General features: G+C 40.9%; 1 protein-coding gene across 8 annotated transcripts; it reads left to right on the top strand.

The window, feature by feature from the left end:
* Positions 1-31,316: 31,316 nt before the first annotated feature.
* POT1 (protection of telomeres 1) lies at positions 31,317-133,975 on the top strand. Of its 8 annotated transcripts, none has more exons than XM_064142368.1 (20): positions 31,317-31,497; positions 36,409-36,542; positions 39,948-40,020; positions 43,791-43,882; positions 49,058-49,168; positions 51,508-51,555; positions 52,630-52,744; positions 69,648-69,778; positions 87,216-87,506; positions 108,422-108,577; positions 113,164-113,324; positions 114,941-115,029; positions 115,864-115,908; positions 116,642-116,798; positions 125,601-125,806; positions 126,673-126,808; positions 127,722-127,816; positions 129,279-129,370; positions 131,158-131,263; positions 132,253-133,975. In XM_064142368.1, the coding sequence occupies exons 1-20, from the start codon at positions 31,341-31,343 to the stop codon at positions 132,363-132,365; spliced, it is 2,508 nt and encodes an 835-aa protein (XP_063998438.1). In that variant the 5' UTR covers positions 31,317-31,340; the 3' UTR covers positions 132,366-133,975. The 8 variants fall into 8 exon arrangements, with proteins under 8 accessions (XP_063998438.1, XP_063998440.1, XP_063998444.1 ...); XM_064142372.1 differs by lacking the exon at positions 31,317-31,497 and adding an exon at positions 31,513-31,627; XM_064142369.1 differs by lacking the exon at positions 31,317-31,497 and adding an exon at positions 33,613-33,805.
* Positions 133,976-144,179: the final 10,204 nt, after the last annotated feature.

The raw sequence follows: 144,179 nt of genomic DNA, 5'->3' as shown, positions 1-144,179 counted from the left end.
TCCATTATCACCCCTTGATAGAAACTTGCTGGCCAAGATGTTAGCATAGGATGAAGGAGCAAGCTTAATAAGCTTCTTCATGAGACCTGTTCCAAGAGGAGTATCATCAGGCTCATGTGTGCCATGATCTCCATAGAGCACTTCCTTCACAGCAAACTCCTTCAGAAGCTGAATTCCCTGCTCAATGGTGTTCCACTTCTTGGCAGCCCATGGCAAATCATCTCAGGAAGGATATCTCATAGCCACAGCCAATAGCAGGCGTGTCCACAAGCTAACCTTACCAAGAGGACTTGCTAGGTATTTGTCCACTCCGCTCTCCTCGGTGAGTGGCCCTAGCTGCTTGGCAGACTTGTCTCCTACCTGCAGGGCATTAGCACCAATGCCACGGCATCTCACTAGCCAGCTTAGGATTGGTTCTCCTGTTTCCCTTGAGTATTCCTTTCTAACTTCCCTGACCTCTCTGAGAGAATCGCTGCATTCCTGGATGTCATCGTCCTCCTCTTCCTCTTTTTGATCTGGTTGTCCCTGGCCTTGAAACAGAACCTTCCTCATAGCACTCTTAAACCTATTGGAACCATCTTCTTTATCGGCAGCCAACCTCACAGCGCTCTTCTCATTTGAGTAATGGGATCTCATCATGTTCGCTAGGTCTCGCAGAATAAATGCGTCCTCTTCCTGCTCTTGCTCACCAGATGTCCCCTCTCTTACATCCTCCTTTAAGTCACACTTTGTCAAAAGCTGTGTCTTGGCTTTTGCCTTAGCAGGTGCCAAAACAGCCTGCACATCAACAGACTTTGACGTATCTACTGGAGGGTTTGAATTATTGGGGTCCTGGCCTGCCTTTGAATTAACAGGGTTTTGGTCTGCTGGCTGGGGATTTGAACTGGCTGAGCTGGTGTTATCAGTGTTGTTAGGAACATTCTGATTTTGCGCCTGTTTTCCTGGCATGCCTGCCAAACCTGACGTGTTATTATTGTTATTATCTTTGTTGTCATTCCTGCCAGGAACATTGGCAGTTTTCCCAGAATCTGAAGAGGGAGGTGCAGAGACTGGCTGGGGAGAAGGTGGTGTTCCCAAATTATTCTGATTTCCACTAGTATTTTGTTGATATGAGACTGTCCCTGCATTTGGCTGGGAAAGAGGTTGTATTTGAGACACTTTCCCGTTTGCTTTCGAAACAGAAATTTTCCTACTTCCTACAGGCATTCGAATTTTTCACACAGAATATTAAAAACATTATGAAACCAAAAATTATATGAGCCAGGATAACACACACCAGACATGCCACAATTTGCTTTAAGTCATTACAAGGGTCTAGCATCTCAATTCTGGGGTGAATTATTCTCATGAGGGCTGTAGATAAAGCAGTATTTTGATTACTTGTAATATTATTGGCAAATACCCCTGTAATGTTACTGGTAAGATTTTCAGTGACATTAAAACCAGCATACCCAAGAATGAAATCACCTCAGGACCAGAAAATGTTTGTAACTTTAGCTTTAGCCGTCATATAAGCTAAATTAAGAAAGTAAGCAACAATTTGGGCTTTTATCCAATTAAATGCCAAAAAACAGAAGCTGGACCAGATCAGAGCTCCAACCAAGTACAATATCTGCTTTATTCGCTTCATTCTGATTCCCAGAGCTAATTAACAATCACTCAAATTAATTTGCCCCACATTGGGGAAGCCAAATTAAAAATATGTGGTAGTTTGGGTGTTATCCGCCCCCCCCCCCCCCACTTTAGAAGGTACCCCAGCTAACTCAGCCAGACTCTGGGAATATAAATGAAGCTATTTATTTACAGCTAGCACAATATACAAGCAGTTATTTACAGTATATACAGAAATATACAAAAATATACAAAGTAAAAGTAATACAGAAGCACAACTCACCTCCCAGAAACCTGAGTCTCCAGGAGGGGCTCTCAACCACCCCTGCACCTTCCCCCTGCCCCTCTCAACCTTACCACAATCCTAAGAACGAATAGAGGTTCAGCCAAGAGGTTAAGAAGCAAGGTTAGTGGCAGTGAGGTTAAGGAGATGTAGCTCACTCAAAGTCCAGCCCGAAAGTGAAGCCAAAAATGGCAAAAGTGTTATCTAATGTTTACTTTCTTGTTCCCATACACCTCAGCTAGACTGTGAGGGAATTTGACATCACAACTGTTTTCCTTTTCACAGCTGAATTATCTACTTTTTCTCACCAAAACATTCTAGCCTGCTTCAAACTAGCACATGAGGTCAGTGGGATGATGTGGGAAGCTTTCTCCTGCAACGAGGTATGGAATGTAAACATCAGGCCCTGTGATGGGAAGTGTCCTTGGAGTCTTACTGATTCCCAGGGGCCTAAGCTGAGAACCATGAGCAACCCACGCACAGCTGTCAGGGGGTGGAATCTGCCGGCCCCCGGGGCGGACACAGCCCCAAGGGGGCTGACCCTGGCCAGCCCCCCTGGGTGGTACTCACAGGTTGTTTACCACAGGTAACCTATCTCTGCCTTACACATAACTTGGGGCCAATCTGTACTGTCCACTTGTGCCAGCCCCAGGCTGGCTGGAAACACCTCCTCTGAGCACTATATAAGACGCTGCACTACCCTAATAAAATTGTACTGATGCACAGATGCCTAGAAGCTGCTGTCTCGAGTCATCAGTACCCCAATCTCGCCTCTCGCCAGCCTCCGTACCCCAACAGGATGAGGCTTAACAAGATCAAGTGCCAGGTCCTGCACTTTGGTCACAACAACCATATGCAGTATTACAGGCTTGGGGAAGAGTGGCTGGAAAGCAGCTTGGTAGAAAAGTCTCTAGGGGAGCTGCCTAAACATGAACCAGCAGTGTGCTTAGGTGACCGAGAAGGCCAATGGCATACCGGTATGTCCAGCAGGAGTAGGGAAGTGATAATGCCCCTGTACTCAGCACCAGTGAGATCACAGATTCCAACAATCACTGAATTGACAAAGATCCCCAAGACTAAGCCATATTCTTTTGCTGAGGAGCAGCAATAGGCAGGCTGACAAACCACAGCAGTGGTTATGTACAGTGCAAGCATCACAAAACCTTCTTCATCAGGGTAGAGATCCACCCACAGTATCTGAGCAGGGTGAGCACAGTAGAGATGCCATCACAGTGGCTCCCACCCATAGCTGAGGCAAACCTGAGGTAAACAGTCACATCTAATAGCAGTCCAAGAAATCTAATGAACAGCTCAGGAAGTAGACAGGGCTGGAAAGAGGCAGATGAGGTGAAGACTCGGCTTTGATGAGACCACACCTTGACTATTGTGTTCAGTTTTGGGCACTGCAATACAAAAGAGATGTGGAGGTGTTGGAATGGGTCCAGAGAAGGGCAATAAAGCTGCTGAAGAGCCTAGAGAATAAATCTTACAAGGAGTGACTGAGGGAGCAGGGGCTATTTACTATGAAAAAAAGGAGGCTGAGTGGTTTTAAGGTGAATCTTGTAGAGTAGGGTTATAGGTTTGACTTGGTGATCCTGGGGGTCTTTTCCAATCTGGATGTTTCTGTGTGAAGACTAGGGATGCAGGCTCTAGTTGAAATGTGGCTTGGTGTCATGAACATTAGGTGAGTAGGGGTACCAGAGGAGTTTTGTTACTATTTCAGAAAAGACACTGAGGAATCTCGCACAAGAGGATTTTGCTGTTAGCAAGAGGAAAATGCTCTCAGCAGGGTCTCCAAGCTGCTCTCCTACTTCTGTAGCAAAACATCCCAGTCTCATTAGAGTTAGAATTACCTTGGGTAACCAACTGTGAAGGAAAAGTAAATGACTGTAGATAGACCCATAAAACAAACAAACAAACAAACAAAAAAAGGTTCTTGTGGATAAGTAGCTGAACCTATTTGTTATTTGGTAGATGGTGTTCTGACTTTATGGGAAGAGTTAAAGCTGCTTAACACTTCTCCCATTTTCAGCACTGATGTTGATATCATAAGATACCTAGTGCTTGGATCATGATGCCAGCTGGCTCCTGGGAAGGTACAAAGTACTCAAATGATATATTTCACATTGTCCATCCTGCCTGTTTCACCCATGATTAGCATCAGTCAACTTTACAATTAATACAATCCTAGAACTACAGACTAAAAGATACCTTCTTAGTCTCTGATTGAGGCCTTCTTAGTCTCTGATTCTAACCCTTCACTTTCTTTTTGTCAAAAACAAAAAAGAGTAGAAGTGCAAAATAATATGCAGGCACATGGGCTGAGTGAAGATCATGCGGTCTGTGCTGCCATGTCACCAGAAAAGAATGTAGAACCAGCACAGGCCTGCTCTTCCACAGTATTAGCCTGGAGGCTCATTCATCTACTGATCACCTACAAAACCAACTTACCTGCTTGTGTAACTGGTAACAGCCACAGTCCCATGCTCTGCACTCTGCATAACAGTATATACAAGATATCAATATGACTCTTGATTTCTTACATAACAGAGGGATGAAAATTTGATGCCAAACATCAGGGTTGTCATAAATAACAGGCATAAACTGGCATTCATGCAAGTCAAGGCTTTAATAGAGTTGCAGGAATCAAGCAATCTACAGGCCTGGGTGCGAGGGGAGGCTCTGCTCTACCCTAACGCACACCCTTTGCCTTCGGTTTTCTCTTTTTATACCCTATTCTATTACATATTCATTACCAATTCTAAGAAAAGATTGGGTTTTCCTTACCAGTTTTTTTAGGAATGTGAGATGTCTCTTCCACCCATATCTCCTTTTATCCAGTGGTCCCTCTGATAGTCTTTGATGAAGTAAGGGGTCTCCCACAAGTGTTGTCCCCATGAACTTCAAATTCCTTTTTGTTCTGTTTGCTCATGCAGAAAGGTGTTTGAAGCAACTGGTGTATTTGTTGCCACTTTTTTCTCAGAGGTTACTCAATGCTAATCCTTTGCATACCCTATTGTCAGGTTGTGCAAAGGTCTTGAAATCAAGTGTTCTCAACAGATTTTAAAAAATAAATGGCTAATTTTATAACTAGCAGTATCAAGTTACTTATATCACCAAAAATTAACCAGTTCTTAAGTCTTACTGAATCTGTGAGAGGAAAAGGAAAGATTATAACACAACTGATAAACAAGGTCCCATCCTATAGGGCAAGGACAAAAGATCAGATCATCAGTTTTCTCAGAAATATCACTGAGACTCTCTCAAAGGTGATTATCAAAAAATCATAATGAATAAATGATCTGATCAGAATTAACAGCTTCATTAGACAACCATACAGCACTAAAGTGTGGTAAAGGGAATCTCAACAAGCCAGTTGAAGTTATATAATGAGATTATTCTTGTTTTCAGTTTTGCTTCATTTACTCTTCCTTCGTCCAACTTCTCCCCAGTCTGTAAAAGAAACATGCTAATACTTATCCAATAATGGCATTAACATTTAAAAGGCTCCTCTTTCCTCCAGTTCTGACAGTTTTTTTCAATTGACTATTGCCACTCTCTGTTTATATTTCATTTACCCTATATATCACTTATCCTTATGTTACCGTAGCTACAACAGTGCTACAAACAGTGAAAGAAGGTCACTAGAGCAGCCCTAGTATAGGTAAAAAAAAAAGTATGTCTTTGAGCATAGTTCATCAAAAAGTTACTCACTGGTCTTTGCTTAGTGTCTGAGTATTATTTAATGTAGCTATAGAGACTTTTTAAAAAGTAAACATCCCACAAAGATAAATTATTTTATATTAAAATCCCTGACTTCTTTATCGAGTAATTTACCTTTGTAATTTTTTAAAGGTTTTATTCTACTTACATGTGATGTTCTTGCAGTTACCAATGTTTGCCCTTAATACCAGTCACAGTGAGGTGCCCAACTGATTTCACAGTTAGTGATGTTAGTAATATTAAATGCATGTGCCTATGACAACAGAAGGTTTAAAATAATGTAGTACATTAATTACTGTATGACTTTAGGCATTTTTGCAGTTGATTGTAAGTGCTTCTTGCATTTTACAATGTTTTGTTGCCTATTGCATTTACAGGAAAGTTTATTGACAGTTTTTCCCCAAAAGCTTCAATGTATGGTTTCTGGTGATTCGTGAGCAACACAAGAATTTTAAAGACCTAGGCAGCTGTAGAGAAAAGTTTGGACATGTTACACTTAGGGCAACTTGAAGCAATACAAGAAACCCTGGGTTAGTTTCTTCACTGATATTTCTGCCACCTTCCTAAGTATGAAAGACTCAACTTATTTTTTTCTGAATGCAGGTTTCAGTAACTCAGTAACTTTTGAGAGGCCAGAGGGAATTTTATGGAGATAAGTGAAAATGAGGGAAAAAGATCAGACACCTGAGAATCATGTAGTAAATTAAATTTACTGAGAGTATTCCTAGATCTTGAAACCAGCTGGCACAGAAAGGCCTGTTTCTATGCTAGCAATCATTATTATCCTGGGAAATAGGGTGGTTGCATGCAAACTATCTATTGGCATAGAAAGTTTCTAACTGGAACTTTCCAACTCCAACAGCATGCCCAAGAATTCTTTGGGTAAGTTGTGGTACATGAAAAATCATTCCAAAAACACTAGGTAAAAAGCGAAAAGCTTACTATCCTAGGCAACCATGTTCCGACACTCAGAAACAGCATTAGGCATTACATAAAGGGATAGCAGTTTGTGCTCAGTATGAGGATTGCATGAAGTATACATATATATGTGTGTGTGTGATTTTAGATATACATAAACAAAAAAAAAAAAAAAGCTGTAACAGCCATATGATGTGAAAACAGCTGTTACAGTCTCAAACACTGTCTACTCAGTGATTCAATTTTACATCATGTCTTTACAGTCTTTAATTTAATGCTTAAGTTTATTTATTCACTATTGATCTCACACACTGCTCTTCTACCCCAAGTTACTGCTAATGGTTCCCTAGCAAAGGAATCTGCTTCATTTTCACTGAAACAACCCACAGAGTATAGCACAATGTTGAAACACAAGATATTTGAAGTGCATGTGTTCCTATTGTCATACATTTTCTGACACTGTTTAGAGCTATTCCATTCTTCAAGAACTCTCAAGCACTCTCAGGCTGGTTCATCTAACCCTTCCACAGCATGGACAAGGCTGGAGTATACGGAGCTGATTACTAGTAGCTATTAATAGGCTCCACATTAAAAGTAATCTATGATAACATATAGCAACAAGGAATATCTCCTGGGATAAACTCTGTTGGTGTAAAGTTAGCCAAAAAATGAATACAAGGAGCACAGCTGAATTAAACAAAACTCTTCGCATGCAGCTCCAACCAAATCCAAACTGCCTTGCACTATGCAGTTGCACCAGCCACTTGCAGCTGGCCTGTTCTATTATGCCCAATCTCTGTAAGATATTTTGAGTGCACAGATGATGACTTCTTGTAGAAGACTACTGAAAACTCCTCCTTGGAAACAGAAAAAAAAACAACCCCCCCCCCAAAAATGGTCTTGTTTGCCATACCCAGCTACGACCATCTCCTGTAGCTTTTCCCAGACGTTTAACAGAATGGCTGCTGTTTTAAGGCACAAGAATTTGTTGAAGACTTTGTGAACTAACTGCCTCACAAATTGTGGGCTGGAACAAATGTTGTGGACCCAGAGAAAGTCAAAAAACATCACCCTAGCTCAAAGCATTTTTCATCTCAAGGACAGAACACCAAGTTTGGGGAATTTACAAACCTGTCAGGTGAAACAGTCAAATTGATTTCCAGAAAAGTGTTTTCAGCAAGAGCAGTTTGATTTGTCAGATCTGGTAGTTCTCTCAGCTGACAGAGAAAATGTCAGGTGTGGTAGCACAAATCAAACTACCTCAAGTAATGCTACCATGCATGTAGCAAGAACAAAAGGATTTTGTTATTACCCTGAGCTCTCTGACATGTAACTGCCTGTGGTGGAGGGGCTGCAGACCGAAATAGAGGTCTCCCTATGTCTCTACATGCCTGGACATGGTTTTCTGCCAGGACCCATAGTAGCAAACAGGTTGTGTAACACACACACACCCAGTCCATGTAGCCCTGGGGTCTGCCCATGTGATCCCCATATTTGGGAGGGTCCAGGCAAACAGCTCCTGCCTATTAAGGTAAAGTCTGGCTTACTGCCAACCTGATTGGTCACTTTAGATGGCCAAAAGGTCCACAAATCTCGTCCCACAGTCTATAAAGAGGGGTGCAAAGGTGCACCATGTGTTCAGCGTGTTCAGACTCAGCTGTTCAGAGTATCCAGACTCAGCTGCTCAGGCTCAACTCTCATCAGATCTGTTCAGACTCAGGTCTGTGACCCTGCCTGCAGCACAGCTCAGCTGTCTGATCCACATAGCAGCATCCTGCTGCTCTGACCTGCTTGCAAAGGCCCAGACATGGAGTCTGGCCCTCACGTGCATTTTCACTGAGGCTCAGACTTCTTACTTTGATCTCAAGGTGCAGTTAACCTGTCTGCGTACCTGTAGAAGCAGAGCACATTCACGCCTGCACCTGATACATATGGGGAGCTGATAGCCCCCTAAGCCGAGAGCCAATCGTGCATACCGGCCATCTATCTTGATTTGTCTACGGAGCTCAGACTCCCAGCTTTGTCCTGGTAAGAAGGACCAGGACAGCAGACCTTCCAGATTGTCTGCAAACCCACAAACACAGCCTGCTAGCTGTGAAAGGACCATGCTAGAAGCTGCACGGACATTCTTCTCCTGTTCCTGGAATCCTGCCAGCTGATCATCCCTGGACACGCAGCATCCAGAAAATCAGCAGCATCGAGGCAGAGACCACCTCACACCAGGAGAAAAGGTTAGAGAAAACCTGTTTACGCCAGAGACTGGGAACACTTATCATTTCCCCTTGCGAGCTGGGAAGATTCCAGCCTCACAGAGACCTGGACACAGGGCACAGGCTGTGATACAACCCCAGGAGGGTGATTAATAATTAAGGGCAGCACATCTAAGTAAACTTTGATTCCTCTGTAATATAAGTTATCACTGCCTTAGAGCAGACAGCTTTCAGCCCCTGCTGGGCAAACAGCATAGTTGTTAAGAGGCATTAAGCCTGAGGGAAATTTCTCTCTGTCTGTAGTTGATAATTTGATAGCTAATAATCAAATCCCTGTACATATATCATATATCATATCCTAATTGTTTTCATAACCTTGCACAAAAGAACTATTCAGTGGTTGGGGGTGGCAATAGTTTGTAAATATTAATTTTAATAAATATATTTTATAAAAACTTAATACCTTTATAAAAAATCAAGTCCTTCTGCTTTGCCCAGCACTGAAAGACCACTTATTGTCCTCTGAAGTAACACCATACATGTTGGTCCGCTAAGCACCAAATCTGCTTTATCTTTATTCAGAGCCTCCTCCTGTTATTTAGAAAAAGCCAATGCAGTTTTCAAAAAAATGAGCTAATCTCTCCACTTCGTGCAAGAGATTAAATCAGTACAGAAAATAGTAAAAAACTTCTACATCAAATCACGCAATGCTACTCTGAATAGGCTGTATCATTTGATAAAGTGCAATGATGTGCATGAAGCCTAATTCCAGCTTAGAACTCACACAATCACATTTATTTTATATGTTTACCATTTTACTTTTCCTCTTCACTTTCTTTCCACCTAGTAATTTTAATTGCTATGCTTCTTTTAACTTGTAGCATCTGTTACAATATGGCAAAATTCAACAGAGAACTACCAAGATCTACCTTTTCTTGTTTCACTGTCATATGTATTGCAACAGCTTAATGCCCTGCTCTTCTTTGCAATAGGGAAATAAAAACAGCAAAAGCTATTTAGTAGAAAACTTTGCAAACACAGCTTCTAAAGGATGACAATATTTGACGGTTGCAAAACTCAAGTTGTTTATCCAGCCAGCAAAATAAGTGGGTTTTTTGCTCATCCCAGAGCTCACAATTTTTGTAACACACAGCAAGAACTTACAAATGTAAACAAAATACTTCCTGAATGGAAGAACTGAGTTTTCCTAGACTGGTGACTGGTGAGAACTTTTTGAAATAAATCTTTGCTGCATGGCAAATTCTCACATGTTGTTAGATAATTTTCAATGAAGCCCTCCTGCTACCTTTTGAGCTCCTTTCTCTTGCTTAGATTTAAAAATGTCTTATAGTAGTGCTAAATCAGCCACACTTCCAGCAATCATCAGGGGTTTCCTTGCAGGTCTCTCAGAATTGGTTGCTTCACCGAAATGTTGACTTAATGAACTGTGAAAAGATTGGAGAAACTGACAAAATTGTCAAGCCTGAACTGGAATGTAAAGACAGCTTTTTTGATGCAGTAATTCGTGTGGAAGCTTTTTCCAAGGAGCCTTTTGACAAGCTGTCAGGACATTGGTTGGACAAGCATTGGGTAGCATTACATAGGAGTGAAACAGTGACAATGGTGAGGGAACTCACGTCATTCCAACTCTGTATTCCACTTCTTGAGAACCTGTTGTCACATGATGGAAAATATCCTTCCTGTCAGATTGTGCTAGTGCACAATTTTAAAAGGTGCATTCACAAAGTGCAACTTCTGGCACAAGAGCCTAAGTTAGGCAAGTTCCTCCTTTTCAGCCAGTGGTAAGAGATAGGCTCTTCCAGAGACTACTTCAGAGATCACAGGTGAGGTTACTTTCATGAATTTCCTCTAAAATGGCATGTCTCCTGGACTTTTGTTAGTCTACTTCTCTCCGTCCCATGACAGGCTGGAGAAGTGGCCTGAGGAGAATATCATGAGGTTCAACCCACCTGGATGTGTTCCTGTGAGGCCTGCCCTAGGTGATTTTGCTTTGGCAGAGGGGTTGGACTGGGTGATCTCTGGAAGCCCCTTCCAAGCCCTAAGATTCCGTGATTGTTTAATAAGGTAAAGTGCAAGGTCCTGTATCTAGGTCAGGGCAATCCCTAATACAGGCTGGGGAATGATGACATTGAGAGCAATCCTGTAGAAAAAGACTTTCAGGGTACTTTTGGATGAGAAGCCGGACATGAACCAACAATGCACGATTGCAGCCCAGAAGGCAAATCCCATCTTGGGCTGCATCAAAAAAACCGTGACCAGCAGATTGAAAAGTGATTCTGCCATTCTACTCTGCTTTAATGAGACTTCACCTGGAGTAGTGTCCAGCTCTGGGACCCCCAGTGCAAGAAGGACATGGATCTACTGTAGCTGGTCCACAGGAGGGCCAGAGGGCTGGACACACTTCCTGCAGGGACAGGCTTAGAGAGTTGAAGCTGTTCAGCCTGGAGAAAAGAAGATTCTGGAGAGACCTCATAGCTGCATTTCAGTATATCAAGGGGGCCTATGGGAAGGCTGGGGAAGGATAGTTTAGAAGCGCTTGGAGCGATAGGAGAGGCATGGTTTTAAACTAGAACAAGGCAGATTTAAGAGAAAGATCTTTACTATGAAAATGGTGAAATACTTGAGCTGATTGCCCAGAGATGTGGTTGAGGCCCCCTCCATAGAGACATTTAAGGTCAAACCTGATGGGCCCCTGAGCAACCTGATGTAGTTGGAGATGTCCCTGCTCACTGGACAAGATGACTTTTGATAGTGCATTTCAGCCCAACGCATTTTGTGATTCTAATTCTGTGAGATCTCACTGAAGGGTAGAATAGCACAACCATCATGCACTCCTTCCACTTCTACATCATATTGAAACTTATGGAAAGTGCACTCTGTTCTGTTGTTCAGGCCATTAACAAAGATAATGACATCACTAAAAACTATCCCCCAGCACAGCTTTGACCTTATGATTGCATCTCTTTAAGTACAATTCTTCAGCTAGTCTTTAGTGTATTTCACTGTCCACTTATCTAGCCTGTACTTAATCAGTTCATCCTTGGAGGCAAGCTATTATAAGAAATAGAATTGATAGCATCACTGAAATTGAGATAAACTGCTCTCTCCTCATCCTCCAAGCCTTGCATCTGTCACAACCTAAATGGTGACTCAGTCTGTAGCTGTGTAGAGATCATGATCCTGTGTTCTTAGGATTCACTAACAGATGACATGGAGGTTTTGTCCTCTAAATTCTCTACTTTATTAGAGATTACCACAAGTACCACAAAAGCCATCACAAGCTAGCATACCTATGATTAATAAAGGATAACAAAACCAACATATATCAACCTATTACAAATTATCATCAGCAATCAGTAATACAGTACCAGTCAATGCAATGGCACCATTCATAGAATCATAGAATCAACCAGGTTGGAAGAGACCTCCAAGATCATCCAGTACAACCTGGCACCCAGACCTATCCAGTCAACTAGACCATGGCACTAAGTGACTTATCCAGTCTTTTCTTGAAGACCTCCAGGGACGGTGCCTCCACCACCTCCCTGGGCAGCCCATTCCAATGGGAAATCACTCTCTCTGTGAAGAACTTCCTCCTAACATCCAGCCTATACCTACCACGGCACAACTTGAGACTGTTTTAGTCATTGTCAGAAATAGCAGTAATGAATAGTACAGTAACAATAAATATAGTAACAACCATTAATAGCAAGAACTAAGTATGAGTATACTACTACAGATTCCCAGAAGCACAATTAGTGAAGTAAACACATCACCAATACGCCTTTTGTGTTCATAGGTTCATACTGTATAGATTTTCATTATGTTACTGGATGTACTGGACAGACAGTAAGATGTTAAATGAATGGGTTTTTTTTCTTTTTATAGCCTTCTTTTTTCTTGTCCTGTCCCTTTTCTAATATATTTTCTATTTCAGCTCTTCATATTACCTTTTTCTGGTTTATGCTATCTAAATATGCCTGTGATAGCTAAATAATTCATATGAAAGTTGTTCATGACTTTCCATAAATATCCATTGATTTCTGGAATGTCACTCTACATTAAGAGTCCACATCAATTCTCAGATGGCAATATGCAACACTACCTGACAAACCTTTTCAGAACAACTGGATTCCTGGCAACAGTGTAATAAAGGAAGATTTTTACTATTCTGAGCAGTGTGTGTTGCAAGCACATCATGTGGGAAATGTCTATTTCAATGATTATTAAATTTAGAATGAGATTATTCTCGTAAACATGCTACCAATTAATCAAGGTCTTGCTAATATCTTGCCTATGAACTTCATGACTATAATTTCTTCACCTTCCCACTTGTGAGATGTGCCAAACTACAGTACCACTGCCCTAAGAATACTGTAGAAAGCTGCCTCCATAGTGGCCAGAGGTGCTGATCCATACAATACAGAAACCTTCACCTTCTTACTTTTCTTTTTCTGATCTGTAGAGTTTCGCAAGACTACTATGAAGAAGTGTAAAAGGGGAAATGGCAGAGTTAATAGGTAGTAATGACATTTTGAGAGTTTAAGAGAAGTAATTATCTTTAATCACTACTGCAGTTCTTTTTTGCCTTTATTAAAAAAAAAAATCTGTGTCTGTGTTTTCTACTACTACCATTTAGCCACAGGGTATTTGAATCCTTTGGAATTGTTATTGGGTATTTTCCCAATGAAGGTAGTGACCTACCCTGTTCATTATGACCCTCCTTTTAAAATCTCATCCACCAGTTTGCATTTTGTGGCTTTTTTCTCCTCTTGACTTTTTCTCACATGTGGAGACTGGCCTCTCTCAGACTAACAGGAAAATGGATAGATGACCCGTTAAGAAATTGGACTGCTGACCCTGGCAATACTTAATTTGCTGCTGCACTATATCTACTTCTCATCAGGTTGACTTTCTTGAGAACAAAGGGGTCCAGGATGGTTGGACTTACTTTAAACAGGAGCTCTTGAAGGCACAGGAACTGGCAGTTCCCACATGCCGAAAGATGAGCCGCAGGGGGAGGTGACCAGCCTGGATGAGCAAAGAGCTCCTGAAGGAAGTGGGGGAGAAAAAGAGGGTGTATCGCCTCTGGAAGGAGGGGAAGGCTTCTCCTGATGTGTTTAAGGAGGTAGCCAGACTATGTAGGAGAAAAATTAGAGAGGCTAAGGCTCAGCTAGAACTTAGGCTGGCCACTTCCGTGAAAGTTAACAAAAAACACTTTTATAAATTTATCAATGCTAAAAGGAAGGGCAAGAAGACCCTCCACTCCTTACTGGACCAGGAGGGGAACACTATAACTGATGATGAAGCAAAGGCAGAGGTCCTGAATGCCTTCTTCGCCTCAGTTTTCAACAGTAAGGAGAGAGGAGGAGGAGGCAAATGGCCTCTTAAACTGGGGGATGGGGTCGGGGAGCAGTGTGTTCCCCTGGAAATTCATGAGGAATTAGTTCAGGACCTGCTGAGCCATCTGGACACCCACAAGTCCATGGGACCAGATGGGATCCATCCCAGGGTGCTGAGAGAGCTGGCAGCTGAGCTGGCCAAGCCACTCTCCATCATTTTCCAGCAGTCCTGGCTCACCGGAGAGGTCCCAGGAGACTGGAAAATGGCCAACGTGGTCCCCATCCACAAAAAGGGTCGGATGGAGGAACCTGGGAACTACAGACCTGTCAGCCTGACCTCAGTGCCAGGGAAACTGATGGAGCAGGTTCTCTTGGGGCCAATAACTGCGCACCTGAGGGATGGCAAAGATCTCAGGTCCAGCCAGCATGGGTTTAGGAAGGGCAGATCCTGCCTTTCTAACCTGATCTCCTTCTATGATCAGGTGACCCGCTTGGTGGATGTGGGGAGGCCTGTGGATGTGGTCTATCTGGACTTCAGCAAGGCCTTTGACACTGTCCCCCACAGCAAACTGCTGGCTAAGCTGTCAGCCCGCGGCTTGGATGGTAACACTCTGTGCTGGGTTAGGAACTGGCTGGAGGGCCAGACCCAGAGAGTGGTGGTGAATGGTGCCACATCCAGCTGGCGGCCAGTCACTAGTGGTGTCCCTCAGGGATCAGTGCTGGGCCCCATCCTCTTTAACATCTTCATAGATGATCTGGATGAGGGCATGGAGTCAGTCATCAGCAAGTTTGCAGATGACACTAAGCTGGGGGCAGATGTGACTGAGCTGGAGGGCAGAAGGGCTCTGCAGCGGGACCTTGACCGCCTGGACAGATGGGCAGAGGCCAATGGGATGGGGTTCAATAGCTCAAAGTGCAGGGTGCTGCACTTTGGCCACAACAACCCCATGCAGAGATACAGGCTGGGGTTGGAGTGGCTGGAGAGCAGCCAGACAGAGAGGGATCTGGGGGTACTGATTGATACCCGCCTGAACATGAGCCAGCAGTGTGCCCAGGTGGCCAAGAGAGCCAGTGGCATCCTGGCCTGCATCAGGAATGGTGTGGTCAGCAGGAGCAGGGAGGTCATTCTGCCCCTGTACTCTGCACTGGTCAGACCACACCTCGAGTACTGCGTTCAGTTCTGGGCCTCCCAGTTTAGGAAGGACACTGAGATGCTTGAGCGTGTCCAGAGAAGGGCGACGAGGCTGGTGAGAGGCCTCGAGCACAAGCCCTACGAGGAGAGGCTTAGGGAGCTGGGGTTGTTTAGCCTGGGGAAGAGGAGGCTCAGGGGTGACCTTATTGCTGTCTACAACTACCTGAAGGGTGGTTGTGGCCAGGAGGAGGTTGCTCTCTTCTCTCAGGTGGCCAGCTCCAGAACAAGAGGACACAGCCTCAGGCTGCGCCAGGGGAAATTTCGGCTCGAGGTGAGGAGAAAGTTCTTCACTGAGAGAGTCATTGGGCTGCCTGGGGAGGTGGTGGAGTCGTCGTCCCTGGGGCAGTTCAAGGCAAGGTTGGATGTGGCACTTGGTGCCATGGTCTAGCCTTGGGCACTGTGGTAAAGGGTTGGACTTGATGATCTGTGAGGTCTCTTCCAACCTTGGTGATACTGTGTGATACTGTGATACTGTGACTTTACCTCACTGACCTTCCCTTTCTTCCAATGGTTAAAAGCATTTGCTGTCAGTGACTGTGGTTCTCTTCAGGACAATGAGGTGTTAGTTTCTGATAAAGCTTCTCCTTGCTACAGCAATAAAACTAATATATAAGAATAAAATTTGCCCACTCTGAGAGAAATTTAGAGATGGATGTCAATAGAAACGATAAATTATCTTTGTCAATGCATAGCAGTATCTGTTTAATATCACATCAGACTAATCACTATAAAATACACACTTTCTATATTACTTGCTTAAAGTAAAGCCACAAGGCAGGTTGAGAAGAAAGGACGTACTCTCTACAGTTACAAGCTACATGAACATTAATAACTACCTGCAAATAAACTGACCTTCTCCTCTAAGAAGAGATCATTTGTACAAGCAAGAATTGCAGGCTATAAATATGGTGTGCTATTATGCGCCTTTATGCTTGATTGCTTTCTTAAAGAAATCAGGAACCCTTGTCTATATCCCGTGCAAATGCAGCATCCAATGGCAATTTATCAAAATAATTATATGCTTGGTTGAGCACCTAGTTTTAGTCAATTCAGTGGCACACACTTGTAATTATGATGTATCAGAAAACACTCTTTGCAATGCACATTCCTTAGCAGTTCTTGGACTTTTATGAGTTATCTAAAAGACAAATATTAGACCAATAGCATTAAAACACACAAATCACAAAACCGAATGACACTGTTGATTTACAAAAAAATAGCAAAGGACTAATGTGACACCATTCAGGTTGCAATGCTGGCTGCCCAGGGAGGTGTTTGAGTCACCCACCCTGGATATGTTTAAGGGTTGTTTGGACGTGGTGCTTAGGGCTATGGTTTAAGATAAATCTTGTAGTAGAGTAGGGTTATCCGTTGGACTTGGTGATTCTGAGAGTCTTTCCTAACCCAGATGTTTCTGTGATTATTTGGAAATATCCTTGGGATCACCAAGTCCAATTGATAACCCTACTCTACAAGGTTCACCCCTAAACCACCTGCCCAGGCATCACATCCAAATGACCTTTCAACATATCCAGGGTTGGTGACTCAACCACCTCTCTGGGCAGCTCATTCCAGTGCTTGACCACTCTTTTCATGATAAAATTTTTCCTAATGTCCAGTCTAAACCTACCCCATTGCACCTTGATGGCATTCCCTCTTGATCTATCACTAATTACCTGTCAGAAGAGACCAGTACCAACCTCTCCAAAATGTCCTTTCAGGTAGCTGTAGACAGCAATGAGGTATCCTCTCAGCCTCTTCTTTTCAAACTAAACAGCCCCAGCTCTTTCAGTCACTCTTCATAAGATTTATTCTCTAGGCCCTTCACCAGCTTCATTGCCCTCCTCTGCACTTGCTCCAGCACCTCCACATCTTTCTTGTATTGAGGTGCCCAAAACTGAACACAGTACTCGAGGTGTGTTCACCTCAGTTCACACCAGTGCCAAGTACAAGGGGGCAGTCACCTCCCTACTCCCGCTGGACACAGTATTTCTAATACAAGCCAGTATGCCTTTGGCTTTCTTTGCTATCTGGGCATACTGCTTGCTCATATTCATCTGCTTGTCAATTAGAATCTCCAGGGTCCTTTCACCTAGAGAGCTTTCCACCCACACTTTCCCAAGCCTGTAGCACTGCTTTGGGTTGTTGTGACCCAAGTGCAGGACCTGCCATTTGGCCTTGCTAAAGTTCATGCCATTAATGTTAGCCCACCAATCAAATCTATCCAAGTCCCTGTGTAGAGCCTCCCTACCCTCATGATGATCAACACTGACACCTAACTTGGTATCATCTGCAAACTTATTGATGACACACTATGTCTTCATCAAGGTCATCAATAAAGATGTTAAACAGAAGTGGTCCCAAAACTGATCCCTCAGTGTGCATTTGTGACCAGCTATATTTAACTCCACTGACTACCACTCTTTGGGCCTGTTCGTCCAGTCAGTGCTTTATCCAGCAGAACATGTGCCCCTCCTAGCCATAAGCAGACTGTTTGTCCATGAGAATTCGGTGGGGAACAGTGTCAAAGCCGTTTTTAGAGTCTAGGTAGACAATATCCACAGCCTTTTCCTCATCCAATAGTCAGGTCATTTTGTCATAGAAGGAGATCAGGTTTGTCTGGCAGGTCCAGCTCTTCAGAAACCCATGCTGACAGAGCCAGATTCCCTGGTTGTTCCTTATATGGTGTGTAATAATGCTTGAGATGACCTGCTCCATGGCCTTCCCTGGTACCAAGGTCAGACTGTCACGTCTACAGTTTCCTGGATCCTCTTTTCTTCATTTCTTGTGGACAGGTGTCACATTTGCAGCTCTCCAGTCTATTGGGACCTCCCCGGTTAGCCACCACTTCAGGTGGAAAGTGGCTTGGCAAGCACATCTGCCAACTCCTTCAGCACCCTTGGGTGTAGCCCATCCAGCTCCATGGGCTTGTGTGCATCTAAGTGGCATAGCAGATCACTGACCACTTCCTCATTCATTGTTATGACCTCATTCTGATTCCCCTCTCTGAATCCTAGTCCATAAGATTGAGTGTTCAGAGAACTGCTGCTTCCAGTGCTAAAGACCGAGGTAAAATATGCACTAAGCAAGTCAGCCTTCTCCTCATCCTTAGTCACTACGTTTCTCTCTGCATCCAATAAAGAATGGAGATTTCCCCTAGTTCTCCTTTTATTGTTAATGAATTTATAGAAACAGTTTTTATTATCCTTAATGGCTGTAGCTAGGTTGAGCTCTGGCTGTGCTTTGGCTCTCCTAATTTTCTCCCTGCATAGCTTCACTAAACCTTTATAGTCCTCATAAGAGATGTGTCCCCTTTTTTAAAGGCCACAGACTCTCCTATTGTTCTTGAGGTCCAGCCAAAGGTCTGGATTCAGCCAGGCTGGATGTCTTCACCAACAACTCATTTTTAAGCACACAAGGACAGCTTTTAAGACTTCCCTTTTAAAGTATGTCCAGCATTCCTGGACTCCTAAATCCTTTAGAGCACTCCCCACAAAGGACTTTGTCAGTTAGTCTCCTGAACAGGCCAAAGTTTGGCCTCCAGAAGTTCAAGGTGGCAGTTTTACTAACCCTTCTCATTATTTCCCCAAGGATAGAGAATCATCTAAGATTGTGTAAAACAAAACTGTTGGAGAGATTCTTGCTAGCAGAGGACACAAAATGAAAAACATGAGCAACCCGTGCTAGGAGCGTCCTTGAGTCCATCTTGGGAGTTAAGATACCAGGCGCTGGGTAGCGCCCCCCACATGCAGCTGCAGAGGGTGGAGTGCCAGCTGCATGTGGGCAGAGTTAGCCAGCCACAGAGGCTGATTGTTATGGTATATTACCCTATCTATGCTTCACATGTAACCCTGTACCTTCTATATGTAACCAATCTTGGTGGAGCATGTCTCTTGCAAGAATGCATATAAGTCTGCATCACGGAAATAAAACGAACTATGACCATCTAACCATATTGGTGAACAAAGAGTCATTTTACCCAGGTGCTCCACTGGCACAAAACCAAATGACAACTTTTAAGCACATGCTAACCATTTCCAATAACATACAATGAACATATACACAGCTACAAAAATGCAACAAATCATAACTATTTCACAGCCTGCACATGAATGGTCTTCTATCACTGGCTAGTGATTACTTTGGGTTAATTTAAACAGCTTACAATAATGCCATCTAACTGAGACTAATGCAGCATTAAGAAGTGAATAAATTTAAACTAAGTACTAGTTTCATACCAAATCTTATAGATACATAGAAAAACAGAGTTGAAATGACCTTCAGAAGGTATGTTGTTTAGCCATGTGCTCTGAGACAGATCAGTTAAACAAAATATTAGCCTAATTAAAAAAAAGATCCATTCAGGCCACACAAATTTCAGAAAAAATATTCAGTGGTTCAACTTTTTGTTGCTGTTGTTGTTGTTCTGTTGTTCTAATAAGAATAATTCATTGCAGAACTTAATCTTACTACTTCTCCTGTGTGCCATGGACACACAGAAACTATTATTAGTTTCTATTTTTTATACACTACATGGCTTCACATAAGAAAAGCATGTTCTTGACTTTAGACAAAATAACCTAGGTCTTTCTATCCATCTTTGAAGGTTAAGTTTCCTAAGCCTTTCATCATTCTTGCTGGTGTCCTTCAGAACCTCTCCAACCAACCTATGTTTTTCTTGAAGTTTTATGACAGAAATTGGACACATGACTTCAGCTTATCAGAGCACCTGAACAGAAAGGATATTTTATGTATCTTACAGGTTATTGATGTAATTTGTTCTTGTTCCAAACAGAATGACAGGCCTACTCAAAATCAGCCTGTGATTAGTTCCATTTTTCTCTTAAAAAATAGCACTTAGCCCATTGCTTACCCTCATGTATTTATGATGTTGAATATTTTTGCTTAAGTGCAGTATCTTTTGCTTGTCTCCGTTGACTGCATCTTATTTTAAAAACCAATTTGTTTCAATTTGACAAAATACTTTTGTAGAACAACAAAGAACCAACACTGTCAGTATCCTATATAATTTAAGTCTTTCTTCAGATTATCATACTTCCCAGGTGTGCTATATTTTAGACATCTCAACAAACTCTGTTGCCAAGGCTGTAAGAACCTATCAGAATATTCTCATAATTCTGGAGGACCTGAATATCTCTTCTGACACTTTTATGGAAACTGAGCTAATGCAGCATCTCTCAAGATCTCAGCAGTCTGTGAAATAAGGTCTTAACACAGCTTAAGAATCTCTATTCTGTGTGGATTTAAATCTCATTGAAGTCCACAAGAATCTACTCCATCAAATACCACATGGGTGCACTCAAAAAAATGTGGCCAGTAATAGATGAAATCACAAGCACTCAGGTTAACAAACTGTAGAAGTAAAGATGAGTGCAAAATAATCACTAAACTTCCACCAGACTCCGCCAGAGAGGTCAGAAGTTTTTAATGTGCTTTCCTTGTACTCATTTGATGACTATAATTTTTCTTTTCAGTCATGGTCAAAAAAACAAAGAGCATATCACAGTATCACCAAGGTTGGAAGAGACCTCATAGATCATTGAGTCCACCCTTTACCACAGAGCTCAAGGCTAGACCATGGCACCAAGTGCCACGTCCAATCCTGCCTTGAACAGCTCCAGGGACGGCGACTCCACCACCTCCCCGGGCAGCCCATTCCAGTATCCAATGACTCTCTCAGTGAAGAACTTTCTCCTCACCTCAAGCCTAAATTTCCCCTGGCGTAGCTTAAGGCTGTGTCCTCTCGTTCTGGTGCTGGCCACCTGAGAGAAGAGAGCAACCTCCTCCTGGCTAACAACCTCCCCTCAGGTAGTTGTAGACAGCAATAAGGTCTCCCCTGAGCCTCCTCTTCTCCAGGCTAAACAATCCCAGCTCCCTCAGCCTCTCCTTGTAGGGCTTGTGCTCAAGGCCTCTCACCAGCGTCATCGCCCTTCTCTGGACACGCTCAAGCATCTCAATGTCCCTCCTAAACTGCCTCAGTTTGAATATTTTGTCTGTTTATAAATGTAAAAAAAAAAAAAAGTTTATGTTTACTATGTTTTGGAAAATGCTGTTTCTGTTTTACTGCAATATAGCTTTTAAAAGAATAGTAATCTAGCCCAAGAAAATAAACAGATGAAAATGTTTAGAAGATTAAAGACAAACATATTCAAAATTACAAAAGTTTTAAAATAAAGCAGTCTGTCATTCACAGTAGAACTTCTGTTCAGTCTTTCACAGAACACTAACACTCAAGAGTTATAGAGCACTGGATTCCCAATCCTTATCTTCAGGGTACTGAAAAGCCCCTGAAGCCCTCTGAGTTAAGACCTAAATTAATGATCTCTTAGAAAACATTCACTATACTTCAGGACAGGGAGCAAATAGAACTCATGATAAAGTCATTCTGTTTAAGGCACATGTATTTCTCCTCCTTTATTTACTTAGTTTTGATTTTCAATTATTTTTCTATTACTGAAAGATAAAAGAAATACATACTTTTTAAAAAATGCAGTAAAGCAAAGTCAAAGTGCTAAACAAATGTAAAAAAACAGGAAAAAATATAAATATGGTCTGGATAATCCCACTAGAGTCCACAAAGTCAGAATGATCAGAACTGAGTCCGAAGAGGTAAACAAGTTTCAAGAAAAAGAACAAATACTTTTTGTGCTTTGGGGGCATTTGATATATACCAGAAAGTCTGGGGCTTACTAAACTGCCATTCATTATATGTACTAAGGTTTTCTCCCAGCTGGAGAATGTAATGACATCTTAGAAACTGGCATTAGTAAAAGCTAAGTAACTAAATAAGTTACCAAGTCTCCTCTTGCTTCCTGACATAGATTTTTCATTTCAAAGCAACTATCTCATTATATTAACTCCAGTTCTAATTGTCTCAGTGGTTTTAGGCTGTAAATTTTGAAGCACAGAGACTGAGTTTTGTATTTCTTATCACAGTGTTAAACACACAAGGATTCCAGCTCATGATGGCACCTATAGATTTCCACAGGGAGAACAATGATGCCTGTGATAATAACCATGCAGGACTTCATTCTTGAATTGCACAAATAAACTGGTTTGAAAGAATTATATTTAAAAAGCCATGAAAATAATTCTCAGATTTTCATATATATCATAGAAAAGCAATAGTTTCATTTAATGAAAGTAACAGGGCAAGAAACAATTTAATATATTACAAGTAATACTTAAATAGCTCTTACAGAAATTGTTCTATTTATCTGTACTCACACAACTGGACATTTTAATAATAAGTTCTTTTAATTACTTCCTTGAAAATATATCCCAAGGCTTCTGCACACCATTATCTACAACCTAAGCACACTTAATAAAATTCACATGCAATGATTAGACATATAAACAAAGGCTCTGACATCAAGTGCAAGCACTTAAGAGGTTGAACATTTCCATTATGTAATTTTGGTTTTAACTACCTTGTATATACGAAGGTTGTACTTTTCTTGCAAAAGTATCTTAAGATATTCCTGGTTTTATTCTGGTGTTTGCAACAGAAGAAAAGATCTAGTTGGGGTTTCTTTTCATTATTGTACTTTTAGGATACGTCACATACATCAGTGCCTTGAGAAATTATATAAATTAGATTTATTTTTGCAGTAGCCTTCTTAGCCAGCATAAGCTTACAAGCATCAGTGGTGGAAGCACAGACACTTATAGCTAGTCAGACAGCTAACATCTTAGAATACGTATTTCAACATTCTTAAAGCTAGAGACTATTTAATTTAAAATATATTTTAAAAACTACTATGCAAAGGTAACAAATCCATTACTGTTCATTTACTACAGAAGGCTTTTCTGCAGCTACCTCATCAGAAAATAAAATCCTATTGTTAAGCAAATTAGCAAAGAACACAACCACAGACCAACATACTGAATGAGTGTAATAGATTTAGATTTTCTTTAAGAAAAAACTTCATACTAGTAAATAAAAAAAACCCAAACAATCTAGTCTACTGTCTCTGTCATGATTTGATGAATAGGACACCCCTGAAATCAATGGGAAGACTAACTTTAAGCATTGAACTTTGTGGCAGATTCCAAAATTTGCACTGAATCTGTCTTACTAATGCTCAAAACCCCAGTAAGTCTTGAAGTAGCCAGAAGACTAAATAAGTACTCCTTTCTGAGTCATCCCATACATTATATATAATTCTTTTTACAGGAAAATCTGGAGAATTTTAGACATATTTTTATGCTGCTGAGCCAAAGAATTGCCACAAGCATAGTTCTCTACATAATCAGAATAGTAGAAATCTTCTTTACTCTCATTTTTTTTCCTTATCCCCTAAATATAGAAAATTGTCATGAGCACAGAACAAATCTTTCTTCACCTGCTCCTCCATTAGTGAGTTATTAAAAGCTGTCTTCTTCTAGTCAGGGAGTCAGTCATTCATCTGCTCTGTGAGTGAAATACTTGAAATACCAGCAACTGTCTGTGAAAGTTTTCCAATGCTGTCAAGTACCTTATACAATCTACAACCTACTCGAATTGGTCTAGTAAAACCTTTGTCCTTCTCTGTAAATATTGCTTCCTAAATTACCATAATGTACTCATTAAATACTTCTAGAATGTATATTCTATTTATTTTTACATCCATGTAAGTGAGCTTCAATTACATACAACATTATTATAATATGAATTCTGAAGATTTATTTATTTTAGTACTTCATAACATAAATACTTCAAAACACTCCAATTTTGGTCTCTGTATCTCAGGTTTGCTAGCAGTGATAACAAAACTTCATGGACCTGACTGTCCTTCACAGAAGAAAAATCATTTAATGACAGCATTTTGTGGTGAGAAGCATGCTATATTCATATTTCTTACTGATTCATTGTACATGAGCTATGCTTATAAAGATGCAGTTAGTAAAAATGCATTATTGGAAATAATCTAGAAATCATTAAATATTTATACTGTAATATTTTTAGTAATTTTAATAATTTTCAATTTTAAACTTCTATTAGCTTATCAACTCTAACAAGCAACACACCATTTTAGATGTACTGCAAAGGATCTCTTCCCCCTAACTGACTGAATTTGGCCTCTGTTCATAAAAGTCTACTGAAAAATCAAGTGCTGTTATCAAAGTAGTTAGAGTAGAATAGCTGCCTTTAGTTATGGAGGTACTTGGAAACAGTTTTATAATAGCTCTCAAATGAAATGAAAGTTGATCCTTTTTGAGAAGATGCATTATTTAAAACCTGAGTATATACTTAACTTTCAATATTGCATCAGCAGCCTATGAAATGTGTGATGCTGAACTTGGAAAATACTACCCCAAGAAAGATCCTAATGGAGATAGTCTGCATTCCTGTATGACAATTCTCTTGCTATTAGTTACTAAGATAGAGAAGGGAAATCAGGTTGAACAGATAGAATTTTCAATATCGCTATGGACTTGACTGTTATGGAAGCATATGTTTTTGAAAACACATTTGAAAATTTTACCCAGTAAAATTAGAAAGAATCATGAGCTTAAAGCTAGTTTTCCAAACCTCTATTTAGTTTCCTGCCTCATTAAGAGAACAGTCTTCAGGAGCACCAGTGATTAGATATTGATTTAATGTATAAGGCTTCTGAGAAGTCTGATTCAATGTCTTACGTTACATAGATTTTTGATTCACAGGAGGAAGCTCTGGCATTGCTGAAGTGAATGGAAAATTTTCATTGTTTTCAGTATGACCACAACTTTAGTAGCATTTGGAGCTTTCAGTAATTTCTAACCAGGAGTATGGGCAACTGTCAAAAAAAAACCAACAAAAAAACCCAACCAATACACAAAAAAACCCCACCAAACCAAAATAACACCAAACCACAAAATAACCATACAAACACCAAGTCAAGCCGTGGTTACAACTCAGCCAAAGGCGGTCAAAAAACTTTGGGTACCCAAACAAAAGTCACATGCAAACAGGTGGGTACCTAAACAGAGGCCACACATAGAATCATAGAATCAACCAGGTTGGAAGAGACCTCTGAGATCATCCAGTCCAACTTATCCCCCAGCCCTAGCCGGTCAACTAGACCATGGCACCAAGTCTCTTTTTGAAGACCTCCAGGGACGGTGCCTCCACCACCTCCCTGGGCAGCCCATTCCAGTGGGAAATTACTCTCTCTGTGAAGAACTTCCTCCTAACATCCAGCCTATACTTCCCCTGGCACAACTTGAGACTGTGTCCCCTTGTTCTATTGCTGGTTGCCTGGGAGAAGAGACCACCCCCAACTTGGCTACAATGTCCCTTCAGGTAGTTGTAGACAGCAATGAGGTCACCCCTGAGCCTCCTCTTCTCTAGGTTAAACAACCCCAGCTTCCTCAGCCTCTCCTCATAGGGTTTGTGTTCCAGGCCTTTCACCAGCTTTGTCGCCCTTCTCTGGACACGTTCCAGCACCTCAACATCTCTCTTGAATTGAGGGGCCCAGCACTGGACACAGCACTCAAGGTGTGGCCTGACATGTGGCACCAGGCTCTGTAGACCCCCCTAGCAGAAGGAAGTGACCCAAGAAACAGCGTGGAAGAGATTCAGGTGCCTGTTATAAGAGATGGTGTTGCAGAGGGGGATTCCTCAATACTTACGCCTATTTGGCAGAGGAGAGGAATTAATTGGAGCAATATAATTTTATATAAAAATATAGATTTATTAAATTCAATATTCTGAACTCCGGCCACCCCCAACCACTGTATATTAGTATTAAAGTTCGGTACACAGTTATGAAAACAATTTAGGATAAAATATGTACAGGGATTTTGTTAATTAACTAACACACATTCAAACTATAAACAGAGAGAGTTTTCCCTGTGGCTTATTGCCACTTGAGGTCATATGCTATTTGTGCAGCAGAGCAGGCTGAAACTCTTTCTGCTCTATGGCAGAGACAACAGATATTTACAGAGGTATTAAAGCTTTTACTCACAATTCTTATTAATTATTAATCACCCTCCGGGGCTGTGTCATAGCCTATGTCTAATGTCCAATTCTCCAAGATCTCTGCCTGTGGACTCTGAGACTGGAATCTTCCCGGCTTGAGGGGAAAGGATAAATCTTCCCAACTTGTGGGGAAATAGGTTTTCTCTAACCTTTTCTCCTGGCAAAGAGGTGATCTCTGCCTGCGGTGCTGCTGGCTTCTTCTGGATGCTGTGTCCAGGGCTTCTCACCTGGCAGGATTTCAGGAGCAGGAGAATATCATGCTGTCTCTGGCATGGTTGTTCATGGCTAGCAGGCTGTGTGTGTGCGTGTCATGGAGGGTAGCAAAGCTCCCTAGCAGGTCCCCATGTTGTGCATGTTAGTGCCTCACATTAAAGGCCAAAGCATTGTAAAACCCAAAACAATCTTCAGTACCCATGAGAAGTTTCCTCCCTAGTGAAGACAAAAGGTAAACATCGGCCAATGTTTTCCAGCTAGCGGCCTTGGTTCTCATGCATGCTGACCACCTGCTGATGGGACAAACTTTGGGTGGTCTTACAGGTTGTTTTGGTAAGAATTGTCCAATTGTGCAGGTTGACTATAACTTTGTACCAATCTGTAAAAATAACGTAAAAATCGCCTGAACTGGTGAGCACAACTCTTTTGAACATTATAAAAATGGTGTGTCTGCCTTGATCGGGACGCTTGCTCGCCTGCTTCAGAACGCCTGCCTTAGCCTGCCTGCCTGCTTTAGCTTGCTCCAGCCACGCTCCAGCCCGCTCTCGTTCCTGCTCCTGGTCGGCCTGCTCGGCACCAGACTGGCAATGCCCGATCCTCAGAGATCGAGCGCCCGCTCAGGCCCGATCCTGACCAGGGGAAGGGACCACGCCTGAACTCAATAATATTTCGAAACTCTGCTGAACTGCTTAACAGTGAGTAACCAACGAACTCTTTACTGAAAGACTGAGCAACTTCTGAAGACTTAAAGAACTCTTAAATCACAGACTCTCTCTTATTTGCCATTTTCTGAAATGTTACTCTGCAACCTCATCAAAGAATTTTCGTGGGTGATTCAGTTTCGGGAAGGGGACCTCCGTATTTTATCAATAAATTACTTGATCTTTACAAGTCAGCCTCGTGTGTTTTCCCCATAAATTTTCCCGTGAAACTGCGTTCCACGACATTGCGCAGACAATCCAGGGTCTGCTCCCTGGCTATCTCAGCGGCAGTGGCCTTTACCAGGCAATGATAGGCAGCGGGCATGCAAAACGTGAACAGCTGCTGGGAATCTGAGGTCCGTAGGCAAAGGCAATACAGGATCTGGTCTTGGTAACGTGATAGCGTGCAGATGTGCACAGCTGGCCCAGGAGGCTATAGGCTCCCTATATATACATACAGGCAGGCTTAAATGAGCTCTGCATCCAAGGTACGCAGGCAGGTAAGCTGTGAATGAGTCAAAGCACGAGGGTCTGAGCCTCTGAGCATCAGAGCTATGCAATGGCATCCAAGCGTGGGGGTCTGAGCGGCTGCGTGCTGCAAGTGAGGGTCAGAGCACATGCCTGAGCCGTGCAGGTGAGTCAGAGCTGAGCTGAGCAGGGGTCTGAGCTGCAGGTGAGTCGGAGCATGTTGGGCTATTTTTTTCATGTCTATGGAATAAAGTAATAATATTTTTGCTTATAACCAAGTATACTACATTAATTAGTTAATACCCAATGGAAGGTTGTGGTGGAGGGCCTGTAGGCCCAAAAAGAGGCTTGTTTATGCCTTGCCTTGACTGGACATGTTTTTCTGCCAAGACCCCTGCTTGTAAACAGGTTGTGTAAGCCCACACACACCCAGCTTGTGTCTTCCTGGGGTAAGCCCATGTGATCCCCATATTTGGAAAAGTCCAGGCAAGAGCCATTTGCCTGTTATGGTAAGGTTTGTCTGCCAACCTGATTGGTCATTCTAGTGACCAAAGGAGCCATTAATCTCAGCCCACATTCAATAAATAGGGGTGCACAGGTAAACAAAGTGCTGACGCTCAGATGCTACCTTGATCGCTCAGCCACTCAGACCCACATGCTCTGACCCTCACTTGCAGCTCACCTGCCTGCGTACCTTTCTTGCAGAGCTCATTTAAGCCTGCACATATATATATGTGGAGCCTATCGTTTCCAGCCAGCTGTGCACATCTGCATGCCACTGTGTTACCAGAACCAGATCCTGTATTGCATTTACTTACGGAGCACAGTCTCCTAGCAGCCGCGCACACTTTGCATGTCCGCTGCCTATCACTGCCTGGAAAGTGTGCCACTGCCGCTGAGATAACCAAGAAAGCAGACTCTGGATTGTCTGCACACACACGGCCTGCTAGCCACATGAGAACCATGCTGGAGACAACATGACATTCTCCTCCTGCACCTGAGATCCTGCCTACATATCCCTGGACAAAGCCTCCAGAAGAAGACAGGAGCACCAAGGCAGAGAGTGCATCCCTCGCCAGGAGAAAATGTCAGAGACCACTATTTCCCTAGAAGCTGGGAAGATTCATCCTTTCCCCTCAAGCCAGGAGGATTCCAGCCTCAAAGTCCATGGGCAAAGATGCCCTGAAGTTTGGACACTAGGCATAGGCTGTGACATAGCCTGGAGGGTGATTAATAAGAGTTGTGAGTAAATGCTTTAATACCTCTGCAATATAAGTTGCCTCTGCCATAGAGCAGACTCAGTTTTCAGCCCACTGCTGGGCAGATAGCATATAGACCCCAAATGGCATTTGTCATGAGGGAAAACTCCTTTCCCTGTTTATAGTTTGAACTGTTTGCTAGTTAATTAATAAGTTCCTGTACATAATTTATCCTAGAATGTTTTCATAACCGTATAAGGACATTTTAATATTAATATACAGTTGTTGGGGGTGGCAAAAGTCCAAAATACTGAGTTTAATAAATCTGTATTTGTATATAAAATTATCTCACCCCAATTAATTTCTCCCCTCCGCCCAAACCGGCGTAGGTGCTGAGAATACCCCTCTGTGACAAAGGTATACAATTAAAGTTTATTGAGAACAGTGGTGATCAAAGAAACCAGTTCCAAGAAACGTTGTCAGGAACAGTGTGGCGAGTAGGTCAAGGGAGGTTATTCTTCCCCTGTACTCAGCACTGGTCAGGCCACACCTTGAGTACTGTGTTGTGGGAAGCTTTCTCCTGCAGCGGAGCATGAAATGTAAACATCAGGCCCTGTGATGGGAAGTGTCCTTGGGTCTTACTGACTCCCAGGGGCCTAAGCTGGCAACCATGAGCAACCCACGCACAGCTGTCAGGGGGTGGAATCTGCCGGCCCCTTGGGGCGGACGCAGCCCCAAGGGGGGCTGACCCTGGCCAGCCCCCCTGGGTGGTACTCACAGGTTGTTTACCACAGGTAACCTATCTCTGCCTTACACATAACTTGGGGCCAATCTGTACTGTCCACTTCTGCCAGCCCCAGACTGGCTGGAAACACCTCCTCTGGAGCACTATATAAGACGCTGCACTACCCTAATAAAGTTGTACTGATGTACTGATGCACAGATGCCTAGAAGCTGCTGTCTCGAGTCGTCAGTACCCCGATCTCGCCTCTCGCCAGCCTCCGTACCCCGACACTGTGTCCAGTTCTGGGCCCCTCAATTCAAGAAGGATGTTGAGGTGCTGGAACATGTCCAGAGAAGGGCAACAAAGCTGGTGAGGAGCCTGGAGCACAAATCCTATGAGGAGAGGTTGAGAGAGCTGGGCCTGTTTAGCCTGGAGGAGGCTCAGGGGTGATCTTATTACTGTCTACAACTACCTGAAGGGGCATTGTAGCCAGGTGAGGGGTGCCCTCTTCTCCCAGGTAACCAGCAATAGAACAAGGGGACACAGTCTCAAGTTGTGCCAGGGTAGGTATAGGCTGGATATTAGGAAGAAGTTCTTCACAGAGAGAGTGATTTCCCATTGGAATGGGCTGCCCAGGGAGGTGGTGGAGGCACCATCCCTGGGGGTCTTCAAGAAAAGACTGGATGAGGCACTTAGTGCCATGGTCTAGTTGACTGGCTAGGGCTGGGTGCTAGGTTGTACTGGATGATCTTGGAGGTCTCTTCCAACCTGGTTGATTCTATGATTGGAGTATAATATATGTCAAGTGAATGTCTCTCCAGGTTTTCTGAACATGAATTAATTGAAGTGCAGCTACACTTCAGAGAGTTAACCAAACAGCTCTAACATAGGGAGCAGGTTTTGAAGGAAGAGATTTAAAGGCAGAGAAAGGAGAACTTTGTAACTCAGTAGTGATGGAAGACAAGAACAGGAAAGCTGTCCCAGATATCCAGGACTGCAGACGAGAAAAAATGAAAGATAAAAGAGAACAGGCTGGCAGAAGACGTATCTCTGAGGTACTGAAAACAGAAAAGATTAATTCTTTAAAGGAATAAACCTTGTTGTTGAGATGTTGAGCCCTCCGCGCTGTAAGAAATGGCAAGTACTGCTAATGGGATCTGACAGTTTTCAACCTCCAAACATCAGCAAGCCTGACAGGGACCCTGTATCTTAAGCGACGATGTTTTCAAAGCCTGGCCTGATGCTTCCTGCCATTTAACGACAAACGCCAGCATGCAGCAGTATTTTTCGCCTTCATAGTTTTTAACTTTTTGCAAGTGGCAGCTTACAAAAGCCCCTGAACAAGGTTACGACATCCACTTTTCACCGAGCACCCAACACCGGCCCAGCCCCTGCCAGCAGTGGCAATCCCCGCCTGCCATGACGGCTGGAAGTCGTCGCTGCCTCGGATGTTCACGTCGCCGGCAGCCCAAGCTGAGATAGGGGAAGGCCGAAAGAAGGCTGGGAGAAGTCCGTCCTTGGGGCCGATGGGGCAGATAGTGGGCCTCGCCGACCCATTATGGTGCGATGGGCCGGGCCAGGCCAGAGGTTCCTGACCGAGGGAACACTGTACCCCCAGTCGCGCGACCACTGTCTCCTCCACCAGCACCGCCCGCTTCCGTTTCTCCCCAGCCTTTGCACAGCCGGCCGGTGCGGAAGCTTTTATCCGTGGCCGCAGTGCGCACGCTCCCTCAGCCGGGCGGGAGAAGTAGCCGGCACTGCTGGTGCGCATGTGCGGGCCCCGCGGGCATGCTGGGAGGGCGGCCAGAGCCCCGTGCGAGCGGAAGTGGTTTTGTCGGCGGATGGTGTTTGTCGCGCCCTCGGAGGCTGGTACCGGGAGGCCTACGGTCGCGTTCTGCAGCCCCGGTGGCGCAGTGCAGGAGCAAGGTGTGGCGGAACTCTCTGTGCCTTCCATAGGGTTGAGGGGAACGGGCGGGCTGGTCGTCCGTGTCCAGCGGTCCGGAGACCCCGCTGTCTATACGTGGCCTCTGAGCTGCCGCCGCCCCGGGAAGGCAGGGTGCGTGCCGTTTCTTTGCGCCTCTCTGGCTCTTTACTAGGCTTTGCTTTCACCGTGAGACCTGTAGTTGGCTGCACCATCCTTCCTTTCTGAGGTACCCTGCACACGGCCTGTTTTGAGTTTTTTGTTTGACAAACACCGCTGAACGGATTATAAGGCCTTCTTTTTTCTCCGTTTCTATGTTGGCACTGAGTATACTGGCAAAAAGGTTTGCTGTAATTACGCCTGTGCTAATATATCCAAGCTCTTAATTTTAAAGATCAGAGCTTCTTGTGGTTGCTGAATCGACTCTGAAGTAATTACAGTTCACAGCCTGGAAGCATCTATTCTCTAGCCATATTTTCCCGAGATCTTTTTCCGTATGTGTCGGTTCAGTAAAACTTAAGTATTGCTGAGCTAAACGGCAGTGTGGGAATCCCTTTTTCTCTGCTACGATTTCATTATGGCCTCCTTTTCACAATATCATTCTTCTTACCACCCTATTTTTCAGTGCAAAGCTTTAAAATAACAACCTTTAAAACTCTCATAGAGCCACTGTTTGATTCTATAAGTGCATAAACTTTTAGGTGTGTATATTCTCTTGAGCACTAAGTTATCAGGCTTTTAAAGCTTGTATCTGGGGTGTGCTGCAGCTAAAAAAGGAAATGCTCATTATTTTGCTTTCTGTATCAACTGAATTGTTTTCTGGTGTACTGTGGTTTACGATGGTTTTTATGATCTTGGAAGACATGTTCTTTAGACGTCTCAGAAGTAGCGGGCTACAGTATGTTGTTCCACTGTCACAAATTTAAGGTCTAGAAAATTAGGTAGAAAATCAAGGATAGAGCAGAGCAGCGCATAAAAGTTCATAGAATCAATCAGGGTGGAAGAGACCTCTAAGATCATCCAGCCCAAAGCCATTCTTTGGTGTCCATGTTTCAGTTGTTTAAGCAGTTAATTCATACCACATTTGCTTCAAAGGTGTTAATTCTGAGTTCTCATACAATGCGTGTGCTTTCATGTAATTGTTTGCTTGCTTGCATGTTTGTGTTCACTTTCTGCCTGTTTTTTTCACTTTCTGCTACTGGAAGATTAAAGAGGTTTCTATTCGCTGCTATTTTTCTACTCTGTGTGTATGTTGTGTGTCAGTCCTGTTCCCAGGGAATGTCTCATGCTTACCTTTCTTGCAGCCTCTTTTTTTTTTTTAACCACCCACTGTTGTGAATAGCTGTATTTAGCCACTTAAAGACTTCCTGAGCATCAGACTTAGTAGAAATGATCCTTGTTAGCGTTAGAAAGTCAACATTTTGCAAGTAGCGATACCTACCAAACTTATTTTCACTTATCTGCTGCCATTCAGGAGAGCTATACACACTGAGGAGGGCACTAAAATTATATTCATGTTGATTTGGGGAGCCAGTGCTATATCACTCGGTATTTGAAATTTGTAGCTCTTAGAGCTGGACACTCACATTTTTTGTTTATTTAATTGCAAAGAATGAGAACCTGGGAGTTTCAGAGTTTAGAATTTAAAATACATGACTGTAGCTTATTTATTACAGAAGTTAAGATCTGAGAAAAGGTAAATATTGTTTTCTAATTAAATATTATTTATATAAACATCCTCAATTGTCAGAGTGTACAGTAAGTAAATAATATGGGCAGATTCCACTGCCTCAGCTAAAATATGGCTGCATTTTGGAAAATTTCCTGTGTAAATTTGAAGGCATATGTAGAATTTTTGTCCCATTTAACTAAATGGCAAAAGCTCTTTTAAAGCATGGGAAATGCAGCATTTGAAGGTAGTCATCAGAGTTTGTGAATCTGGGTTCCTGTCTTTGACAATGATGTTTGAATTGTAACAAAAATGCATTTTGTTGTTACACATCTTTGCAGGAAAGAAATACCCACAAAAAGTCTATTCAGTCACTCTAGTCCTGTAACAGGAAAAAAAAATGTTAATCCATTATGTTGTACATCTCCCTAGCTCATTATAGTGCTGCTGGATGAAGATCGATATTGCTGATTAACTTTGAAGTTGACTGTAGGTGGATAGATCAAATTCTCAGTCTGCTAGAATGAACTGAAAATCTTTGTAAGACTTCTAATTGCTCTTTGAAGTACTCTAGTGAGGACAGCCAACCACAATGGCACAGACAGAAGATAAAATTCTCATCCAACAGTTTCCAGAGCTCCCAGGTGAGGTTATGGCAGCACAGAAAACTGTCTGATGTTGTCACTTCACCTTTGATTAATGTGTTGTAGCTCTTCCCTCTTTCCATCTCTCCCGCAGTCTCCCCCCTCACCCCACCCCCTTCCAAAAAAAAAAAAGGTACCAGCATTGGCACCTAAACTGGTCAAGAACAATATTATTTTTGAGTTTTGCGCATGCTGTTATGTCTTTATAACATCTTGGGTGTTATGAAGGAGAAAGATATTGAGACTTGAATTAGAATTTTTGGACCCTTGTAAGAATTCAGAATCTGCTGTTTCATATAAAGTCACTGACATTTGATGATACATCAGTTTTGCCCCAGGAAAAAAAGATTTTGTTTCTGTTTTGTGATGTGTCAAAGCTCTCCACCCTGCTGTCCATTCCAGGTAGTTGTTGATCTTCTTTATGTCTTCTGGGTTTCTTTCAGAGGAGAAATTCTCTATGAGAATCTAACTAATAAAGCTTACATTTGACGTTTGATTGAGGTGTAAGCTAATGTTCTGCTTTGCAACAGAGATGAAGTTTGTTAGTTTGTAACTAGTTAATTCTTTGCCAGTTACTTGTTTTTATATAAATTCTTTCTGCACATGTCCCAGGTAATAAACTATTGAGTCATCTCTTCTTGGTAGTTGTGATGGTTTGGGGGTTACCCCGCCCCCCCACACTTTGTATTTGCCCCAGCTAACTCAGACGGACCCTGGGAATATAGATGAAGCAATTTATTTACAGCTAGCAGAATTTACAAGCAGCTATTTACAATATATACAGTTATATACAATTATATACAGAAATATACAAAAGGATAAACAATATAAAAGCACAACTCCCCTCCCAGAAACCTGAGTCCCCAGGAGGGGCTCTCAAACCACCCCAACACCTCCCCTGGCCCTCTCAACCTTACCCCAGTTCTCAGGAAGAATAGAGGTGCAGCCAAGAGGTTAGGGAGCAGGGTTAGTAGGAGCAGGGTTAATGAGATGTGACCAGGTCTAAGGCAAAAGCAAGAGTGAGAGACAAAATGGAGAATGTTTTCTTCTTCTTCCCAGAGTTCTCAGCGAGACTGTGAGAGAAGTTGACATCAATTGTTTTCATTTCACTGCCTGTTATCTAGTTCTTCTACCAAAACATTCCAGCTTGCTTCAAACTAGCACAGTAGTCAAGCTCTTAGTTATCAGTATTTGGTAAGCTGTGTCCATTTCACAAAATATATTGTGTTTTGAGTAACTGCCTCCCAGAGCCTCTGTGTCTTCTGAATGTTCTAACGCCGCCTTATTTCATGCACCCTAGGGAGGAAGTTACAGAGAAACAAGTTGCTTGCTGACTTAAGTTATAAAGTATGGAAATATATATGGTAAGCAGGGAAGATTCATGGCAGTGTGGCCTTGTTATCCTCCTACTCCTGAGTCTCTTGAGTTCTTGGGGCTGCTTAGTATTTTGGAGTAGATGAGGACTAGTTTTCAAAGTGTGTTTCCCTTTTAAATGAATAATTTAAAAACATTGTATCCAGGCAGTAAGGCATATCTGTAATACTGCTGAGTCTCTGCACTTGTATGCTTTAACTTAAGTTTATAACTTTTGATCAAGTGATCTTTCCATTTCGCAAAGGTTTTCTATTTCCATTTAATTGTAAGTGAAATTTTGTAATAATTCAGTTTGTCCTTCCCTGAAAAAGCATTTCCAAACTGAAATGAAAATGTAATTTAAACTTTTATTTAGTAAAATACCAAAGTTTTGTGTCCATTTGAAAGTAGAGGAAGTATTGTTGTTCACTATCATATAAAAATCGATAAAACTTTGAAATTAGGACTGTGGCTGTAATAATGCAAGCTGGGTTTTTAGAAAATAAATCCTATTTTTTGCTTAGGTGATTAAGAGATAAAATTGATAATGCTGTGACTTTCCTGTAGACAACCACAATAAAAATTGTACATCAGTAAGAAAATACTACTTTTGCTAGATCATTTTCTAATAGTTCTCATGTCTGTAACTTTACTATAATAGACTAACCTTCCTCTTCCCCATTCTCAATATTATTAGTGATGTCACCAAGAATTTTTCATTGACATTTAGCACAGTGAGAACAAATAAAATACAGGTCAAACATTTCTTAGCTTTTTTTCCAGTGCATTCAATATTTAGCATTTGTAGATATCTGTCTTTATTTTTTTCTTCACTTGATACTTTGATCCATGTTTTTTAATTTGTACTTAAGATTTTTCTTGTAGTTGTAAATTAAGTGACAGACATTTTACTCTGATGCGGTCAAATTGTCTTATAGGGAAACAGCTAAATATGGAGACCCGTTCTGGAGAAGGAGTCATTCAAAGTCTCTTGCGTTTCTGTACATAAAATACTCACATAGTTTACATTATGGTTTGCATTAATATATGAAGTAATACACTGTTGACAAGTAAATGTTTGTCTCTTCATGCCATTCATGGTACTAAGACATGAAGCCACTTAGCCTTGCATAATTAAAGTTTCTTCTTATGAACTAGATAAATACTCTATTTCTGAGTAAATGGAAATTTCTTATAACTCTTGATTTGAACCAGATGACTATTTTCAAAAGCCTATAATTTTTATTTAGAGACAGCGGCTATGCCTGTTCTATTACTGAAGATCATTAATGGATTATCTGATATGCCACTACCAAGCTATGTTGAGAAGGAGGAGTTGAATAATTTGCGAGAAGGTGTTGATTATACCAACAGATACTTTCAGGTAACTTATCAATAAAAGAATGTTGGCTTACTTTGACACAGCTCCTGATGTGAGAGACCTCCATGTTCCAGCTCTGTTGTTTAGTTGCTGTAGCTATCTGTCTTTGTGTGCATCTGTTGCGTATCTTAAAACAAGGAAAAATTATGTCCCCATTCTACTTTATTACACTTTAGCGTTGACTTTATTGGTTCACAGTTCTGGACTTCCTTTTACCTTGTTAGATTTAATTCTTATAAGAGATTTTCGTACTCAAAAAAGCATGGACTCGTTTAAAAATGCATTAATATGCAGAAGGCTATGCTAAAAATTGATAGATTTGGGAAAGTTCAGTGGTTATTTTGCTTTTGAAAAAATAGTAGTATGCACTATGATCCTGTTAAAAGGTCATATTTCAGACTAATGACTTCTAAAGCAGTTTTCCTTTCTTATATGAAGCAATGCAATATCCAGTTTTATGAAAACAGCTCTGTAACAACTGCCTGCATCAAGCTGCAATTCATTTTTTTATCATTACCAAGTATGCATTTGTGTTTTACAGTAGTCCCACATATATTTCAGATTGGAAGTACAGTCCTAGTATACTGGCAAAATAGAGATTTTTTTTCTTTATATTACTAGCACAAGTATAGTCTGTAAAATGCAGTGTTAGTTCTTAAGAGTTTTCTAACCTGTTTATTTTTTGTGACTTGTTCTGAAAATCCTTTTAATAATCTCTGATGCTTAAGTGGCAGGAAGTCAACGTCATGCCATACTTACCCATAGTCTGATGCAAAAAAAAAAAAAGATGGGGAGGAGGGAAAAAATACCCAAACCTCAGAAGAAAAAATAAGCTAATTCTGTACAAAATCTTAGCTGGTTTGAGTTCTTAAAAATTGTAAGCTGAACTGGCCTAATGGTTTTCTGTTTACAAAAAATATTTTTCTTCCCCACGTGTATTCTCTAGCAGGAGACTATCCATATTGCTGCTGCTGTCACTCTGGCCTGGTTCATTATGGTGTCGGAGGTGCCAGCAGTGCAGTTAAAGTGAAGGAACAAAACTAGCCTTTTTGGAAGCAGGGAGCAGAATGTGATAGAAGGTAATTTGATTAGAGTGATCCAGCTTCCCTTAGGTCTCATAAAAGGACAAATGGAAACATCAATAACCAGTGCTGCTAGTAAACAGGGCTTTTATTCCATAGGGTGTAGTTTTCTGTCCTATTCACCTGCAAGGCATATAGGCTTTCCTGCTTTTAAGAGCTATGTCTGTAAGCATCCCTCACACAAATTTTACTTTGTTCACAAAGGAAATGTTGAAGCAGACAAGAATGGATTATAAATTAGCAAATGTTTCTGCCAAAATAAATGTTTTCATTAGGAAACCAGAATAATTATCACCAGACTGATTTAAAACATACATGCAGTGTTATTGCTGATTGCTGAAACAGAAAGCATGTATAATCTTTTTCTCAAACTTCTGCTTTATGCTAAGAGAACTTCATGCTGTGGCTGACATGGATTAGTAGGTGACTAAAACAGCTTGGCATAAAAACAGTGCAAGTGGAGAGCAGATAAGACTGGTGCTAATGCGCCATTACATATGTAGCAAAATCCCGTTCTGCAGGCTGAGTTTGAAGCAAACCTTAGAATGGGCTGATGTTAGGTTATCTTAGTGGTGGCAAGGCACACTGTCACTCCAGACCTGCCAAAATGGGAATCAGGTCCTGCTTTACAGAGTGCAGAAGAGAAGAGAAAGATTTTTCTGAAATGTGTTCTGGAAAACAGCAGTACCATCCAGAATGCTTCTGCTTGGCTTGTGTGCTTCAGTCCTTTCATTCTGAAACTTTTTTTGTTTTCTGCTGTTCCTCTGAATTATGCAAACTTTAACTTTTATTTGTAGGAACACAGTGCAAGCAATGTTCATACATCCTCAGTTGTGACATCTGTTAACTGAAATTAATGCCATCTCCCATTAATTCATCGTGTTCTGAATTGCACTGTAGCAAGGATGTAGCAAATCTGTACATCAGCTGCCAAATTAGCTTTTGGGCCGGATGGAAGAATGAAGCTGCAGCATGAAGGAGATAGATTCACTAGAGGAATTGCACATAGTTTTAGGGTGAGTCTAGTGGTATATAGAATAGGGTTTGGGAGAAGTTTGTCTATGAGTTCAATAAGCAATGCAGGATTTGTGGAGGAAGAGTGAATTTGAACAGGTCTTGCTCAGGTTCGTGTTGTTGAAGTTTGGAGCTGTTGTGGTTAGAGTCATGCACCTCAACTTGTAAGAGAGAAGCAACAATATACTCTATTGATATGAAATGGTGAGTTAACATTGGTTTAATAAAATTTGATGGTATGATACGCTTGATTATTTACTACATAGAGGGCAGGGTCAGGCACATCTGTCAGGGAGACCTTCCCATTGAGTGATGAGTTTCAGAAAGGTTTAGTAAGTGTTTACTAACTTTTAAGTCAAGCTTTGCACTGAATACATGTGCTATAAAATTGTTATGATTTACCTGACTATCATCTTAATGTTGCTTTTGTGCATTTATTTGCCTCTGCTGCCTCTTTAGAAGAAACCTTTCATTTTTTGTGCTGTTTGTGTAGCTCTCTTAAACTAGAGTCTGCTCTCAAATTTTTGTATTTTCCATTATTAAACCAATTTCTGTGTTTTTATCCTTGAGAAGGATACAGTGCTTTGTCTGTCATACTGTGGAAGAATGCATTTGATTGACTTTTTACTACTGTTGAAGGAGAACCTTTTTTGATGAGTTATCATGTTTTTAACAAAATGCATTTGTTTCAAAGAGAAATTAACATCATGGAAGTTGTTGGCCTGTGATTTTTGCTTATTTGTAATTCAAACTTTAGTATAGAGTACTTTTACGTAAGTAATAGAATCTTTTAATCTTTTAGATTGTTTATATCACTGACAAATAAATAGATCGCTATATACTCAGAACCTTGTAGTATTGTCCTACCAGATGTACAGATTTTTTTTTTCCTTTACAAATACTATATCTTCATATGTCTTTTATCTCTTAACTGTGATTTTGTTTTGATATTTACGTTTGCCTTTGGAGAAATTACCGTGTCTTTTACAATTCTGATCACTCTGGTTTTTGTATTGCTTTTCTGATTTTGTGCTATAACTGCAATGGTAACTAATAAGAGGTCCTTTCATAGCTACTTTTTCATTATTGAGTCTAACCTTATGATCTAGTCAGTATCTTCTGAGTAGTATTGACTGGTAATATTTACTTAATTGTATCCCAAGAATATTATTTTTCAATAACGTCTTTAGCAGGTGTTATTTTTTAAAGAATTCAATTCTACCTTTTTTAATCTTACAAATGTTTCAGTAGCTTTGAGGCATGTAGTCTTAGTTCACAGTGTCTTCTTTCTTTTTTTTTTTTAACTTTCTAGGGAATAGTTATTCTTTCCTACCCATTAACGAAACTTGCAGATGGGACAAACCTTTTCAAGGTTGTTCTTCAAGGTACTACATTTAAATATGCATTTAAAATTTAGTTTGTTAAACATCTTTACACTTTTTAAAATGTGCTATTGCATCACTGTTACTTGCCTCTCTAGGGTACAGTAAAATATTATTTAAAATTCTCTTTAAAAGTGTACTTTCTCTACAAAAATTGTTTTATAAGTTTATGCCTGGAGAGTTAGTGGACCCATTACAATTTTTATATTTCAGTAGACTTCTAGTTGCTGAATCCTTCAAAATACTGTCCTGGAAATGCATTAGCTATGTGTACAGATTTGGCAGTGTATCTTTAAACTGCTTATCATAAAGAGGGACTAAGAAAAATGCACATTTGATAGCTACCAAATAATATGCCTGGTATATACTATGTAAGTACTCACTTACTATAGGTCAGTATGTTGATTAGTAGCAAAATATTTGTATTTAACTCTAATTTTAAAATGAGATTTCAGTGTATTAATCAGATATTTCAATATCAGTAGACATATCAACACGGCAAAAGATTTAAGTTGTACATCATGAAATAAATGATACTCAAAAATAATATGTCCCCTCCAGCCAGGAAGGAGAAGGATGTCATTAGTCAGGAGCCAGTTGGATTCAAGGAATTTTCCATTTCTTTCTCTTTTCTTCTCAGCTACTTCCTTGCACTGGTTAGAAAATCATCATTTGTTCACTTTGCGCCTTCCTAATTCTATGGCTCAGCAGTCGGCTGGGGGATGCAGCCAGCGACTGGTATTAGCAGAGGTGAACAAAGTTGATGGGACCTGAGTCAGTTTCTCTGTTGGCTTCACAATTTCCAAAGAGAGATAAAACACTACCTTGAGCCTTGCTGATTTCACATGGCTATTCAGAGGGGCACAGAGTTTCTGGCCTTTCTTCACAGCCTCAAAAAAATGTTTGTGCACAAGAACATAATTGCTTTGGTCCTCCTAGAAAGCTGTTCATTGATACCTGTATGTCTTGGGATGGCTACAATTTATGTAGTTCTACAATATAGTCTGTGTTTAAACATCAGGTGTGACTGCATAATATATCCCCTCTACTACTCTATGGTTAATTATCCAATTGGAAAATTTTGTTATTTCTGTTTAATGTACACTGATGTAAAATGTATGCACATTTTAAATGTACCTCTTAAGATTAATATTCTGCTTGTTATAGTTAGCATGTAAAAGCAGTTGTATAAATATTTGAAAGGATTTTCTGTTTGTAGATAAATTAGAATGAAAAGTGTTAAACTTTGTAGATCAACTTATTTTGGAAAACTTCCATTACAAAGGGAACCGTAGACTCATAAAAATTGTTTTTTGTTGGAAAAGACCTTTGAGGTCATTGACTCACACCATTATCCAACTTTTCCAAGTCTGGTATTAAGCCATGTCCCTTAGCACCATATATATACATGTTTTACACACCTCCAGAGATGGTGATTGAAATACCTAACTGAAGAGCCTGTTCCAGTGTTTGATAACCCTTTCAATGAGTAAGTTTCTTCTGACATCCAATCTAAACCTCCCCTGGTGCATTTCCTGTTGTCTTCTCACTTGGTACTAAAGAAAAGAAACACACATCTTACTACAGCCTTATTTCAGAACAGATAAGGTTGCCCTTCAGCCTCATTTTCTTCAGACTAAACAACCCTAGTTCATTAATAATAAGAGTTGTTCTCCAGACCCTTTACCATCTTTGCTGCCTTTCTTTAAACATACACCAAGTGCTCAATATCTTTCTTGTAATGGTGGGCTTAAAAGTGAACACAGTGTTGAAGGTGTAACCTCACCAGTGCTGGGCATGATCGCTTCCCTGGTCCTGCTGGCTACATGATTCCCGATACAGGATGCTGTTGGCTGCCTTGGCCACCTGGGCACACTACTGCCCCATATTCATCTGGCTGTTGATCAATGGTCCCAGGTCGTTTTCTACCAGGCAGCTTTCCAGCCACTCAGCACCAAGCGTGTAGCATTGCATGAGATTGTTGTGAGCCACATGCAGGACCTGGGACTCAGCCTTATTGAGTCTCATATAGTTGACCTCAGCCCATCAGTTCAGCCTGTCCATAACCCCTCTGAAAAGCCTTCTTACCCTCAAGCTGATGAATGCTTCCTCCCAAGTTTGTGTCACCTGTAAACTTAACTGTGGGTGCACTTGATTCTCTCAGGTCATTGATAAAGTTATTCAACCACATTGGCCCCAAAACTGAGCCTTTGGGAAATGCCACTTGTGACCAGCTGCAAATGGGATTTATCTCTATTCAACACCACTCTGAGCCTGGCCATTCAAGACATGTGTTTTGGTGGTTTTTTTCACTCAGCAAAGCATCCATGCAAGCTGTAAGCTGTCAGTTTCTCCAGATGCATGCTGTGGGAGACAGTGTCAAGGCTTTACTAAAGTCCATGTGAGCAATATCCACAGCATATCCCTCATCCACTAAGCAGACCACCTGGTTATAGAAGGAGGTCAGGTTTGTCAAGCAGGATCTGCCCATCACGAACTTGTGCTAACTGGTGGTCCAGTTGCCCTGCATACGCTGCAGAATGGCATACATAATGGTCTGCTCCATGACTTTCCCTAGAAATTAAATCAGATTGACAGGTCTGTACTTCCCTGGTTCTTTGTTCTGTCCCTTCTTTTAGATGGGCATCACATTTGCCAATCTTCAGTCAGCTAGGACCTCTCCACTTCACTAGGACTGCTGGTAAATAATGGAAAGTGGCTTGGTGAGCACTTCATCCAATTTGCTCAGTACTCTGGTGTATGCCATCCAGCCTTATAGATTTGTGTGTGCCTAAGTGATGCAGCAGGTCTATTGCATTATGAGGGCTTCATTCTGCTCCTCATCCCTATCTTCTAGCTCAGGGGACTGGGTACCCATCAAACAGTTCAACTGGTCTTACTACTAAAGACTGAGGTAAGGAAGGTATTGAGTACCTCAGCCTTTTCCTCATCCTTAACCACCGTTTTTCCTTCTGCATCCAGGAAAGAACAGAAATGCTCCTGAATACTCCTTTTACTGCTAATATATTTGTAGAAGCATTTATTGTTGCTCTTCTGATTTTCTCTCTGTGTAGCACTGTGACAACTTTGTAAACCTGAGTGACCTGCCCCATCTAAGACCCCAGACTCCTTTTTTACCCCAAGTTTGAACTAAATGTCTCATGTAGCTAGGCCAGCCTTCTTCCCTACCAACTCATCTTTCAGCACATAGGGGCAGCCTTTTCCTGAAGTTTTTAGAGTTCTCTCCTGAACAGTGTCCAGCCTTGATGGACTTCTTTGCTCCTCAGGACTGCTTCCCAAGGGACTCTCAACCAATCTCCAAAATAGACCAAAGCCTACCTGCTGAAAGTCCAGGGTGGCAGTTCTGCTGACCCTCCTCCAACAACTGAGAGCTCTGTGTGCATTGTGTACAAGACAGTCCCCAGTCATATCACCCACAAGTCCTTCTCTGTTCAAAAACAGTAGGTCCAGTAGGGTGCCTTCCCTGTTTGGCTCCCACACCATCTGTATCAGGCAGTTATTCTCCACACACTCTAGGAACCTCTAAACCAGAAATCATGAGTCTTTTCCCAGATGCCTGTCTCTCCATCTTGGTTGAGTGGCCTATAATAGACTTCCACCAGGCTATCTACCTTGCTGGCCTTCCCCCTGATTCTTACCTGTAAACACTCCCTACTGTCACCGTCATTAAGCTCAAGACAATGAACATACTGTTTTGTTCTGGAGAATTTATGGTAACTGGAATCATTTCTTTGTTGTTTTATTCTCTCTAGATACAGGTAACTTGTATTCACAGATCAACAGCATCAATGTTTTAATATATGGAAAAATGGCAGAGGATTGTTCAAAAATTCTACACCATGGGGTAAAATACTTTTTCTTTTTTCCTTCCTATTTTAGATACTGTTTTCCACAAATGTGTGTTTAATTCTTACCATGTCTTTGTATAACTATCACAAAAACTAGAAATATTCCACTTGGTGAGTTCAGATCTATCAATGGGAACTTAGAAAGTGTTTATTTATGTAAATCCTTTCTAACAACAATCTGGAAATAAAACAATTTGCTTTGCCAGTGCTATTTACCTAGCAATTAAAGATCATTAATATGGATGATATTCATCCATTTTTGTTTGTAATTTCAGTGTGTATTGCTACTTAATAAGATAGATTTTACAATTGATTTAAAAGACATTTATACTGTTTTAAAAGAATTCTTTCAAAACTGCATGTATGGTTTTCTTTATTGGCTTTATTTTCATTATTCTTCAGAGATTAGCTCCAGGCTAAAGGACATAGAAAAGTCAGCCTATGAATTGTGTTGTAGCTAAAGAAGGAAAACAGACAGAAAAAATCCTACATCATATTAGTATTTTTTATTAGATTCCCTGTCACCTTGCTGACATTTCACTATTAGTCATATATTGTGCTAGTGTGAGGATAGCTGGGATATTTTAGTGAGAGAAATTAGATTATAGGCTGTGAAAAGGAAACAGTGGTGTCTACTTCACTCATAGGCTTGCTGAGATGTATAAAAACAAGAACACAAAACGTAGATAAGACAGTTGCTCTCTGAGTGCCGCTGGTGCCTGTACTTTTCTTCCTAGCCTGCTGTCTGTGTAACTAATCCTTCTACTTTGTAACCCCCCCCAGGCAATCCTCCAAACTCACCTTGCATGTAAGGCAAACCCTGGGATAAGATAGAGGGGTGGAAAGGAGGTGGAAGGGTGGTTGGGAGCCCCTCCTGAAGACTCTGGTTTCTGGGGTGTAGTATTTCTGAATTACCTTTACCTTGTCTATTTCTGTATGTAACTATATATTTGTGTATATAGGCTTGTATATTGTGCTAAGCTGTAAGTATATAGCTTCATTTCTTAATTTCCAGCTGGCTGAGTCTAGTCTGGGTGATGTCGTAAGAGTGGGAGAGGCGGGTAACACCCAAACTGTCACATATATAAAATTAATAATAGTGTACAATACCTTATGAGCTCATCATAGGGCTTTTTCATTTGTAATATAAAGTCTCACTATATCACAGAATGATTCCGAATGGAAAAGACCTTTAAAGATCTTCCAGTTCTAACCTCTTGCCATAGACAGGGCCATCAGCTTGCTCCAAAATACCATCCAGCCTAACTTTGAACACTTCCAATTGTGGGGCATCCACAGCTTCTTTGGACAGCATGTACCAGTGTCTCATTAGCATTCATATAGAGAATTTCTTCCTTGTGTCCGTTTTATACTTGCCCACTGTCAATTAAAACCATTGCCCGTTGTTCTCTTGCTACAGGCCTTGGTAAAATGTCTTTCTCGTTAAAAAAATGGAAATATTAGTGTTGAAATATGTCTCTGTTCTTAGTTTTTAGAAATATTTGTTAAGCACAAAAGTTAAAAGACTTTCTCAAATGTGGAGAACTTAATGCTACACCTGAACACTGATGGTCTGTATATGTTGAAAACAGGTAAAAATTACAGCAGACCATAGGGCATGCCATTAAAATAGCACTTGAAGTCCAAGTTGCTTTATGATTTTTTAATTTCAATTCAGAGACATGCATATTCTTTTTATGCAATTCTGCCTCAGATGAAATCACAACTTCTGCTTGGCTCCTGTATTTATTTATTTATAAGTTAAAAATATTTTATTTTTATTTAATTTATTAATATTTCTTGATAGTCATCTTTCTGTTTCTGTTTCATCTTGCTCTACATTGAATCAGCTTCAAAGATGCAGCAATTCTTGAGATATATGGGACCAGAACTGCTCATTTCAAGAATTACACATATAATTACAGCTGAGGCATTTTGATAATGTATAGTAAACTGTGTTATGATGTTTTACAGTTACGTGCTCATAAATATTCAGATGCCGAAAACCTTTGAATCTCTGTTTTCAGCATTGTTAGTCTGACTAAATTAATAGGAATTTGATGAATATGTATGGATAAGAGAAGGAAATGAATGTTTAATTATGGCCTTTATCATGTAGACAGTCCTCGAACATCAGGTGACATATGCTGAGTGCCTTTTCAAATGAGTATAAAAATGTATTTTGTTGAAGAAAGAAATTAGTGTTTCTCTTTTATTTTTCAACAGAGATACTTTCCAGATTTTTGGTTGAAGGTCAGTAGAGGTTTAGAAGTTACAAAGGACAGACTGACAGTTCGTAAAAAAGCTTTGTCAGTTGTTGAAGAAAGTTATAAAGTTATAGTTGTGTCCTAGTGTAGCATTTAAAGAAAAATTTAAAATTGCAGGATCATGTATAGATGTAAACTTTCTTTGGAAATGGAAGATGTTAGCATAAATCTTTGCAGACTGTTCTTACTCTTGTCACACTTAACTTGCTTTAGTTACATTCACATAAATCATTTTATTAATTAATACATTATGAATGATAAATAATATTTAAAATGCTTACTGTATTTTTAATCCATCTGTAAAATACTTCTGAAGCATTTCAGAATACAATTCTTTGTACCTTGTCCCTTCAGTTAAGTGTGAAATCAAGGTAATTGTTATACCTGCAATGTGTGGGCAAGGCTGTGGTCAAGTCATTGTTCTGTTACTAGTTGCATAAGCACTTCTTAGTCTTGATGCCTTGTCAGCAGTCTTGTGGGTGAAATGGGACTACATGACCTCCACCTTCATGCCTGTTTATCCTGGGAACACAGACTGACTGGATCTTCAAAGGTGATCCAAGGTCTGGAACACCTCTGCTGTAGAGAAGATTCTGAGCATAGAGAAGATTCCGAGAGGCCCTTATAGCTGCCTTCCAATACCTGAAGGGATTCTACATGAAGGCTGGACAGGGACTTTTCATAATGGTGTCTAGCAACAGGACAAGAGGGAATGGTTTTAAGCTGAGGGAGACTACTTTTAAATTGGATCTTAGGAACAAGTTCTTCAGCACAAATATGGTGGGACTCTGAAATAGGCTGCCCAGGGTGGTTATGGATGCCAAGCTGGGTGAGGCCTTAAGCAGCTGAGTCTAGTTGCCAGGCATCCCTGCCCATGGTGGGGAGGTTGAAGTAGATGATCTCTAAGGTCCCCTCCAACCTAAACCGTTCTGTGGTTCACCTAGCCTCAGTGTTTGCATTGATCACTGTGTGTTTATCAGTGTGTTTGTGCTTTCTCACAGATTCATGATTTTCCACAGTTTGTGCTTCCAACAGAACTTCCAATTACTCTTAGTTAAAGGTGAAATGGAAACTAATGTTTTGAAATCTAATAGAGGATGATATCTCAAAGCGCTGTGCCAGCCTCTTGTAAATTTTTTCATGTTTAGAAACTGCAACTCACAACCTATCAAAGCTGACCATGAATTTGTAACAGATCTGAGCATATATCTGTTCTTTCTACGTATGAAAGTAGATTTTAAGTTTACTGTTTTGGTTTTTAACTTAATGAATTTGTGAAGTCCTTTCATGAGTGTTTTCTGAATGCTGTGTTATGCATTGCATATTACATGAGAATAATCATCAGTAGTTTAATACCATTCACAAAAAAAACATTTCTTTTTACTATGAGCCTGTGTGAATTTAAACTTCCTTCTGACACAGGAGAATGAGACAAGTCAAGTCAGCTATACAGAGCTCCAATTCTGACTCGGCAACCAAGTCCCAGAGTCTTCTGCAGACTGCAATATAATAAAATGCTGAAATGGGAATAATATATAGCAAGGCAAAGATTTTTAGATTAAGGTTGATTCCACTGTTGGAGGAACACCATGTTTAGCATCAGCAGCAGTGAAGGGAAAGCCACATGCTTACACCTGGTTTCTGCAAAATAGCAGAGTTTCCTGAAGGTTGTGTTTGTATCTGGAGAGATTAAACAATTTTAATGTGTGGTAGCAGGATGGTGTGTGCCAGATGCAGGGAATACTGGGCTGTTTAATTATGGCTTATATTTAGCTGACTTAAATATTAGCTTTTAGTTAGAGTATACATTGTACTCCTATTTACAACAATACTGAAAATTACCATACTCAAAGTAGTTTTGTTGTATATTAAATTGTCAGATCAAATTTATGTTTTCTGCAGGTTTTTGTTTGTTTGTCATTTGTTTTGTTTGTTGGGGTTTTTTTTGTTTCTATTTTTTTTTCAAATTCTGTAATAACTAAATATATCACTGTCACTTAAACTAGCAGCCTTTCTTTTTCTTGCACAAAGCATCTAAGTTTTGATCTAAACCATTTGGAGTAAAGTTGCCAGGTTTCTGAATGGGCAAAAAAGAGCCATCATAGTCCAATATTTGGCTAAATCTGTCAACTTTAATCAGAAAATACTTGTATTTGTTGTAATCAAATAAACACATGAACAGAAGTAATTTGGCAAAAGCTTATGAAAGTGCTTTTGGTAGAAGGTCAAATAGAAATAGCTGCTGCAGAGACTTACATCATTTACCCCTTACATCATTCACTTCTTATTCACTTTGTGGTCTCTGAGAAACTTCATACCAAACTGATAATGCAGTTGCAAATGCTTCCTGTGCCAGAATCTCAGGAGTGATGCCAAGAGAAGTTTATAATGTCTTTTGTGCTACCAGAATCATACCTATTGAGCAAACCTACCTATTTGGCCCATAAGGAAGAAACGGAAAGATATCTATCAAACCAAACCACAAAATACATACAAGGAGAGTGTCTTCAAAGTGCAGCTGTAACTCAATAACAAATAACCTCTCAGAAAGAGTGTTTTGTCACTGCTGCTCTGATATGTGCTTCCCTTTCTAGCTTAGTTAAGCTTACGTGAAAAGGAGTCAATCTTCAGTATAGTCAAAGGGAATTGATTCTTTTGCTTTATTCAGCACTTGATAGTGTCAAGTGTGTGACATTTTTTAGTGGAATTGCTAGCATTGGTTGAAAGTATTCATTCCATGGGTAGAAGAACTAAATACAGAAAATTAAAGGTAGCATTGAGAATTCATTCTGAACTTTTGTTTCTTGAATGCCTTGACAGTTTAGGGTGGAATTTCACATCACACACAAAATAGAGTATGCAATACAGCTGTGTAGTTATCTGTTTATCACCCTGTCCCCACAGGACACCTTTGTAGTTGCAGGATTTAAGTTGGCAAAATCACCGACAGCAGTGGAGCATGGTAGACACGATTGCCAACTGGAGGTGTCTGAAGAAGCTGGATCAGCTGTTTATGTACGTGGGTACTCAGCTATTTCTTACCCTTTTTTTTTATTTCAAATGCCAACATAGAAATTTTGATTTATGGTAAGAAAAGATAAGTAAAATCTATTATAACATGAAATGCTACAGGTTATTTTTAACAGGTTCATCAGGAAGCAGTCAGGACATAATTGTGTGTGTGTATACAATTATATAATAACCCAAAGACCCAAATTATTTCAGAACTCCCATGTATATTTCTACTTGTTGAGTATAGGAATATGTCCGTAGTTAGCTTTTAGATGATTCCTATGATTCCTAGATCAGTTAAAATCATTGTCGAGCATAACATATGCTACTGTCAAGGTAGAGGGTGCAAGAGTGATCCTAGGTCTGTCATTTTTAGTGTTCTTCTGTCTGAGTTTGCACATTGTTACACTTTGCCTTTGTAATACATGGATTCCTAGATGCTGAATTTATAAAAGATAATTACTTTTTTTTTTTTTTTTTTTTTTGAGGTAAGTGCTTATTCTTTTGTACTGTTCTCATGTCAATGCTATTCATCTTAAATACTTCATCTCTTGGGATAATGAGTGGAGATAGTCTGTTCCCTGACGTTTCTGTTTATCTGTGGTAGTACATCTGCAATGCATGTTTGTTGTTGCCATTGTGTCTTTGCTTCAAGAAACATTTGGTAATCTTTTTTAAACTTAAGGATTAGTATTTTTAAAGTTGGACTTGAGAAAAAATTAAAATTATTAAAATACTAAAGGATTTAGGATATTATTCTGCATTTGGAAACCTGTAGTTGGGGGAAAGATGGTTTAAGTGTGGAATGAAACTAAGGTTTCAAAATCTTTATTGAAAGCTTCAGTGGGATATTTCTGGTTATTTCTTGTGGAAGTTATCCCGATAGTTATGGGCATCTGGTGAGAAAGTCTTGCATGCCTTTTATCACTGTAACTGTCTACTTCTGTTAAAGGGAAGGATGTAATATTGAACTGCACTCTAACTGACAATGCTACCACCTTGTCAGTGAAAAGGAAAAGGTATATTCACATGAGAACAATATAGCATTAGACTATGTGGTGATTCCTTTGATCATGTCCATCAGATTTTGAAGCATTTAGAAATAGTTATGAAAAACACAAAATCACATATAGAAGGGACTTGCCAAAATAAATGTGTGCCAGTGTTAAGATTTGAACTTTTGTCTGTGTAATTGTTGTCTGATAATAATTCTAAATTTAAAAAAACCTTTTTTTTTTCAGAAAGCCACCTTTTTTGACAGAATTGACCTCTACAAATAATTAATACTTGGCATGCAGGTTAATGAGAAACAAAATTAATTACACTTATAGTGCAGACTGTTTCATGACACTATATAGATAGGTAGAAAAAGTCTATTTCATGGAAGATAGTAGACAGCAAAACTGTGCCCTGAGTATGAGCAAATGTGTCTAAATTAAACATACTTAAATTGTAGGCATACAGTTGAGTTATGGCAGGACCTCATAACACAACGAAATCCCAAGGAAGATGTGCAGCTCAGAGTTGTGCTGAGAAGGTGTCTGTCTTACTGACCACAGAATGGAGCTTATGGCGCTTAATTTACTGACATGCTCACTGAAAGTTTAAAATTAATAGATATGATGCAATTTTTTTATGCTTCACTTTCTCAATTATTCCTGTTCACTTAACTATTTAAAATAAACAATGGAAGTAAAGCTAGCTTCAGGAATGCAGTTGAGTGGGGAGAGCTAAACCAGATCCCTAGCAGAGGCAATGCACAGCTGTGACTCTGTGTATGGTGGACAAGCTATGATGTTGTATTGGTATGGCAGGTGACCCCTGCATTTGTCACTTGTTAGCATTATCTCAAATCACCACATTTAGTTTTTCAAAAGACCTTAAACTGAAGATGTCTGACTTATAAATATGTCTCTAATACCTTAGGAGCTGTCTTTAAATGGAATGTATTCCATTCTGGTGAATTTGCCTTGACAAATTTTTTTTGTTTTCCCCGAAGGAGAGTAAGAAGTCACTGAAAGTAGATCTGCTCTATGCCTAAACCCATTTAAGTTTTTTCTTAAAGAAGCAAAGTTCTCAGTTTGTGACATCCAGCTTTTAAATGCTGCTCTGCTTTAGAACACGTATGTGTTATTTATAGTAGTTTTCATCTGCGTGTAATTGAGTAAGTTTTTTTTTTCTGAAGGGTAAATTTTTGCTAGTTTTGGAGCTGATTCACGTAGCAAAAATGTCTGTTGTGTTCTTTTGTACTCGCTTACAGCATTTTATTTGCTTTAGAGTTATGAAATATTGGCAATGCTTTCAATTTTGTAATTGGAGGGTTTGGTTTTTATTCTCCTCAGATTTATGCAAATCAAAAAAGAATGGTTGCTTCAGAAACCTTATCTATGGTGAGTTTATCTGGGATGTCTTTAAACCACGTGAAACTAACTGCATATAAATAAGGATGTGTGAAATTCTTTCTCTTTCCTGTTTATTCTACTTCCATACAGAAACAGAACAAAATATGAAGTAGTACTTTTTCTCTGCTTGCAGTGCAGTTCCCATTTTGATCTCAAAATAGGCTGCGTGTTGGCTTAGGAGATGTGAACATAAAATCTTTGAAGAAGATTGTATGCTTGTGCTTAAAAAAAGTAGAAATGTGAATCTTCCTTTGTTTTAAAATCTGACTTCATGTACTGGTTGTAAATTTTCTTCTGATTGCCATTTCAATGAAGCCTTTATATGTCTACAGGAGATAGTATAATAAAGGCATAGAAATTTTACTGTTCTTTATCCTAAGGTTAAAGATTGATTACTGAAGGTGATAGAACTTGGCTTCATGTTAATTTTATGAAGTTTCACCTTTTATTCCCCTAATATAGTAATTGAAAATTACATGCTTCAGTCATTTTGGCAGAACTTGTGTTCTTTAAAAGAGACTAATTAGTGTCTATTGTAGCCTTAAAACGCAAGGAGAGCAGTCCTTAAACACTAGAAGGAAGTCTGTAATTTCTTTAGTCATCCAACAAGTGTGCTGTTTTAATAGAAACACCTACTCAGTAGCTGTGAGAGGTAAAACACACTCCCTCCCAAAACAGTGATTCTGTACAGTGACACTGCCAGTAAGAACTGCGAAGTTACTTATATTTTTAAAAGCCCATTGGATCTGTATCAATGAGTAAAAAAATATTTTTAAAACTTTTTTTTTATTATAATGACTTTTTCTCACCTATTCCATGTATTGAAACTTACTTAAACTCACTGGTTAGTTTATTGCAAGGAAAATGCAATCACAGAAAGTTTTGTGTGCCATATTCAGTAGCTTGTGAACATATGTATCGGTGTATTTTTAGAAAATCTAAGGTGAGTAACTCTTTTTCTTAACATTAAATAAAAGATATGAGGGTGAATAGTGTTAAAAGACAGTGTTCTGGGTGAATATTTTTTCTTCTCCTCTAATTTATCTTCTGCTCCTTTTCCAGCCTGTTGCACCAAAATATGTGTATACTTCTCTAAATCAGCTTAAAGATGGAACTATAGTGAATTTGTATGGTGTCGTGAAATTCTTCAAGCCTCCATATGTAAGCAAAGGAACTGGTATGTACTATATTCAAGGAATTAAAATTTCCCCCACCAAATAGAACTGTTCTTACTATGTTTGTTAAAAATCAATCAGAACGACAAATTCAGGTGATTCTTTGACCATGATTGTCAATTAGCATCAAGTAAACAAGACAACAAATAGGCAAGAGATATCAGAGTTAGTTTAGACAGACTGATAGCAATACCAAATGAAGAAAGTATTTATCAAGCTAATGCTAGCAGTACAAAACAGGGTAAAGAATCTATTAAAAAGGAAAAGAAAAACAGTACAAAAGCCCTGCACCTGTTCATGTGGGAAAGAATTTTTGTGTAACTGTGCAATTCATTATTGAGATTTTGGCGATAAGTGTTATGATAAATGGTATAAATGCAGTGCTGGCGTATTTGTTACCTGTAAAAGCTATGTGACCTTTGTTTCTCTGTCATTTGAGCATTTATTTTCCAAGAAGATGGTACTTGTTTTGCTGGGTGGTTGTACTATTTCACTAGGTGCTCATTAAGTACACAGCTAGGTGATATCCCTGCTCAGTTCAGTTACACAATAGAATTTGACTCAGAATTAATAAAATTATTTTCTACTTATTACAAATTTAGCATGCATTTTAAGGTGATGGTTGTTGTTTTTTTCCATTCTAAATCTGTTTCTAATTGAACAAACAAAACCAATTGTGATGGTGACTGTTGATTTTTATGGTCTCACTTGCGCCTGCAAGTTTCTTGAAAAATGTCAATAGCCATGGATTTGGCCTCTAAATGCACAGTTTGAGAAGTGAACATTAAATCCTAACCAAAGAGTTAATGTCTTGTCTGCAGAATCTTTTGTGATTTTACTTACTCAAAAACTGTCACTAGCGGCCTGAAGGTGATACACTCAGGGCAGTAAATGCCTTTGTGAGAGCACAGTGCTATACTTGCAGTACCATGGCTTCCACAGTGAGGTTTGGCTACAGTTAGGTAGCTTTAAATGCAAGTGAAACCTGTACGAACACAGTGACATGCTCAATAAAAGTTCTAGGTCCCACTAAGGTTCAGCTAAATTTCACTGATCAAAGACTAAACAAACTTCAGTGTATGTATCTTCAGATCTGCTGCTCACTGGGCTGCTGTATGCTGCCAGCTGCACTAGAGGCGTCCGGTCTCCTTCACTGATCTTGGTGTCTGCAGTTTTCTTTTGTGGCCCACACCTCATCACAAAAGCTGCCCAGCAGTATTTTTTCCTCTCGTAAATATGTTTATTACATAAGTGCAGACTGAAGCAGACTTGGCAAGTGCTGATCCAACTTCTAGCCAGAGGAGCCACTCTGTAGCCCTTTCCTTGCTACCAAAACTCCACCAGGCACAAACCAAACACATTGTAGCCCAGTACAAATGGTGAATTACCAATTCCAATTGTTTTATGTTATGAATAGTGCAACACAATAGATGTTCTTAGATGTAAATGATAAAAAATGGTTAAGTGAAAATACCTGCAGAAACACAGTACAATTAAACTGGAAACAGAAAAATATTCTGCTATCTAGTAAGACATCCAAAAGTAAATATGTGTGTGCTTGCTGTGTGTTTAGCAAATGAAGCCATACGGCTAGCTTAGAAATAATAATAATACTAAAAGTTATTCTGGCCCTAAAGCTGAATACTTACAGAGCTGTCATGTGATTTAGCTACAGGTAATATTTAAATAGTACTTAGTATTTTTTTAAAAAATTAGTTCAAAGAAAGACTCCAGAAAGACCTCTTCAGTGATCAGAGGTGGATTCTTGGAGAGTAATGAATGGGTGGTGTTTGGTCACTGGGAACTTAAGAAGAAGGATTTTGGAGCTGGCAAGCATGAGAATAGATCAAAAAATTGGAAAGCAAACTGTCAGGTGCAGGTACTCAAGAATTGGTAGCAGAGGGGCTGGTGGGCTGTCCTGTGCTGGACATGAATGATTCCAGCTGATGCACTGCACGGCGGAGCTTGGCCCGTTAGCAAAGATGGCACTTCTGGGAAAACAAATGTAAGAAAGGGCAGAACACTGCATGGTGGTGAGGAGTAAAAAAAAAAAAATGTGTGAGAAACAGCCCTGTGACACGATGGTCAGAGAGTCCACAGGGAGGAGATGCAACATGTGCCAGAGTATAGATTCCCCTGCAGCCTGGGGAGGAGACCTCCGATGAGCAGAGTCATCTACACTGCAACCTGTAGTGGACTCACACTTGAGCAGAGAAACATTATTTTGGTTTTAGTGTAAAAGCTTTATTAATTCAATATTGATTTAATCTATCTGATATGCTCAGACAGCCTACAACATCTATCACTATAGTGAGCTCAAAATCTTTTTGTGGAAGTGTCTGGTCATTGCTTGCTTATGCTACACTTGTTCAAATTTTATCAGTCTTGTGCTATTTATAATAGTTTTTGGATAACAGAATACATACCTTTTTATTTTAAAGGTTTGGCTCACTGATTTTTCAGCCTGCAATTGCAATAGATTACCAAGTTGTGTTTATATGCAACTGAAAGATTAGTTTTATCTGTACTAATTCAGGATATTGACAGTGGTGAATGGAGGTACTTTGCTCTTGAAAGGTGTAGTAGGTTTAAATCTCAGGCTTAAAAGCAAAGAAACAAAACAAACCTCACAAATCTTTTAAACATTTTACTTCCTTTGTTCACATTGTTGACAACAAAAAGGGTAAGGAGGAAATGAATCAAATACAGAAAGTACTACTTTTATTCTTGAGAAAAACGTGCAAGGACAGTTCTTAAAGGATTATATGGTCTAGATTTGTTGTTTACTCAGGTGCTTTAACAAGACTCTGGGGACCTGAGGTCTTTAAACATCTTATTTAGACAAGCACTGATTGATAGAAATTAGTTAGAAAAGAATGTTCTTTTCAGGTATGTAAAAAAACATAAAATTATGCACACTGACTTTCAAGGTAATATGTCACTCAAAGATCTAGGCTAGATTTTTGTAACTTATTTGACAATCACTTCAGTTTTGTAAGTAGTAGAAATTTAATAGGGAAAAGCATTATTTACTTATCCATTAGTCTTTGCATTTGGTATGAAGCCATTCAATATGTAGTTAACTACTTCAGTACTGGGTTTGGGGCTTTTTACACAATCCAGAGTCAAAATACTCAGGGATTTCTCTGAATTGCCAGGGTTTGAAATGACTCTTGCCAGAAAATCCTGCGGTCATATTACATCTGTCACAGTCCTAAATTAAAACATTCCCTTTCTGACACTGTGTTAATAGAATCATATAGCTTTAAACTGGCACATGTTGAAAGCATGAGAAGTGGAGACTCTGTACTTAATACAGATGGGTCTTTATTCACTGTATAGATACTGCCCTAGAGAGGAGATATTCCTCCTTCTTACATACATGAAAGCTTAAGGCTGAAGCTTTACAGTGTGGTATCACTGAAAGTATTACCTCATTTAACCCTCTCATTTTATACAATCTGTAATTAAAAGTTCGTTGGTTTGATTACCATTATTACAGTAGATAAATAGAATCAAATTTCATTATTATCATAAATTACTATTTATTCAAGAGAAGGCTGCTTTATCTGAGCATGCTACAGTTCAGGGCATGTAGTTTGGAATGCCTATAAATGAGAATTTTATATGTTATGAAGGCCATCGAAAGAAGTACTTCAGATCCTGCTTGGTACAACAGTCAGATTTGGTTTTGTCTGCTGGAAGGTCTGTTGAAGTTGTACAACATTATGTTCTGGCTTTCATTCCAAAATAATTTAAGAGTCTTAGACATTGTAAATTTTTTAACAAGGTGATACTGTCCTCTCTTCTCTCCCTTAAGATCAAGGACATCACAAATATTAAGCCTGAATAAAATCAGTAAATATGAAAGGGACTCTGTCGTCATAGTGTCCAATGACAGAGATGATGTGCTTAACCATGAAACTTTTGGGATATTACACTGTGATGCTACTGCTTCTTCAGCTCTCTTTCCTACAGATATTACTCATTGTTTCCATAATGCAGTGAAGAGTTATGGCAAGAAGGATCCTTGTCACTGTATTTTGGAGGGGGTATTCTGCTACCTATGCCTGTTTGGCGGAGGGGAGAAATTAAATGGGGCGATATAATTTTATATAAAAATAAAGATTTATTAAATTCAATATTCTGAACTCTCACCACCCCCAACCACTGTATATTAATATTAAAGTTCGGTACACAGTTATGAAAACAATTTAGGATTAAATATGTACAGGAATTTGTTAACTAACTAGCAAACATTCAAACCATAAACAAAGAGAGTTTTCCCCGCGGTTTAATGCCGTTTGGAGTCTCTATGCTATCTGCCCAGCAGAGTGGGCTGAAACTCTTTCTGCTTTACGGCAGAGGTAACTTATATTACAGAGGTATTAAAGCTTTTACTCACAACTCTTATTAATTACTGATCACCCTCCGGGGCTGCGTCACAGCCTATGTCTAATGTCCAGACTTCTGGGGATCTCTGCCTATGGACTCTGAGGCTGTAATCATCCCGGCTTGAGGGGAAAGGATAAATCTTTCCAGGTTCTGGGGAAATGTTGGTTTCTGACCTTTGTTCTCCTGGTGAGGATGTAATCTCTGCCTTGGTGCTCCTGTCTTCTTCTGGAGGCTTTGTCCCGGGATTCTGAGTTGGCAGGATCTCAGGTGCAGGAGAAGAATATCATGCTGTCTCTGGCACGGTTCTTCACGGCTAGCAGGCCGTGTCTGTATGCAGACAATTTGGCATCTGCTTCCTGGTTATCTCAGTGGCAACGGTGCTTACCAGGCAATGATAGGCAGCAGGCATGCAAAGAGTGCGCGGCTGCTGGGAGTCTGAGCTCCGTAGGTAAATGCAATGTAGGATCTGGTCCTGATAACGCAGTAACGTGCAGATGTGCACAGCTGGCTTAGGAGACTATAGGCTCCTTACATATTTAAGCCAGCATATACATATATATATATATGAGCTCTGCAAGAAAGGTATGCAGGCAGGTGAGTTGCGAATAAGTCAGAGCATGAGGATCTGAGCATCTGAGTGGCTGAGCTATGCAGGGTCTATGCCTGAGGGTCTGAGCTGAGTAAGCGAGCTGAGCTATGCAAGTGAGGGTCAGAGCTGAGCACGTTGTTTACCTGTGCACCCCTATTTATTGAATATGGGCCAAGATTAATGACCTCTTTGGCCACTAGAATGACCAATCAGGTTGGCAGTTAGCCATACCTTAACATAATAGGCAGAAGGCTCTTGCCTGGACTTTCCCAGATATGGGGATCACATGGGTTTACCCCAGGGAGACATGAGCTGGGTGCGTGTGGGCTTACACAACCTGTTTAGAAGCAGGGGTCCTGGCAGAAAAACATGTTCAGGCAAGCATAGGCATAAATAAGCCTACACAACACACTGGTTAACAATAACTCATACAAATAATGGCCTCTTTTCCTGTGGAAAATTCCACCTCACTTGTTCTCTTAGGTATATGCAGTATATTCATATGCCACATGCTGAATTATAATCTCATTTTATCTTGCATAGACGTGCATTTGAATGTTAACTCTTATTTTTAAAATAATATTTTTTAAGAGTCAAAATTAATAAAGGACAGCATTTTCAAATGTACACTTCTAAAACCTTCAAACAGTTCTATTTTTATTTTGTTTTTCTATGACCATGAGTGAGTTCATCAGTATTCCAGCTGTGCTAGTTTGAAGCAAGCTGGAATGTTTTGGTAAAAGAACTAGATAACGGGCAGTGAAAGGAAAACAATTGATGTCAACTTCTCTCACAGTCACGCTGAGAACTCTGGGAAGAAGAAGTAAACTTTCTCCATTTTGTCTTTTACTCTTGCTTTTGCCTTAGACCGAGACACATCTTTCTAACATCACTGCTTTCTAACCCTGCTCCCTAACCTCTTGGCTGCACCTCTCTTCTTCCTGAGAACTGGGGTAAGGTTGAGAGGGCCGGGGGAGGTTGTTGGGGTAGTTTGAGAGCCCCTCCTGGGGACTCAGGTTTCTGGGAGGGGAGTTGTGCTTTTGTATTGTTTATCCTTTTGTATATTTCTGTATATAATTGTATATAACTGTATATATTGTAAATAGCTGCTTGTAAATTCTGCTAGCTGTAAATAAATTGCTTCATCTATATTTCCAGAGGACGTCTGAGTTAGCTGGGGCAAAGATAAAGTGTGGGGGGGCGGGTAAGAGCCCAAACCACCACATTTTTAATTGGCTTTCCCAAAGTGGGGCTAGATATATTTCAGTGATTGGAAATTAGCTCTGGGAATTAAGATGAAGCTAATCAAGCAGCTATTGTACTTGGTGGGGATTTTTGTGTGGCCTGTTTTCTGGTTTTTTGTGTACAATTGGATCAAAGATCAAATTGGTTATTTCTTGCTTCATGTAGTTTTTAAGAAGGCTAAAGTTAAGCTTTCAAACATGTTCTGGAGCTGCGGTGATTTTATTCTTGGTTATGCTGGTTTTAATATCTCTGAGAATATTACCAAGGATATTACAGGAGCTCTGGTCAATAATATGACAATCAATGGAAATTCTGCTTTAAATACGGCTCTAATGAGAGTTATTCAGCCTAAGACAGGAATTCCAACTGTTTGTTTAGGCACATGCTTGTGTAAAACTGTTTTGCTACTCACAGTTTTTAATATTTGCCTCATGATTTTAATATTCATATTAATTTTGGCATTATTGGTGAAAAATTCAAAACCAGCTTCTGTAAGAACTAGGAAAAATTCTGTGTCTCAGAAGCAGTCTCTTTCACAGCAAAACAAGGGAACACAGTTATCAGCTTCCCCCTTGCCAGCCTCTGCCCCTCCTTCTCCAAGTGCTGGGAACACGGCCAATGTTCCCGCCACTAACATAAACAATGATAAGGATAACAAAAACAACGGGCAGAGTTTGACAGGAGCCCCAGGAGCACAGGCAGGTACCCAAAATCAGAATGTTCCTAGCAACAATCAAAACACGACAGGATTGGCAGGAACCCCAGGAGGACAGGCAAACAATCCCACTAATGCTGGTAACGCTAGCACAGTCAGTCCAAATCCTGATGACACCAGCTCAGCCAATTCAAACCCCCAGCCAGCAGACCAGAACCAAAATCCTCCTGTTAAAAGCAAGGCAGATTTGAACTCACAAGCTCCAGGTCAGACCCCTAATGATTCAAATGCTCCAGGTAATACCCCTAATGATTCAAATCCTCCAGCAGGCACATCCCAAGTCTGTTGCTGTTCAGGCCTTTCTGGCACCTGCTAAGGCAAAAGCCAAGACAAAGAGTGGTTCGCAGGAGGATGTAAGAGAGGGGACCTCTGGTGATCAGCAGCAAGGAGAAGAGGAGGAGGAGATAGTTAGCCTGCGAGACCTTGTAGATGTGCTGAGACATCAATACTCAAGTGAGAGGAGCGCTGTGAGGTGAGCTGCAAAGAGAGAGGATGGTTCCAATGAGTTTAAGAGTGCTATGAGGAAGGTTCTGTTAGGCCCGGTACCACCAGATCAACAGGTGGAAGAGGAGGTGGAAGATGACATCCAGGGTTCCAAGGATCCACTCAGAGAGGTCAGGGAAGTTAGGAAGGAACACTCAAGGGAATCAGGTGAGCTGGCTAGTGAGATGACCAGGACCTTCAGCAGAAACCACCCCTCAGACAGGTTTCCCTTCACCCGAAGCAGAAAATACCCAAACAGTTTTCCCTAACGGATTCTTCTCACGTACAACAGGAACTTTATCACCGTCTACTGTTTGGACCAAATCTGATTGTGCAGGTCATGCTCTGTTTACTGAACCTCTACTATTTACCAACCAGGTGGCTTCTGCTAAATGTTTGTCCCAGTTTTTTAGAGTTCCACCCCCCATGGCTTTGAGGGTGGTTTTCAGCAAACCGTTGTAGCGCTCAATCTTCCCTGAAGCTGGTGCATAGTAGGGTATGTGGTAGATCCATTCAATACCATGCTCTTTGGCCCAGTTTTTCACAAGATTGTTCTTGAATTGAGTACCGTTGTCTGACTCAATTCTTTCTGGAGTTCCATGTCTCCACAAGATCTGTCTCTCCAAACCAAGAATGGTGTTAGGTGCAGTAGCATGTGGAACTGGATAGGTTTCCAACCATCCGGTGCTGGCCTCTACCATCGTCAGCACATACTGCTTGCCAGAATGAGATCGAGGTAAAGTGATGTAGTCAATCTGCCAGGCTTCACCATACTTGTACTTTGACCATCTCTCACCATACCATAAGGGCTTGATTCGCTTAGCCTGCTTAATAGCATCACAGATGTCACAGTCATGGATGACTTGGGTGATAGCGTCCATGGACAAGTCAATTCACCTGTTGCATGCCTATCGGTATGTTGCATCTCTGCCTTGATGTCCAGATGAGTCATGGGCCCACCAAGCTAAGAACAGTTCACCTCGGTGTTTCCTATCAAGGTCGATGTCAAGGTTAGAGTTGGTATCAACTTGAGCAATCTTAGCAGCTTGGTCTGCCTGGTGATTGTTTATGTGTTCCTCAGTAGCTCTGTTCTTAGGCATGTGTGCTTCTACGTGCCGCACCTTCACTGGAATTCTCTCCTGCCATAGGTCAGCACACCAAATAGGCTTTCCTTTCCTCTGCCAACCATGCTTCTTCCAGTCCTTTAGCCAACCCCATAGAGCATTGGCTACCATCCATGAGTTGGTGTAGAGGGAAAGGATAGGCCAATTCTCACATTCAGCCACATAAAGAGCAAGTTTGACAGCTTTTACCTCAGCGAACTGACGGATTCTCCTTCTCCATCTCTCGCTTTGGTAACTCTCCTGGTCGGACTCCAAACTGATGACTTCCATTTTCGCTTATTCCCAGCAAGACGACAGGAACCATCTGTGAACAAAGCATAGTTCTTTTCCTTGTTCTTTTCCTGATCAGAGAGATCACCATAGGGAGGAGCTTCCTCAGCACGAGTTATTTTCTCCTCTGGAGGTTTGGAACAGTCTGTGCCTTCTGGTCGGTGATCACCTCCACCAGACCAGTTCGGTCAAGATTACCCATTCGTGCTCGTTGGGTTGTCAAAGCCATCCATTTAGACCAGGTTGCATCTGTGGCATGATGTTGTGATGAACCTTTGGCTTTGAACATCCAGTTTAGAACTGGCAGTCTAGGAGCTAGAAGCAATTGTGACTCAGTTCCAGTCACTTCAGAAGCTGCTTTCGCTCCTTCATAGGCTGCTAGTATCTCTTTCTCTGTTGAGGTGTAATTTGCCTCTGAACCTCTGTAACTATGTCCCCAGAAACCGAGTGGCCGACCGCATGTCTCATTTGGAGCTCTTTGCCAAAGGCTCCAAGTTGGACCATTGTCACTGGCAGCTGTGTACAGAATGTTCTTAATGCCCGGAACAGGTCGCAAAGGTCCCAAGCCCACTGCATGGACTATTTCTCGCTTGATCTGATCAAAGGCTGCTTGTTATTCAAGTCTCTGTTCAAAATTGTTTCTCTTACAAGTCACATCATGCAGAAGTTTGACAATCTGACTGTAACCAGGAATGTGTAGTCTCCAAAATCCCACCACACCTAAGAAATAGAGTGTATCCTTCTTATGGGTGGGAACTGCCATGGTGGAGACTTTGTTGATCACATCCTATGGAATGTGACGGTGACCATCCTGCCACCGCACTCCCAGAAACTGAATTTCCTTGGCAGGTCCTTTGACCTTGTCTCTCTTAATGGCAAAACCTGCTTGCAACAGAATGTCAATGATTTTGTTGCCTTTCTCGAAGACTTCCTCAGCAGTTTGGCCCCTCACATGATGTCATCAATGAATTGGATGTGCTCTGGAGCTTTACCTTTCTCCAGTGCATTGTGGATGACAGAGTGACAGATTGTTGAGCTGTGTTTCCAGCCCTGAGGCAAACAGTTGAACTGGTACTGGATTCTTCTCCAGGTAAATGCAAACTGAGGCCTGCACTCCTTTGCTATGGGAATAGAGAAGAAAGCATTAGCAATGTCTATGGTTGCATACCATTTAGCCTCCTTTGATTCCAGCTCGTACTGGAGTTCCAGCATGTCCGGCACAGCTGCGCTCATGGGTGGAGTCACCTTGTTGAGGGCACAAAAATCAACTGTGAGCCTCCAATCGCCATTCAGTTTATGCACAGGCCAGATGGGACTGTTGAAAGGTGAATGAGCTTTCTCGATGACAGCCTGACTCTCCAGTTGACGAGAGTTGACCTGTTCCAAGAGGAATGTCATCAGGCTCATGTGTGCCATGATCTCCATAAAGCACTTCCTTCACAGCAAACTCCTTCAGAAGCTTAATTCCCTGCTCAATGGTGTTCCACTTCTTGGCAGCCCATGGCAGGTCGTCTCGGGAGGGATATCTCATAGCCACAGCCAATAGCAGGCGTGTCCACAAGCTAACCTTACCAAGAGGACTTGCTAGGTATTTGTCCACTCCACTCTCCTTGGTGAGTGGCCCTAGCTGCTTGGCAGACTTGTCTCCTACCTGCAGGGCATTAGCACCAATGCTACGGCATCTCACTAGTCAGCTTAGGACTGGTTCACCTGATTCCCTTGAATATTCCTTTCTAACTTCCCTGACCTCTCTGAGAGGATTGTTGGGAGTCCTGGATGTCATCGTCTTCCTCTTCCTCTTTTTGATCTGGTTGTCCCTGGCCTAGAAACAGAACCTTCCTCATAGCACTCTTAAACTCATTGGAACCATCCTCTTTCTTGGCAGCCAACCTCACAGCACTCTTCTCATTTATGAGTACTGGGATCTCAGCATGTTCGCTAGGTCTCGCAGACTAAATGCCTCCTCTTCCTCTTGCTGATCACCATAGGTCCCCTCTCTTACATCCTCATTTGAATCACACTTTGTCAAAAGCTGTGTCTTGGCTTTCGCCTTAGCAGGTTCCAAAAAGGCCTGCACAGCAACAGACTTTGACGTGTCTACCGGAGGGTTTGAATCATTGGGGGTCTGGCCTGAGGTCTGTGAATTCAGATCTTCCTTAGAGGTAACAGGATTCTGGTCTGCTGGTGGCTGGGGCTGTGGAGAATTCGAACTGGCTGGGTTGGTGTTACTAGGAACATTCTGACTTTGAGACGTACTCCTGGGATGCCTGCCAAACCTGACGCGTTATTATCTTAGCACATGAGGATATGTTTAAATTTTGCAAAACAGGAAAAAAAAAACCCCTTGTTGTAGAGGTAAATATAATGATTTCAGTTCTCAAGCTGATGGTGAGAAATAATGTTATGTTCCCATCTGTTCATGGTGGTTTGTGTTTCTTTTAAAGATAATTGCTGTTTTGTATAATCTAATATTGAAGATAAAGAAACATTTAAAAAACTTATAAAAGGAAATAAAAAACAATAAACAGCTTACTAAATAGTTAATACAAAGAAATCTCAAGACAGTTACTTCGATCTACAATTTACAAATGATGGCATAAAAGCTTCTGTTTAGCAAGATGATTCTGGTAGTTAGTGAAAGTATGTCTCTTGACATACATGTTAGATAGAAATAACAAGCTGGAATTAGGAAAACATCTTTGCTGATTCTTCACAGGTTTTCTGGAGACTTCTGCAGTTTCTGTGTACACATATATATGTACATACAAATAAGATAATTTGTGTATTTATATTATTTTTGTTGCTGTGTTTTGTTGAACAGCTAGTTGGTTCAACTGCTTGCTTTTAGTATAAAGACACTTAGGTATTGAATGGCCTCAGTAATTCTTGAACGCAGTATTAATGTTTGGGAGAATAATTTGCTATAATAATATTTCTTTGTGTGTATGAATTACAAGAAACAGAAGGCAGCCTCTAATTAGAGTCCCTGATAGTCAACAAAATTGTTGGAAAACTTTTTATCTATTTTCTGTGGGAAGTTACTGATTCTGGGAAACCCACTTAAATGTCAGTCAGGAATACCTACGGGATTGTCTAAAGGAGGATTCATAATCAGATCCATGCTTTGTACCTTGGAAATGTATACAAATGCAGTTGTTAGGAGCTGCTAATGTCATAACTGAAATATATGTTTAATTACCAAGTGCTAAATGCCTTTTGATAATATCAGTAACTAAAAATCTGGAAAACTTTTGTAACATTTCTGACTTTCTTATGATGACTGAAATATTCATAAGTGAAGCTGTGGGTTTTAGGGGTTTTGTTGTATTTATTTAAAATATATTTTTACACTCTGGAGAGATGCTGACTTTCTGAGCATGCTAACCACTGACTTAACAGTCTGTAAAAGAGTGAAAAAACTGGGGGGAAAAGAAAGCTATAACCTGAAGAAAGGTTAAATTGTCATTTCTAGGGAGGGGGAACTTTAGGTTTGCAAAGACTGTTGCAAGGCTACAAAAGATTCATATTTCAACCTATTCAAAGTCAGGACCTTGAAGCTTGTACATCACTGCTCTTCCTGTAGTTAATGTAAACTTCTGCTGATCTTGACTTGGGGTTTTATTGCTTTTAAAATAGTCCTTGCAGTAACAATTAATTCATTTTTGTTGCATAAATTTCTTCTCTAAAAAACTCCTTCACTAAATGTTTGTCTGTTTTGTTTTATGGGATGGAATAAACTAAGTAACAAGTTAAAGTAATTGTATTTTTAAAGAACTATCCTGAAAGGATAAAAGAAGCATGTAGACATGCCTCACTGTGTGCTTCCATTTAAACCAAACATCATTTCTCTCTCCTTGTTGTTTTCATAAACAAATATTCTTAGGTGTAACAAGTATCCTTACAGATTGCTGTCCATTGCTTCCTCACATGGTTCCAAATTGCTGTCAATGGTTCCTCACATACTGTTAAACCTGAGTGGAAATATCTCTTCAAAATAATTAAGGGTAGTTTGGATTTCTGTATAATATTAGTCAGAAAAAAATGCTTTTACAGAGTCAATGAAAGTAAAAAATGCTCTACTATAATGTGCAGTTATGTGGAGATACTTAGATGTCATCTAAATTCACAATTCTGTTTAGAGTCTGACATATTATTTGTGCAGAAAAGTGAATTCAGTCACTTAACTGTAATGCGGATATGAAAAGCAGAAATCAACTTTCACATTCCAGCTGGAGAAGCAAAGACAGGTGGCTTTTTACTTTGAGCCTTTATATAGATGACAATTTGTCTCTTTTAGAAGTCTATGCTTGAAGAGCTCTAATTAGATTTATTGTAGAAGTGATGTTTTGAGGTGATAGTTAAGAATGGATATCCAAAATCTCAGAGACATATAAAACAGATATAATATTTTATGCTGATTTGAGTAGAACAACTATTAGTCTTTTGAGTATGCTAATTGCCCAGAAAATGGAGGGATGTTGACTTCCCTCCCACCCTCTAAATAAGCAGCTACACATATATGAAGCTGACTAGGTCATATAATCACAAGGTCAAAGAATGACCATGATTTTAATGTGAAAAGTTTTTGTTACTTCACTCTTAATTCTCATATTGGATTAAATCAACACACTTTAACATGTTATCCTGTGTCCTCAGAGGATTGCAAATCTGTGCACCATATGGTTATTTCTTCTTAATTACTCATTTTTGCTCTTAACACTTTGCAGCTGACCTGTTGAGTAAACCTCTAGAATTCATACCCAAATAAATATAACAATCTCTCTTTGGATTCTGTTATTTATGTGTTTGTCATAAAATGCACAATGCAGATCTTACTGACTTTGATTTTAGCACTATGACACCTTTGTTCAGTTCCCAGACATGTAAACACTGCTTTAGCGTCATTATCACTAACTGCTCTGTAGAGTTACAACTAAGAGAAGTTGAATTTTTTTTTATTTGTTTGGAATTTTTGCTTTTTTTTGTTTGGGGGTTTATTTTTGAGAGTTGAAATTTCACATTTAAAACTACAGTTGCTTGAACTTCATTTAGAGCCTTCCAGTGTTTAATTTTACCATTACAGAAATTAAGAAAACTCACACTGTCAAACAAGAAACTTCTGGTCAGTTGTTTCAGAACTTAGTTTTATATGGCCAGATTCTTTAGTTTGTTTGAATATGAGCAATAGAATTCATAAATGAATTTTTTCATAGTGAATTTGTAAATTTTGCTTCTTTACTGCTGAATTATGATGGTGTCTTTGCATGTCACATTCTTCATGATGCAGAATTCTTTAAACAGTGTTCTCATACTTAGTACCTCAAGAGACTCTTCATGCAAGTGTGTTTCTAAGAGTTGCAATTACTTTCTTTTCCAAGTGTTGAGATTCTGTTGTTGGCTATTATCAAAATGCTGCATAAAAACTGGCAAAGCACTTTCAATCGGAACAAGAGTCCACTACCGTAAGATTACAGCAGAGGTAAATGGATTTTTGTATATAGAGGAACTATGCCTTTTTTCTGGACAGTATGTCTGCATTTCATATGTAGACCAGAATTACAATTAAGACTTATCTTCTTAAAATATGATTGGGAAAGCAAAAAACATGAGTTAAAGTAGACAGCATTACAAAACTGGAGAGTTGCCAAGCATTTTGGGTAGTTGAGATCTAGTGGTTTATAGTGTTTTAGTCAGTATGGGTAATAGCAGAATAATTTTCATTCATGATTTCAGTCTGAAAGCACTGTGAACACTGCAAACTGTTTGGATGTATTCAGTCTTTTCAGAGTACATAAAAATGCTAAGAAAAATAGTGAACCAGTGTAATACCAAGGCGGAAAATTGCCAATTAATTTTATTTTAAAAATTTCACCACTCTTATACTGGTATTTGTGCTACTTTGAAGCTAGCTAGAATGTTTTGGTGAGAAGGACTAGATTACAGGCTGTGAAAGGAAAACAATAGTGGTGTCTACTTCCCTCATAGGCTTGCTGAGGTGTATAAAAACAAGAATCAAAACATAGATAAGGCACTACTCCTGCTGGGGAGCTCCGAGCTGCATCTCTCTCTAACCTCGCCCTCCGTTTCTCTGACTAATCCACTTTCCTTCCTAACCCCCTGGCCGAACCTCCATTCTTCCTTGGGACTAGGGTAAGGTTGAGAGGGATAGGGGGAAGGTGAAGGGGCGGTTGGGAGCCCCTCCTGGGGACTCAGGTTTCTGGGAGGGCTGTTGTGTTTCTGTATTACCTTTTACCTTGTCTATTTCTGTATATAGCTATATACACTGTAAATATCTGCTTGTATATTGAGCTAAGCTGTAAATAATAAGCTGCATTCAATTTCCAGATCTGTCTGAGTCTAGTGTGGGTGATTTCCAAAGTGTGGGGGGGGCAGGGAACACCCAAACCATCACAGTAGTAATAGGAGTGGTATGTTCAAATGGAAAACCGAAGGAGAGATCATCATTGCAAGAGTCAGACTTCAGAAATTTTAAATTTTAAATCATGGAATACTGTTAATGCCTAACAGTTATGTTTGTTGTTGAGGATCTTGCTATATCTCTTTATAAAAGCTAAAATCTTTTGTATGTAAATCTATGAGGGTTTCATCAAGGTAAAGATACCAGGTTATGTCATTGCATTTAATCATCTGGAAGTTGTAACTTTTGTTGTAACTTATTGTGTGTTTTAATAAATTCTGGTGTAATAAGCACTCTGCCTTCTGGATTAAAAGCAACAAGGACAACATATGTGGATGTTTGAGGTTCTAAACGTGTAGACAGATTGATAGTAGTGTGCTAGTTTGAAGCAGGCTAGAATGTTTTGGTGAAAAGAACTAGATAATTGGCTGCAAAAGGAAAACATGGTTGTGTCTCCTTCTCTCACAGTCACACTGAGAACTGTGGGAACAAGAAGTAAACATTAGATAACATTCTCCATTTTGTTCTCACTCTGCTTTTGTCTTCACACTGAGCAACATCTCATTAACCTCGCTGCCAGTAACCTTCCTTCTTAACCTCTTGGCTGCACCTCTATTCTTTCTCAGGATTTGGGGTAAGGTTGAGAGGGGCAGGGGGAGGTGTTGGGGAGGTTGAGAACCCCTCCTGGGGACTCAGGTTTCTGGGAGGGAAGTTGTGCTTCTGTATTACTTTTCCTTTGTATATTTCTGTATATAACTGTATATATTGTAAATAACTGCTTGTATATTGTGCTGCTGTAAATAAATAGCTTCATTTATATTCCCGGAGCCCATCTGAGTTAGCTGGGGCAAATTCAAAAGTGTGTGGGGGGGGGGGGCGGGTAACAGCCTAAACCATCACAACTAGGTATCTAAAAAGTTCTGAGGCTGGTTAGCCACATAACATGCTGTGAAAGAGCGAGTGTACACTATTTCATGTTTGTAAGATATCTGAGCACACATGCTTCTGTAAGCTGAAGTGGAAACACAAAGATTTCATTTATATCATCTGCAAATATTACTCTATTATGGGCTGCTTTTCCCTGTCATATTTGTATCTTGTTATGAGTTTACTTTTTACATCCTTAATGGAAGAGAATTATTAGTAAAATTTAACTTCAAAAGGATACATTTTAAATTCTTAATATACTTTCTATCTACTGCTATGCAATTAAATCTTACCATAGATATCTTATATATTTTGTTGGAGAGAAAGGTAATTTATGCTTTAATATGCTTTTTGAATATGCAAAACTTACTACCTCTTCAGAAGGTAGTGCAAAAAAAAAAAAAAATCTTAGAACCAGATAGCCTAAGACTGTGCATACGCTCCTCATTTTATAGAGGAAGTAATTGAAACCTGGAAAAATAGCATGCCTGTCACAGACAGAAGAAAAAGTTTTGCATGTTCCTTGCTCACAGACCTGTGCTTAATCACTCATTTAATTATTAGCAAGATAAACTGCACTTCAGTTGTTACACTACTGTAATTAAATTAACTTTTGAAGAACTACACAGATCATTGCAGAAGAAAGTTGGCCATATGGTTAGTCAACCCAAGTTTAATATCTGTGTAGTAATAATTTTATAATGCCTATTAGTCATTCACATACTTTTATATTTTACAGATTATTGCTCAGTTGTAACACTTGTGGACCCATCAAATGCGAAGTTAACGTGCACTCTTTTTAGTGGAAATGTGGATTGCCTACCAAAAATCTACAAAGTTGGAGATATTGTTCGATTTCATAGAATAAAGGTATGTGCTAGGATGTGGGAGGTTTATGTGCTTGCTCTTTTTTTACAGTGAGAGGACTGTAGGAATAATTTAATTCTTCATGTAGTGAAATTAACATGTTGGCGACGTTGGATAAAACAGTTGATATGTAAAATAGGTATTGCTATGGTATGAAACAAAGCTGGAAAGAAACTACCAAATTTCCAAACAGTTGCTATCTCTCTTTGAAAAAGATGTGGTTTTGACAATTCCAGTAGAGCATTATTTTTTCATGAGTATTTGTTAAGCTAGTTGTCTAGTTGTCATAATACTTCCAGATGAACAGAATTTAAGTGACATAAGTGTACAATTTATTCCTCTTTGATCTAACAGCAATGAGGGATTACTTCTGTTATGAGGCAGTTTAGATCAGCTGGAGAATTACTCAAGCAGAGATAATCCATCTCAGGATGCCAGTGTGCAATATGCTCTATCTGCTGCTTTGTTTTCTTTCTGTACCTCATATTTACCTCTATTAAAGGTCATGAAGGAAATAGTGTTTGTAGCTTTGATACTGCTTCTGCTGGATGTATTTCATATGCCTGCTGCAGCTATGTATGAAAGGTGAGAACCGCGCACTAGAGAGACCAAATAGAAGTCTTGTAATGCTAGACTGTACCTAGTCTTAGGTGCAAAGTAGTACCAAAGACATGATGGTCCATGTTACATATTAATTTGCAAGGTAACCACACTTAATTCTAGCTTTTATTTTTCTTTAAAATAATTAGAACAGAAATGTGCAAATGTCCTGAAAGAGGGGAGTTTTAAAAAGATGATTTAAGTATTTCAACACCCTTGAGAACTCTGGGAAATTTAGGATTGTACAAAAGAATGACAAAAAAGATATTTTCAGTATTATTTAGCATGTACATTTTAGTGTGCTGTAGCAGGAGAGCAAAGTAAAAAAAGCCCATGGATATAAATGTATAAAGTAGTGGGATTTATCCAGTAATTGAGATATGTACCGTGAAATAATTAACAAATAACTTGGAAAGATCCAGAACCAGTCTTCAGCTATTCATTGTTGTGGAGGCAGGGAATTAATGTGGCCGAGTCAGGAATTTTATACAAAAATAGAGTTATTTTATTTTCCTAAAAGCCCGCTCCCAAAAACTATATACAGAAATTAATTTAGTTTTAATTACCAGATTCAGTTGCTTTGAGAAGATCTACAGGATGACGTAGATAATCTGACTATTTTGGAAGTCAGAAGTTGGAAAAGGCTTTTGGCTATTAAATTATAGCGTTTTTCTTACTTAATAATAAAGCTGAGCCAAAATAACTCACGGTCAGGCTGACTTCTTCCTGCAGCCTGTCCCTCTCATTCTATTTCAGCAGCTGCAGGAGGGTCGTTAAGAGTCGTTAAGCTTTGCACAAAGGACCTTAATGACTGTTGCAGTCCTTTGGAGCTCTTTCTGTATCCAGGCCAGGTGAGGGGAGGGGGAGAAGTCTCAGGCAGGCAAGAACGAATCGAAGGTGGGGACCCCAAAGGCAGGAAGTGCCCCATATTTATACCCTCTCTAGACAAAGAGCAGAGTTACCACTTCCTTAGGCGCGAAGGGCACAGCCAACCCCAGCCCAATTCCAGCGTGGGCACTGCATGGACACTCCTCGGGCCTGAAGGACCCTTCGCTCTCCCCCTTTAGGCCTGCAGGGCAAGCTGGCGTTGGGAACCAGGCGGCTTTTCTTCTCCTATTCAAGCCACAGAGGGAGAGGAATTTAGGGGTATACAGGACTCCAGGACATTCATGTATATTACAAATATTTGCAACTGAGGAAGAAATCATCTAGCCTCTCCTGGGTTAGTACAAAGCTTCCTTACGGTCATCTTTGTATGTGATTAGAGTGGAATTTAGATTTTGAAGCTTGTGTTGCCAGTTGATAACTGCGATGTGTTGTTATTATTGGAAGTTCACTGATTTGACTTCAGCTGGGAAGGTCTAATGTTAAATTTTAAATACCCACTGAATCCAGCAGAGTGAATGTTACAGAGATACTAATTTCTGAAAGTCAGTGGTGGTAGGAATATATTTATTTCTTCTACAATCAAAATACATATTTAATAATGAATGTGTGGAAAAGACTAAAGTAGAATGGAGCTTGATTAAAAGAATTGAAAAATTGAGTGTGTGTGATAGGTTAATAGTGGATTTTTTTTTAAGATGTGGGAGATACAGATTAAAACAAAAAAAGACCACTGTCAAGGAATGTACATGTACGCCCTCTGTGTGATGGTTTGGGGGTTACCCCGCCCCTCCCACACTTTTGTATTTGCCCCAGCTAACTCAGACGGACCCTGGGAATATAGATGAAGCAATTTATTTACAGCTAGCAGAATTTACAAGCAGCTATTTACAATATATACAGTTATATACAATTATATACAGAAATATACAAAGGATAAACAATACAAAAGCACAACTCCCCTCCCAGAAACCTGATTCCCCAGGAGGGGCTCTCAAACCACCCCAACACCTCCCCCCGGTCCCTCTCAACCTTACCCCAGTTCTCAGGAAGAAGAGAGGTGCAGCCAAGAGGTTAGGGAGCAAGGTTAGTGGGAGCAGGGTTAATGAGATGTGACCAGGTCTAAGGCAAAAGCAAGAGTGAGAAACAAAATGGAGAAAAAGTCTTTCTTCTTCCCAGAGTTCTCAGCGTAACTGTGAGAGAAGTTGACATCAATTGTTTTCATTTCACTGCCCATTATCTAGTTCTTCTACCAAAACATTCTAGCTTGCTTCAAACTAGCACAATCCACCCCTTGTCTACTTCGCTCAGAGTATCACTGAGAATTATCCAATCTAATCTAAACCAATATTTACACTAAAACAATATATACAAGTTCAGTTCACACTTCAATCAGATGTAGGTGATTCAAAAGCTCAGAACAGGGACTCCCAGGTGACGTTGGGTTCGTGCTCACGTGCTGTAGATTCTATCGTAGATTCTCTCAGTGTTGGGCGCCGATGTTACCTGGAACAGAAAACTCCTAACAGCTTGAATTTAAACTCTCTCAGCTAAAGTTAGATTTCTCTGTGGCACACACTGGATTTCACCATTCTCCTGCATTACCCAGTAGGTGTGACCAGGACCTTCAGCAGAAACCACCCCTCGGACAGGTTTCCCTTCGCCCGAAGGAGAAAATACCCAAACAGTTTTCCCTAACAGATTCTTTTCACGTACAACAGGAACTTTATCACCGTCTACTGTTTGGACCAAATCTGATTGTGCAGGTCCTGCTCTGTTTACTGAACCTCTACTATTTACCAACCAGGTGGCTTCTGCTAAATGTTTGTCCCAGATTTTTAGAGTTCCACCCCCCATGGCTTTTAGGGTGGTTTTCAGCAAACCGTTGTAGCGCTCAATCTTCCCTGAAGCTGGTGCATAGTAGGGTATGTGATAGATCCATTCAATACCATGCTCTTTGGCCCAGTTTTTCACTAGATTGTTCTTGAAATGAGTACCATTGTCTGACTCGATTCTCTCTGGAGTTCCATGTCTCCACAAGATCTGTCTCTCCAAACCAAGAATGGTGTTACGTGCAGTAGCATGTGGAACTGGATAGGTTTCCAACCATCCAGTGCTGGCTTCTACCATCGTCAGCACATACTGCTTGCCAGAACGTGATCGAGGTAAAGTGATGTAGTCAATCTGCCAGGCTTCACCATACTTGTACTTTGACCATCTCTCACCATACCATAAGGGCTTGATTCGCTTAGCCTGCTTAATAGCAGCACAAATGTCACAGTCATAGATGACTTGGGTGATAGCATCCATGGACAAGTCAATTGACCTATCACGAGCCCATTGGTATGTTCCATCTCTGCCTTGATGTCCAGACGAATCATGGGCCCACCGAGCTAAGAACAGCTCACCTCGGTGTTTCCTATCAAGGTCAATGTCAAGTTCAGAGTTGGTATCAACTTGAGCAATCTTAGCAGCTTGGTCTGCCTTCTGATTATGTTGATGTTCCTCAGTAGCTCTGCTCTTAGGCATGTGTGCATCTACGTGCCGCACCTTCACTGGAGTTCTCTCCAGCCGTGCATCAATGTCCTGCCATAGATCAGCACACCAAATAGGCTTTCCTTTCCTCTGCCAACCATTCTTCTTCCAGTCCTTTAGCCAACCCCATAGAGCATTGGCTACCATCCACGAGTCGGTGTAGAGGTAAAGGATAGGCCAATTCTCACGTTCAGCCACATCAAGAGCAAGTTGAACAGCTTTTACCTCAGCGAACTGACTGGATTCTCCTTCTCCATCTTTCGTTTTGGTAACTCTCCTGGTTGGACTCCAAACCGCTGACTTCCATATTCGCTTGTTCCCAACAAGATGACAGGAACCATCTGTGAACAAAGCATAGTTCTTTTCCTGATCAGAGAGATCACCATAGGGAGGAGCTTCCTCAGCACGAGTTATTTTCTCCTCTGGAGGTTTGGGACAGTCTGTGCCTTCTGGCCAGTTGGTGATCACCTCCACCAGACCAGGTCGGTCAAGATTACCCATTCGTGCTCGCTGGGTTGTCAAAGCCATCCATTTAGACCAGGTTGCATCTGTGGCATGATGTGGTGATGAACCTTTGCCCTTGAACATCCAGTTAAGAACTGGCAGTCTAGGAGCTAAAAGCAATTGTGACTCAGTTCCGATCACTTCAGAAGCTGCTTTCACTCCCTCATAGGCTGCTAGAATCTCTTTCTCAGTTGCAGTGTAATTTGTCTCTGAACCTCTGTAACAACGTCCCCAGAAACCAAGTGGACGACCACGTGTCTCATTTGGAGCTCTCTGCCAAAGACTCCAAGTTGGACCATTGTCACTGGCAGCCGTGTACAGAATGTTTTTAATGTCTGGACCAGATCTCACAGGTCCTAAGCCCACTGCATGGACTATTTCTCGTTTGATCTGATCAAAGGCTGCTTGTTGTTCAGGTCCCCACTCGAAATTGTTTCTCTTATGGGTCACATCATGCAGAGGTTTGACAATCTGACTAAAACCAGGAATGTGTAGTCTCCAAAATCCCACCACACCAAGGAAAGAAAGTGTGTCCTTCTTACTGGTGGGAACAGCCATGGTAGAGACTTTGTTGATCACATCCTGAGGAATGTAACGGCGACCATCCTGCCACCGCACTCCCAGAAACTGAATTTCTCTGGCAGGTCTTTTGACCTTGTCTCTCTTAATGGCAAAACCTGCTTGCGAAAGAATGTCAATGATTTTGTTACCTTTCTCGAAGACTTCCTCAGCAGTTTGGCCCCACACAATGATGTCGTCGATGTACTGAGTGTGCTCTGGAGCTTTACCTTTCTCCAGTGCATTGTGGATGACTGAATGACAGATGGTTGAGCTGTGTTTCCACCCCTGAGGCAAACGGTTGAACTGATACTGGATTCCTCTCCAGGTGAATGCAAACTGAGGCCTGCACTCCTTTGCTATGGGAATAGAGAAGAAAGCATTAGCAATGTCTGTGGCTGCATAAAACTTAGCCTCCTTCGATTCCAGCTCGTACTGGAGTTCCAGCATGTCCGGCACAGCTGCACTCATGGGTGGCGTCACCTCGTTGAGGGCACGGAAGTCAACTGTCAGTCTCCAGTCACCCGTAGGTTTACGCACAGGCCAGATGGGACTGTTGAAAGGTGAATGAGCTTTCTCGATGACAGCGTGACTCTCCAGTTGACGAATCAGCTGATGAATGGGCAACAAAGAGTCACAGTTAGTTCTGTACTACCTATGATGAACAGTTTGAGTTGCAATTGGCACTTTCAGGTCCTCTATGTCATGATGTCCCACAACTGCAGATTCATCAGAAAGTTCAGGTCTAACAGACAATTTCAATTTATCATCCTCAATCTCTACAGATGCTATTCCAAAAGCCCATTTATGACCCTTAGGATCTTTGAAACAACCTTGTCTCAAAAAGTCAATTCCCAGAATGCAAGGCGCATCAGGACCAGTTACAATAGTATGTGTCTTCCACTCTTTACAAGTTAAACTGATCTCAGCCTGTACCTTAGTTAACTCTTGAGATCCACCAGTGATTCCAAAGATAGAAATGGACTCTGTCCCTTTGCAATTTGATGGCAATAAAGTACACTGAGCACCTGTGTCAACTAAAGCCCTGTATTTCCGAACTCTTGAACTGCCAGGCCACCTAATGAATACATTCCAATAGATTCGGTTCTCTCCACTATCCCTTTCCTCCTCCTGGCTGGAGGCAGGGCACCCCTAATGCTGAACATGGCATGTGGGGTGTACACAGTGATTGGTGGTGTTGTGAGAGGAATTGCAACTGTTGGAACAATTGCAATTGCTCTCGGGAGCTGAAGAAGTGACAGCTACTTTCCTGGCTTTATTGCCTCTGTTTCTGCCACTCTGCAGATCCCTGACTCTCTTTGAAAGAGCTGAAGTAGGTTTACCATCCCATTTGTTCATGTTCTCCCCGTATGTGTCACGCAGAAGTATCCGCAGTGACGCACGTGATTGCTGCTGTCTAGGTGGAATTTGTCTCCTCCTGGGCTGGAATTGCCTTGCAGGAGGTGGGCGTCTGTTCCGGACTGCAGAAACATGCACCAATTCTGATGATGCAGGAATGGTATCCTTTACCAGATTAGTAATGTTTTTGAGATCCTCCTTCAGTTCTTTCATGGTATCCTTAATCTCTGTGGTCATAGTTTGTATGGCAGAGACTAGGCCAGAATGTGACAAGCTGTCCTCAATCTGCCTGAGCTGATCAGTGAATTCACCAACAGTGAAAGATCTTCCATTATCACTCCTTGCTAGAAATTTACTGGCCAAGATGTTAGCATAGGATGAAGGAGCAAGCTTAATAAGCTTCTTCATGAGACCTGTTCCCAAAGGAATATCGTCAGGCTCATGAGTGCCATGATCTCCATAAAGCACTTCCTTCACAGCAAACTCCTTCAGAAGCTTAATTCCCTGCTCAACAGTGTTCCACTTCTTGGCAGCCCATGGCAGATCATCTCGGGAAGGATATCTCATAGCCACAGCCAACAAAAGGCGTGTCCATAAGCTAACCCTACCAAGAGGACTTGCTAGGTGTTTGTCCACTCCACTCTCCTTAGTGAGTGGTCCCAGCTGCTTGGCAGACTTGTCTCCTACCTGCAGGGCATTAGCACCAATGCCACGGCATCTCACTAACCAGCTTAAGATTGGCTCACCTGATTCCCTTGTGTATTCCTTCCTAACTTCCCTGACCTCTCTGAGTGGATCCTTGGAGCCTTGGATGTCATCTTCCTTCTCCTCCTCCTGTTGTTCTGGTGGTGCTGGGCCTAACACAATCTTCCTCATAGCATTCCTGAACTCATTGGAACCATCCTCTCTCCTGGCAGCTAACCTCACAGCACTCCTCTCACTTGAGTATTGTTGTCTCAGCACATCTACAAGGTCTCGCAGACTAACTATCTCCTCTTCCTCCTCTTGCTGCTGATCACCAGAGGTCCCCTGTCTTACATCCTCCTGCGAACCACTCTTTGTCTTAGCTTTTGCCTTAGCAGGTGCCAGAAGGGCCTGAGCAGCAACAGACTTGGATGTGTCTGCTGGAGGATTTGAATCTTTAGGAGTCTGACTTGGAGGGTTTGAATCCTTAGGGGTCTGACCTGGAGCATTTGAATTATTGGAGGTCTGACTTGGAGCATTTGTATCCTTAGGGGTCTGACCTGGAGCTTGTGAGTTCAAATCTGCCTTGCTTTTAACAGGAGGATTTTGGTTCTGGTCTGCTGGCTGGGGGTTCGAATTGGCTGAGCTGGTGTCATTAGGATTTGGACTGACTGGGCTAGCGTTACCAGCATTAGCAGTAGTATTAGCATTAGTGGGATTATTTGCCTGTCCTCCTGGGATTCCTGCCAATCCTGTCGTGTTTTGATTGTTGCTAGGAACATTCTGATTTTGGGTACCTGCCTGTGCTCCTGGGGCTCCTGTCAAACTCTGCCCGTTATTTATGTTATCCTTATCATTGTTTATGTTAGTGGCGGGAACATTGGCCGTGTTCCCAGCACTTGGAGAAGGAGGGGCAGAGGCTGGCAAGGGGGAAGCTGATAACTGTGTTCCCTTGTTTTGCTGTGAAAGAGACTGCTTCTGAGACACAGAATTTTTCCTAGTTCTTACAGAAGCTGGTTTTGAATTTTTCACCAATAATGCCAAAATTAATATGAATATTAAAATCATGAGGCAAATATTAAAAACTGTGAGAAGAAAAACAGTTTTACACGAGCATGTACCTATGCAAACAGTTGGGATTCCTGTCTTAGGCTGAATAACTCTCATTAGAGCCATATTTAAAGCAGAATTTCCATTGATTGTCACATTATTCACAAGAGCTCCTGTAATATCCTTGCTAATATTCTCAGAGATATTAAAACCAGCATAACCAAGAATAAAATCACCCCAGCTCCAGAACATATCTGAAACCTTAGCTTTAGCCTTATTATAAGCCAGATCAATGAAATAAGCAACAATTTGACCTTTTAACCAACTAAATGCCAAGAAAACAAAACCAGACCAGAGCAATGCACCAACCAAATACAATAGCTGCTTGATTAGCTTCATCTTAATTCCCAGAGCTAATTTCCAGTCACTCAAAAATCTCTAGCCCCACGTTGGGAAAGCCAATTAAAAATGTGATGGTTTGGGGGTTACCCCGCCCCTCCCACACTTTTGTATTTGCCCCAGCTAACTCAGACGGACCCTGGGAATATAGATGAAGCAATTTATTTACAGCTAGCAGAATTTACAAGCAGCTATTTACAATATATACAGTTATATACAATTATATACAGAAATATACAAAGGATAAACAATACAAAAGCACAACTCCCCTCCCAGAAACCTGATTCCCCAGGAGGGGCTCTCAAACCACCCCAACACCTCCCCCCGGTCCCTCTCAACCTTACCCCAGTTCTCAGGAAGAAGAGAGGTGCAGCCAAGAGGTTAGGGAGCAAGGTTAGTGGGAGCAGGGTTAATGAGATGTGACCAGGTCTAAGGCAAAAGCAAGAGTGAGAAACAAAATGGAGAAAAAGTCTTTCTTCTTCCCAGAGTTCTCAGCGTAACTGTGAGAGAAGTTGACATCAATTGTTTTCATTTCACTGCCCATTATCTAGTTCTTCTACCAAAACATTCCAGCTTGCTTCAAACTAGCACACTCTGTTACCCAAGCATAATGGTGTCTCAGTTCCACTCTTTAGTATAAACATATTAAGGAAACCTGTTGATATAGCATATGCAAGGAGCCTCATCATTCTCCTGATTTGTCACCAAATTTTTGAGGAGATCACTATAAAATACTTGTCTATTGTTATTTCATTATTCTGCTGAGACGATATTTCAGTATTTAAGGACAGAATTGTTTAATTCCCTCCCCGTGTATGCCTTTTTTTTTCACTCAGATGAGCTTTTTTTTGTGGTTTACAGTCCTGACTTCTAACTGCTCACAACTCATGTCTTCTCATACAATGATATTTTGGTTAATTACTCTCTAAGGAAGAATTATCTGGAGTCATGAAATTGTCTTTTTCTGGATGGTGATGTTAGTCTGGCTCCTCCAGACTAACAGTTACTTTGTAAGTTTTCGTATCTGATCTGAGCAGGTAAAAACCTGACTTCTTAGAAGCCTGGTGCCCACTGCTAGGAGTGAACTGAGAAGAGGGCGACCTTTTCTTTCGCTTACAACGAATATCGCAGTATTTGTGATTTCTGTGCAGCACAGTTCTCAGTTGAAAAAAAGAAATGGACTAATTAGAGTTCTAATTACATTGTCTGCACTTTCTCCTTCACTGTCTTCTTTTGTTCTTAGGTCTTAGTCACCTTCTTGTAGCTTGCCGAACGAAAGCAATCCAGAGTGTCAGAGGCCATGCTGTGTCAGAACTGTGTGTACCAGTGAGGACAGATAAATATAGTCCTTCCAGCTTGTATTCACTTTTCTCTTTCCCAGATATGCTTCTGAGAGACTTCAAAGAAGTTGATACTTACAGCAAACACTCTCAGCTGGTAATGAATAACTTTTCCTTTTAGTAAGCAGACACAGGTGTCAGCAAGTCCCATGTTTCAGAGATAGTAACTTAATAGAGAGGATTTTGTTGGAATTACTTTGGGTAGAGAATGATTTTATTTGCTATATATTTGTTGCAGAGAATGAAAATGCTAAGTGTCAGTAAAAGACCTGAAAGACTATCCTGTTTTAATTACATTTCTGAATTTCCTGGAAGTACATTTCTGACTTCTTATGATGATTGTTCATGAGTTACAGTCCGCAATTATTTTCAGTATTGTTTTCAGGCTTTCAACCACAGTCAGTGCTCTGCAGAGATTAGGAGGGGTGGAATCTTCCACCTCCCAACATAAATGCTAAGCCTGTGATCAAATTGTCTAACTAGCACCATCATGGCAAGGAAGGAGTTATTTTAAGTAGAGTTTTCTTGGAACTACAAATGCTCTTAATATTTTAGAATTAATGCTTAACATTTACACTGTGGGAGAAAGGGTAGGGTTAACCTGCTGGTACTGACTAAATCTCTAATATTTTATCCTTGATTGATTTGGGAGTTTGGATGTGTATTCAGTTATTCTTGTATTCAAACCCTGCTATGACAATAGAAGTCTTAATTTCCTCATTGGCTTTTCTGTAGTATTCCTTATTACCTTCAAGTAATTCACAAACAAGAATTATTTCCTCACTCCCATTGAAGTGAATTGGTATTTCATTTCCATTTTAGTGTTTGAGTATTAGAGAAATTGAAGCACATTCTTATTTAGGTATTCATCTTGTTCACCCTACTCTAGCTGTCTGATACAACCACTGTCTAGGAACTGTTTTGGTGGGTCTTTTCCCTGCAGAATTACCGACGTAACTCATGTGGAACGCTTGGAGAATGAAGACCAAGGGAGTGATCTCTCATAAACTTTATTTATATGACTTCCTGCTGAGCAATTACAAAATTTTGATTCTCTAGCTTTTTGTCACAATTATGTTAATACTATTCTCCTCTCTTTTGTGCTTTAAATTCTTATGAACGTAGGCTCCAGTTGTAACAAATGAAGTGGGGCTATTAAAGATGAGAAATTCTTGGCTAGACAGCAGAAGTTCATCATTGATGCACTTTTTAACTCATGCACAAAAAGAGGAAAAATAGGGTAATAGAATAGGTTATCACCATATAAATGAAATGAACCATGTTTACACAGACAGCAGTAACTGCAGTCTACTAACTTTGGAATAGATCTCATTTATAATTCTGGTGTTTTATCTTTGTGATTAGATGCAGCATCTTAGATCTTAAGAATAAGAAAATGGAGAAAAATAGCAAGAAAAAATAAATTCCTTGCATGCTGTCAGTTGCATATTCACCCGATTCAAATTTTAATTTAGATTTAGGACATAAATGTATTGCTTCTTTGAGCAAAAATACTTTATAGCTGTGATATAGATGGCGATTCCCTCTTGTATAGGGTTAACACTCCAGGGGTAGTAACCCTGAACCTGACCCTGGGGGTCTTGACCCCTCCCCAGAGGTGGGTCACACCACCAGGTGATGGTTAGCCCACTCCCCACCACTTCCCTGTCCTATAAAATGAGGGGCACTTCGTGTCCCTCTCTCTCTCTCTGCTGCTCCCTCTACCTCACTCTCAGCGTCTCTCTCCACTACCTGCATACCAACATACCACGTGGCAGACACGAGGCAGACAAAGCCACCATCACAGAACTCGGGTTGTATTTATACTTTTTGTGTTTTGCTATTTTTCCCCTTCCCTATCCTTTGTAAACTTACCTACCTCCAATACCTTTCTAAGTTATTGTTAAACTTTTTAACTTCCACATCTAGTGAGATTGATTTATTCGGGTGTGTTTACCTCTCTCTCTCCCTAAATCTAATCCCTTCCTTTTGAAAAGAAGGGGGAAGAGGGGAGGGCACTCTACAAATTGTTACTGGGTTTATCAAATTTATTAGAGTCTCTGGGAATTTGGATTAGAACCCAAGACAATTTATTTGGAGTGTTAATCCTATACACCTCTGTAGGTCCGTCAGTTCACAGATATGTTTAGCTAGTGAATTGCTAAGCTGTTTGTCCACATAGGAATGGGAATCAGAATATCAACCATATGGAACATGACTTCGTAAAAACATAGAAGGATCAGTCACACTCCCTTTTTTTGTTAGTATTTCTGTCCTGGTTTTCTCCTTCTGCTCTCCTTAAACTAGTAATATTTAACATAGCATTTATTCCACTACATTACCCAGTCTGCCATTATTTTTAGCAGCAGTCTTGCTTCTGCACTTTGCTGGCAATTTCCTTGTCTCTGTGTACTCCCTCCTTCAGTTTAATCCAATTTGTCCTGTGAAAGCTGATTCCTTCTTTTTCCCTCTACTTGGTGCGATATGGAAGACACTGAGACAGAGATGCAGAAGAATCTGTTCATTTCTTATTCCTAGACAGCTCTGGACAGTAGCTGTCAGCTTGATAAGGATGAGAAGATAAAGTCTGGAGCTTAGATACAGGAAACATTAAGTGAATATTAAGCTTTGCCAGAACTTTACTGGCAGACTCTTAGCGTCTTCTGAGTAAATGGGGTCCAAATACATAAACTTGGCCGAAGTTAGATTGGAGATTTTTTCTTCTAAAAAAAATATTAAAAAGCATGTCTGTGGCACTGCAACCCTATTTTCAAATTTTTACTCTGAAGAGTGAAAGCAGGTAAAATTTGTTAGGTAAACGAGTTTCTTTTTGACAAAGAGAAACCGACATTCTTTTCAGAAATACCAGCATTATTGCTTCTGACATCCCTTGAAAACTTCTGTAAGGCATGCAACTAACTTTAGATTTTTGATGGATTTGAAATTAAACCCAAATATTTATTGTAGAGTAAATAACACCAGGAAATATTTACTATAGGCAATGATAGTTTCTCCATGATTTGAAGTCTTAGAATTTTACACAGTTTTTGGTCATTTGGTTTTGTTTTTTTTTCACCTCAGTACCTTTAGTGATGTTACCTGATCATGTCTTAAATATGTAGAAAGTATTCCAAAGTACACATTTTTTTGCTCTACTAGAATTTTCGCATACTATGACACTTCTTCTGAGGAATGCTTCTAAAGTGGTGTTGCTGTGCCTGCTGGCTTTTAAAATTATTATCAAAGCAAATTATTTCAGCTGGTTTAAGTATATATACTTTTTGCGTAGTTTTTTTCCCCATAAAATACTTATAATATGTTCTGGTGAACCAGTAAATAAAAGGTACAATGTATTGTTCATTTCCTTCTTTAATTTGTATCTCCATTACTGCAGACATTTCTGATAATCTTCCTTTTCAGTCCGCAGTTCTGAGAAATAGCAGAGGATAAGCTATAATTGTAGTCCTAGTATCTAAGTTTATTTTTCATATCCTTGTAAAAATTCATTTTACTTCCGTATGACTAACCTTGTTAACTTCCTTTTGGAAGGTGCCTGCAGATAGCTTTTGTAGTTCAGTGCTCTTATTACTATATTTAAACACATTCAAAATGTTTTAATTTCCATAAGGACAGAGATTATTTACTAAGTTACTTCAAATTACTTCTCTATTTCTTTATTACCTGTGCATAAACTGGAGGTACATGTACACTAGATGTACATTATTAGAATACAAGAAAGTATAATCAGCATGCCATATTATCCAAACTTGTTTACTGTGATTTATCAATGTTAAAATAAATATTTACAAAATATGAGGAAATAGACCCAATGCAAGTGGGATTTTTTGACAAGAAACTTTTTCTCAAAAACAGCATCAGTGGAATCATCAGTCTTTTACAAAGAAATTATATCTCTGGATCTGATACAGTGTTAAAGCTCAGGTTCAGTTGTCTAGCATATTTTGAGCAACAAATGATTAGTAAAAAATTTAATCGTAGTAATTTTTTCTTTTTTTGTTGGGCTGTTTGTTCTGTTATGTGATGTGTATATCATTCAAATGCTTCATCAGTAGCTTTTTTTTTTTGCTTGGAAGTGTGTGTCTTTGGGGTTCATGATGGTTTTTTTTGCTTCCCACCCTTGTGCACTGCATCATGCTCATAGTGGAAGACAAGCACTTCCTCTTTCCAGAGTAGTGGGTTTCCAGGTTGTAGGACTGGAATCATACTCATGTTGCCAAGTCTGGAGAGCTATCTCCAAATCCCTTGCTCTTAACTTCTAGTCTCAGCACTAGGCAGTTCCAAATAAAGCTGAAGAGTTTCAGAGTGGAAAAATTAGGAGGATTAATTACTAAATATCTACATAGATGATTCTGGACATATAGTGTATTGTATCCAGTGGCTATAGTCTCTGAGATGGACATACCATCATAAAACCAGGACATGATTTTTCTCTAAGAAGTCCATAACACAAAGGAGCAACTCCCATTTAAGAATGAAATCAAGACCATTCATACCTTAAAAGGCTTCAGGACAATTCTTTTAGGCATTTTTATTCAGCTACCTTGAGACATATAAACAGAGTTTTTGAGACACCTTCTCAACTTGCTTTGTTTCTTATTTAAAATGTCAGAACCTTTGATGAAGCAATGGTATTTAGAAGGAGAAAGAAACATTTGTCTGTAACTCATCACTGCTCAAATGACAAGCAATAATTAGAGGGTATTTCCAAGTTGTAAAAGCTCCATGGTTCAGTTCAGAGAGGTCTGAAACCCATGCTGCCTTACACCAGTGGCTCTTAGATGTCATTCCATTCTGTGTTGGCCACCCGTGTATTTGAAAATAGAAAAGAAAGAATCCAAAGAGATAAGATGAATACCTGTCTAGTGAGCTGATTTTTTTTGTCTTGACATAATGGAAAATGTAGGGTTTATTTGTTTGTGTTTTCAAGTGTCTGCTCCAGCTATTCTAGACCATTTTTCAAATTAATGTGCAGTGCTCTGTCTCTAAAACTTTGTGTAAGTCAGTGAATGGGGAGAATTGAAGGGCATTCCTTTGTGAGTTGGAACCCTCATCCCCTAACATAAGGTACTTTTTTAAATCCATCTTCTAGTAAGAAATCCTTTTTCATAGCCATTGTTTATAGGAACAACTTAGAAGAATGTGCTGCGCTTTTTTTTTTTCCCACTACTCCAGCTTACTCTTACTCTCTAGGTCTTTGGGCGGAGTTTTACTTGAAATATAATCCATCACAAATTTCTACAGTTTTTTTTTTAACATTCAATACATTCAAAATATTTAGTTATCAGTGCTGGGGAACCTTCTAGATCTAGAGACGATAAAACGTAGTGTGTCAGGAGAGCTATTTCCAGAGATGGTTGTGGATTAAAGAGTAGTACGTTATTGAAAGATGTTACCTAGAGAGGTACTGGAATCTCAACTAGCCAAAACTTGATGTGACACAGTGCTGACAACAGCCCTGACCTGAGAAAGAGGTAGGACTTTGTGATATCCTGAGGTCTCTACCAGGAAAAGTTCCTGTGTTTCTGTGATTTGGCCATGCCCATCTAATACATGGACAGTATCCCTTTTCAGTACAGCCTTCTATAACCCACTCTGTACCTTCATAAATATTTTTGCTCCTGGAGGCATGTGATCATACTCTGTGTTTGAAAAGGAGGGATCATGTGTTTTAAAACATGTTTTTGTGTTTAAACAGAAGGGGATGTGTCACTCTCCACAGTAACTATAATTCTTATAGCCACATTGTAGAGAAGTTTGCACTCTTTCTTTCCTTTTGACTGCATTCCTCTACTTAAGGGAAGACTGGGTAGCAGCATGTGAACATTAATTTTCTTTTATTTTGATACCAGCCATGAATTACAGAGATTGCAAGTTCTTGACTTCATAGTCAAGAAATACCTTGCAGCGAGGTCTTCAGCTTAATCTATGCTCAAATTGGAATAGAAGTTTGGACAGTGCATTTCAGGTGATGCAACAATCAAAGTTAAACCAAACCAATCAATCAAAAAACTCAACCAAAAAAACCCCAAACCCACAAACAACCCAAATCAGTGAAAACAAAACTGTATGTCTCAAAATAAATGTGTATATATAAATAATAATTGAGTTTTCAGCTCAATGTATTCAAGATGCAAGATACTAATTTGAAATTTCAATCCTTCCACAAGTCAGTAATTTAATTTATTTTAGGAAATTGACCTTCTTACTATAAGAACATATACATTGTCTTAGTATATGTTGTTTAACAAGGTAGGTTTTTTATATTCAAAGTTGATCTGTGACTGCACTTGTTTCGTAATAGTTTTTTACTTCTGCAATTTAACATTCAGTTTTATGACATTATTTCAGCTTTTTACATTACTTATTATCACACTTTTCTGTTGAGCAGGGTGAATAATACCTGCTTCAGTAATAAATAAAAGATAATAATAATTCAGTTTATTTAGGTTACTGTAAATCTGTTTATAAACATTTAAAGAATAGTTGTTTTTCTTAGTAAGCCTATTCGGAATAGAGTTGTACTCCATAGAAATCACTAGAGTTATTGTTCACACAGTTTGTTGAGATGCCATTTTACCTTTTATTCTTCAGTTTCTAAATAGTATGCTAAAGATTCTTGCAATGTGTATTGGAACTTATTTGCCTATTTAGGGCAAGCCAAATGCAACGCATCTGCTTCATTCTTGCCCAAAAAGGTATTTTTATTTAGCAACTATTCTTTAGTGAATTTATTTAAAATCTCAGGAATTTTTTTAAGAGGTGGCCATCTGTCCTTTTTTACCTGTTCTCATTTTTTAGTAGAATGTTCTTATTTAAATCAGTAGAATATTTTACCAGTTGAAAACTGAGCACTGGGTGTCCTAAACTATGTTGTCTCACAAATGCTGTATGTTTAGAATTCTGTTGCCTTTTTGGTAAGCAAATTTTAATTAAAAAGGGATGGATCAAAGCAAATGTTTTGAGATTTCTGCATAATGCTATATATAGAAATTGCAGGGTACAATAAGACTTCACTACATCCATGAAGGAATGTTTCACACTTTGAACACTGTTTTATAGGGTAGCAGATACACAGCTAAATCAACAGGATACAGGGGATCTGCCATATGCAGGGCAGTAGACATAGGAGTAATTGTGAAAGCTGTATTCATAATTCAAGGGATGAAAGCTGCTCACCATTTGCTTTATAGAAGGAAAAGGGAGGGAAAGAAAAAAGAAAAAAAACACCTCCTTTTCAGTTCCATACTATCAGGAAGCAGGGCTATTGTGAGAGGGAGAAAACAGGGATCCATAATGACTGTTCTCCACTGTAATTCTGTGTGTGACCCCTAAAATTTAATCTTTCTCACACCTCATTTTTTTTTTTCATTTTACCTCTGTTCTCCTATAATCAACGGGGACAAAAATGATCAATGGTCCATTCTTCATGCACATGATCAAATAGAAACATACGTATATTTCAAACCAGTGCAACCATTTATATTTTTTTCCATATTTTATTACAGATCAGGGAGTACAATGGACAGATGCAGGGAATTACCGGAGGAGGATTTGCATCCTTGACATTTGATGGAACTATAGGAGCACCAATAGTTCCTCGAACCTCTAGCAAAGTATACACTTTCATGGAAGAAGAACTGAAAACAATTAAAGAACTACGTGTTTGGGCAGCCAGTAATCTTTCCATATCTGGACCTCCAGCAAAATTGTCTGGTGTTCAGCCAATGCTGTTCTTTGATCTCACTTGTCAGCTGGTAGGGAAAGCAAAAGTGGATGGATCTTCTTTTCTTCTAAAGGTAGATTTTTTTTTTAATAATTTCTTAGATTTATTATTAAGACATTGTGATTCAGCTTTAAATCAAGCAGACATTGTGGTGGTTTAGGTGTACCCTGCCCCCCCACACTTTAGAAGGTACCCAAACTAGACTCATCCGGTTCTGGGAATATAAATGAAGCTATTTATTTACAGCTAGCACAATATACAAGCAGATATTTACAATATATACAGTTACATACAGAAATATACAAATGAAAAGGTAATACAGAAACACAACTGCCCTCCCAGAAACCTGAGTACCCAGGAGGGGCCCTCAACCACCCCTAAACCTTCCCCCTGCCCCTCTCAACCTTACCTCAGTCCTAAGGAAGAATAGAGGTTCAGCCAAGAGGTTAAGGAGCAAGGTGAGTGGCAGGAGATGTTAGGGAGATGCAGCTCAGCCAAAGCCCACCCAGAAAGTGAAAAAAAAATGGCAAAAGTGTTATCAAATGTTCCCTTCTTGTTCCCATCCCTCTCAGTGAGACTGTGAGGGGAGTAGACATAACCGTTGTTTTCCTTTTCACAGCCAATTATCTACTTTTTCTCACCAAAACATTCTAGCCTGCTTCAAACTAGCACAATCCACCCCTGTCTGCTTCACTCAGAGTATCGCTGAGAATTATCTGATCTAATCTAAAGCAATATTTGCACTAATGAATATTACAAGTTCAGTTCACACTTCATTCCAGCTATCTCAGATGTCGGTGATTCAAAAGCTCAGAACAGTTTCTCTCCTCACAGATGAGACAAGAACAGGGACTCCCAGGTGACAGTATCACAGTATTATCAGGGTTGGAAGAGACCTCACAGATCATCAAGTCCAACCCTTTACCACAGAGCTCAAGGCTAGACCATGGCACCAAGTGCCACGTCCAATCCTGCCTTGAACAGCTCCAGAGACGGCCACTCCACCACCTCCCCAGGCAGCCCATTCCAGTGTCCAATGACTCTCTCAGTGAAGAACTTTCTCCTCACCTCGAGCCTAAATCTCCCCTGGCGCAGCCTGAGGCTGTGTCCTCTCGTTCTGGCGCTGGCCACCTGAGAGAAGAGAGCAACCTCCTCCTGCCCACAACCACCCTTCAGGTAGTTGTAGACAGCAATAAGGTCTGCCCTGAGCCTCCTCTTCTCCAGGCTAAACAATCCCAGCTCCCTCAGCCTCTCCTCGTAGGGCTTGTGCTCGAGGCCTCTGACCAGCCTCATCGCCCTTCTCTGGACACACTCAAGCATCTCGATGTCCCTCCTAAACTGGACACAGTACTCAAGGTGTGGTCTAACCAGTGCAGAGTACAGGGGCAGAATGACCTCCCTGCTCCTGCTGACCACACCATTCCTGATGCAAGCCAGGATGCCATTGGCTCTCTTGGCCACCTGGGCACACTGCTGGCTCATATTTAGGCGGGTATCAATCAGCACCCCCAGATCCCTCTCTGTTTGGCTGCTCTCCAGCCACTCCGACCCCAGCTTGTATCTCTGCATGGAGTTGTTGTGGCCAAAGTGCAGCACCCTGCAGTTGGAGCTATTCAGTGCCATCCCATTGGACTCTGCCCATCTGTGCAGGCGGTCAAGGTCCCTCTGCAGAGCCCTTCTGCCCTCCAACTCAGTCACATCTGCCCCCAGCTTAGTTTCATCTGCAAACTTGCTGATGACTGACTCCATGCCCTCATCCAGATCATCTATGAAGATGTCAAAGAGGATGGGGCCCAGCACTGATCCCTGAGGGACACCACTAGTGACTGGCTGCCAGCTGGATGTGGCACCATTCACCACCACTCTCTGGGTCCAGCCCTCCTGCCAGTTCCTAACCCAGCACAGAGTGTTGCCATCCAAGCCATGGGCTGACAGCTTAGCCAGCAGTTTGCTGTGGGGGACAGTGTCAAAGGCCTTGCTGAAGTCCAGATAGACCACATCCACAGGCCTCCCCACATCCACCAAGCGGGTCACCTGATCATAGAAGGAGATCAGGGTTTGTGCTCACGTACTGTAGATTCTTTCAGTGTTGGACGCCGATGGTACCTAGAACAGAAAACTTGTATTATACACTCTGAATTTAAACGCTCTCAGCTAAGGTTAGATTTCTCTGTGGAATACACTGGATTTCACCATTCTCCTGCATTACCCAGTATGTATGACCAGGACCTTCAGCAGAAACTACCCCTCGGACAGGTTTCCCTTCGCCCGAAGGCGAAAATACCCAAACAGTTTTCCCTAACAGATTCTTCTCACGTACAACAGGAACTTTATCACCGTCTACTGTTTGGACCAAGTCTGATTGTGCAGGTCCTGCTCTGTTTACTGAACCTGTTCTTGAAATGAATGCCATTGTCTGACTCAATTCTCTCTGGAGTTCCATGTCTGCACATCATTTGTCTCTCCAAACCAAGAATGGTGTTATGTGCAGTAGCATGTGGAACTGGATAGGTTTCCAGTCATCTGGTACTGGCTTCTACCATCGTGAGCACATACTGCTTGCCAGAACGAGGTCGAGGTAAAGTGATGTAGTCAATCTGCCAGGCTTCACCATACTTGTACTTTGACCATCTCTCACCATACCATAAGGGCTTGATTCGCTTAGCCTGCTTAATAGCATCACAGATGTCACAGTCATAGATGACTTGGGTGATAGCATCCATGGACAAGTCAATTGACCTATCACATGCCCATCGGTATGTTGCATCTCTGCCTTGATGTCCAGATGAATCATGGGCCCACCGAGCTAAGAACAGCTCACCTCGGTGTTTCCAATCAAGGTCGATGTCAAGTTCAGAGTTGGTATCAACTTGAGCAATCTTAGCAGCTTGGTCTGCCTTCTGGTTATGTTGATGTTCCTCATTACCTCTGCTCTTAGACATGTGTGCATCTACGTGCCGCACCTTCACTGGAGTTCTCTCTAGTCTTGAATCAATGTCCTTCCATAGATCAGCACACCAAATAGGCTTTCCTTTCCTCTGCCAACCATTCTTCTTCCAGTCCTTTAGCCAACCCCATAGAGCATTGGCTACCGTCCATGCGTCGGTGTAGAGGTAAAGGATAGGCCAATTTTCACATTCAGCCACATAAAGAGCAAGTTGGACAGCTTTTACCTCAGCGAACTGACTGGATTCTCCTTCTCCATCTCTCACTTCAGTAATTCTCCTGGTCGGACTCTAGACTGCTGACTTCCATGTTCGCTTGTTCCCAAGAAGACGACAGGAACCATCTGTGAACAAAGCATAGTTCTTTTCCTGATCAGAGAGATCACCATAGGGAGGAGCTTCCTCAGCACGGGTTGTTTTCTCCTCTGGAGGTTTGGTACAGTCTGTGCCTTCCAACTAGTTGGTGATCACCTCCACCAGATCAGGTCCATTACGCATTCGTGCTCGTTGGGTTATCAAAGCCATCCGTTTAGACCAGGTTGCATCTGTGGCATGATGTTGTGATGAAGCTTTGCCTTTGAACATCCAGTTTAGAACTGGCAGTCTAGGAGCTAACAGCAGTTGTGACTCAGTTCCAATCACTTCAGAAGCTGCTTTCACCCCTTCATATGCTGCTAGTATTTTTGTCTCTGTTGCGGTGTAATTTGTCTCTGAGCCTCTGTAGCAACGACAACAGAAACCAAGCGGATGAACACGTGTCTCATTTGGAGCTCTGCCAAAGGCTCCAAGTTGGACCATTGTCACTGGCAGCCGTGTACAGAATGTTCTTCATGCCCGAACCAGATCTCACAGGTCCCAAGCCCACTGCATGGACTATTTCTCGCTTGATCTGATCAAAGGCTGCTTGTTGTTCATGTCCCCACTCGAAATTGTTTCTCTTACGAGTCACATCGTGCAGAGGTTTGACAATTTGACTGAAACCAGGAATGTGTAGTCTCCAAAATCCCACCACACCAAGAAAAGAAAGTGTGTCCTTCTTACTGGTGGGAACTGCCATGGTGGAGACTTTGTTGATCACATCCTGTGGAATGTGACAGCAATCATCCTGCCACCACACTCCCAGAAACTGAATTTCTTTGGCAGGTCCTTTGACCTTGTCTCTCTTAATGGCAAAACCTGCTTGCGAAAGAATGTCAATGATTTTGTTACCTTTCTCAAAGATTTCCTCGGCAGTTTGGCCCCACACGATGTCTTCGATGTGCTGGATGTGCTCTGGAGCTTTACCTTTCTCCAGTGCATTGTGGATGACTGAATGACAGATTGTTGAGCTGTGTTTCCACCCCTGAGGCAAGCAGTTGAACTGGTACTGGATTCCTCTCCAGGTGAATGCAAACTGAGGCCTGCACTCCTTTGCTATGGGAATAGAGAAGAAAGCATTAGCAATGTCTATGGTAGCATACCACTTAGCCTCCTACGATTCCAGCTCATACTGGAGTTCCGGCATGTCCGGCACAGCTGCGCTCATGGGTGGAGTCACCTTGTTGAGGACACAAAAATCAACTGTGAGCCTCCAATCGCCATTAGCTTTGCACACAGGCCAGATGGGACTGTTGAAAGGTGAATGAGCTTTCTCAATGACAGCCTGACTCTCCAGTTGACGAATCAGCTGATGAATGGGCAACAAAGAGTCACGGTTAGTTCTGTACTGCCCGTGGTGCACAGTTTGAGTAGCAACGGCACTTCCAGACCTTCTATGTCATGATGTCCCACAACTGCAGATTCATCTGAAAGTTCAGGTCTAATGGACAATTTGAATTTACCATTCTCAGTCTCTACAGATGCTATTCCAAAAGCCCATTTGTGCCCCCTCGGATCTTTGAAACAACCTTATCTCAAAAAGTCAATTCCCGGAATGCAAGGCGCATCAGGACCAGTTACAATAGTATGTGTCTTCCACTCTGTGATGGTTTGGGGGTTACCCCGCCCCTCCCACACTTTGTATTTGCCCCAGCTAACTCAGACGGACCCTGGGAATATAGATGAAGCAATTTATTTACAGCTAGCAGAATTTACAAGCAGCTATTTACAATATATACACTTATATACAGTTATATACAATTATATACAGAAATATACAAAGGATAAACAATACAAAAGCACAACTCCCCTCCCAGAAACCTGAGTCCCCAGGAGGGGCTCTCAAAACCACCCCAACACCTCCCCCCGGCCCTCTCAACCTTACCCCAGTTCTCAGGAAGAAGAGAGGTGCAGCCAAGAGGTTAGGGAGCAAGGTTAGTAGGAGCAGGGTTAATGAGATGTGACCAGGTCCAAGGCAAAAGCAAAAGAGAGAAACAAAAAATGGAGAAAAAGTCTTTCTTCTTCCCCGAGTTCTCAGCGAGACTGTGAGAGAAGTTGACATCAGTTGTTTTCATTTCACTGCCCGTTATCTAGTTCTGTTACCAAAACATTCCAGCTTGCTTCAAACTAGCACAATCCACCCCTTGTCTACTTCACTCAGAGTATCGCTGAGAATTATTCAATCTAATCTAAACCAATATTTACACTAAAACAATATATACAAGTTTCAGTTCACACTTCAATCAGATGTAGGTGATTCAAAAGCTCAGAACAGGGACTCCTAGGTGATGTTGGGTTCGTGCTCACGTACTGTAGATTCTATCGTAGATTCTCTCAGTGTTGGGCGCCGATGTTACCTAGAACAGAAAACTCCTAACAGCTTGAATTTAAACTCTCTCAGCTAAGGTTAAATTTCTCTGTGGAATACACTGGATTTCACCATTCTCCTGCATTACCCAGTAGGTATGACCAGGACCTTCAGCAGAAACCACCCCTCGGACAGGTTTCCCTTCGCCCGAAGGAGAAAATACCCAAACAGTTTTCCCTAACAGATTCTTCTCATGTACAACAGGAACTTTATCACCGTCTACTGTTTGGACCAAATCTGATTGTGCAGGTCCTGCTCTATTTACTGAACCTCTACTATTTACCAACCAGGTAGCTTCTGCTAAATGTTTGTCCCAGATTTTCAGAGTTCCACCCCCCATGGCTTTTAGGGTGGTTTTCAGCAAACCATTGTAGCGTTCAATCTTCCCTGAAGCTGGTGCATAGTAGGGTATATGATAGATCCATTCAATACCATGCTCTTTGGCCCAGTTTTTCACAAGATTGTTCTTGAAATGAGTACCATTGTCTGACTCGATTCTCTCTGGAGTTCCATGTCTCCACAAGATCTGTCTCTCCAAACCAACAATGGTGTTACGTGCAGTAGCATGTGGAACTGGATAGGTTTCCAGCCATCCAGTGCTGGCTTCTACCATCGCATCAGAACAAGTACCCAGAAGAAAAAGAGGAGGGTAATTGTTATTGGTGATTCCCTTCTGCAGGGAACAGAGGGCCCCATATGCCGGCCAGACCCCTTCCACAGGGAGCTCTGCTGCCTCCCTGGAGCCCGGGTCAGGGATGTTACCAGGAGGCTGCCTACTGTAGTGCAGCCCTCTGATTACTATCCCTTATTAGTTATACAGGCAGGGAATGATGAGATTAATAACAGAGGGCTAAAAGCTATCAAAAGGGACTTTAAGACACTGGGGAAAGCAGTTGAGGGAGCAGGGGCACAGGTAATCTTTTCATCTATACCCTTAGTCACAGGCTGGAATACAGAGAAGAATAGGAAAGCATATTTGATGAACAAGTGGCTCAGAGGTTGGTGCATCCAACATAACTTTGGATTCTTTGATATTGGGGAACTTCATCTTGCCACAGGTCTGCAATCAGCAGATAGGACACAACTATCACAGAAGGGGAGAAGGACCCTGGCACATAAGCTGGCTGGGCTTGTTGAGAGGGCTTTAAACTAGAATGGAAGGGGGAGGGGGTTAAACATGACAGCACCAGAGATAAATCAAAGGGAATTGAGGATGGTAGGCTAGAGCTAGGAGTAAAAGCAGCAGCCCAGCTGAAGTGCATGTACACTAATGCACGCAGTATGGGTAACAAACAAGAGGAGCTGGAAGCTCTGGTGCTGGAGGGAAATTATGATATTGTCGCCATCACTGAAACGTGGTGGGATAGCTCACATGATTGGTGTGCTGTAATCAATGGCTACAGACTCTTCAGGAGAGACAGGCAAGGGAGAAAGGGCGGGGGAGTGGCTCTGTATATTAGGGATGCTCTGGATGTCGTGGAGGTAGAAATCAAAGATGATCAAGTTGAGTCATTATGGGTGAGACTTAAGGCGAAGGCCAACAAGGCTGATATCCTGGTTGGAGTCTGTTACAGACCACCCAACCAGGAAGAAGAGGTTGATTTATTACTCTTTAAGCAACTGGAGGCTGCCTCAAGATCACCTGCCCTTGTTCTGGTGGGCGACTTTAACCTACCAGACATCTGCTGGGACTTAAACACTGCAGAGAAGCAGCAGTCTAGAAGGTTTCTGCAATGTGTGGAAGACAACTTCCTATCCCAGCTGTTACGTGAGCCTACCAGGGGGGCAGCCCTGCTTGACCTGCTGCTCACAAATAGAGAGGGGCTGGTAGGGGATGTGGTGGTTGGAGGCTGCCTGGGGTCCAGTGACCATGAAATTATAGAGTTTTCAATACGTGGAGAAACCAGGAGGGGCATCAACAGAACCTCCACACTGGACTTCCGAAGGGCAGACTTCAGCCTATTTAAGGAACTAATTCAGAAAGTTTCTTGGGAAATAGCCCTTAGAAACAAAGGGGTCCAGGAAGGTTGGACCTGCTTCAAGAAAGAACTCCTGCAGGCACAGGAGCAGGCAGTGCCACTGAGCCGGAAGATGAGCCGACGAGGGAGGCAGCCAGGCTGGATGGGCAGGGAGCTGCTGAAGGAATTAAAGATTAAAAAGAGTGTGTATCACCTTTGGAAAAGAGGGGAGGTGTCCCAGGAGAAGTTCAAGGAGGTTGCTAGGTCTTGTAGAGGAAAAATTAGAGAGGCAAAAGCCCACTTGGAGCTCAGGCTGGCCACGGCTGCCAAGGAAAATAAAAAGTGTTTCTTTAAATATATGAATGGCAAGAGAAGGGCCAAGGACAACCTCCAGTTCTTGTTAGATAGAGAGGGGAATAGAGTGACAAAGGATGAGGAAAAGGCAGAGGTGCTTAACACCTTCTTTGCCTCAATCTTCACTAGTGGGACAGGTTGTCTCCAGGACAGCTGGACTCCTGAAGCGGTGGATGGAGTCAGGGACCAGTACAGTCCCCCTCTAATCCATGAGGAAGCAGTAAGGGATCTGCTAAGTCACTTGGATCCTCACAAGTCCATGGGACCGGATGGGATCCACCCTAGGGTGCTGAGAGAGCTGGCAGCTGAGCTGGCCAAGCCACTCTCCATTATTTATCAGCAGTCCTGGCTCACTGGAGAGGTCCCTGAAGACTGGAAGCTGGCCAATGTGATTCCCATACACAAGAAGGGTCGTAAGGAGGAGCCAGAAAACTACAGACCTGTGAGCCTGACCTCAGTGCCAGGCAAGGTCATGGAACAGGTCATCTTGGGTGCCATCACAAAGCACCTACAGGATAGCCAAGGGATCAGGCCCAGCCAGCATGGGTTTAGGAAGGGCAGGTCCTGCCTCACCAACCTGATCTCCTTTTATGATCAGGTTACCCGCCTGGTGAATGTGGGGAAGGCTGTGGATGTAGTCTACCTGGACTTCACCAAATCCTTTGACACTGTCTGCCACAAGAAGCTCCTAGCCAAGCTGGCAGCTCATGGTTTGGACAGATTCACTCTGTGCTGGATCAAGAACTGGCTGGATGGCAGAGCTCAGAGAGTGGTGGTGAATGGTGCCACATCCAGTTGGCAGCCAGTCACAAGTGGTGTTCCCCAAGGATCAGTGCTGGGCCCAGTCCTGTTCAATATCTTTATTGATGATCTGGACAAGGGCATTGAGTCCAGCATCAGTAAGTTTGCAGATGACACCAAGCTAGGAGCAGGTGTTGATCTGTTGGAAGGTAGGAGAGCCCTGCAGAGGGACCTGGACAGGCTGGATGGGTGGGCAGAGGCCAATGGGATGAGATTTAACAAGGCCAAGTGCAGGGTTCTGCACTTCGGCCACAATAACCCCAAGCAGCGCTATAGGCTGGGGACTGAGTGGCTGGAGAGCAGCCAGGAGGAAAGGGACCTGGGGGTACTGATAGATAGTAAGCTGAAGATGAGCCAGCAGTGTGCCCAGGTGGCCAAGAGAGCCAATGGCATCCTGGCCTGCATCAAGAACAGTGTGGCCAGTAGGACAAGGGAGGTTATTCTTCCCCTGTACTCAGCACTGGTCAGGCCACACCTTGAGTACTGTGTCCAGTTCTGGGCCCCTCAATTCAAGAAAGATGTTGAGGTACTGGAACATGTCCAGAGAAGGGCAACGAAGCTGGTGAGGGGCCTGGAGCACAAATCCTATGAGGAGAGGTTGAGGGAACTGGGCCTGTTTAGCCTGGAGAAGAGGAGGCTCAGGGGTGATCTTATTACTGTCTACAACTACCTGAAGGGACATTGTAGCCAGGTGGGGGTTGGCCTCTTCTCCCAGGTAACCAGCAATAGAACAAGAGGACACAGTCTCAAGTTGTGCCAGGGTAGGTATAGGCTGGATGTTAGGAAGAAGTTTTTCACAGAGAGAGTGATTTCCCATTGGAATGGGCTGCCCAGGGAGGTGGTGGAGGCACCGTCCCTGGGGGTCTTCAAGAAAAGACTGGATGAGGCACTCAGTGACATGGTCTAGTTGACTGGCTAGGGCTGGGTGATAGGTTGGACTCGATGATCTTGGAGGTCTCTTCCAACCTGGTTGATTCTATGATTCTATGATTCTATGATCGTCAACACATACTGCTTGCCAGAACGAGATCGAGGTAAAGTGATGTAGTCAATCTGCCAGGCTTCTCCATACTTGTACTTTGACCATCTCTCACCATACCATAAGGGCTTAATTCGCTTAGCCTGCTTAATAGCAGCACAAATGTCACAGTCTTTATGGCACAGATTATACCAGAATGGGACAAGCTATCCTCTATCTGCCTGAGCTGGTCAGTGAATTCACCAACAGTGAAAGATCTTCCATTATCACTCCTTGCTAGGAACTTACTGGCCAAGATGTTAGCATAGGATGAAGGAGCAAGCTTAATCAGCTTCTTCATGAGACCTGTTCCCAAAGGAATATCATCAGGCTCATGAGTACCATGATCTCCATAAAGCACTTTCTTCACAGCAAACTCCTTCAGAAGCTGAATTCCCTGCTCAATGGTGTTCCACTTCTTGGCAGCCCATGGCAAATCATCTCGGGAAGGTTATCTCATAGCCACAGCCAACAGAAGGCGTGTCCACAAGCTAACCCTACCAAGAGGACTTGCTAGGTATTTGTCCACTCCACTCTCCTTGGTGAGTGGTCCTAGCTGCTTGGCAGACTTGTCTCCTACCTGCAGGGCATTAGCACCAATGCTACGGCATCTCACTAGCCAGTTTAGGATTGGTTCACCTGTTTCCCTTGAGTATTCCTTTCTAACTTCCCTGACCTCTCTGAGAGGATCATTGGAGTCCTGGATGTCATCCTCCTCCTCTTCCTCCTGTTCATCTGGTTGTCCCTGGCCTAGAAACAGAACCTTCCTCATAGCACTCTTAAACTCATTGGAACCATCCTCTTTCTTGGCAGCCAACCTCACAGCACTCTTCTCATTTGAGTACTGGGATCTCAGTGTGTTCGCTAGGTCTCGCAGACTAAATGCCTCCTCTTCCTCCTCTTGCTGATCACCAGAGGTCCCCTCTTACATCCTCATTTGAATCACACTTTGTCAGAAGCTGTGTCTTGGCTTTCACCTTAGCAGGTTCCAAAAAGGCCTGCACAACAACAGACTTGGACGTGTCTGCTGGAGGGTTTGAATCACTGGGCGCCTGATCTGAGGTCTGTGAGTTCAGATCTGCCTTAGAATTAACAGGGTTGTGGTCTGCTGTCTGGGGATTCGAACTGTCTGAGCTTGTGTTATTAGTATTAGTGGGATTATTTGCCTATGCTCCTGAGATGTCTTCCAACCTTGACGTGTTTTTATCTTTGTTGTCATTATTGTTAGGAACATTGGCAGTTTTCTCAGAATCTGAAGAGGGAGGTATAACTGTCCCTGGCTGTGCCCCTGAATTTTGCTGGGGAAGAGATTGTTTTCCTTTATTTTCTGTGTTTTGGTTTGGTTGCTGCAAAATCATCCCTGGCTGGGAAGGAGATTGTTGTGCCCCTGAATTTGGCTTGGAATTAGATTGTATTTGAGATGCCTTTGACACAGAGATTTTCCTAGTTTTTATAGGCTCTGCATTTGAATTTTTCACACAGAATATTAAAAGTATTATAAAATCAGAAATTATAAGAGCCAGGATGACACACATGCCACAATTTGCTTTAAGTCATTACAAGGGTCTGGCATCTCAGTTCTGGGTTGAATTATTCTCATGAGGGCTGTAGATAAAGCAGTATTTTGATTGCTTGTAATATTGATAAATGCCCCTGTAATGTTACTGGTAAGATTTTCAGTGACATTAAAACCAGCATACCCTAGAGTGAAATCACCCCAGGACTAGAAAATGCTTGCAACTTTAGTTTTGACCTTCTTAAAAACTACATGAAGCAAGAAATAACCAATTTGGTCTTTGATCCAATTGTACACAAGAAAACAGAAAAGAGGCCACACAATAGCCCCACCAAGTAAAATAGCTGCTTTATTAGCTTCATTCTGATTCCCAGAGTGTATTAACAGTCACTCAAATGAATTTGCCCCACATTGGGGAAGCCAAATTAAAATATGGGGTGGTTTAGGTGTACCCCGCCCCCCCACACTTTAGAAGGTACCCAAACTTGACTCATCCGGTTCTGGGAATATAAATGAAGCTATTTATTTACAGCTAGCACAAGGTACAAGCAGATATTTACAATATATACAGTTACATACAGAAATATACAAATGAAAAAAGGTAATACAGAAACACAACTCCCCTCCCAGAAACCTGAGTCCCCAGGAGGCGCCCTCAACCACCCCTAAACCTTCCCCCTGCCCCTCTCAACCTTACCCCAGTCCTAAGGAAGAATAGAGGTTCAGCCAAGAGGTTAAGGAGCAAGGTGAGTGGCAGGAGATGTTAGGGAGATGCAGCTCAGCCAAAGCCCAGCCAGAAAGTGAAAAAAAAATATGGCAAAAGTGTTATCTAATGTTTTCCCTACTTTATCCCATCCCTCTCAGTGAGACTGTGAGGGGAGTAGACATAACCGTTGTTTTCCTTTTCATAGCCAATTATCTACTTTTTCTCACCAAAACATTCTAGCCTGCTTCAAACTAGCACAGACATATTTACTGATTTGAATAATCTTACATAGATGAGTATTTTGAGGTTGAGTAAATTTATGATCCTTGACCATTTTATTGCTATTATAACTGTACAAAAGTCCCAGTTCACAGGATGTTAGGGGGGTTGGAAGGGACCTCTGGAGATCTTTGAGTCCAAGCCCCCTGCCAGAGCAGGAGCATATAATCTAGTGCAGGTCATGCACGAACACATCCAGGTGAGTCTTGAAAGTCTCCAGGGAAGGAGACTCCACAAACTATCTAGCAAGCCTGTTACAGTGCTCTGTGACCCTTACAATAAAGAAGTTCTTCCTCGCATTGGGATGGAACTTCCTGTGCTGTAGTTTACATCCATTACCCCATGTTCCATCATAGGGAGCAAGTGAGCAGAGGCTGTCTCTTTCTTCTTGACACCCAGCCCTCATATATTGATACACATTTATTAGATCTGCTCTCAGGCTTGCCATCTCCAGACTAAATATCCTCAGTCTTTCCTCATAAGGCAGTGCTTCAGTCCCTTAACCATCCTTGTAGCCCTCCTTTGGACTCTCAAGTAGGTCCTTGTCCCTTGTGAACTGGAGAGTCCAGAACTGCATGCAGTGTTCTAGGTGGAGCCTCACTAGGGCAGAGTAGAGGGACAGAAAAACCTCCCTTCATCTGCTGGACACACTCTTTTTAGTGCACCCCAGGATCCCATTGGCCTTCTTGGCCACAGGGGCACATTGCTGTCCCATGAATAGCTTGTCATCCACCAGGACTCCAAGGACCTTCTCCACAGGGCTGCTCTCCAGCACATCACCTCCTAATGTGTACTGGTGCAGTTTATTATTCCTTCCCAGGTGCAGGACTCTGCACTTACCCTTGTTGAACCTCATTAGGTTCCTCTTTGCCCAGCTCTCCAGTATGTCCAAGTCTCTCTGAATGGCTGCAAAGCTTTCTAGTGTATCATCCAAGCTTCCCAGTTTGGTATTGTCAGCAAACTTGTTATTGATGGAGATGTTGAACAGGACTGGACTCAGCACTGATCCCTGGGGACTCCACTAGTTACAGGTCTCCAGTTCTCTTTAAAGTTGTTGATATGATTTATTTATTTAGAGAGGCTTTCTAGAATGCCATTGGTGTGGGTAATTTTTTTCACAAACGTTTTTAGGTAAATATTGCAAGATGTCTTGCAGTTGAAAAATATTGTTAATTCTTGATTTTTATCTTGTGTTTTAGTTAGCAGTGATTATTTATTGTTTTTTTCTAGATCTACTAGATATAATTAATGCAGTCATTTCACTGTCTAGAAAAGTTTATATTCTCAATCTTGATGGATTTTAGATAGTTTATTTTAGCTGTGTGCAAGCATTTTGCATATCAGTGCTCCCTGAATGTACAAAATATAAACTGCCACCAACGGTGGTCCATAACATCACCTACGTAAAAAGGAAGTCTGCATAATTTCCTTCGTTTTGTCTCTATATGTATGTCTGATGTTTTTGTGGAACTCCTTTATATTTATTTTTCTTTCTTTTACAAGTGAGTGACAAATAGCCTGTTATTTTCTGCTTTATGACTTCATAAAATTAGTTCCCGGTTCTACTGTGTTAAGCTGTATTGTTACATTTTTAGAAGCAAAACACTGCGTTATTTCTTAATTAAAGCAGCAAAGATTTTTATTGTGCAGAACAATGCATGCACTGCACAGAAACCTTAATTGTCATCCTATACTATGCTTTGCTGTTGTTAAAAATATTTCCATTTAATTATCCCTTATGAAATAGATGACAAATAAGACAGTCAAATTTCAGAACTTTGTGGACTGTAATAAATTAATTCATTTATATGTTCAGCATTGAAGGGCCCTCTGCAAGGACAGAGACAAGTGCTTTATTAAATTATTAACATATCTTTCCACTCTTTCATGTGGCATAAGATCTGATGTTGATTTTGTAATTTCTGTGTGGAATTGAAGCAAGAGATTTTTTTTTCTGATTTCTAATTCCTGTCACATTTTTTAGTATTTTAAAATAGTCAAGTTTAAAAATTGCAGACTACATTTGGCATGCTGTTACTGATTTTCTTCTTTTTGAAGCATGGTGAAATCCCTTTCTGATATCAAATGTTGGTCATGATAGACTAGATCTCTTTTATAAAAATTGTAGACCAATCTGTTATTATTTTGTATACTCACTAAAAATAAACAAACAAAAATTCGAAAAATAACCACATAAACACCCCACACCAAAAAACTTAACCAACCATCAAAGAGGGGCAGGCAATTCAGAAAGAGTACAAGACTCTTCTTGTAAGGATATGTAGAGAGAAAATCAGAAAGGCCAAAATTCAACATCAACTCAATCTGGCCAGTGTCAGTAAAGATAATAAAAAGAGCTTTTATAAATATTTTAACAGTAAAAGAAGAGCCAGGGAGAGCCTCCACCCACTACTGGATGAAGGTGGTAACCTGGTGACCAAAGACAAGGAAAAGGCTGAGCTGTTGAACTTTGCCTCAGAATTTGTTAGCGACACCAGTTGCTCCATGACAATTCAACCCCTGGAACTGGAAAACAGGGATGGAGAGCAGCAAGTAGCCCCCACAATGCAGAAGGAAATGATCAATGACCTATTGTGACAGTTAGATGTGCACAAGTCTGTGGGACCAGATGGGATCCATCCAAGAGTACTTGGAGCCGGCAGATGTGCTCACCAAGCCATTCACCATTATTTGTCAACAGTCTTGGCTAACTGGGGAGGTCCCAGTTGACTGGAGGCCGGCAAGTGTGACACCCATCTACAAGAAGGGCCAGGGGGATGATCCAAGGAACTACAAGCCTGTCAGTCTGACCTTGGTGCCAGGAAAGGTTATGGAGCAGGTCATCCTGAGTACCACTGCACAGCACTTAACAAGGCAACCCTATGATCAGGCCTAATACATTGTCGCAGAGGAGTATTCTGCCACCTATGCCTATTTTGGTGGAGGGGAGAAATTAATTGGGGCGAGATAATATTATATAAAAATATTATTTTTATTAAACTCAATATTCTGAGCTCTCACCACCCCCAACCACTGTATATTAATATTAAAATGTTCTTACAGGGTTATGAAAACATTCTAGGATAAAATATGTACAATGACTTATTAATTAACTAGAAAACATTCAAACTATAAACAGAGAGAGGATTTTCCCCCACGGCAAATACCATTTGGGGTCTATACACTACTCATCCAGTGGAGCAGACTGGAAACTGATTCTGGTCTATGGTAGAGGCAACAGGTATTACAGAGGCATTTAAGCTTTTACTCACAATTCTTATCAATCCGCCTCTGGGGCTATGTCACAGCCTATTGCAAGTGTCCAGACTTTAGGGGATCTTTGCCCTTGGACTTTGAGGCTGGAATCCTCCTGGCTTGAGGGGAAAGGATGAATCTTCCTGGCTTCTGGGGAAAATGATGGTCTCTGACGTGGTTCTCCTGACGACGGATGCAATCTCTGCCTTGGTGCTGCTGGCTTCTTCTAGATGCTTTGTCCAGGGATATGTAGGCAGGATCTCAGGTGCAGGAGGAGAATGTCATGCTGTTGCTAGCATGGTTCTCATGCTGCTAGCAGGCCGATTGTGTATGCAGACAATTTCGAGTCTGCTTCCTGGTTGTCTTAGCAGCAGTGGTGCTTACCAAGCAATGACAGGCAGCGGGCATGCAGGATGTGTGCGGCTGCTGGGAGTCTGAGCTCCCTAAGTAAAGGCAGGCAATGCAGGATCTGGTCCTGATAACACAGTGGCATGCAGATGTGCACAGCTGGCTGGAGACTATAGGCTCCACATATATATATATATAGGCTTAAGTGAGCTCTGCAACTAAGGTACTCAGGCAGGCAGCTGCAAGTGGGTCAGAGCATGAGGGTCTGAGCCTCTGAGCATCGGAGCTATGCAATGGAGTCCGAGCGTGGGGGTCTGAGCTATCGGGGTCTGAGCTATACAGGCACTTCGTTTACCTGTGCACCCCTGTTTATTGAATGTGGGCCAAGACTAATGGCCCCTTTGGCCACTAGAATGACCAATCAGGTTGGCAGTCAGCCAAACCTTACCATAATAGGCAAAAGGCACTTGCCTGGACTTTCCCAAATATGGGGATCACATGGGCCTACACATGGGAGACACGAGCTGGGTGTGTGTGGGCTTACACAACCTGTTTACAAGCAGGGGTCCTGGCAGAAAAACATGTCCAGGCAAGGTGTAAATAAGCCTCTTTCGCGGTTACAGGCATACACGACATACATATGTACTGAATCTGTTTCTTAAGCTCAGCTCTGGAAAAGGCTTGGTAATTCAAGCAATGGGCAATCTCACTTTATGGTTTGAAATATTTTATGGTACAGGATCAAGAGATAATGGTTTTGGTTTTGTTTTTTTCAGTCTGTGGTAGCAATTACCACCTCATTATCTGGGTCCTTCAAAATACACTCTTTATTTGGGAACACTAATTTGATGTTATGGGGCATTTTCACTGTGAACAGTTTTCCCTTTTATCTCTTGATTTGGGATGAGTATTTCTATTGTGGGTTATTCTCAGTGTATTTACACATGGCTTTGCTGATTCTTAGATCCTTTCCTGTGGGACCTTTTATCCACAACAGTTAAGCATAAAATGTAGAAGCCCTTTAAAAATTAAGCTTTACTGTCATCTTTTCCTCCCCTGCTGCAGTGCCTAACTCAACAGGACAAAATTACTTAGTATCACAGACTGTTTGAAAATTAGCTCTGTCAAACCTGTATGCATGAAATCCTATGAAATGCAGCGTTTCACTCTTGTCATCCAAATGCCTCTTAGATTTTTATTTTTCTATGCCAGTATTTTAAACCATTATTTCTACTGTTTTTGGCAAGAGTGTATCTTCAGGAACTCTTATTGCTCACAGAATATGTTTTAAGCAGCTATCATTGAAATTTCAGTGTTTGGTTTAAGTAGTAAGATTTTAGTTCCAAAGTGACAATTCTATTGCTAACCTTACTTTTTCACAATAACTTTGATAGGTCTTGATATTTCAAATGTAGCAAGAACTTAGGTTTTGGGGAAAAAAAAATAAGAATCCTTGTTACTAAATGTATATTAAATACAGATGCTCGTCTAATATATTCAGAATAATTAAATACTGATGCAGGAGAACATGAGTAGTTAAGGGAATATATGCTGTTGTGCTGAGTCTTTACATACTGTAGCCAGTCTCCCAGGCAAGTGACAGTACAAGAGGACACGGTCTCAAGCTGTGCCGGGGCGGAGGTTGAGGGTGGATGTTAGGGAGCAGGGGCACAGGTAGTCTTTTCATCTATACCCTTAGTCACAGATTGGAATACAGAGAGGAATAGAAAAGTGTATTTGATGAACAAGTGGCTCAGAGGTTGGTGCCTCCAACATAACTTTGGATTCTTTGATCTTGGGGAACTTCATCTTGCCACAGGTCTGGAAGCAACAGATGGGGTACAACTGACACAGAAGGGGAGAAGGACCCTGGCACATAAGCTGGCTGGGCTTGTTGAGAGGGCTATAAACTAGAATGGAAGGGGGAGGGGTTAAAACATGACTGCACTAGAGATAAATCAAAGGAAATTGAGGATGGTAGGCCAGAGCTAGGGGTAAAAGCAGCAGCCCAGCTGAAGTGCATGTACACTAATGCACGCAGTATGGGTAACAAACAAGAGGAGCTGGAAGCTTTGGTGCTGGAGGAAAACTATGATACTGTCGCCATCACTGAAACGTGGTGGGATGGCTCACATGATTGGAGTGCTGTAATCAATGGCTACAGACTCTTCAGGAGAGACAGGCAAGGGAGAAAAGGTGGGGGAGTGGCTCTGTGTGTTAGGGATACTCTGGATGTCATGGAGGTAGAAATCAAGGACGATCAAGTTGAGTCATGGGTAAGAATTAAAGGGAAGCCCAACAACACTGATATCATGGTTGGAGTCTGTTACAGACCACCCAACCAGGAAGAAGAGGTTGATTTATTGCTCTTTAAACAACTGGAGGCTGCCTCAAGATCACCTGCCCTTGTTCTGGTGGGTGACTTTAACCTACCAGACATCTGCTGGGACTTAAACACTGCAGAGAAGAAGCAGTCTAGAAGGTTTCTGGAATGTGTGGAAGACAACTTCTTATCCCAGCTGTTACGTGAGCCTACCAGGGGGGCAGCCCTGCTTGACCTGCTGCTCACAAATAGAGAGGGGCTGGTAGGGGATGTGGTGGTTGGAGGCTGCCTGGGGTCCAGTGACCATGAAATTATAGAGTTTTCAATATATGGAGAAACCAGGAAGGGCATCAACAGAACCGCCACGCTGGACTTCCGAAGGGCAGACTTCAGCCTATTTAAGCAACTAATTCAGAAAGTTCCTTGGGAAAAAGCCCTTGAAAAGAAAGGGGTCCAGGAAGATTGGACCTACTTCAAGAAAGAACTCCTGAAGGCACAGGAGCAGGCAGTGCCATTGAGCCGGAAGACGAGCCGATGAGCGAGGCAGCCAGACTGGATGGACAAGGAGCTGCTGAAGGAATTAAAGATTAAAAAGAGAGTGTATCATCTTTGGAAAAGAGGGGAGGTGTCCCAGGAAAAGTTCAAGGAAGTTGCTAGGTCTTGTAGAGGAAAAATTAGAGAGGCAAAAGCCCACTTGGAGCTTAGGTTGGCCACAGCTGTCAAGGAAAATAAAAAATGTTCCTTTAAATATAGGAATGGCAAGAGAAGGGCCAAGGACAACCTCCAGTCCTTGTTAGATAGAGAGGGGAATATAGTGACAAAGGATGAGGAAAAGGCAGAGGTGCTTAACACCTTCTTTGCCTCAATCTTCAATAGTTGGACAGGTTGTCTCCAGGACAGCTTATAGTCCCCCTCTAATCCATGAGGAAGCAGTAAGGGACCTGCTGCGTCATTTGGATCCTCACAAGTCCATGGGACCGGATGGGATCCACCCTAGGGTTCTGAGAGAGCTGGCAGATGAGCTGGCCAAGCCACTCTCCCATCATTTATCAGCAGTCCTGGCTCACTGGAGAGGTCCCTGAAGACTGGAAGCTGGTCAATGTGATTCCCATACACAAGAAGGGTTGTAAGGAGGAGCCAGAAAACTACAGACCTGTGAGCCTGACCTCAGTACCAGGCAAGGTCATGGAACAGGTCATCTTGGGTGCCATCACAAAGCACCTACAGGATAGCCAAGGGATCAGGCCCAGCCAGCATGGGTTTAGGAAGGGCAGGTCCTGCCTCACCAACCTGATCTCCTTTTATGATCAGGTTACCCGCCTGGTGAATGTGGGGAAGGCTGTGGATGTAGTCTACCTGGACTTCACCAAATCCTTTGACACTGTCTGCCACAAGAAGCTCCTAGCCAAGCTGGAAGCTCATGGTTTGGACAGATTCACTCTGTGCTGGATCAAGAACTGACTGGATGGCAGAGCCCAGAGAGTAGTGGTGAATGGTGCCACATCCAGTTGGCAGCCAGTCACTAGTGGTGTTCCCCAAGGATCAGTGCTGGGCCCAGTCCTGTTCAGTATCTTTATTGATGACCTGGACGAGGGGATTGAGTCCAGCATCAGTAAGTTTGCAGATGACACCAAGCTAGGAGCAGGTGTTGATCTGTTGGAAGGTAGGAGAGCCCTGCAGAGGGACCTGGACAGTCTGGATAGGTGGGCAGAGGCCAATGGGATGAGATTTAACAAGGCCAAGTGCAGGGTTCTGCACTTTGGCCACAACAACCTGAAGCAGTGCTACAGGCTGTGGACTGAGTGGCTGGAAAGCAGCCAGGAGGAAAGGGCCCTGGGGGTACTGATAAACAGTAGACTAAAGATGAGCCAGCAGTGTGCCCAGGTGGCCAAGAGAGCCAATGGCATCCTGACCTGCATCAGGAACAGTGTGGCCAGTAGGACAAGGGAGGTTATTCTTCCGCTGTACTCAGCACTGGTCAGGCCACACCTTGAGTACTGTGTCCAGTTCTGGGCCCCTCACTTCAAGAGAGATGTTGAGGTGCTGGAACGTGTCCAGAGAAGGGTGACAAAGCCGGTGAAAGGCCTGGAGCATAAACCCTATGAGGAGAGGCTGAGAGAGCTGGGGTTGTTTAGCCTAGAGAAGAGGAGGTGATCTTATTACTGTCTACAACTACCTGAAGGGACATTGTAGCCAGGTGGGGGGTGGCCTCTTCTCCCAGGCAACCAGCAATAGAACAAGGGAACACAGTCTCAAGTTGTGCCAGGGTAGGTATAGGCTGGATGTTAGGAGGCAGTTCTCCACAGAGAGAGTGATTTCCCATTGGAATGGGCTGCCCAGGAGGTGGTGGAGGCACCGTCCCTGGAGGTGTTCAAGAAAAGACTGGATAAGGCACTTAGTGCCATGGTCTAGTTGACTGGCTAGGTCTGGGTGCTAGGTTGTACTGGATGATCTTGGAGGTCTCTTCCAACCTGGTTGATTCTATGATTCTATGATTTGAGGTTTCTTTTAAAATATTAATAAATCTCAAGTCTTAACATTTAATAATATTCTCTACAGAATGATTTCTTACTCTATAAGAAATAGTAATAATTTTTAAATCACATAAAATCTAATTTAAGGACCTTAAAGCCAAGAGTTCTATTAAGATTTCTTATTGTTATCAATTTTTAATCAAACAGCAAATGTATTAATAAAAGTTATTTAAAATCTCATTCTAAAGTACTCTGACTATATTGAAATAGTTCATTTACATTGCAGGTATGGGATGGCACAAAGTGTCCCTACCCAACATGGAAAGTGCCTGTGGAAGAAAGAGACTTGGAAGGAGAAAAAGTTCTTCTTCGTCAGCTGCGAAATCTAACAGCAGACATTCTAGTCTATGATAACCACATGCAACTGGCAAAATCACTGAAGGTAATGCAGAGTTTGGTATTTCTGACTCATTTTGTGGCCTATTTTCCACTTAGAATTCACTTCAGAGAAGGTATCAATTCAGTTTCTTTGTTAATTAGTTTCAGATGTTTCTCTTTGTCTTTCACTGTATTTCCCATACCTTTTATTTGAATGCAAAACTCCTTCAAGGTCTGTAAAAGAGCCTCATTACCTTAAAACTGCCATGAAAAAAAATCTTCCAATTAAACAGTTCTTTCCAGACACTGTAATATCATACATAATCCTGTGAAAAGAATACACTCACAAAATGTGTTCTATGCTTTAGAATTTTTTTTAAATGACATAAAATAGGGTTAAACTTGCAGGCTCGTTAAAGGTCTGTAATTCCAAAGTCAATAAAAGATTTTCTGTTATATAAACTTCTGCAGTTTGCAGTGCAGTCTTCATTTAGTGGGTCAGTAACGTCGATTAGGCTTAGAAAGAGGTAACAACAACATAATTAAACATTTCATCTTCAGCAGTACTGCTATCTTGCTTCTAAATACAGTGAATTAGCAAAGAATACATCTATCATTTTATGCCTTGCTCTCTATGACCAAGCATAATTTTTAACAGTGTTTACTAGAAAATAAAGATAAGTGATAGCCATTCGTTGGGCTGGGGCTATAAGCAGACATTAAATCAATTCAATATATTAATACTTGCTTGTAAGTAGACAAGAGATAGCAAAATAACTTTTCTTTGTGTGAGAATTCGTAACAAAACTTACAGAAGTACTTCATTACTTAAAAGTTCTCTTTCAGAATTTTCTTTTGCTACCTTGTGCAATCAACGATGCGTATAATTGGTGGTGTTCCACTAAAGCAGTACATTTTGAAAATCAAGGCAAAAAAGTTCTTTCATATTAATGAAACATAATTTCTTGAGTAGCTGGTGATACTTCCTTTATTACTTTTCTCCACTTATATTTGGGAATTCCTACTGAGTATGTGGCATGTTTTCATAAGCTCTCAATACTTTTTACTTTTCCTGTAAGCCCTTTTAATCTTAGTTTTAGAGCATTTGTGCCATTGCTTTATACCACAGTGTTTAGCGGGAGCTCCAATGTGAAAAGAAACTGATGAGAAACCTACTTTGATGTACTGAGCCACACAGGCTGTTTTTCTCCTGTCTATGTCCAAAACTGCAGTAGTTTAATTTCATGGAAACTGTAGAAGTTTTGAGTTAGGAAAGTTCAATTGAAGAAAAAGGGCTGCTATCCTAACAGTTAAACTCAGGAAGGTTTTTTAAGTTCAAGTAGCAATACCTGCAGAGAATAATCTAAATATCATAGCTTTTTGGGGGACTCTTCTTAAAACAGAAGATTTAATAAAAGATTTGTTTCTAAATATCAACCATACCATAGTGTTAAGAAAATGAATAATTGAAATATTCTATATAATTAGTATGTAGAGTTGAAATAATCTATATTGATCTGTATAATACTTAATTTAGAGTCAGTCTTGTTATGCAAAGGTTTTTATCCTTAGTAATTTATATAAAAGTATAAAACTGGAGAACATTTACTGTATGTCATGGCTTTTTGTCTTACGTGCTTTTCTAGTGCACACACAATTTAGATGAGTTACACAGCTGTAATAACTAGCTTCAGATTTTTCAGGCCTGGGTAGCATTCCTTTGACCTGTCAGTGTCATTTTCCTCACATTTTTTCTACTATGCAAAAGGAAGAAAAAGAAACCACACCACCTCGCAGCTCTTGCACAACCAAGTCCTCCAAACCCTTTAAATGATTTAAGTAGTTCTGTGGTGGGTTTATTTGGGGTTTTTTGCATAGGACCACACTCAAATACTTTGTATATGCTTCCTCTCATTTGCAAAAATTTATGCACAATGTACTCAGCAAAATTAGAGTATTAAAGTATTAGAATTATTAAAACGCTCTGTGTTTTGAAATAATGATGAGAATTTGCTATGCTTAAAAAGTCAGTTTAGTTGGCTAGTTACAAGGAACTGCCTATGTGATGTTGTGTTTTAATTCTTTTTAGCATTAAGATGTACTTTTGAAATAGTCATTTGCATCTGACTGCAGATGGGGTATTAGTGTATTTTATATTGCTTTAATTTTAAATGGACTTGTTTTTAATGAGGTAGATAGTTCATACACAGAACAGCTGTGAGTTGGGTTTGCACTAGACTTTAGTGATGGTTCTATACATCATGGTGTTTATTTTAATATAGATGATAATTTCTTCGCAGTCAAGCGTATGAAGTGTGCTTGGTCTGCTGGCGTTCTGTAAACGACAACAATACAGTAAAATTCTGAACTGCAACACCCACGCTTGCCAGCCTTTGCTAACAGAAGGCAATGCTGCCTTCTAAAGGAGCTCAGGAAAATTACACGCTGAGGTCTGGTTTATCGACATGCACAACCTTCTGGACACTTCAGTATTTGGCAATGCTGATTGTTATGCATCTTCTACTAAATTATATTAAGATATAAAAAATAGTAACCTTTTCAGAAAAGAGATCTAATACAATACATATGTGGGAAGATACATTTTTATAGCAATCATAAACATTGGGAACTTGAGTGCTGCACTAAAACATAATTCAGTTTACTTTTGCATAAATTTCAGCATGCAAGGTAAGAAGGCAAAACTGGCATTTTGTATTTTTGACTTCTGGGCTGTCTTCTCCCATGTTTAGTCTTATACGCTTGTACACATAGTAAATACTTTTCATACATTGTTTTTGAAAGAAGGAAATGGTTCAATTATAGTTGACTTTTTCTTCCTTATACACAATTTACTGTGGGTGAAGAAGGTATTTTGGCACTATTGTAGTGGCATAAAATTATTTGGTAAGTGGAACTTAACTAAGAACTTCTAAGAAAAAACTTTTCAAAAGGACTTGTAGTCATTATATTAGTTTTACAATGTGACCGTCCCTTGCAGTTTTGGATATTCAACATAATTAGGTGAAATTTAGCATCTGTAAAGAAAAAATAAGAATTAAAAAAAAAGGCTCAGATGAGTCTCTTAACCTCTGTCTGAATGCACAATCTGTCTTCTTGATATGCTTTGAATGAACAAAATGAGCAACACTAATGGTGCAGATCAGTTAAAACTCAGGTAAGAGCTCCATGCCAGAAGCAAAATAACTGCATGCTGAAGTGCACCTTCATGTTCCTGGTGCCTGAGTCTGAAAATACGCTGTGTTTTTCATTGTTGTTTAACGAAGATGTTTGATGCCACTATTATATAATCATAGCTTGTTCCTTGATACAGAAGGCTCCAGAATCAGGATGTTGCCCTGTCTGCTTCTATATGTATGTATATGCATTTATAAGTATTGTACTAAGACCTTGGCAGTCCAGTCTTTTTAGATTTCTACTGGTTAAAGCAGAAGCTGGAGCTGAAATAAGACTTATCAGACTGTCTGCTGTAGTATTAATATTAAATGAAGTCAATTTAAAATAATTTATCATTTATATAGGGGTATTTAAAAGATACTTAGAGGGAACATAAATCCAGATTATTGGATATGTGTAGCTTGCCAACTATCAGCTGGATCTTAGGTTATGCTTTAAAAAAAAGTATTTTGGAGGCTAGTTAATTTGATTGAAAGGCTTTTAAAACACATTAAAGGGAAATAATCTATACAATTAAGTCACCTGATTATCTATCTTTACAAACTTGGGTTTGGCTTTGTTGTTGGGGGTTTTTTTTGTTTGTTTGTGATTTTTTGAAAGGGAGAGATAATAGGAGTGGTATTTTGAAGCAAAGGCAGTTACAGAGATGTGCTGAATACACTGCACTCCATAACTACTTCTTATCAAATATTTGTATAAGTTAGCTTAAGTCTGTATGTATAACTTGTCAAAACTGTTTCAGAGAAACTGTTTCAGAGGATACACAATAATTCTAACCAAGAAGGAAGCATGTTCTCTATGTTCCTGAGGAGAAAATGTTACCAGTCAGGAAGTGTGCCAGAATCCTTAATGTGTTGGCATTTGTCCTGATGGTGAAAAAGTATTACTTGGTAAGATTAAGATATGCTAAAGAAATTTGGGTAAGCAGGTGTGTTTGCATGTATGCATAGAGAGATAATATGCCATCGCTGATGATGGACATGAGGTCACTTACTGAGTCTGATCATACATGGCCAAATGATAGCATGTCAGTCTCTGGAGGGCTGTGAATACATAAAATAAATTGTGCCATTGGGAGATGAATATATTGGCTGATTTGATCTGTCTTCTGAAGTATGCTTGAGACTCAGATTTAGCAAGAAGGCCTATGCTGGTTCTGGATAAACCTTTCCTGACGGTAATGTTGTCTGATAAACCAAAACACACAGGTGACCCAGAGAGGTTTTGGGGTCTCCATCTTTGAAAATACTTAAAATCTGTCTGCTGACAGCCTTAATAAACATGCTGTAGTTGACTCTGCTTTGGGCACTGGGGTTGAAATAGGCAAACCTAATAGGTCCTTGACAACTTCAGCAAATTTGTGATTCACTGAAAACAGAGAAGAGGCTTCATGAGACTTGGAATTTTCCAAGTAAATAGCTAACTTTCTGTTACCATTTTTTTTTCTTCTTTAAGATTGGAAGCTTTCTGAGAATTTACAGTATTCATGCAAAACAAGGAAGTGCTGACAATGAAGATGGATCACATATAGAATTTCATCTTCATGGTGGTACCTGTTACGGTCGAGGAATAGGAGTCTTGCCAGAAAGTAACCCAGAAGTTAAGGAACTAAAAGAGTAAGTTTTGTATGTAGAGTTCTCTTCCTGCATTATTCTGGAAAACTATAGGGTAACAGCTGTACAGTTTAGAATTATAAATATGTTTAAGAACATGTTCTGGGCTTGCCAGTTCACAAGGGACAGGACTCTACATGAGAGAGTCCAAAGGAGGGCTACAAGGATGATTAAAGGATTGAAGCACTGCCTTATGAGGAAAGACTGGGGAACAGGACTGGACCCAATACTGACCCCTGCCATTTTGTAGATGGATATAATATTTCATAGAATCATAGAATCAGTCAGGGTTGGAAGGGACCACAAGGATCATCAAGTTCCAACCACCCTGCCATGGGCAGGGACACCCTACCCTAGATCAGGCTGGCCAGATCCTCATCTAGCCTGGCCTTAAAAACTTCCAGGGATGAGGCCTCATTCTAGGCTCTCACCAGTCTCATGCTGAAGAATTTCCTCCTCACCCCCACTCTGAATCTTCCCACCTCCAGCTTTGCTCCATTTGCTCTAGTCCTGTCACTACCTGATATCCTGAAAAGACCCTCCCCAGCTTTTATGTAGGTCCCCGTCAGATACTGGAAGGCCACAAGAAAGTCACCTTGGAGCCTCCTCTTCTCCAGACTGAACAGCCCAAACTCTTTCAGTCTGTCCTCATAGGAGAGGTGCTTCAGCCCTCTGATCATCCTTGTGGCCCTTCTCTGGACACACTCCAGCATGTCCACACCCCTTTTGTAATAGGGGCTCCAGAACTGGATGCAGTACTCCAGGTGGGGTCTCAGTTAACTTCAGTCAAATGTGTACTCCCTGGTTAGCCAGGGCTGCTAATAAATGATGGAAAATGGGTTGCTGAGCACTTGTGCCAGCTCATTCAGTACACTTGATTGGATCCTATTCAGTCCCTTAGATTGTGTAGCAGGTCACTAATCATTTCCTTTTGGGTTATGAAAGCTTCAGTTTTGTTTCTTGGCCTTGTTATCCAGATGTGGGGGCTGGGCACTCAGAGGACAACTGGTTTTACTACTAAAGACTGAGACATTAAGTAACTCATCCTTTTCCTTATCCTTTGTCACTATGTTTCTCTCCACATCCAATAAATAAGGGAGTCTTTCCTTAGTCCTGCTTTTGTTATTAATGTATTTATAGAAATACTATTTTTTATTATATTTAAGGTAGTAGCCAAAGAAAGTTGTGATTGAACTTGCTAATGTTCCTTTTCTTCCTGCATAAATTCATGACATCCTTTTAGTTCTACTGAGTTGCCTACCCCTTCTTTTAAAGTTCATAAACTCTCTTTCACCTTAGGAAAGTAAGTTACCAAAGTCCGCGTTCCTTTATCAGGAATTCTTTTTCAATACAAATTTCATTTGGCACTAAATTGTGTTTAAAGTTCTAGAAGTGATTTGGAAAGAAGTGTCTCATCTTCGTCATTGATGCATACTCATTCAACTTCTGACTCAGCTGAGTTTTATATTCTTGATGGAAAATGCATGTCTGCATGTTATTTGTGTATTGGTAAACAGATTTCATCTGAGTGTATGTATAGTCTCATATAATGTGTCTGTGTATATATTTGTATGTAAAATACTTTTCTAGGTTATAATGTATTTAATTGTTTCTTTTAGATTCTTAGGCTCTCTGGGTCTGTCATACAGCCAGGATATGGAAAGCATGTCTTCACTGGAGGCGGAGTGCACTTCTAACAATGTCACAGGTACAAGCAATTGGAAGCTAATTTGCTCTTTGTTCTAAGGTGTATAAGGTCAAGATAAAGTCATGGTTACTGCTTCTCTAAGTGTATAACGTTACTTTCACATACAAAACCTTAGAGGACTTTTCTGGTTTATTAGACTGATGTTACATTAACTATCTGTGTCATAGCAGAAACTTTTCATAGACATGGAAGAATACTTTCATAGTAGATAGTGAATAAACTATTAAACACACATGATATTCTTAATTAGAATAACTAAGAAGGAACTAAATTGTAAAGCTAATTGGACATAGCCTGCGTCTTTGCTTCCAGCTTTCAAAAACATATGTTGTGTAGATGTTATTAACATACATAGGCTATTTCTTTAAGGGTTCAAAAATCAAGAATAAATAAATACTTCATGTCTAGGCAGCAAATATAGAAAGAAATTTGCACATATTTACTGCACTGTATGTGGCAGAGGTTGTTCAGAGGAGGCAGAAAACAGCCCATATTATTTTTAGAATAATGTGTGCATTTCCATATCCATAAAGAATACTGGCAAATGAATATAGTCTGTCAGCACTGTCATGTATAGCATATATATGAAATGTGCTCATTTTGGTGAGCACTGCTGTTTAAAATAGACACTGATTTCTCCTCAGGTGTGTTAACATTTGATATCTATTGTTTGTATCCTGCTCACTTTGATTTTTCCTTTGCTGTGTTTTACATTTTCCCTTGCTCAGCTTTTGGTTTTATGTGTATATCTGTCTGCCTGTCTCTCTGCTTTTCTGTGTCCACATGATAAAGAAAAGAAGGGAATATAATTAGGAAATTATTCTTGATTTTTAGATCTTGAATCACACTTACAGAGATGTCAGCAATTACCTGTTACAGGTAAGAAACATTTTGACCTAGGGGTGAATTTTGCTAAAGAACAAAATTATTTTTGAGGAATCAGTGCAGAGGTTGAAATATATCTTATTTGTTGTAAGAAGAGCTATTCTAAGAGTGTAAGTATAAGTATACTACACTAGTTTTGTTACATTTTTAATGCAGTGTATTTATATACTGCATTTATATATGTACTGCATTTTATACATATACAGCAATAGAACAAGGGGACACAGTCTCAAGTTGTGCCAGGGGAAGTACAGGCTGGATGTTAGGAGGAAGCTCTTGACAGAGAGAGTGATTTGCCATTGGAATGGACTGCCCAGGGAGGTGGTGGAGTAACCATCCCTGGAGGTGTTCAAGAAAAGGATGAGGCATTTAATGCCATAGTCTAGTTGACTGGATAGGGCTGGATGCTAGGTTGGACTGGATGATCTCAGAGGTCTCTTCCAACCAGGTTGGTTGATTCTATGATTCTATATATTCTAATTTCATTTTTTCTATATGTTGAATTTCTGTACCTGAGATATTCCATGATCCCACAGGTTGTTGTGATTTATCTTAAAAACTGTAGTGACCTGTTACATTGATAAAATTGAGGCTAGAAATGAGAATAGAAAAGAAACGGGGAATTGAGGGAAAATACATACCTGCAATGACCATTTCCCACATTTCAGATATTATGGTAGTTAATAAGTATGCATGGCTTTTTTTCCCTGTTCTTGTTGTTTTGCAGTATTAACAGATCATCAAGATTTGAAGAACACACACCTGAAAACAATTCTGAGCAGCACAGCTCCTCAACAGTATCGCGTTAGAGCAAAGCTGAGAACTTACAAACCCCAGAAGCTCTATCAGTCCGTTAAACTTCATTGTTCCAAATGCAACTCTTTGTAAGTTTTTCACACAATGAAAGTAATTAGGAGTTGTACTGTTTGTACTGGGATGCCTAGATTTTTAATTTATTTTCACCCTCATTTTTATGGAAAATGATCTGAATGTAAATGGATTTAATTTTTGACAAAAATTTGAAATGCACTGGTAATAGGTAGAAAACTTTAAAATCATCAGATGAATTCTGTTTACAGAATACTTTGGGTGTTTTCAAAACAGTAGTTTTTCTTTGTTTCCAAATTGAGCAGTAGTACATTTTTCCCACACCAGAGTTGCATTTAAGCACCTGTTTCTGTATTGCATTTTCTAAATAGGACACACAAATGCACCTGATAGTTTCCAAAATGAATGAGTAAAATGTCTTTGTTCAAAATGTAGTTTTCAGAGAAGAGCATTTTTTCTGGATCAGAAAGTATCAAGGAAACACCATTCACTTTAGTGCTTTAGTGTTCTTACCTTTTTTCTGACCCAAGTTAGCTCACTGACCATTTTGTCATTGTTATTTCTCCTTTAATGCCACTCGTCATTTTATCAAATAATACTCAGATAATCACCACGTCTGGTATATATTGATCTTAAAGAAAGTTTGTTTGAAATTGCTTGGTTTTGATGAAACTACTGAGTGTCATGCATTACAGTGCTATGCATTTTCATCTGAATCTTGTATCACTTTTCTTTTGCCTACATTAGCCTAGCATCAGTCTGAAGCAAATGTCTTTATTGTTATTGATGTAAAGGATTGCTTTCTTTAAGGGATAGCACATTAACATTCTCCTACCCATTTAATTTTTTTTCTCAATCAATATTTTTAGACGAATGTCCCGGGTTTGGGCTGATCCCTCCCCCGGGGAGAAATAAACTCACCACAACACAGACCCCTTTTTTTGAAAGTCAGGGAAAGATGAAATTGTATTTCTAATAGTATAAGTATAAAAATGTAAAGAGAGATAATAACTAGAGAAGGAAGAAAAAAAACCACAATACTATAACCTTAAGGGAGATGGGAGAGGGGTCAAGCGGTGGCGAAGCAGCAGAAGCAGCAGTAGCCAAAACAGCAGCTGGGGAAGATAGGTGAAGCTTGAAGCAGCAGAAGCCAGCGGGAGAAGGGGGAAGAACAAGCTGTGCTTCTAGACATTAAGCTCTTGATGCTCCAATGAAATTATATTAATTTATCTATTGTTGCCATTTATGTGGCCTATCCCTGGAATGTTCATCTTTCCCCTATGTCTGAGCTAGAGGATCAGCTCAAACGGCCACAATCCACCCCTTTAATATAATTTACCATTGCAACATCAAGTCATTCTATGTAACTAAGGATAACATCAGTATCGTAGATGGTCATTTTCCAGGCTTCAAGCATCTTTCGTCAATTTTCGGTCATTCATCTTCCCATTTCCGTCTGTCTCAGGCGTCGGCTAGCTCAATGTTTTTTTCTAGAGCAGTCAGATGTTTTCTTCAATGAGTGGAATAGAGCAGGACTCTTGGCACTCTCAGGGCTCATGCTCATGGATAGTAGGCTCTTCGTGGCTTTTGGGCACCACAATCACCCGCAAGAGAACTCATAACAACATATCTACATTCTTTGTGCCAATGTCAGATTCTTTTGTGGCACACATTGTATTTCACTGTTTTTCTGCATAATCCAATATGTATGAACAGGTCCTTCAGCAGAAACCACCCCTCGGACAGGTGTAGCCTCCCCCGAAGGGGAGAATACCCAAACAGACTTGCCCAACAAATTCTTTTCATGAATGACAGGAACCCTGTCACCTTCTACCTTTTGTAAGACCTCTGAATGAGCTGGGCCAGCTCGGTTGGTGGAACCTCTATTATTCACTACCCAAGTGGCTTGGGCTAGATGTTTCTCCCAGTTCTTTAAGGTTCCTCCCCCCATTGCCATTAAAGTTGTTTTCAGCAAGCCATTGTAGCGTTCAATTTTGCCTGAGGCGGGTGCATAATAGGGAATGTGATAGATCCACTCAATCTTTGGCCCAAGATTTTATGAGATTATTTTTAAAGTGGGTACCATTATCTGATTCAATTCTCTGTGGAGCGCCATGTCACCACAGGATTTGTCTTTCCAAGCCCAAAATGGTGTTACGTGCAGTCGCATGGGAAACTGGATAGGTTTCCAGCCATCCGGTGCTTGCTTCTACCATGGTCAGCACATATTGCTTTCCAGTCTGAGAACGAGGTAGAGTGATGTAATCAATCTGCCACGCTTCTACCGTATTTGTACTTTGCCCATCACTCACCATACCACAAGGGCTTCAGACGCTTGGCTTGTTTAATAGCAGCACAAATATCACAGTCAAGTATAACTTGTGTTATAGCGTCCATGGAGATGTTGATTGCTCTATCCTGTGCCCATTGGTAGGTAGCATCTCTGCCTTGAAGTCCTGAGGAATCATGGGCCCACCGGGCTAAGAACAGTTCACCTCGGTGTTCCCAATCCAAATCCACATCACAATTCACATCGGTTTGAAACACCTTGGCAGCCAAATCTGCCTGATGGTTGTGCTGATGTTCCTCAGTAGCTTTACTTTTGGGCATGTGAGCATCTATGTGTCGTACTCTTACAGGGATTTTCTCTAGACGGGTAGCAATGTCCTGCCATAAGTCAGCAGCCCAAACTGGCTTTCCTTTCCATTGCCAATTCTTTCTTTTCCAGTCCTTTAGCCAACCCCATAAGGCATTGGCCACTATCCACGAATCAGTATAGAGGTAAAGCATGGGCCAATTCTCACACTCAGACATATCAAGAGCAAGTTGGATAGCTTTTACCTCTGCAAGCTGGCTCCACTCACCTTCTCCAGCTTCTGCTTCAGCCACTGCTCGTATAGGGCTCCAAACTGCAGCTCTCCATTTTCGCTTGCTTCCAACAAGGTGACAGGAACCATCAGTAAATAGAGCATAGTTCCTTTCTTCTTCAGACAAATCACTGTAAGGAGGAGCTTCCTCAGCCCAATTTACTTGCTCCTCTGGAGGATTTATACAGTTTGTGCCTTCTGGCCAGTTGGTGATCATCTCCACTATGCCAGGTCGTTCAAGACTCCCCATACGTGCTCGCTGTGTTATGAGAGCCATCCACTTAGACCAGGTAACATCAGTTGCGTGATGTGGTAATGACCACTTTCCCTTAAATATCCCGTTCAAAACTGGCAATCTGGGAGCCAAAAGAAGCTGAGAGTCTGTTCCTATTACTTCTGAAGCAGCTTTTACACCTTCATAAGCAGCAAGGCTCTCTTTCTCCGTTGGTGTATTATTTACTTCTGACCCTCTATATCCTCTACTCCAGAAACCAAGTTGTCGACCACGTGTTTCTCCTGGGGCTCTCTGCCATAGGCACCAGGTTGGACCATTATCACTCGCAGCCGTATACAGAATGTTCTTAATGTCTGGACCAGTTTGAACAGGCCCCAAACCCATTGCATGAACTATTTCCTGTTTTATCTGATCAAAGGCTGCTTGTTGTTCAGGTCCCCACTGAAAGTTGTTCCTCTTTCAAGTTACATCATATAAAGGTTTTACAATTTGGCTGTACCCAGGGATGTGCAGCCTCCAAAATCCAACTATTCCCAAGAAGGACAATGTGTCCTTCTTATTTGTGGGATTTGCCATGGAAGAAACTTTATTTATCATATCCATTGGAATGTGATGGAGACCATCTTGCCAACGAATTCCCAAGAACTGAATCTCTCTAGCAGGTCCCTTCACCTTGTCTTGCTTTATGGCAAAACCTGCCTTCAGCAGAATGTCAATTATTTTGTTACCTTTCTCAAAAACTTCTTGTGCTGTGTTCCCCCAGACAGTGATGTCATCAATGAACTGCAGATGCTCTGGAGCTCCACCTTTCTCCAATGCATCATGGATCACTGCATGACAGATTGTCAAGCTGTGCTTCCACCCCTGGGGCAAACAGTTGAATGTATACTGAATCCCCCTCCAAGTGAAAGCAAATTGGGGCTTGCATTCTTCTGCTATTGGAATAGAAAAGAAAGCATTAGCAACATCTATGGTTGCATACCATTTGGCATCCTTGGATTCCAGCTCATACTGGAGTTCTAACATGTCTGGCACAGCAGAACTCATGGGCGGAGTCACTTCATTTAGGCCGCGGAAATCAATTGTAAGTCGCCATTCTCCATTTGCCTTTCGCACAGGCCATATGGGACTATTGAAAGGTGAATGGGTTTTTTTAATGACGTCCTGGCGCTCCAGATGACGAATCAGATCATGTATGGGCACCAAAGAATCACGGTTTGATCTATATTGCCTGTGGTGTACAATTTGAGTGGCAACTGGCAACTTCACATCCTCTACATTATGCTGCCCAACAACTGCAGACTCATCTGAGAGCTCAGGCCTAGCAGACAACTTCAGTTTATCTCCAACAGCTTCTACAGTTGCTATCCCAAAGGTCCACTTAAAACCCTTGGGATCCTTAAAGCGCCCTTCTCTCAGAAAGTCAATTCCCAAGATGCAAGGTGCATTTGGACCCGTTACAATGGCATGCCTTCGCCAATCACTCCCAGTCAAACTCATCTCTGCCTCTAACCTTGTTTGAAGGCATCAATGTGCATTGTGCACCCGTGTCCACTAGAGCCATATATTTCTGAATTTTCAAAGTACCAAGCCATTTAACATATACATTCCAGTATATCCTGTTGTCTTCCTGGTCCCTGGCCTCTGCCTGGTAAGAGGCAGGGCCCCCCTAATGTTGGCCATTACAAGTGCAATTGGCACAGTGTTTAATGGTGTTAGTTGAATCATCGCCAGAACCATCTGAGTCATGTGGGGAAACTGAGGCAACTACTCTTTTAGGCTTCTCACTCTGTAACTCACTCTTTTTAGGAGAAGTGAGGTAGGTTTTCCATCCCATTTATCCCTGCTTTCACCAAACTGGTCACGTAAGATTAACCAAAGAGACCCACGTGACTGTTGTCTATTTTTTAGTGAGTTAGGCTGAATTGGTCTTCTAGGAGGATGCCTATTCCTGATGGCCGAGACATGTACCCACTCTGAGGGTGAGGAAGAAAGTTCACTGTCCTTTGCCAACTGGGATAGGGAGGTTTTAAATTCCTCCTTGAGTTGTTTCATGCTATCTTTAATCTCTTCAGTCATAGTATTTATGGCTGACACCATAGCATTAACCGTAAGGCTATCCTCCATTTGCCTCATTTGATCAGTGAATTCACCCAGTCATAGTAGTTGTTGCATCATCTTTCTCCACCATTTTACTTGCCAGTGTATGGGCATAATTAGAGGGGGCGAGCTGAATAAGTTTCTTTAGGAGGGCTCGGCTCATAGGTATCTCCTCAGGGTCCTCCCTTGTATAATCTCCATAGATTAGCTCTCTTATGGCCATCTCTCTCAAGCAGTGAACCCCCTGTTCAATTGTATTCCAGCGTAAGGGTCCCCAGGGTAAATCATCCCTGTTAGGGTACCGCAGTACCACAGCTGTCAATACGCATGACCAGAGGTTAGAGTTGCCACCGAGATGTCCTAAGTGCTTATCTATGCCATTGTCTCTCGAGAATACTGTCAGAGGGTTTATTTCTGTGGTGTCCATGCCTCCATCCCAGCATCTGTTCAGCCAACTCGTCAGCAGTTCTCGCTCTTTTCGGGCATAGTCTTGCCTAATATGCCTGACCTCCTTCCTTGGCAACGGGGCTCCCTCCTCATCATCACTATCATCCGTCTCCTGAGTATATTTTCCCTTTGCTTTAGCCTTTCCACTCCTTGTGCCCACAAGGGTACTGGCCTTCACACCAGCCGATGTACCTTCTCCTGGATCCTCTTCCCTTTGCTTACCCTGCTCTGGTTTATCCCCATCGTCATCTGAGCTATCTTGACCCCCAAGGCTAGCTGCCATTTTTCTCCTTGTTTTAACCGGAGCAAGGGAGACCTTATCTAAAGTAAGCTGTGTCTCACTCTGGGAGGTGCCTTTCACTGAATCATCTGAATTTTGTTTGTCTGCCTGACTCTGTTCCTCACGTGGTAGTGGAGCTGAGGCTGAGGCAGAAGGACCCTTCCCCACAGCAGCAACAGCAGCCGGCTCAGCAGAGACAAACGGGGTAAGGCAGGAGCAGTGGCATTAGCAGGCTCAATGGCATTAGTGGACTCGGCCTCCGAGGACCCCGCCACACCCCCTGGTACCACTTCCGGTCCCCTGGTTGCAGGCGAAAGAGTCTTTGCCTCAGCAAAAGCGACCCTCCTACAGATCAAAATGTTCGAGCCGCATTTTCCACAAACCAGTTCCTCAACTTTATCTGTCCGAGGGATTTTGCCATAGCCCATACCGTCTGCAGCCAGATCCGGCGCCGCCGCCGCAGCCCTTTGTGACTGCACCTCCGCAGGGGTTCCGTCACTGCTGTGTTTACTTTCCTCCATTCTATTTGGTACGAATGGGAACCAGATTGTTTCCTGCCTCCATGCTTCAGGGTCAGTGGGGTACGGGCCATGTCCAACAATTTTTCCTCCTCTCAAAGGTTCCGAGGCAGGACATTTCGCTGCTCTGCGAGCAGTCCGTCTGCCCGGTGCCATGGCCCTCCCTCCCCCGCTTCGGTCGTAGACTGTTTCTTTAACCCTTAGCTCCCTGCTGTTGCCTCCGGACAAAAAGTAAAAACCTCACTTACAGCCTGTTTGTTCCTGCATCTCTCTCGTTTCCACACTACAACCAGACCTACAATAGCAGCCAAAAACATCAAGTTCACACATATTAGGCAGGCTACTGGGTAGCTCATCTCTTCCAAATAACTCCTAGTCTCTGACACCAATGTAACATATGGCACAGCCTCAATGACATTCCTAAACCCTAAAACATTCCTAACAACATCTCCAACCTTCGTTAGCACAGCTTTTACCGAGTCCCAGACCATCTTAACAAAGAATGAACACACTTGGTACTGCACCATAGCTGTAAAACACTGCTGAACCGGTAGAGTCATAATTGAGGCAATAATAGGCCAGAATATATCAAACAACTTCATTTTTCCCTGATGTTCTCATTCTGATTATCAATCAAAAGGGAAAAAAAAAACCAAAAAACCCCCAAGATCGTGCCCCACGTTTGGAAAAGCACCAAAATTAATGTCCCGGGTTTGGGCTGATCCCTCCCCCGGGGAGAAATAAATTCACCACAACACAGACCCCTTTTTTGAAAGTCAGGGAAAGATGAAATTGTATTTCTTATAGTATAACAATGTAAAGAGAGATAATAACTAGAGAAGGAAGGAAAAAAAAAAACAATGCAATAACCTTAAGGGAGATGGGGGAGGGGTCAAGTGGCAGCGAAGTAGCAGAAGCAGCAGTAGCCAAAAAGCCGAAACAGCAGCCGGGGAAGATAGGTGAAGCTTGAAGCAGCAGAAGCCAGCGGGAGAAGGGGGAAGAACAAGCTGTGCTTCTAGACATTAAGCTCTTGATGCTCCAATGAAATTATATTAATTTATCTATTGTTGCCATTATGTGGCCTATCCCTGGAATGTTCATCTTTCCCCTATGTCTGAGCTAGAGGATCAGCTCAAACGGCCACAACGAACAATCACTGAGAGAAGACCCCTATGATCCTTCTCTTACAGCTTTTAGATACAAAGTAGCACGCTTTCAGCTTTAACAGTATTGATCGTTATCAGATGTTGTTTTAACATTCCTTTGGTTGCTAACGTAAAAGGAAGTGCTTCATCTTCACAACATAAAAGTACATGATCTTTGTTGCTGAGAAAAAAAGTAGATAACTGCCAACTATCTTTGCCACTTTTGTCACTTTTTGACATACTTGTCAACTCTGTGTAGTGATAAGCAGACACAATTGATACAATTTTGTTTCTTCCATGTGAACATTAGCATTATCCCACGATTTTCCATGACTACTATGGCCTTTTTATGTATTCTTGACTTGTTTATGTCTTCATTTCTTTTTTTGTTTCTTACTGGTTTACATACTGCTTGCTACCTTCTCTCTCTTTGCCAGAGGGCAGACTTTTAACCAGAAAGATTTGTGAGTCTTAGCATATTTACTATTGCTACTACTACAGCTGTCACCATCCTGCTGCAGTGTCATGGGTTTAACTGAAATCATCAGAATGATCTGCAGGATTTGATGGTATTTTTAGTTTAACTCCAATCTTAAGCTTGGCAGTGACTTTGGCCCTTTTTTTCATTGTCCTGTTTGTCACAGTTCATATTTCCCCTGAAGCCAGCAGGTCTGTCTTGCTTAGGGAAAAACATTCTAATACATTTTTCATTTTCTGTGCTGACACTCGCTTTTTGCCCGTTACTGGTAATATCAGCAGGTATAATTTGAATGACCTGTATGGTTGTCCGTGGGTGACAACTGCAAATGCACGAATGGTGCCCTCTAGCGGGACAGAAAAGAAACTGCTGCAGAGTTTCAGCTTCCCCCTTTACAGTACATGCTGTACTGTGAAGAAGCTATTCTGCTCCTTCCCTGTTTTTTTCACCATAAAACATACTAGAACATAGAATTTGAAATTATGTGAGTTAATACAGTCTTTTCACTTTACTGAAGTGGTGTGCAGCTGTGTGGCCCCCTTAATGCCCAACTGAAATCACATAAAGCTAATATATTTGTTTTTACATGAATTTACAGATGTGTGGATGAAGCTACTAAGCTGCCTCTAGTTCTAGTTAAGATGATATTATTTAGTATGTTTATTAACTTGGAAATTAATTATCTTGTTAAAATTTGTCTGGCCGTTTTTTCAGAGTACTCTTATCTTTATTGCTAGATTAAGGAGAAGCTGTTAGAATTAACTTACTCATTTTTTAAATCATTTTAGGCAAGAAGTCCCTATTGGTGATGAATTTGACTTCTGTTTACAAGGCTCTGCTGTTGCTGCCCCAAACACAGTATTCCACAATACATCCTGGTATGATTCTGTAGTGTGGACTACACAAGACCAGAAGCGAAGGAAAATAGTTATTCATTTTGTAAGGCATGATGAACTGCTTCAACAGCCTAAAGATACTTTAGTTATGATAGAAGGTAAGATAAATTGTAAATACTACACCACTTCTTAAGACACAGTGTTTACTTTGAGTATGAAGGCAAGATATGTTGAAATTGCATTCAGTGTAAGTAGTAATGATCATAAAGGCATCTTTAAAGAAAAGAAAAACTCAGCTGTAATTTTAAGTTACTGTTGTGCAAACTAGAAAAAAAATCACCTGTGAAGGTCTTACAAGGTCTGTTTTAAAACTCTACCAATAAGGCTGCTGTTGGTTCTGTTAAAATTAACAAATGAATGTGCTTTTATTTTTATCTGTGTTCAGATTCAAAAACTCACTGAATCTTCAGAAAAAAAACAACACACTTTTATTACTGATTTGGAGAACTTTTGGAAAGCTTTTAATAATGCAAGCCTACAATTAAGTTTGTCAGCCTCTGGATGTCAGTGTTGTTTCATATTAATAGGGCTTCTTGCAGTGTGAGCCTTATTTGTTTTTTATCATATTTCCTCAGAGAAGAGAAATAGTCACTGAATATTAAACAAAGCAATTTGGCAAGGAAGGTTTTTCATTGTTTTTCATGTTCTTTGTGTGCTACCACACTTCCACTGAATTGATGAAATTTCAGGAAGATTCCAAAATTGGTTCTGCAGTCCATACTGCAGAGACTGAAGACACATTTTCCTGTGATTTGTAATAAATTTGAAAGAACTTTTCCTGCCACCGGAATTAGAGAATCTCAGGGTTCCAGTTGTAATATGTTAAATTTACACTGTGTTCCTAGCATGGCCTCAATTAGTAGCATGAAGTTTGGTGGTTTTCTCACCTCATGTCAGACATAATTGAACAGCTACTTTTCCATATACTGCTGATAAAACCCCCACATTTTTCTGTTTTTGATAGGCGGAACATTAAAAGAAATGTGGAAGCTTGCAAAAAGATTTAAATGTGTTATTCCTGTGAGGTCTGCAGAACATGGTCTGCAATTATTAGATCTTTCAGTTCCTTTTCTTTTACAAGGGAATGTAAAATATTATGGGTAAGTTAAAAGTATTTATTGATATTTTAGTAGGTGCAGTAACAGATATTTTCTTCAGTAATTCAAACTGCAGTGCTCTGGGGATAATGTAACTGAAAATTCTTTGATGTAAAATAAATAGCATGATCAGTGGTTATGACATCAGTGATGAAATGCCATACTACTACATCATATCAAGTGGCTCAACTGCAGTTGATCTTTGTCTTGCTCTGTAAAGCTGACACCTTTAATTACACAGCACCCTTAGTTCAGTCTTGCCTGTATTGTGTGAGTAGGACAGTATATGAAGTGTTTGTATTGCTGAAGAACAAAGTAGTGACATATAAATTTTTTTTTAGCAGTGACGTATGAATTTATATGTAGCAATGTAGTGAACTTAAAATCACAGAATGGTTTGAACTAGAAGACCCCTTTAAAGATCAGATTGCCCAAAGTCTCATCCAACCTGACTTTGAACGCTTTCAGGAATGGGGCACCTACAGCTTCTCTGAGCAACCCATTTCAGTATCTTGCCACCCTTTCATAAGGGATTTCTTCCTTCTGTGTACAATCTAAATCTAACCTTGCTGAGTTTAAAACCATTGCCCCTTGTCATATCACTACAGACCATTATAAAAACTTGTCTTTCTTAGAATCTTTTTTTATATATTGAAAGGCCACAAAAAGTTCTCCCTGTAGCATTCTCCACCCTGATCAATTCAAACTCTCTCAGTCTTGATGTACATTTTTCCTGCTTTCTGTTTTGATGTGCTTTAAGGCTGCATGTCTGGTAAAATAGTTGTTTTAAACAACAAGAGAAATTTGCACTCACACTGACTAAGGACATAAGAATATTTTATTGTCCTGTGCAGACAGCTTCTGGTATAAATCAGTCTGTGTTTGATTTGTCACAATATCTTGTCTTAAATGCTAGGTGCAAGCAATGTTCAACTCCAAAGCCTATCAAGAGTCTAAGTTCCCTTGCAGCAGTACAACAACCATCATGGGAACCAAGTGAAATAGCAAAAGGTCAGCTGACATGATACTGTCCTGAAATAATTTTGTGCCTTGATTCTGAAGGTTTGGTATGGAATAGCTTGATTCCTGTATAAAGCTGTAAAATGTATTCACCTTTTTACTAGTTGAAATAACATTTAATTTTTAAACTACTACAGTATGAATTAAAGGACTTTATATGTTGAACAGTTGCTGCTACTGTAGGTATTACTAGTAACACCTACACAGTACAGATGTAACAAAATTTTGGTGGTATCTGCCATTTTTAAACTGTGTACATGCTTGCAGCCCTGCCTTGTCTTTAGAATAAAGACAAAGTCAAATCAGTTCTTCTGATTTGAACTAAAGACAACAGTCTTATTTAATGACTAGTACAAATTACACTTTTATCTCCTATAAGCCTTCTCAAAGCTAAACATTTTCCAGAGAGCCTGCAAAATGTAATATTGAAATGAAAGGAATTACACCATAACATGTGTATGTTTCATGCTTTGTTTCTTGTGTTATTTAATGTATTTCTTAACTACAAATGCTGTAGGTAAAACGGAACCTACGACACATGAACGATAAGAATATTTTCATGTATATCAGTTCATGTTCTAACATATTAAGTTGGAATATCCAGCAATATTTAAGCTTGGTAAAGACTTTGTAAAAATTTTAAAACCCCCACTATTTGAGCAGTACAATGGTTCTCTGAAACAAACTATCATAATTATATTTTATTAAATGCATGTAAATTAACACATAACTACTAGTGTTACCACACTTAAAATTGACATTTAGTGCTCTCTGGCATTTAAGCTATTTCATGTATGTTATTCTTACATCATTTGAATTTTCAGGCTAAATGATGACCTGCAGATATATCACATCAATTGAACATAAAGTGCTTAGGCAGTTTAAGTAGACGTACCCAGAAAGTACTGAATCAGAGTTGCAGTACCTTAGTATATTGAAAACAGTTTTATGTTTGTAGCATAAAAGTTACCACTGCCAGGGACAGAATTACTGTAGTCATTTACTTATGCTGGAATATTTCAGACCTGCCAGCAAAGTTTCTCTGAGTAACACCTTGGTTGGCAGCTTTTCCTGTATCATGGGGAACATATTTTTTTTTTACTCAAAAGGTATTTTCCTAAGTGGAATGCTATCTTATTATCATTGAATTAAGACCAAATCTCCTTTCATGTTTCATGGATAAAAGGAGAGGAAAGATCCTACAAAGGTAGGATCTGAAATCTATGCAAGTATTAGCATTTATTTTACTTAAAATCTTTCTGCATTTTTATCTGAAAATACCAAAATGCATTTTGATATTAGGGTCTCAGATTTTTTGCCTGTTAATTTTTACTTCTAATGACAGTAGATAAAGTCAGTTACTATTGAAGGATGGATATTGTCATCTTGAATTGTTATGATTTGTGTTGCATATTCACTCTAAGAAGCAGACAATTGTTTTTTTTTCTTTCAGTTTTAGGTATTGAGCTGCTCCAGTATGTTTTTATTATGAGGTTTACACTGGTTGATGCAACAGGACCACTAAATGTGTACCTTTTTGATTATGTAAGTAAAACTAGGTAAAACTGGACTATGTTACCTGCAGTGTTTTGCCAGGACAGTTATGAGCACTGTAATGTCATTAATACTCTCTCTCTGTAATACATAATACTCTTGCACAAAATGCAAATTTTCAATAAAATACCACAGTATAGAACATCAAAGCATAACTACAAGACTGAAGTTTGTAGATAGATTATTTGGTATTTCCACAGACTTCTCTGTGTTTCCATGGCTGAATTTCTCTTTTATTGGTAGTGTTAAATTATGAAGCCTCAATGCTGTTTCTGTGATTGGAGTGTTTTATGTGTGGATAACTTCTGGATATCTCATTACCTCTTTGTTGAACTCCAAGTAGAATCTATCCATTCAGTAATTCTTAGGTTTTGTTTCATATGGCTATGAGGTAGACAAGACCTTTTCCCCCCTGAACTTAGGCAGGTTTCAGCTATAGCTATACAGGTATTTGTCTTTGATTTCAGAAGCAGTTGATTTAGCTACTTGACTACCCTTAGAGTTAACCTATCTTCAGTTTTCTCTGAAGCAACTTAAGACCATTCTTTCTTCCTGAGACAGTGGAGATTGGATGGTTTTCCTGTCATTGTAAACTGTATGATTTTAACTTCTGAAGGCTAAAACAACCAACATTCCTTCTGTCTTCTTCCATATATGAGTTTTTTTTCATATCAGAGTTTTTTAATCCATATCAGAGTTCTTTGAAAACTTTGATCATCCCCACTGTTCTGGATTCCTCCCAGATGGCCTATGTTCCTACTGGTGACACTTCACAGTCAATACAATACCTTCCAAGCCTAAATTTGGGTCCTTCAGCACCACCTCAGAAGGAAGTGGACTACAATGAAGTGCAAATTTACGCTAGCATCTATTCTGACTTCTGTGGGAATGCTCCTGGTTCTTTCCTTTCTTAATAGGAAAATTCATTGAAGGAAAAAAAAATGGAAATTTTGTAGTCAGAAGAAGAATTGGAGGAATGAGAGGAAAAAGTAGTTACCTGTCAGTTTTGCTGCTGGATTATCCAGTAACTTTTGAAACTTCCTTCAAATATGTCATACAAAAATTATGCAAAGGCAAATTATTCTGTATTTGTATCTTTTAACAAAAAGGAACAGTTTCCATCAGAACCCTTTGAGATGGTATAAGGTAATGAGACTTTAGAGATACAAAAACAGGTAACAAACTTTGAAAGAAAAAAATAGGCTTTTTGTCTATAATGCTTAGCGTATGTGGTTTAAAAATACAGAGAAACAGTTTATTTAACATTTCTGTGTTCCATTCTTCATTTTACTGCTCTATTCAGAAATGCATCCCACAGTGTAAGCCTTACTCATTGTTTCTAAAACTCAAACTAAGGGTGTTTTATGAATCCGTGTTGCAGTGCCCTCTAGTTTTCAGATGGCTTTGTTCCTCTCAACATTTCTTCTGGCTGCGTGAAGGGGCTGTTGAGGAGGACTGATCATCCTCTTCAGCTGTAACATTGCCTTGTTATAGAGGCTTACAAAGAATATCTGCCGGTTATTTATACAGACCTACACGTGTGTTTTCTAGGTGGCTGTAGTCCCTGAGTGTTCATGTGTACAGAAATACAGACGACTAATTTTAAGAGGCAGTCTGGGAGTTTTTTTGTATCTGAATAGTTGATAATGTTGTTCTGTTGTATTACCTATCTGTATGATTTTAACTTCCTTAATTGATAAAAGAACTTGCAGTCAGGATTCTGGCTAATGATTACTTATGCCTCTTGCAGCTCTTCATATGTTTCTGTTCTCTTCCAGGAAAAGTTTTTCCAAATTCCTGCTTCTGAAATCTTAACTAGCAATTCTCTTCAGCAAAAGATGCAGATGACCATGAATACTCTCTGTCCTCCAGGAAGAAAATTAGGTTAGTTTGTTATTATTTTTGAAGGAGGGTGGAAAGGGAAAGGGTCTTCTAATTGCTTTTGCATAAACAAAGTCTTAGAGTTCAACTTATATATGGGCAAAACTCAACAGAGAAATGAAGGAATCTTTAAGGAGAGTTCCAATTAATTTGTTTTGATGTGTTTCTGTAATATTAGAACTATTAAAGAAAGAAAAGTAACAGTCAGTCACTTCTCATGTAGCATGCAGTGATGTAGGAGTACAGTCGTGTCTGTGCAGGCACTAACAGGTTGGTTGTATTCATCTGGAAGTTAACTAAAACACTCTTGCATTGAATGTCACAGTATGTTAGGGAAAACTGAAAGGGAATTTAGTGTCTGGAATGTGTTTTGGGTGATATTCTGCTTTTGAATGCACTTGCTGATTTACAGCATCTCTTGCTACAGGAAACATTCATGGAAGTTGAGCAAAACTTTAATCCAAATCCAGTCACAGAGTTTTTGTGCTGTATTTGTTATGGTAGAAAGATCTCTGCCTAAAATTTGCAGGTCCAAGGCAGCTCTGTGTCTCTCTCACAGCTATAACCTCCAGAGCATACTCCCTACTCATACTTGGCAGTCTCTGGCCACAACAATCACGCTGCAGTCTTTACCATACTCATAAAAAGTGGCCCTATTGTGAAGGCTGTAAATGATACTCCCTTTGTGATGAATGAAATTGTCTCAACTGAGACACATGGCAATGAGTCTTTTTATGTGCTACACTGCTGGTACCGAGTGTTTCAGGATAATGCTGGAGTGGGGAATGTGAGGCTTGGAAGATTGTCACTGCACACCATTTCAGATGATGTTGGAAATTTTAAGATACAAATTTGAATTTCAAAAGCATTAATGCACTTTTGTTCCTATTAACTGATGTATACAGTTAGATATCCTGGTTAAGATCTTGCTTGTTATACATCACTAAAAGTTAGAAATTAGTATTAAACAATAATTTGGTGTTTGTTTGTAGATGACTTACCGTGGCTGGAATGCTTCATCAGGTCATATATTGTCAAAGATGAGATGAATCATCAAGTTTATTACCAAATTTTTGACACTACAGTTGCTGAAGATGTTGTATAGTGAGTGATGTGTTGCTAGTAGGAAGTAATCCAGTAATTACAATTATTTTTTTGAGGAGGGAGAGTGAGATCAGAAACTGGTGAAATAAACATCTTTATTCTTTTCTTAAGAATTCAATCAGTACATACGAAGTTCTAGTTTGTATATTAATGTGATCGGGAGTTATTCTTTGATGTGTTTACTGCTTTACTGGCATAGAGCCTTATGATCTGCTTGCAAGTAGAAGTGGTAGGGTTTTTCACTGGAGCTTGCTTGGCTCAGACTGATGGAAGCAATCTAGTATCCATCTGCCCTTCAAAAAGGCAGGAATGAGATTATTCTAAACTGGTGAGTTTTACTCAAAAAATACAGTAAGAGTGATGCTGCTTTGTTAATTTCTGTATTTCTTCAGTGAGCTGGATTACTTAGTGTAAGCATATGTTACTGTTCTCAAACACTTGGATGGAGAGTTCTGCTTTTAGAGAATGCCTTGATTTTGCAGTGATAGATGCAATTAGACAGAACTCCTCCTTTTAATCATACTAAGGTAACTGTCTGTGTTCTGGTAATCATAGATTCTGATGGAGTTAAGAATGTATCCTTGTAATGATGATCACTGTAATTAAAGTTAAGCCATGAAAGAAAGAGTGTGTGAAACTGTAAAATTAATATTGCCATTTGCTAGATTCTAATGTTTTTTAAGGTGGCCTTGTTTGGCACCAGCATTGTTAGTATGTTTATTAGCTGGATCTGTGTATTCAAAGGCTCTCACATGTCTGGCTAAATTTACTGTCAGATTGCACTGCCCAGATCTGTTGTTTCTATCTTACATAATCAGATTTTATGACTAAATTTAGAGATACAGAACTGATTAGTGATACTGCTGGACTAGAAAAAATGTTGATTTCATTTTGCATTCAGAAGTCTGGAGCACCACTTCAGGACATGTTTCTCCGAGGATAGTTAATGTAGAAATCCATGACAAGACAGATGCTTTCTATCAGAAAAAGTTACTTACTATTTACAACAGATTTTTTTTTAAGGAATTTCAGAAGCAAGATGGAATACTTGTAAATGGATAGTAGATGACATTTTGGATTTTAATTTTTCAGGGCTGTTAGGTTGATTATGCAATTTGTAATTTAAAATTTCCTCTAAATATCTTCTGATAATTTCCAGGTAATTGTCATAAACCAGGAGATTGTTCTTACTGATGGATGTATAGGAAGAACCAAGTGTTTAGTGGATATTTCCTTTTAAAAGTATGAAAAAATAGAACAAGCAGACCCTTCCTGTGTTTAAATTATTTCAGAAGTTAGGGCTTAAGTTGAGGGCAATCTTTTTGGCTTCCCTTGTATAGAGTGGAGGAAAACAGTGGAAAGGAATGTTTTTATTTTCAGATTTTTGTTAGGAACTCTTGATAGATTCTCATATTGTTTGTTTTTTCTAAATAAGCCTTTTGTAACGTAATAAATAAGAATCTGGTTTGAACATTGGTGTAAACGATCCCTTGTGTGGGAGCCCTGCCAGAAAACTCTGCATGTGCATCAATTGATTTTATGTTTGGTTTGGTTTTTTTTTTTTCACTGTCACGTTATTGTAATAAAATGTTTAGTAAAGATTTTTTCAAATATGGAGATTTTTTTTTACTTGACTTTTGGTTCCTAGATCATAACACTGTGAAAACTGTTGTCAAGTAGCATTCATCCAACAGAATGCTCCAAGTGAACATTTGTGTAGTTTATTTGATTGAAACATACATGTTCCATTCTCTTTTCAAATGTAATTCATAGAAATATTTTTTATTAGTAATCAGAAATAATGTATTTGGCCATACTAAAGATCATATTTGTCGCGGAGGAGTATTCTGCTGCCTACACCAATTTTGGCAGAAGGGAGAAATTAATTGGAGCAAGATAATATTATATAAAATATATATATTTATTAAACTCAATATTCTGAACTCTCGCCACCCCCAACCACTGTACATTAATATTAAAAGGATTCTTACACGGTCCTGAAAACATTCTAGGATAAAATATGTACCGTGACTTATTAATTAACTAGCAAACGTTCAAACTATACCCCGCGGCAAATACCGTTTGGGGTCTACACACTATTTGTCAAGCAGAGCAGGCTGGAAACTGATTCTGCTCTATGGCAGAGGCAACAGATATTTACAGAGGTATTAAAGCATTTACTTAGAATCCTGATTAATCAATAATCACCCTCTGGGGCTACATCACAGCTTATGCCTAGTGTCCAGACTTCAGGGGATCTCTGCCCATGGACTTTGAGGCTGGAATCTTCCTGGCTTCAGGGGAAAGGAGATTCGTCCCGACTTGTGGGGAAATGATGGTCTCTGACCTGATTCTTCTGGCAACGGATGCAATCTCTGCCTTGGTGCTGCTGGCTTCTTCTGGATGCGTTGTCCAGGGATTCTTAGCAGGCAGGATCTGAGGTGCAGGAGTAGGATATCGTGCTGTCTCAGCACGATTCTCACGCGGCTAGCAGGCCGATAGCATGTACACACAATCCAGAGTCTGCTTCCTGGTTAACTCAGTGACCATGGCGCTTACCAGGCAATGATAAGGCAGCAGGCATGCAAGATGTGCATGGCTGGCTTAGGAGGCTGTGCTCTGTAGGTAAAGGCAGGCAATACAGGATCTGGTCCTGATAACACAGTGGCATGCAGATGTGCACAGCTGGCTAGGAGACTATAGGCTACACATATATATATAAGCAGGCTTAAGTGAGCTCTGCAACTAAGGTACTCAGGCAGGCAGCTGCAAGTGGGTCAGAGCCTGAGGGTTTACCTATGTACCCCTGTTTATTGAATGTGGGCCGAGATTAATGGTCCCTTGGCCACTAGAATAACCAATCAGATTGGCATTCAGCCAAACCTTACCATAATCGACAAATGCCACTTCCCTGGACTTTCCCAAATATGGGGATCACATGGGTGTAAACCAGGGAGACACGAGCTGGGTGTGTGTGGGCTTACACAACATGTTTACAACCAAGGGTCCTGGCAGACCAGACCTTATGGCACCAGGTCTGTTGTGCCTCCTTTTTGTTCATTTAATGTGCTTACCTCTGGTTTAGACAGAAAAACATGCCCAGGCAGGGCAAGGCATAAATAAGCCCGTTTTAGGTCCTGCAGGCCCTTCATGACAATTATATAGGAAGTAGTGCACATGCAGTTGAAAATGTCTGTGTCTCATTTGTAGCCTTCATATGGAGGAATGGAAGTCACAGAGATGGGGCTTTGATCATTAGTTACTAATTATCGTTATCACTGCTGAGGCCTGTGAATGGCTGATCGGTGGGTGAAAATCTTGGGACGGCTGTGCGCTGATCTTGCAACACTGGCACACTCCAGTTTCTGAAAGCTGGGCATCTCGGGCAGCAATGACTCTTAGCTCTTTGTGCTAGTTTGAGGCAGGCTAGAATGTTTTGGTGAGTGTGATGGTTTGGGCATTAACCCGCCCCCCCCCCCCCCCCCCCCCCCCCACTTTTGAATTTGCCCCAGATAACTCAAACGGCCTCTGGGAATATAAATGAAGCTATTTATTTACAAGCAGCAAATATACAAGCAGCTATTTACAATATATATACAGTTATATACAGAAATATACAAAGGATAAACAATACAAAAGCACAGCTCCCCTCCCAGAAACCTAGGTCCCCAGGAGGGGCTCTCAAACCACCCCAACACCTCCCCTTGCCCCCTCAACCTTACCCCAGTTCTCAGGAAGAAGAGAGGTGCAGCCAAGAGGTTAGGGAGCAAGGTTAGTGGGAGCAAGGTTAATGAGATGTGACTAGGTCTGAAGACAAAGGCAGAATGAAAGACAAAATGGAGAATGTTTTACTTCTTCTTCCCAGAGTTCTCAGCGTCACTGTGAGAGAAGGAGACACAATTGTTTTCATTTCACTGCCCATTATCTAGTTCTTTTACCAAAACATTCTAGCTTGCTTCAAGCCAGCACAGTGAGAAAAAGTAGATAATTAGCTGTGAAAAGGAAAACAATTGTGATGTCAACTTCCCTCATAGTCTCGCTGGGATGTATGGGAACAAGAAGGGAAAACATTAGATAACACTTTCGCCATTTTTTACTCACTCTGCTTCTGGCTTCAGACTGAGCTACATCTCCCTAACCTCACTGCCACTAACCTTGCTTCTTAACCTCTTGGCTAAACCTCTGTTCTTCCTTAAGACTGGGGTAGGTTTGAGAGGGGCAGGGGGAAGGTGCAGTGGTGGTTGAGAGCCCCTCCTGGGGACTCAGGTTTCTGGGAGGGGAGTTGTGTTTCTGTATTACTTTTAACTTGTATATTTCTATATATAACTGTATATACTGTAAATATCTGCTTGTATATTGTGCTAGCTGTAAATAAATAGCTTCATTTATATTCCCAGAGTCCGACTGAGTTAGCTGGGGTACCTTCTAAAGTGTGGGGGGGCGGGTAACAGCCTAAACCACCACATACTTTTATTTGGCGACCAACGTGGGGCAAATTCATTTGAGTGACTGTTAATTAACTCTAGGAATCAGAATGAAGCTAATAAAGCAGCTATTTTATTTGGTGGGGGCTATTGTGTGGCCTGTTTGCTGGTTTTTTTTTTGTGTACAATTGGATCAAAGACCAAATTCGTTATTTCTTGCTTCATATGGTTTTTAAGAAGGTCAAAGCTAAAGTTACAAGCATTTTCTGGTCCTGGGGTAATTTCATTCTTGGTTATGCTGGTTTTAATGTCACTGAAAATCTTACCAGTAACATTACAGGGTGTGCTAGTTTGAAGCAAGCTAGGATGTTTTGGTAAAAGAACTAGATAACGGGCAGTGAAATGAAAACAATTGTGTCTCCTTCTCTCACAGTCATGCTGAGAACTCTGGGAAGAAGAAGTAAAACATTCTCCGTTTTGTCTTTCATTCTGCCTTTGTCTTCAGACCTAGTCACATCTCATTAACCTTGCTCCCACTAACCTTGCTCCCTAACCTCTTGGCTGCACCTCTCTTCTTCCTGAGAACTGGGGTAAGGTTGAGAGGGCAAGGGGAGGTGTTGAGGTGGTTTGAGAGCCTCTCCTGGGGACCTAGGTTTCTGGGAGGGGAGTTGTGCTTCTGTGTTGTATATCTTTTGTATATTTCTGTATATATTGTAAATAGCTGCTTGTATATTTGCTGCTTGTAAATAAATAGCTTCATTCATATTCCCAGAGGCCGTCTGAGTTAGCTGGGGCAATTCCAAAAGTGTGGGGGGGGCGGGTAAGACCCCAAACCATCACACAGGGGTATTTGTCAATAATATTACAAGCAATCAAAATACTGCTTTAACTACAGCCCTGATGAGTGTAATTCAACCCAGAACTGGGATGCCAGACATTTGTTCAGGTTATTGCTCATGTAAAACTCTGTTGCTTCTCTCATTTGTCAATTTATGTCTTATGGGTTTGATTTTCATATTAATTCTGGCATTTTGTGTGAAAAATTCAAATGCAGTGCCTGTAAGAACTTGGAAAGATTCTGTTTCAAAAGCAAATGGCTCAGTGTCTCAAAAAAACTGTACCAGTGGAAATCAAAACCAAAACAATGGGGCACAGCCAGGGATAGTTACTGCACCTCCTTCTTCAGATTCTGAGAAAACTACCAATAACAATAACGACAACAAAGATAATGTGCCAGGTTTGGCAGGCATCCCAGGAGTACAGGCTCAAAATCAGAATGTTCCTAACAACACTGATAACACCATCTCAGCCAGTTCGAATCCCCAACCAGCAGTCCAGAACCCTGTTAATTCTAAGGCAGATCTGAACTCACAGACCTCAGGTCAGACCCCCAATGATTCAAACCCTCCAACAGACATGTCAAAGTCTGTTGCTGTGCAGGCCTTTTTGGCACCTGCTACGGTGAAAGCCAAGACTCAGCTTTTGACAAAGTGTGATTCAAAGGGTGGTTTCTGCTGAAGGTCCTGGTCATACATACTGGGTAATGCAGGAGAATGGTGAAATCCAGTATATTCCACAGAGAAATCTAACTTTAGCTGAGAGAGTTTAAATTCAGAGTGTGTAATACGAGCTGTTAGGAGTTATCTGTTCTAGGTACCATCGGCATCCAACACTGAAAGAAATCTACAGTACGTGAGCACGAACCCAACGTCACCTGGGAGTCCCTGTTCTCGTCTCATGTGTGAGGAGACAAAGTGTTCTGAGCTTTTGAATCACCTACATCTGAGATAACCGAAATGAAGTGTGAACTGAACTTGCAAATATTATTTTAGTGTAAATATTTGTTTAGATTAGATCAGTTCTCAGCTATACTCTGAGTGAAGCAGACAGGGGTGGATTGTGCTAGTTTGAATTAGGCTAGAATGTTTTGGTGAGAAAAGGTAGATAATTAGCTGTGAAAAGGAAAACAATTGTGATGTCAACTTCCCTCACAGTCTCACTGGGATGTATGGGAACAAGAAGGGAAAACATTAGATAACACTTTCGCCATTTTTTATTCACTCTGCTTCTGGCTTCAGTCTGAGCTGCATCTCCCTAACCTCACTGCCACTAACCTTGCTTCTTAACCTCTTGGCTGAACCTCTGTTCTTCCTTAAGACTGAGGTAAGGTTGAGAGGGGTAGGGGGAAGGTGCAGTGGTGGTTGAGAGCCCCTCCTGGGGACTCAGGTTTCTGGGAGGGGAGTTGTGTTTCTGTATTACTTTTAACTTGTATATTTCTATATATAACTGTATATACTGTAAATATCTGCTTGTATATTGTGCTAGCTGTAAATAAATAGCTTCATTTATATTCCCAGAGTCCGACTGAGTTAGCTGGGGTACCTTCTAAAGTGTGGGGGGGCGGGTAACAGCCTAAACCACCACACTCTTACTAGCAACCTCCTTAATAGAAACACAAGTCACATTCCCTTTGGTCAGTTTCTTTAACAAGTATGTGATTTAAGTTTCTAAAAACATTAATAAAAGGTCAAATGCCTATTTTGATGTTTAAAGAATTACTGAAATAGATCATAACTGTGCTAGTTTGAAGCAAGCTAGAATGTTTTGGTAGAAGAACTAGATAACGGGCAGTGAAATGAAAACAATTGATGTCAACTTCTCTCACAGTCTCGCTGAGAACTCTGGGAAGAAGAAAGACTTTTTCTCCATTTTGTCTCTCACTCTTGCTTTTGCCTTAGACCTGGTTACATCTCATTAACCTTGCTCCTACTAACCTTGCTCCCTAACCTCTTGGCTGCACCTCTCTTCTTCCTGAGAACTGGGGTAAGGTTAAGAGGGCCGGGGGGGAGGTGTTGGGGTGGTTTGAGAGCCCCTCCTGGGGACTCAGGTTTCTGGGAGGGGAGTTGTGCTTTTGTATTGTTTATCCTTTGTATATTTCTGTATATAATTGTATATAACTGTATATATTGTAAATAGCTGCTTGTAAATTTTGCTAGCTGTAAATAAATTGCTTCATCTATATTCCCAGGGTTCGTCTGAGTTAGCTGGGGCAAATACAAAGTGTGGGAGGGGTGGGGTAACCCCCAAACCATCACAATAACTTATTTAAAGCCACTCAGAAGTTGAACTAATAGTACATCAGGTTAACATTGGTACACCCAGATCCAATGAAATCTCCAGGCATGTCTTCTGCTGTCTCATCTTCCTATATCCACATACAGGGTAACTGCATCAGAACATCAGCTTCATACTAGAAATGTGGGGTATGTGGCATATATGCATGGAATGTGAAGTATATAGCACATAACAAAATCACCACAGGCAAGGGCATAGAAGTGATAAGATTGTATTTTTTAAAGTTTTTAAAGAAAACAATACCACACAAAAAATAACAGCAAAAAATAAAAGCAATCAGAAAACAAATTAACTGTGTAATACTGTTGTCAGTATGCCTGTATGATTAGGCTCCTTGAAGTCACTTTTAAGGGTATTTGAAAACATAAGTGTCGGGGTCCAGAGGCTATATACACAAAATTTCCATTAAGAAATGTTTTTTTAGAAACATCTGTTTGATGAGGGATTGCCAGATCTGAAATGATGAAAAGCCTGTACCAGAGTTGTGCCATAACTAAAGACTTCACCCCAGAACACTGCTATGATGTGATTTTCCTTGTTTTCTGCTACAACTCCAATACTGCATGTAGAGGTACCTCCATAAAATTGCTGCAGTGTTATCATTTGTCTGCACAAACTAGGCATAGTGAAAGGCTAGGAATAAATCTACATTTAACAAGAAAACATAAACAGAAAGAGCCAGCAGATCAATGCCTGGCTTCAATCCTGGTGTCTCCAGCAGGACTTTGGTTTCTTTAATCATGGATTGATTGACAGGACACCAGGCCTGCTGGCAAAAGAAGGGATACACCTGTCTCAAAAGGGGAAAAGATGCCTACCATATGAGCTAGAAGGGCTCACTGAAAGAGCTTTAAAATACATTTGAATGTGTAAGGACACAAAACCAGGCTTGCTGGAAATAAACCTGAGGGCAGCACACCAATATTCAAAGGATGATGAGCTAGCAAGGTCTTTCAGTCTGCTGTATCAGTAGAGGTAGGACAGGGAGAAGTATGTGACACGAAAGATGATGAATTAGCAACTACAGGAACAGCCAGGTACGAATTAGGACTTCGTTGTGCAAAAAAGGTGGCAAGATCTTTAAAGCAACTGCAGTACATCTGCGCTACTGCACACAGCATGAGAAACAAACAGAAGGAGCTTGAAGCCACTGTGTATAAAGAAAACAATGTTATAGAGGCCATCACAGAAATACAGTGGCTTGTCTCACAGGACTTGAGTGCCAAAATCAATGGCTGCAAACTCTTCAGAAGGAATAGGCAAGGAAAGAGAGGCTGTGGCCTGGCTTTGTATGTCAGGGACTGTTTTGATTATGTTGAAGGTAATGGTGATGATAGGGCTGACTGTTTATGGGTAAGAATCAGGGGAAAAGCCAACAAGACAGGTAGCTGGTTGAAGTCAATTATAGACCATCCAACTAGGATGAAGAGACAGAAAAAGTACTCATTTGGCATCTGTGAGAAGTCTCACAATCACTTGCCTTTTTTCTTGTGCAGGGACTTCCCTCGTGTCGTCTGAGAATACAACACAGCAGAGGGGGAGCAGTCTCAGAGGTTCCCAGAGTTGTAGAGGATAACTTCCTGAAGCTGCTGAAGGGCCTAGAGAATAAATCTTACGAGGAGCGACTGAGGAAGCAGGGGCTGTTTACTTTGAAAAAGGGGAGGCTGAGGGGAGACCTCATTGCTGTCTACAGTTACCTGAAGGGACGTTGTGGAAAGGCTGGTGCTGGTCTCTTCTCACAGGTAATTGGAGACAGAACAAGGGAGAATGGCCTCAAGCTGAGACTGGATAGGTTTAGATTAGATACTAGGAGAAAGTTTTTCACAGAGAGAGTGGTCAGGCACTGGAATGAGCTGCCCAGGGAGGTGGTTGAGTCACCAACCCTGGATGTGTTTAAGGGTCGTTTGGATGTGATGCTTAGGGGTATGGTTTAAGGTGAATCTTGTAGAGTAGGGTTATAGATTGGACTTGGTGATCCTGAGGGTCTTTTCCAACCTGGATGTTTCTGTGATTCTGTGAGACTGGTGAGAGGGCTGGAGGGAAAGCCTTATGAGGAGAGGCTAAGGGAGCTGGGGTTGTTTAGCTGGGAGACGAGGTGACTCGGGGGGGACCTTACCACACTCTACAACTACCTGAAAGGAAGTTGTAGTAAGATGGGGGTTGGGCTTTTCTCCCAGGCAACTTGTGACAAGAGAAGAGGGAATGGCCTGAAGCTGCACCAAGGGAGATTTAGGTTAGATGTCAGGAAGCACTTTGTCATGGAAAGGATAATTAGACACTGGAATGGACTGCCCAGGGAGGTGCTGGAGTTGCTGTCACTGAAGATGTTTAAGGAAAGATTGGGTGTGGCACCTAGTGATACAGTCTAGTCAGTGTGGTGGTGTTAGGTCTTAGGACTTGATGATCTCAGAGGTCTATTCCAACCTCAATAATAATGTGATTCTGTGAAGAGTTTATGGTTGTTGAAAGGCACAGGCCACTCAGGGGGACCACAGAGTTCTCATGAAGCCATTCAGGGAGAAAATTAAAAGAGCCAAATCCCAACTGGACATTAATTTTAAGTATTGCAGGTAATCTAGGAGAAAATAATGTGGAAATATGCCAGAGATTTTTGAGTCTCATAATTGTTCTATTGCATGCAAAGATTTGAGCATAAATCTACTTTGTATCTTCTCTGTGTGTACAGGTTGTAGACTACCACTGTTAAAAAATAGTCTTGCAAAATACAAGCTTCATCTTTATAATGGAGTTCTTATCTAACTGTAATTTTGAAGACTGGCTATCAGGTAGCTTTAAATTACAGAGATGTTGGTTGGCTGAAAGGAAATCTCTGAATGATGGCAGTTTGAAAATGGTGCTTGAATTTCATGATCAAAATAGTGGCAAAACTGAACACTGCAATCTGCTGATCAGACAGATTGAAGTGCAGGCTTTATTTCTTTCTTCTTCTGTCCACGGATGATGCCTTACCCTTCTGAAGCAATGTTTCAAATGACAAATATGATCACTCATAGGCATGATGTATATTACCAAACGGGATTTTTATTTTTAACAATGAGGTGGGTAAGTGGCTTACATCAAACAGCAACATTAATGCTGTTGTTCTGGCATGCATTCGTATGATACTCCATCTGGGAAAATGTTCTTTTTCTCTCACCGTTTGCTATGCTAAAGGTGCAAGATGTGACCAAAAAAAAAAAAATCGTTGCAGTGATTGAGTTTGACATAAACCCACAGTAAAAGGAGCTGTTAAAGATCATGACCTGCTGCGCCTCGGTTTCTTACTGCGCATAGGTACCCTGGTACGTACAGTGATGGGCATGAGGTCTCACTGCTACAGTTGTCTTAAAGGGAGATGACTTCTTTATGTTTCCACTATTTACTATGTTCTGTTGAGGGGAGAAAGGTGAAGATGATTCGCTTCTCCCCTACAGATCAGCCAGTGCATTTGTTAGCAGCATGCTGCAGTTTGGATTCTTCTTGCAAGGAAAAAAAAATTGAAAAAATTCTTTTGAAGGGATGGGAAAGATCAAGTCACATACAAAATTATGGTTATGAATGACAAGAGTTCCTTAAATATCTAACAGTGTGCTCCTAAAACTTCGATACTCTGTCTTGACAATGCAAATCTGTTAACTGCCATGCTCTCTATGCTTTGATAATGAAGGACCTTTTGAATATTATTACAATATGTATACAAGTGATTACCTAGACTACTAATTTACAATTATGCATCTAAACCAATTTAATGCTGCTGTTTCTGGATACTGGAATTGTTAATCTGATCTGAGAGAGGTCAGATTATTTTTCCTTTTAAAAAAATGCATTAAAAAAAACCTTGCCAAAATGATAATATTCATCATTAGCTAGATGCATTCTTGCACTTCACCACATGCCAGGGCCTGCTTACATTGAGGTTTTTTTGGCAAGGACTATATATTACACAAAGGTACCTTTTAAGTATACCTTTTCAGAGCAAGCTTAACAAGGCATTTTAAAAATAGCAATCGTTTTAAAAGCCCATTTAGCCATTCTGTAAGGCCTACAGAAATGTGACTGTCTTTGGCCTACTTTTCGAGCTAGGTAAGGAGAGGCTGATCTGATGTGATAGGGCAGGGAATTCTTAACTCATTTCATGGTGACTATGGGAAAGGTATACATGCTTCATTCTAAATATTGGGGTCATTGGATACTTTGTGTCAGGAAAGTATGGAGCTGTACCAAACACTCCTGCCAAGAGCAATTCAGAATTGGAA

Source organism: Pogoniulus pusillus, chromosome 4, assembly GCF_015220805.1.
Source record: "Pogoniulus pusillus isolate bPogPus1 chromosome 4, bPogPus1.pri, whole genome shotgun sequence".
NCBI classification, from domain to species: Eukaryota; Metazoa; Chordata; class Aves; order Piciformes; family Lybiidae; genus Pogoniulus; species Pogoniulus pusillus.
Note: the sequence above shows the minus strand (reverse complement) of the source record. Positions and strands in the feature narration are given on the sequence as shown.

Coding starts and splice junctions, on each gene's coding strand:
- POT1 (XM_064142368.1), top strand. CDS start 31,341: ATGTGCGGGCCCCGCGGGCATGCTGGGAGGGCGGCCAGAGCCCCGTGC. Junction 87,507..108,421: donor GATCTTCTTTTCTTCTAAAG/GTAGATTTTTTT, acceptor TTTACATTGCAG/GTATGGGATGGCACAAAGTG. Junction 125,807..126,672: donor TACTTTAGTTATGATAGAAG/GTAAGATAAATT, acceptor TGTTTTTGATAG/GCGGAACATTAAAAGAAATG.